We start from the raw sequence: 144179 nt of genomic DNA on the forward strand, positions 1-144179 counted from the left end.
GCAAGCCTTCTGGCGAACGTGTGTTTCCCAGGTTTTGCAGCGCTTTGATGGCCCGTTCTTTCAGCACGGCAAAGTCCACATTAGGGTGTTCTAGGGCCCACAGCCGGAGTTGCTTGCGGTCTTCTGGGGACCCCATCCCCTGCACAAACTGCTCAACTAACATCTTGTTGCTGTCCGCATCATTAATGGTGTCCACCTGCTTCAGTGTGCAGAGGGTGGTTTGCAGGCGCAAGGCATAGTCTCTAATACTATCTGCAGGCCGTTGTCGGCATTGATAAAACTGCATCCGCAGCTCGGCTTCGGTGCGGGTCTCGAAGGCAATCTGCAGCTTCTCAAAGATGGTGGCCACAGAGGCCCGGTCCCCCTCGGCCCAGGTCTCCGCCTCCTGCTCAGCCGCGCCAGATAGCTGCCCCAGCACTACCACTGCACGTTGCTTATCGGTCAGGGGATACAATTCCAGGACCGGATTAAGCTTCTTCCGGAAGACCTGTAAAGCATCAGGTTTCCCGTCGTACTGCGGCAATCAGGTAGCTCCGGGCACATAGGGCAAGGAGAACGGCATCACCTGAGCAATGGCGGAGGCCGCGGCCTCCCCTGCTCGTGCGGACGGAGCACGGTCTGGCCCATTCTCATTCGCGGGCGCCGCTGCGGCTGCGACCGCCACTCCTCCAGCGGCTCCGTTGGGCGCAGACATCTTGTTTTTGCCCCCCTTGGTCTTTTCTCAGCACCTCCTCTTCAGGGGCGGGGCTTCGGCTTTCGCGCTTCCACTGCTCGGGAAGACGCTTGAGCGGGAAAATCTTCGCGCCCAAGATGGCGGATTCTGAAATTTTTCGGCCGGACACCGCCGGCGGGGCACAAGGCGCACTTCTACCAGCCGGTAGAACGGTAAGATCCTGTTCGTGACGCCAAGTTGTCGCGTTCGGGGAGGGCGCTGTGCTCACCACGCTCGGGTCCGGCGCTGCTGCTGCTTGCTTGCTGCTCGGTGGCTTGAGCGGTGGGCCGGATCCGGGGACTCGAGCGGCACTCCTCGCCCGTGAGTGAAAGAGGTGGTTTTGGGTTTTGGGGAGTCGGTCCGTGACGCCACCCACGGTTTGTGGTGAGGTTGGGACACCACCGCTGCTCTGGACGGGGATCCCGGGAGCGATGACAGGGAGCTGGGGGGTTGGTGGTCCCGGGGCCCGGTGATGGGGATGTCGATGTGCAGGGACGGTGAGGTGCAGGGGTGCGGGGGCAGCGCAGTGCCAGACGGCACGATGGTACTCGCTCAGCCAATGACGTACACGGAGTCTCTGGTAAAACAAACGGCTGGATGGACGGGTCCCACAGACGGCTGCGGTGGTCACTCCCGGTAGGTTGGCGGTGACTGCCTTTCCCTGCACCTTTAAAGTTCCTTTGGTCCAGATGGCTTCCCACCGGTAACCAGCTCCCCAGCTTGGATAGATGCCGGAGGAGCCCCTTTTGCCCGCAGGCTCTGGCCCTGGGAATTCTAGCCTTGGCGGTAGCTGTATTTCCCTTTTCTGGTTGAGCGGTTGCCTTCACTTGGGTCTTTGCTGCTAGGAAACCCCGGAGGTTCCGGTCGCTAACGGATTTGACCAGTTTAACGGCGACTCCAAGCCTGGTCGGGGTCCGCAAGCCCTGCCGGATGGTGCTGGCTTCTATTCGCTCCCCAGTTCGGTACCGGCGGGCCACCGCCCGACCCCGGTCCTATGGTTCCGCGTCGATCGGCCTCTCCTGGAGACGGTCACCACCGTCTGCCAACCTTGCTCTTAGGTGCCCGGGCCACGTACCCGGACACGGTCAGTCTGCTCCACTACCACTTCACTCCTCTCACTTTCCCTCACTCAACTACTCTGACTTCCTTTCCCGCCTCCAGGACTGTGAACCCCTCAGTGGGTGGGGCCAACCGCCTGGCTCCACCCCACCTGGTGTGGACATCAGCCCCTGGAGGGAGGCAACAAGGATTTGTGTGTGACTGGTGTGCCTAACCGGGGTGTGGGGTGTGTTGTTGCAGTACCTGTGACAACCTGGCTTGTCCAGGGCGCCACACTTGCCAGATGGGGCGGACATGGTGCTTGCTCGGGATCCAGGAACCAGACGGGTGGCAGAGTCCTGGAGTCCCTGCCCTTTATCTTCTCGGTCACATGACTCGGGGTCTTCACCCGCCCCCATTGGTCTTTTCGCGGCACTCCCTTCTTCTGCTGGGCAGTTTCGCTTTTCGACCGCACGCTTTCCTGCACGGCCGAGTTCCCAGGGGGCGGGGCTTCAACTCTCGCGCTCTTTTTGCGGGGAAGAAGGCTTTGGCGGGAATATTCGCACCAAAATATGCCGTCAAGATGGCGGACTCTGAAATTTTTTAACGGGTCACCGCTGACTTCTACTTCAAGGCGCACTTCACCAGGTAGGTGATTTGGTAAGTATTCTGTTCGTGATGCCAGAAGAGTCGATGTGTACCGCCCCGCACTCGGCTGCAGCCGAGCCGCTCGGATCCGGGCTCATTTGTCGGTGGCTCGAGCGCCTCCGGACTGGGGGTCACTTCGTTCTGAAAGGGGCTGGCGCTTTCAGGGGGGTTAGGCTCACGGGCCGTGGTATGGTTTGAGTTCGTGACGCCACCCACGGGTTGTGGTGAGTGTGGAGACCACCGCTGCTGTTTACTAGGCACCCAGGGAAGATGGGATGCAGCTTTTTAAAATCAAATCAAAATCAAAAATCAAGCTTTGGTGTTAACCCCTCTGTGGGCAGGAGAGGTGGCCTTGGGACCCGGTTAGTGTGGTATGTCGGTGCTTGGCAATGCACGGCAATACGTGGCCTGAGGGCCCAGTTGTACTCACTATTACAGATGCACAAGAGTCACTGGTAAACCAAAAAGATGGTGGTCGGTGCCCGCAGCCGGCTGCGTCTGGTCCCCCACTTGGGCTGGTGGTCTTCGCCTTTCTCCTGCACCTTCTTTGTAGTTGGACACCCATGCTTCAGCTACGGGAGCCCCGCTCCCCAGCTTGTATGTGTCGGGAAAGCCCGTTTGCCCGCAGACGCTGGCCCGTGGAATCTCTAAGCCTGGGTGGTGGCGTTTATCCCTCTCAGTGGGCTGTTGTCTTCAGTCGGGACTTGGGTGGGAAAGGACCTAAAGTCCAGACCTCAATCAGTTAATTAACTTAGTCCAGTAGTTTCGGGACCAAGCTTCAGGGTCTGAGTACCCCAACTTGTGCTCCGGTTTCCGGTCGGTTCCCCGGTTCGGTACCGGCGGGCCACTACCCTGCCCCGGTCCCTTACGGTTCCACCTGGCTGTCTTCCCAGCTCCTGCAGGCTGAGGCCACCGTATGCCTCCTAGCCAGTAGTGACTGGGCTCCAACCCGGAGTTAGACTGTGGCAGACCTGGCACAGGTCTGCCTCTGCACTTGGCCTTTACTCCTCGCCTCCAAAACTGATCTAACTGTGTTTTTCCTGCCTGTGAACTCCTCGGTGGGCATGTCCAACTGCCTGGCCACGCCCCCTGGTGTGCTCATCAAACCCTGAGTTAGGTGACTAGGGTTTTAAAGGTTGGCTGTTGTTACCCTTTTTAGGGAACAGGTGTTGTGCAAGGGCCTACCTGTGACTACCTGGCTAGTCCAGGGCATCACACAATTACTGAACTGTAGTACACCATTTTCCCAAAGTCCAATCCGGAACGCCACCTCCAGCAGCCATCACTCCCGTGTTCAGACCGCGGGCCCCGGGGCTACACCTCCCCTACCCGTGGAGGGGATCCCATCTTGCTGCCCCGCTACATTAGCCCCGGGTGCCCCATCACTAGGCAGCGGCGGTGTCACCATCCCTCACCACAACCCATGGGTGGCGTCACAGACAATTCCCCCTGTATATAACCCACTTTTCCGATGGTTGTGAGGTCGGGCGGCCGTGCAAGCCTGGGTCCGGTCACAACTCGAGCCGCAGCAGCGAACCCGGATCCGAGCAGGCCCCCAGAGGAGTGGCAGCAGCCCCCGCCCGCAACAAGTCAGCTCACACTCGCAGCAGATGACGCTCGGCTCAGGCTCCCAGCAGATGACGCTCAGCTCACACTCCCAGCAAATGACGCTCGGTTCCCACTCCCAGCAAATGACCTTTGGATCACGCTCCCAGCAGATGACGCTCGGTTCACACTCCCAGCAGATAACCTTCTGCTCAAGCTTGCAGCAGATGACGCTCGGTTCACACTCCCAGCAGATAACCTTCTGCTCAAGCTTGCAGCAGATGACGCTCGGTTCACACTCCCAGCAGATAACCTTCTGCTCAAGCTTGCAGCAGATGATGCTCGGTTCACACTCCCAGCAGATAACCTTCGACTCACACTCAGCAGATGACGCTCGGTTCACACTCCCAGCAGATATCCTTCGGCTCATGCCAGCAGCAGATGACTCTCGCCCCAAACTCACAGCAGATGACGCTCGGTTAATACTCCCAGCAGATAACCTTCTGCTCAAGCTTGCAGCAGATGACGCTTGGTTCACACTCCCAGCAGATAACCTTCTGCTCAAGCTTGCAGCAGATGACGCTTGGTTCACACTCCCAGCAGATAACCTTCTGCTCAAGCTTGCAGCAGATGACGCTCGGTTCACACTCCCAGCAGATAACCTTCTGCTCAAGCTTGCAGCAGATGACGCTCGGTTAATACTCCCAGCAGATAACCTTCTGCTCAAGCTTGCAGCAGATGACGCTCGGTTCACACTCCCAGCAGATAACCTTCTGCTCAAGCTTGCAGCAGATGACGCTCGGTTCACACTCCCAGCAGATAACCTTCTGCTCAAGCTTGCAGCAGATGACATTCGGTTCACACTCCCAGCAGATAACCTTCTGCTCAAGCTTGCAGCAGATGACGCTCGGTTCACACTCCCAGCAGATAACCTTAGACTCATGCCAGCAGCAGCTGACTCTCGACCCAAACTCACAGCAGATGACGCTCAGTTAATACTCCCAGCAGATAACCTTCGGCTCTTGCTCGCAGAAGATAGCTCTCGGCTCCAGCTCACAGCAGCTGACCTTCGGCTCATGCTCGCAGCAGATGACTCTCGGCTCACACTCACAGCAGATGACGCCCGGATCATGTTTGCACTAGATGACGCTCGGCTCAAGCTCGCAGCAGATGACGTTCACGTTCATGGCAGATGACCCTTGGCTCACGTTCATGGCAGATGACCCTCGACCGACACTCGCAGCAGATGACGCATGGCTCATGCTCGCAGCAGATGATACTCTGCTCAAACTCTCAGCAGATGACGTTTGGCTGACATTCACGGCAGATGAACCTTGGCTCACACTCGCAGCAGATGACGGTCAGCTCACACTGGAAGCAGATGATGTTTGCCTCACGCTCGCAGCAGATGACACTCGGCTCACGCTCGCAGCAGATTACGCTTGGCTCACACTTGCAGCAGATGACGCTCAGCTCACACTCGCAGCAGATAATGCTTGGCTCACACTCGCAGCAGATGACGCTTGGCTCACACTCGCAGCAGATGACGCTGCGCTCACGCTCGCAGCAGATGATGCTTGGCTCACACTCGCAGCAGATGACGATCGGCTCACACTTGCAGCAGATGACGCTCAGCTCACACTTGCAGCAGATGACACTCGGCTCACGCTCGCAGCAGATGACGCTGCGCTCACGCTCGCAGCAGATGATGCTTGGCTCACACTCGCAGCAGATGACGCTTGGCTCACACTTGCAGCAGATGACGCTCAGCTCACACTCGCAGCAGATGATGCTCGGCTCACGCTGGCAGCAGATGATGCTCGACTCACGCTGGCAGCAGACGACCCTGCGGCCACGCTCACAGCAGGCAACCCTCCGGTCACGCTCGCAGCAGGCAACCCTCCGGTCACGCTCGCAACAGATGACGCTCGGCTCACGCTTGCAGGAGATGACCCTTGGCTCACACTTGCAGCAGACAACCCTCGCTCATGCTCGCAGCAGATGACGCTCGGCTTATGCTGGCAGCAGATGACTTCACATGACATCTGTATCCAAGTCCACGTCTATGGGGATGATGGTGGCAGATGAGCGCTCTCAGACATGTATGATCATCAGGTTTATTCATTCTGTGGTGGAGACCAGCACATATCTGCATTGTCTTTCTGCGGAGGGTCATAAATAAGATCTTATATAGGAAAAGCAGGAGTTCATGAAGCTGATTCTCCCCTGTAATTGTAGAATCTAGCAGGTTAACCCCTTATATGCAGCTACTGTGGCATCTAAGCAGTATCATAATACAAGATGTGGATGATTTCATACCTCAGCTGGGGGCTAATTAGGGCTCAATTCTCAAGGTTGAAATAACAGAAATGTTAGAAACAGTTTACAAAAATATAGAATAAGAAATAAAATGTTTCCATTAATTAAAAAAAACAGGAAAAAACTTAAAATTATTTAAAAAAATTAACACAGCTAAAAAAATGCAGCATTCTTGTTACATGGGAACTTCCTGCCTCCTGGGTTTTTTTGCAGCTCTAAAATAGTTTTTTTCCTATTTTTCAAAATATTATGTAGACCCTTATAAAAAAAATTGCATAAAAAAATAAAAAAAACATAAAATTTGCATATAAGGAAAAAATAAAAAAAATGTAAACACGGAAAATGCCAGTGTTATGGGTTATGGGGTTGGGCTTCTGGGACCCCCAGATGCTGAATATGGGTGTGTGGGTGAGCGGCATACGCTGTACTGCTGGGGTATACGGATATATATGAATGCAGGCGGCAAGCTTTGGCGGCATATTATACACTTTTCCCTTGCTCCGCAGTATCGGGCAGTTGACGCTGTCACCTGCTGATTATTTTGTCATCGTTTCGCCCATGTCCTCTGGCTTATGGCGGAGTTCTCTCCTGTAGTGGGTTTTTCTTTGTTTTTTCATCCATAGAAGGGAAATGTTTGATGTTCTCCTGTGATGATCCCGCCGGGGTTTGGATCAATATAGTTTTTCACATTTATACTCCATTTCCCACAAAGACAAGCTGAAATAATAGTATTTTTTCTTATGCGGAGTTTCAGTCCTCATCGATGTCAGTAACAGATTCTTCTCACAAATCCATTTATTCCAGGACCAGCAATCATTCGCCGTTATTTCTCCTTTACTGATTTTCCAGCATTTGTCTCTATTGTTCGAATATCTGGAAAAGAAAAGTGAAAATTGTCAGAACAGTGAAAACAAGCAACAAGAATCCAAAAAGTGACGAGAAGGAACATGTCAGTAAATTTACAGTCCCCGGAGCGGGGAGCACCGCGGATCCGAATAATTACGACAGGATCCACATGTCAGGTTCCACCACATCCGTCTGCTGGACATTCGCGGATGACCCTGGCTGTGGCGGATCCTCGCCTCCTCCACGTGGAGGACCGGGCTCTTTCTCCAATAGCCGGAACTTTTTCATGTTTCTGCCATCACAGCCGCATCAGGGCTTGTTTTACCATAGAATCAACTGAAAAATGTGAAAAACTTTCCAAGTGCCAAACAAATGCAGAAAAAAACCTGCAATTGCATGGTTGTTTTTGGATTTTGCTTTAACAATGTTCGTGGTATTGGAGCGCGATTCTCCGGTTCAGTGTGACTACGACAATACCAAACGTATGGATCTTTCTTTTTATTAAGTGATGGAAAAAAATTCAGAAGTTTGTAAAGAATCTACTCGTGGTTTGTGTCCCTATTTTGTGTTTAATCCTCTGGTGATGGTCACACAGAGGGGCTTGTGTTGTACCTGATGAGGGGATGGATCTATTGTAACCTTTTTGGAGTAAATACAATGCTTTGATTCTTTTTTTTGTGTTATTTTCATTTTTCTTTTTGGCATTTACCACAGTATATAGTGTATATGAGAGGCTCCGGTGGCCGGTCTTCACAGGAGTACTAAGGTGGCAGGGACTGGACTTTAGCAGGACTCCGGACGCCATGCTTGTTAATCAGGGGCTGACGGGAGCTGGTTTACCCATGTACTGTTAAACTGTAGATTTAAGAGATTGAGAGCAGAATCTAAGTGGTGAACAGCAGCGATCTGAGCTCTGTTCCAGTCACTGCATTTATGGGCAGATAGTTAACATAACTGTTGAGATAAATATGGACCACACATGCAAAAACCATATGATGATCTAACACCGCCAGGCAAATATTTATACATCTCAACATGAGGTTCTTAGTGTAACAATCTGATCAGACTGTGTGATGCCGCTGCCAAGCCATAGCCACGTCTGAGTGAGTCACTAACTTTTTAACTTTTAATGACCTTACAGGTGCAGCACCGTGTGCCAACCACCGCTACAGTGACCTTGTATATCAGGGCAGGTGACCTGGTGCCTCATAACACCCAGGCTGCAAGGCCGAGTCCCCATGATTGCAGGCCGCACCTCCCCACCGACACAAAACCACCACAACAATGGCCGCCACATAGCACAACTACCTGGTGAAAAAGAGCTAGAAAACTCACCCTCCACAATAATGCCTTCACTGGTTTTGTTTCACTTGGCCCAGCGCTCCTCCCATTTGGCACAAGTGTTTTTATTTAGCAGGAGGGGTTCTGCCTATTTTTGTTTATAAAGTTTTGTCCATCCGTTTGTACATGTGTGACATCCGCGTAACATCCATGTGCATGTGTGACATTCATTTAACATCCGTGTTTGCATCTGTGACATCTGTGTGACATCCGTTTGCATGTGAGACATCCGTGTGCATGTGTGACATCCGTGTGTGCATCTGTGACATCTGTGTGACATCCGTGTGTGCATGTGTGACATCTGTGTGTGTATGTGTGACATCCGTGTGTGCATGTGTGACATCCATGTGATGTGTGTGTGCATGTGTGACATCCGTGTGTGCATCTGTGACATCCGTGTGTGCATCTGTGACATCTGTGTGACATCCGTTTGCATGTGTGACATCCGTGTGTGCATGTGTGACATCCATGTGATGTGCGTGTGCATGTGTGACATCCATGTGATGTGCGTGTGCATGTGTGACATCCATGTGATGTGCGTGTGCATGTGTGACATCCATGTGATGTGCGTGTGCATGTGTGACATCCATGTGATGTGCGTGTGCATGTGTGACATCCGTGTGTGCATGTGTGACATCCATGTGATGTGCGTGTGCATGTGTGACATCCGTGTGTGCAAGTGTGACTTCCTTGTGACTTCCGTGTGACTTAGCCGCACCTTTTAAGGTTATTAAAAATTAGAGAACCAGCAGAGAGGTTGACCGTGACGTGTCAGCGGCTTCACACACACGACTTTACTATGTGACATAGTCAGACACTGGAGGTGACACACCTTCTGAGGCATTAAAGGGTTAATCTAGCATTGCGCTATCAAAACAAAGGGCAGGATAATGCAGGGATGGGTTTGTGGTGAGACCGCAGTGTATCTCAATAAGTCATTAGTCAGGGGAGACCGGACTCTGTTTTTCCTTTAACTCTTTGTCAATGGCCAACCCCAACCAGAAGTCCATGAAGTCCACCGCTGGGGTGCTGGTGCCATGTGTAAGCCAAGGCAGAACTATCCAGGAGGTGAGAGACTCCTGCAGAGGTCAGTCTATGACTTGTCCCTAGGGTCAGGCATCTATTAATCATGAATACTGATAAAGTCACAATATAATAATAATAAGTGACCTCATTATAAGGCGACATCAGTTACACAATGACCCTCCGATGAGAAAACTGCCGCCATGGCTGGTGATGACTGGAGGCTGGAGTCTACGAGGACAGGTGGAGCGCTGCACATCCTACGTAGGCCCTGATATCTATACAAGTGGTGTCACAAGCGCAGCACAAGACTCACATTTTATAGTTTTCTGGCCACTTCCAATATTGATTAGAGTAGGATCCTTTTAATTCTTTGCCGACCCAGAAATCTCCTTCTTCCTTCATGAGAAAACTCTGAAAGAGATGAATATGGAGATGAATGAACAGAGAAATGGAGAAACGGTGGAGGAGAGACTTGTGTAGAGGCTTCTAGAGCGGAGGACGGAGGGGTGTCACTACCAGGAAAGGTATCTGTCCGGTAATGCTCGAAGGTTCCTGTGGGGAGACCATATGGGGCATATATGAGATATGCCCGTTATAGTATTAGTCGCCCCCATTGACTAGACACCAGCCCAGTTCACATTGGCTCAGCATAGTTTACATTGCTGTTCCGCACAGAGGCCTCCAGTAATCCAGCACTAAAGTGTCAGCGGCACATTTTGTGTGGAAAAAAAACATCCGGCCTTATTAACCCCAGTGTATAACATCCGGCCCCTCACTCCCGGTATATAACATCTGGCCCCATTACCCCCAGTTTATAACATCCAGCCCCATTACCCTCAGTGGGTAACATCTGGCCCCGTTACCCCCAGTTTATAACATCTGGCCCCATTACCCCTGGTGGATAATATCTGGCCCCATTACCCTCAGTGGGTAACATCTGGCCCCAATACCCTCAGTGGGTAACATCCGGCCCCATTTCCCTCAGGGGGTAACATCCGGCCCCATTACCCGCAGTGGGTAACATCCGGACCCAATACCCTCAGTGGGTAACATCCTGCCCCATTACACTCAATGGGTAACATCCGGCCCCATTACCCTCAGTGGGTAACATCCGGCCCCAATACCCTCAGTGGGTAACATCTGGCCCCATTACACTCAGTGGGTAACATCCGGCCCCATTACACTCAGTGGGTAACATCTGGCCCCATTACACTCAGTGGGTAACATCCGGCCCCATTACACTCAGTGGGTAACATCCGGCCCCATTACAGTCAGTGGGTAACATCCGGCCCCATTACACTCAGTGGGTAACATCTGGCCCCATTACACTCAGTGGGTAACGTCCGGCCCCATTACACTCAGTGGGTAACATCTGGTCCCATTACACTCAGTGGGTAACATCTGGTCCCATTACACTCAGTGGGTAACATCCGGCCCCATTACACTCAGTGGGTAACATCTGGCCCCATTACACTCAGTGGGTAACATCCGGCCCCATTACACTCAGGGGGTAACATCCGGCCCCATTACCCTCAGTGGGTAACATCCGGCCCCATTACCCTCAGTGGGTAACATCCAGCCCCATTACACTCAGTGGGTAACATCTGGCCCCATTACACTCAGTGGGTAACATCCAGCCCCATTACACTCAGTGGGTAAAATCCGGCCCCATTACCCTCAGGGGGTAACATCCGGCCCCATTACCCTCAGTGGGTAACATCCGGCCCCAATACCCTCAGTGGGTAACATCCGGCCCCATTACACTCAGTGGGTAACATCCGGCCCCATTACCCTCAGGGGGTAACATCCGGCCCCATTACCCTCAGTGGGTAACATCTGGCCCCATTACCCTCAGTGGGTAACATCTGGCCCCATTACACTCAGTGGGTAACATCCAGCCCCATTACACTCATTGGGTAACATCCGTCCCCATTACCCTCAGGGGGTAACATCCGGCCCCATTACACTCAGTGGGTAACATCTGGCCCCATTACACTCATTGGGTAACATCCAGCCCCATTACCCTCAGGGGGTAACATCCGGCCCCATTACCCTCAGGGGGTGACATCCGGCCCCAATACCCTCAGTGGGTAACATCCGGCCCCATTACACTCAGTGGGTAACATCCGGCCCCATTACACTCATTGGGTAACATCCAGCCCCATTACCCTCAGGGGGTAACATCCGGCCCCATCACCCTCAGTGGGTAACATCCGGCCCCATTACCCTCAGTGGGAAACATCCGACCCCATTACCCTCAGTGGGAAACATCCGACCCCATTACCCTCAATGGGAAACATCCGACCCCATTAACCTCAGTGGGAAACATCCGACCCCATTACCCTCAGTGGGTAACATCCGGCCCCATTGCTCTCCGTGGGTATCATCCAGCTCCATTACCCCGGATGGATAACATCCGGCCCCAGTACCCCTGGTGTCTAACATCCAGTCCCATTACCCCTGATGGATAACATCCGGCTGCATTACCCCCGGTAGATAACATCCAGCCCCATTACCCCCTGTGGATAACATCCGGCCCCATTACCCCTGGTGGATAACATCCGGCCCCATTGCCACCCGTGGATAACATCCAGCCCCATTATCCCTGGTGGATAACATGCAGCCCCATTATCCCTGATGGATAACATCCGGCCCCATTGCCACCCGTGGATAACATCCAGCCCCATTATCCCTGGTGGATAACATGCAGCCCCATTATCCCCGGTGGATAACATACGGCCCCATTACCCCTGATGGATAACATCCGGCTGCATTACCCCCGGTGGATAACATCCGGCCCCATTGCCACCCGTGGATAACATCTGGCCCCATTACCCCTGGTGGATAACATCCGGCCCCATTACCCCCTGTGGATAACATCCGGCCCCATTACCCCTGGTGGATAACATCCGGCCCCATTACCCCTGGTGGATAACATCCGGCCCCATTGCCACCCGTGGATAACATCCGGCCCCATTACCCCCTGTGGATAACATCCGGCCCCATTACCCCTGGTGGATAACATCCGGCCCCATTACCCCTGGTGGATAACATCCGGCCCCATTGCCACCCGTGGATAACATCCAGCCCCATTACCCCTGGTGGATAACATCCGGCCCCATTGCCCCTGGTGGATAACATCCGGCCCCATTACCACCGGTGGATAACATCCGGCCCCATTACCCCTGGTGGATAACATCCGGCCCCATTGCCACCCGTGGATAACATCCAGCCCCATTACCCCTGGTGGATAACATCCGGCCCCATTGCCCCTGGTGGATAACATCCGGCCCCATTACCACCGGTGGATAACATCCAGCCCCATTACCTCCTGGTGTATGTAAAAAGTCTTCCTTTATTAAAAAAATCCACAGTAGACATAGATATGTATAATTTTGCTGATACAACAAAAGTGTATATTTGTGAAATTCTGGTTCGGGATTGCATTATGAGAGGGACAGGATTACCTAAGATGGACAAAACCAGGTGTCACTAAAACATATAAATACTTCATCACATGACACTCGGGGGGCTCATTCCACTCGAGGGTCATCACTGAAGCAACACAAGCTGGCAGGGCTCCAGCAGGTCACACATCATGACTGAAACCAAAAGGATCCACCAAGCCACCGAGGATCATCCATTGATGGGTCATTACAGGAAAAGAATAGCTATTCTAAGATTGCTACAGAGAGCTGGGATGTGTCAACGTTAACCCCTGCCATGCTGACCAAAGATGTAATAACACCTGTACCGGAACTGACAGGATAGAGGATTCTAAAATTGCACAGACTTGACATTGCGCAGATACCAAAAGCAAATAATAATATCTTTCAGTTATGGACTCTGCTTTCTTATCAACATATACGTTACAGACTTTGAATAAATATATGGACTTTGCAATACAGAATAAAGTTTATGGACTGAACAATAATGAATGCAATAATGGACTGTATCAACATGTTAGGCTACGGGTTGAACTAGATGGACTTAGAGTCTCCCTTCAACCTTAAAAACTATGATACTATGATACTAAACTGATGTATGGTCATCTATTCCAAAGAAGTTATTATCTAAAGACTATGTTTATGCCAGAAATAATCAACAGAAATTAGAGGAAGATGAGAAGACATATGTGATGACCAGATGACATCAGATGAAGATGAGAAAACACCACATGATGACCAGATGACACCAGATGAAGATGAGAAGACACCACATGATGACCAGATGACACCAGATGAAGATGAGAAGACACCACATGATGACCAGATGACACCAGATGAAGATGAGAAGACACCACATGATGACCAGATGACACCAGATGAAGATGAGAGGACACCACATGATGACCAGTTGACACCAGATGAAGATGAGAAGACTCCACGTGATGACTAGATGACATCAGATGAATATGAGAAGACACCACATGATGACCAGATGATATCAGATGATGATAATACGCCACGTGATGACCAGATGACATCAGATGAAGATAATAAGACACCACATGATGACCAGAAGACACCAGATGAAGATGAGAAGATACATTGTGATGACCAGATGACATCAGATGAAGATGAGAAGACACCACGTGATGACCAGATGACATAAGATGAAGATGAGGAGATGCCACATGATAACCAGATGACATCAGATGAAGATGAGAAGATGGGGGGCGAGGGTATTCACTTTATAGAAGGGGAATGTAGTGCAGATAGTGACCAGGGCACAAGTAATGAAATTGGGGGTGGTACGGGGGGAAGGGTTAGGACAGTCAATACAGTAAGCAGGAATACAGGTACAGAGTCATACGTAACGTGCATGTACACTAATGCCCGAAGCCTCACAAATAAGGTGGAGGAATTAGAATTAATATTGTTGGAAGAAAATTATGATATAGTGGGGATATCAGAGACATGGCTGGATGAGAGCTATGACTGGGCTGTTAATTTACAGGGTTATAGCCTATTCAGGAATGACCGTACAAATAAGCGAGGGGGAGGTGTGCGTCTATATGTAAAATCATCCTTAAAACCCATCCTGCGTGACAACATATGTGAGGGTACTGAGAATGTAGAGTCCCTATGGGTGGAGATAAGGGGGGGGAGAATGAATAATAAAATACTGATAGGGGTGTGTTATAAGACGCCGAATATTATGGAAGAGGTAGAGAATCTCCTCATAAAGCAAATTGATAAAGCAACGAGTCTCGGAGAGGTAATTATTATGGGGGACTTTAACTATCCTGATATAAATTGGAGAACAGAAACTTGCAGTTCCAGCAAAGGAAATAGATTTTTGATAACAATGAAAGATAATTACCTTTCACAAATGGTGCATGACCCCACAAGAGGGGGAGCACTACTAGACCTTGTACTAACCAATAGGCCAGACCGCATATCAAATATACAAGTTGGGGGTTACTTGGGGAATAGTGATCACAAAATAATAAGTTTTCATGTATTTTTTAGTAAGATGTATAGTAGAGGGGCTGCAAGGACACTAAACTTCAAGAAAGCAAATTTTAAACGGTTGATAGATGATCTTAGTGCAATAAACTGGGATGATGTACTAAGTAATAAAAGTACACAAAGCAAATGGGAGACTTTTATGAGCATCCTGAATAGGGCTTGTGTAGAAAATATACCCTATGGGAACAAACATGCTAGAAATAGGAGGAAACCCCTATGGCTAAATAGAGCTGTAAGGGAAGCAATAAAAGAAAAACAGAAAGCCTTAAAAGAATTAAAGAGGGTAGGTAGTGATGAGGCATTATATAATTATAGAAAATTAAATAAAATATGTAAAAAGCAAATTAAGTTAGCTAAGTTTGAGACAGAGAGACTCATTGCGAGAGAAAGTAAAAATAATCCTAAAATATTCTTTAACTACATAAACAGTAAAAAACTGAAAAGCGATAGTGTTGGCCCCCTTAAAAATAGTCTTGGTGAAATGGTGGAAGGGGATGAGGGTAAAGCCAACCTGCTGAATGACTTTTTTTCTACGGTTTTTATACAAGAAAATGTCATGGCAGATGACATGACCAGTGATACCATAAATTCACCCTTGAATATTACCTGCTTAACCCAGCAGGAAGTACGCCGCCGCCTCGAAATCACTAAGGTTGACAAATCTCCGGGTCCGGATGGCATACACCCCAGAGTACTACAGGAATTGAGTTCTGTGATAGATAGACCATTATTTTTAATCTTCTCAGATTCCTTAATAACAGGGTCGGTACCGCAGGACTGGCGCATAGCAAATGTGGTGCCAATATTCAAAAAGGGGACAAAAACTGAGCCGGGAAATTATAGGCCGGTAAGTTTAACCTCTACGGTTGGTAAAATCCTTGAGGGTTTCTTGAGAGATGCTATACTGGAGTATCTCAAGAAAAATAACCTTATGACAGAGTATCAACATGGGTTTATGAGGGATCGATCCTGTCAAACTAATTTGATCAGCTTCTATGAAGAGGTAAGTTCAAGCCTGGAGCAGGGAAATGCAGTGGATGTTGTGTATATGGACTTTTCAAAAGCTTTTGATACGGTGCCACACAAAAGGTTGGTACATAAAATGAGAATAATGGGGATAGGGGAAAATATGTGTAACTGGGTTAAAAACTGGCTCAGTGATAGGAAACAAAGGGTGGTTATTAATGGTACGTACTCGGACTGGGTCTCAGTTCATAGTGGGGTACCACAGGGGTCAGTATTGGGCCCGCTTCTTTTCAACATATTTATAAATGACCTTGTTGGGAGCATGCGGAGTAGAATTTCAATATTTGCAGATGATACTAAACTCTGCAGGGTAATCAATACAGAGGAGGATAATTTTATATTACAGGGAGATTTATGTAAATTGGAGGATTGGGCTGAGAAGTGGCAATTGAAGTTTAATGTAGATAAATGTAAGGTCATGCACTTGGGTAGAGGAAATAACATTTATGATTATGTACTTAATTGTAGAACACTGGGTAAAACAGACACAGAAAAAGACTTGGGTGTATGGGTGGATGGTAAACTTCACTTTAGTGGACAGTGTCAGGCAGCTGCTGCCAGGGCTAATAAAATAATGGGATGTATTAAAAGAGGTAGAAGTGTTCATGAAAAAAATATAGTTCTACCTCTGTACAAGTCACTAGTGCGACCGCACTTAGAATACTGTGTACAATTCTGGTCACCGATATATAAGAAGGACATAGCTGAACTGGAGGGTGCAGAGAAGAGCGACCAAGATTATTAGAGGAATGGGTGGGCTGCAATACCAAGACAGGTTATTAAACTTGGGGTTATTTAGTTTGGAAAAACGAAGGCTTAGGGGGGATCTAATCACAATGTATAAATATATGAGGGGACAGTACAGAGACCTTTCCAAAGATCTTTTTACACCTAGGCCTGCGACTGGAACACGGGGGCATCCGCTACGTCTTGAGGAAAAAAGGTTTAATCATAATCACAGACGAGGATTCTTTACTGTACGAGCAGTGAGACTATGGAACTCTCTGCCGCATGATGTTGTAATGAGTGATTCACTACTAACATTTAAGCAGAGCCTGGATGCCTTTCTTGAAAAATTTAATATTACCAGTTATGTATATTAGATTTTATGACAGGGTATTGATCCAGGTAACTAGTCTGATTGCCGGATGTGGAGTCAGGAAGGAAATTTTTTCCCCATTGGAACTTGTTTGCCACATTGGGGTTTTTTTGCCTTCCTCTGGATCAACATGTTAGGCTACGGGTTGAACTAGATGGACTTAGAGTCTCCCTTCAACCTTAAAAACTATGATACTATGATACTATGCCATGTGATGACCAGATGACATCAGATGATGATCAGAGCCATTTGATCATTTTAGATTTAGGGGAGTATAATTATGTATTTTATATGATTATCAGTCACGGCCTACCATAACATGAATCCACATTTATTAATATTAGATTACTGAACCATATAGCAATAATGCAATATTGATTATTATTATGGACATTTAAACTGCTATCGCCAAAGAAGAAAGAAGATCTGTTATCCTAATGATGAATTTATCCACTTTGAGGGTTCCATTCAATATATATGTCCCCCGCAAACAGGGGAATGTAAATAGTCCACATTTATTAAATATTTCACTGTATATATAGGTATGTATATTTTTGCTGATATAACAAAAGTGTATATTCCTTTGTGTAATTCTGGTAATGGATTGTATCATGAAAGGGACAGGATTTCCTAAGATGGATCGTTCCTGGAACCTGTGATCGATTGATCGATCCAGTGCAGCGGGAATATCATGGCCTGCCATTTCATCCTAAGTCATCCCAGAAATACCTTCCCAATAGGCGGCCACTAACGCCTGATTATTCTATCCCAGTTCTGAGGAGCGGGTGCAGAATTGAACACCATACTGACCCACCGTCTGAACTCCTTAATGCAGCCGAAGAAGAGATGATACAGCAGAAGTGACAATGCCCTGCTGATTACAATTTTTCCTGAAGAACTCCAGGAAATCCAGGACATCAGAGGTAACTGGGTCTCTTCTCTCCCACAGGGGATTCACTCAGGTGAAAGCCTCCTTACTGGGGTGCGAGATTAAAGGGAATGTGTCACCAGGTTTTTCCCAGCTAATCTGAGAGCAGCATAATGTAGTGGCAGAGATCCTGTTTCCAGCGATGTGTCACTTGCTGAGCTGCTTAGTGTAGTTTTGATAAAATCACTGTTTAATCAGCAGGAGACTATCATTAGAGGACTACTTGGTGTCTGTCCCTATATTATGCTGCTCTCAGATGAGGGGTCAAAAACCTGGTGACAGATTTTCTTTAAGAATGCCACTTTGGCCTGGTCCAAACAAAACTGGAGATCCAACATTTCAAAGTGCAGAGTGCAATAGTTGATGATGAACCCTCGGCATTGCTTTGGTTTATTGTCAAAACATGGTGGGCAGACAGACAAGGCCCAGAAGCAGTTGGTGCTGGACAAATGCAGATGAGATAACTGGACCCAAGTCTTTCAAACGGGTGTCCACCAACCATAGATCAGACAGAATCTGATCCTGCTGGTCTTGCATGTGAGACATCCCCTGGTACAACGTTGGAAGAGTTAAGGCTGCTTTACACGAGTCAATCCATCGTGCGATTTATTTGGCAAAGTCTTTTTTTTTTTTTTTGTTTGTATTGCTGATAGGTATTTGTCCATGCGTCACACGTTGAGTGTTGTCAAACGACCACAAAGCGCTCATCGATATATTGATTGGCCATGGCGGACGTCCAAAAGGCTTCACACATGTTTTCCTTTGGTCAATCTGTCTTTTGTATGGGCGTAATTAGGCAAACTATACAGCCCTCCGTGACGTTGTCTGGATTGTGTCACGCTCCCCGGGTCCTCGGCTCCCCTTCCCGGGTCCCCTGCCCCGCTCCCCGGCTCACCTGCCACGCTCCCCGCGTCCCAGTCCCTTGTGCCCGTCCTTCCTGGGCTTCCTGGCCGCCGATCCCGGCGCCCGACGGCCTCCCAGGCCCTGCTCGGCTCCCCTGCGTCCTCCTCTCAGCCTCCTTCCCTGGCTTCTGGCACCCGGGCCGCGCGCACGCGCATTAGGGCGCGCGCGCGGTCACTGACCCTTTCTTAAAGGGCCAGCGCCCATTAACAGGAAATGAGGTTAGACAGGTACGGGGTATAAAGGGGGTTCTTGTCCAAGGGGGCGGGGCCTGATCTTCGTGTTTTCTGAGCTAGGAGTCAGGTCTCCTTGTGTTTTCCTGCCATACTTACGTATCTCTCTTCTAGAGCTGATCCCGCCTCGCCATCCAGTCCTGCTGAATCCCGAGCCCCGCACGCTGTCCGTCTGCCATCTGACAGTCCGTACCATCTCGGATCCCTGCGGTGACCTGTCATCTCGCTCCCAAGGTTCCGGACCCCGCCTGACATCATCTCGGCCTCCGAACCTGAGCTACGTCACCCGGACTACCATCTGTGACTCCGTGGTCCCAGGGACTCCTTCGCTACCTTCACTTGCACGGACTGTTCTGCTGCCCATCAGTGCTTCAGCTACCGGACTCCCTACCACCATCTTAGAGTTCGGTCCAGTGGATCCACCTCCTGGGTCTGCCCGACCGCCCGGCCCTGACAGATTGTTGCACGCCCTGAATTCTTCTGACCTGCTCAATCCAGTTCTGCTAATGTGGTTGATTGGTTACATACCATATATATAGTTTCGCTTCTGCGCCTGTCTTTGTTGCCTCGTGTGTCCTTAGCATCAGTCTTGTTTGTGGTCTGGTTTATGACGAATTCAGAGTATCTATCCTCCAAAGGTGGGTTATATTATTTTTTGTATGTTTTATTTATTGTGTCATTTAGCCGTTCCCAATTATTTTTTTTTTTAATGTTTATTTTTTATTGTTATTTGTGTAGGTTTTATCGTGGAATATGTTTTTTGAAACATAATAATGTTTTTTTTTATTTTTTTCTCTTTTTTGTTATTTTAAAAATAAAAACATATTACATGTTTATTATAACAGTGTCAAATAAAATGTTCTCATATAATCTTTCACAGATGACGGCTCATCAAAACGAATTATTTTTGCGTGATTTCATTGCAAAATATCGCACATTAACCTGTCTTTGGAAAATAAAATCGCCTGAATATAGTAACAAACGCATTAAACAAGCAGCTTATGTGGATCTGATTACTATCTTTAAAAACCATTTTCCTAATGAGCCTGTGGATGTAAATGTGATCAAGAAAAAAATACAAGGAATACGCAATAAATAAATAAAAAGGAACTAAATAAAGTCGAGGAGTCACGACGTTCAGGGGCTGCGACTGCCGATCTTTATGTCCCACGGCTGTGGTATTTTGATCTACTTGACTTCACAAGAGATCAAGAGATTCCAAGGTCATCACCAAGTATGCTTTCCATTCAGGAGTCAGAAAATGGGGCAATTGCCACCTCGTCGCAAAATTCTGAGCTATATCAGACCATTCTGAAGTTGTCTTGGGGAAAGGCATGAAATCTGCTAACGCATGTATTATTGCCTGACAAGTCTCCGGAATTAAGGAACTTAATAGGGATCTCGAAATACCAGCAGAATATTGTAGATCAGTGAGGCTACGGCCTGTGGCAAGATAGCGCAAAGTCACCAGCAACCTTTCTTCCGCAGGAACAGCCTTACGCATTAAAGTATCTCTGCGCTTTATGTATGGGCTGATACGCGTCAGGACTAATGAGAAAGATTCTTCCGACATACGTAGATAGTTGCGGTAATCATGCGGATTGCGTTCCTGTAAATCATGCACTAGACGCACGTGGGATATCTCATCCCTTCGAAGCAGCCATTGGCGTGACCATAATCTTTTGGGGCGAGGATTCATACGTGTATTTTGGTCCATTTCCTCCTCCTCCTGCAATATCTCGGTCATAAGGAGACCCACAGATAAAATGTTTTGACATTGCTGAACATCCTGATACCTTAAATTATATAAAACACACACATTATAATGATGCCAAATGTCGATTTTGATCAAAAAAGGAAAGATTGGCATATAACAACTTACCACAAAAAAGGTATACAAGGAGTGAGGTCGGAAAATCCAGCGAACAAACTAACGTAAGAAAATTTAGGAGTAATGCACTATAAAACACTGAGCATGACGCCAAGGCTGATTGTTCACACATCATGACTACAGCTCCGTATTTTATAACAGTAATAACCAATCAAAACGCATCTGCTACAACCAATCCGATTAGATTAGGCGTGATTATTTAAAACCACAAATACGCCCTGAACGTTTACTGACGTCACAAACAACTACGAGGATGGCCGATTACACGGTGTCACACTTTGCGTTGTGTCGTTCATTAAGACTAAACTGACCGATTTTATGGAATTAAACGATGAGTACACGATGGCCGAATTTCAAACGATTAGGCATCGGTTGAACTCGCAAGTAGCTGTCACATGAGGAGATGTCGTTACGAATGACGGAAGTGCGTCACAAAATCCGTGACCCCAACGATGCATCGCACAATAGATCGACTCGTGTAAAGCAGCCTTAAGGGTTTTGTATTCAGTGGGATCCATGGTCTGCTGAGCCAACTGTACTGCCCGCCGGGGAGGAAAGCGGGTGTGGACCCACTGGACAGCAGGTAGCAGGAGAGCACATGGACGGCCACAGGGAGGCAAGGGAGCACGCGGTCTGGCTCACCACAGCATGTACTGGCCTCAGGAAACAGGAGAAATCGAGTATATCATGCAAAAATATGTCTTTTATTGAAAAACAAAGGTGACATTAAAAATACCAATGGTACAGGAAAGGAAAAAAGGAAAAACCGAAGACATAGGGAAAACTGTAATAACCGGCAATACAATGCACCTGAGCACCAATTCACATTAATGGGGTATTGCACCTTAGCCCGTCACAAGCACATTGTGGATTAACAAGGGGCAAGCATAAAAAGTATCCCATAAAAAAGTGCCAGGATGATGGAAAACATAGTGGTGGTCCCTGAAGGAATTTAAAAAGACACATGTGTCACAAGCCAATCAGTGGATAAAAAAGTTAGATAAATTCCATAGTACATACCAGTATAGAGTGGCACAGGAGAAAAACAGGGACCAACCAGACGGTGTTACAAGGATCACACCGCCAGACACCCCTACGTACGTTTCACACTGTTTGAAAACTGGATAGCTTCTTCAGGGGGAAGAAAAAGACCAAGGTACCAGGAACTGCTGCGAGCACCTTTTAAATACGGCACCGAGCACATCATGTGAATCACCTGAAAGCTGTGTGAATGACGCATGCGTCTGGTCGCCGCCCCCCTGCACCACTCACCCGGCAGAGTGAGTAAACTGCGCGGGCGACACAGCATTGCTATGACACCCGAACACGCACAGAGGCCCTAAGGATGCTAGGAGGACTGGCCAGGGAACACGCGAGCGCATGCACACAAACGACAAAAGGTGGTGATATGATGGTTCCCATCTAGAAGATGTAATGTAGATAGCGCAGTGTTGGTTGTCATGCTTGCTCCACAGCAACATATGGATAACCACGGAAGATAAAAATGGATCTGATAAAAATATCAATATAAAATATGTGATGTCAGCAAACAAAAAATACCATGGTAATATAAAATAGTGAATACCTAAAAACAAATGTATAAAGAGTCCTGAAACCCAAAACGTAAAGAAAGCAAAAAAGAAAAAAGAAAAAAAAAGAAGAAAGAAGGAAAAGAGAACCATTGAGAAGAATGCCGAGGCTATAGGGGCAGAAACAAACCAATCAGAGATGCATTATAAAAATGAGGAGAAACTGATGTTCTCATTAAGGCCACCGGGCACAATTGTCCCAAGGACAGCTATCCATTTTGCTTTGCATTGCGCGAGTAATTTCTTGAGGATACCACCTCTGTCACAGATGTCATCTATGCCTCGAAGTTTAAGCGAGTTAGGGTCACAGGCTTGGCTCAACACCTGCTCATCGAATGGTTAGACGCAGACCTGGAGAGGCGTACAAAGCACAGTGTCTGCACCCACTGTGAAATCTGGTGGAGGATCGGTGATGATCTGGGGAGGCTTCAGCAAGGCTGGAATTGGGAAGATTAAACTTTGCGAAGGACGTATAAATCAAGCCGCATACAAGGTTATCCTGTAATAACAGCTGCTTCCTTCTGCTCAGGCAATGTTCCCCAACTCTGAGGACTGTTTTTTTTTCCAGCAGGATAATGCATCATGCCACACAGCTAGGTCAATCAATGCGTGGATCAAGGACCACTACATCAAAACCCTGTCATGGCCAGCCCAATCTCCAGACCTGAACCCCATTGAAAACCTCTGGAATGTAATCAAGAGGAAGATGGATAGTCACAAGCCATCAAACAGAAGAACTGCTTACATTTCTGCACCAGGAGTGGCATAAGCTCACTCAAAAGCCGTGTGAAGACTGGAGGAAAGCGGCCAAGACACAGGAAAGCTGGGATTACACATCATGGTTATTCCACAAAATATTGATTTCTTAATCTTCCTGTGGTAAAACATTATATTGTTGTGTGTAAATTATGAGGAACTTGTTTTCTTTGCATTATTTGAGGTGAAAGTGCTGCACATTCTGTGCATTCTGTGCATTCTGTGCATTGTTCTGTTATTTTCACCATTTCGAAGACGTCAGTAGTTTATAGAATAAAGAACAATTTGTATTTTACTCAGAAATAGAAAGAGAAAAATCAGACAATCTAACAATCGTGCAGCGGGGCCTTCATTTTGCCGGAGCTGTGTGTTATTTGTACAGTTTCTCAGTGTCCCATCCATCAGAGATGAAGCAGATTACGCGGCAGGTCTGCGGCCCGCGGTCCTTACCTTCAGTTCAGCATCGTCCTCTTGTAAAACCGCCATATGAGACTGTCTCTCTTCACAGTCTTTCCAGCTCGAGTCCCACCCTTTTTTTTCTTTGGAAAAGTAAAAACATTTTTTGCCAAACAATGTCCAGTTTTCAGGGCAGAATTCTGAAATACAGAAAAGTGCAGCAGTCGTTACAGCCGCAGGGACGTTACTACCGGCTTCATACAGAAACAGATCCCAGCAGTCGTTACAGCCGCAGGGACGTTACTACCGGCTTCATACAGAAACAGATCCCAGCAGTCGTTACAGCCGCAGGGACGTTACTACCGGCTTCATACAGAAACAGATCCCAGCAGTCGTTACAGCCGCAGGGACGTTACTACCGGCTTCATACAGAAACAGATCCAAGCAATCAGATCAATCCCACAGATTAAATATACAACTGTGACATGTGAGCAGCACTTTACTATAGATGGGGGCTCAGTGGTTAGCAATGTGCTATATATAGGGCAATAATGGGCTCAGTGGTCAGCACTGTACTAGGTACTGGGCAGCTTGATGGCTCAGTGGATAGCAAATCCCACAAAAAATGACACTTTCAAGGAGTTTCTATGTTCTCCCTGGGTTTTCCCCAGATTCTTTACTTTCCTCCCACACTCTAAAGCAGGGGTGGGGAATCTCCGCATACGGCTGCCAAGACATTTTTGGCGGCTCCCAGGCAGATTCCCGGGGGTGGCAGTGCTCAAGCCGCCACTGCAGTCTTGCAGACCGCCGGCCCTTTAAATTCCCACATGCACAGCTTGTGCGTACTAATGGGTTCTCCTGCTGGCCAGTGCCAATGTGCTCAGGACTTACTTTGTGGGTGGGTTTAGCGCTCTGTGCTTCCGTCCCACAGCAGCTTCACAGCTACCAGCACTGTGCCTCTCCCCAGTGCTGTCTGTGCCTCTCCCCAGTGCTGTCTGTGCCTCTCCCCAGTGCTGTCTGTGCCTCTCCCCAGTGCTGTCTGTGCCTCTCCCCAGTGCTGTCTGTGCCTCTCCCCAGTGCTGTCTGTGCCTCTCCCCAGTGATGTCTGTGCCTCTCCCCAGTGCTGTCTGTGCCTCTCCCCAGTGATGTCTGTGCCTCTCCCCAGTGCTGTCTGTGCCTCTCCCCAGTGCTGTCTGTGCCTCTCCCCAGTGCTGTCTGTGCCTCTCCCCAGTGATGTCTGTGCCTCTCCCCAGTGATGTTTGTGACTCTCCCCAGTGCTGTCTGTGCCTCTCCCCAGTGATGTCTGTGACTCTCCCCAGTGATGTCTTTGACTCTCCCCAGTGATGTCTGTGCCTCTCCTCAGTGCTGTCTGTGCCTCTCCCCAGTGCTGTCTGTGCCTCTCCCCAGTGATGTCTGTGCCTCTCCCCAGTGCTGTCTGTGCCTCTCCCCAGTGCTGTCTGTGCCTCTCCCCAGTGATGTCTGTGCCTCTCCCCAGTGCTGTCTGTGACTCTCCCCAGTCCTGTCTGTGCCTCTCCCCAGTGCTGTCTGTGCCTCTCCCCAGTGATGTCTGTGACTCTCCCCAGTGATGTCTTTGACTCTCCCCAGTGATGTCTGTGCCTCTCCCCAGTGCTGTCTGTGTCTCTCCCCAGTGATGTCTGTGACCCTCCCCAGTGATGTCTTTGACTCTCCCCAGTGATGTCTGTGCCTCTCCCCAGTGCTGTCTGTGACTCTCCCCAGTGATGTCTGTGCCTCTCCCCAGTGCTGTCTGTGCCTCTCCCCAGGGCTGTCTGTGTCTCTCCCCAGTGATGTCTGTGTCTCTCCCCAGTGCTGTCTGTGCCTCTCCCCAGGGCTGTCTGTGTCTCTCCCCAGTGATATCTGTGCCTCTCCCCAGTGCTGTCTGTGCCTCTCCCCATTGCTGTCTGTGCCTCTCCCCAGTGCTGTCTGTGTCTCTCCCCAGTGATGTCTGTGACCCTCCCCAGTGATGTATTTGACTCTCCCCAGTGATGTCTGTGCCTCTCCCCAGTGCTGTCTGTGACTCTCCCCAGTGATGTCTGTGCCTCTCCCCAGTGCTGTCTGTGCCTCTCCCCATTGCTGTCTGTGTCTCTCCCCAGTGCTGTCTATGTTTCTCCCTAGTGATGTCTGTGACCCTCCCCAGTGATGTCTTTGACTCTCCCCAGTGATGTATGTGCCTCTCCCCAGTGCTGTCTGTGACTCTCCCCAGTGATGTCTGTGCCTCTCCCCAGTGCTGTCTGTGCCTCTCCCCAGTGCTGTCTGTGACTCTCCCCAGTGATGTCTGTGACTCTCCCCAGTGATGTCTGTGCCTCTCCCCAGTGATGTCTGTGACTCTCCCCAGTGATGTCTGTGCCTCTCCCCAGTGCTGTCTGTGCCTCTCCCCAGTGATGTCTGTGCCTCTACCCAGTGATGTCTGTGCCTCTACCCAGTGATGTTTGTGCCTCTTCCCAGTGATGTCTGTGCCTCTACCCAGTGATGTCTGTGCCTCTCCCCAGTGATGTCTGTGCCTCTCCCCAGTGATGTCTGTACCCCAGGCCCTCTTGTGATGTATGTGCCCCAGCCCCTCTTGTTATGTATGTGCCCCAACCCCTCTTGTTATGTATGTGCCCCAACTCCTCTTGTTATGTGCATGCCACCAGCGTCTTCTGTGTTGTGCATGATCCCAGCGTCTCCTTTGATGTTTATGCCCCCAGTGTGTCCTTTGATGTGTATGCCCCCAGCGTCTCCTGTCACTTATACATCACATTGGAGATGCTGGGGGTATATACATCACAGAAAGGGCTTGGGGCATATACATCATAGCAGGGGCTGGGAGCATTTACATCACAGGAGGGGCTGAGGGCATATACATGTCTCCTGTGATGTATATACAGCAGTCCCGGCGTCTCCTATGGGATGTATACAGTGTGTCCACCCATATCCTGTCCACCGCCATTAGCCTTATGCTAGCAATGAAACCCACCTATAGCGCCACCTGGTGGAAAACAACGGAGTTAGCATTTTTATCTTGAAAACGGAACGAGATAGAGAAAAAAAGCTTATTACAAAGTTTTGGGCATCATCAATTCAATACGAGTCCACACCTTGCATACAGAAATGCTATGATTAGAAGGTGTAACACTCAGAAGGCTGCAGACGTGGAGCGACACCTCATGGAGACCTTCCTACAAGTCATTGGGTATGGAGGCTGTGTGGAGTGGCCTCCACGCTCACCTGACCTGATCCCATTGGACTTCTTTCTGTGAGGTCACATCAAACAGCAGGTGTATGCGACCCCTCCACCAACATTGCAGGACCTACGACCACGTATCACAGATGCTTGTGCAAACGTGTCACCTACCATATTGCACAGCGTGCAGCAAGATACAGTATGCTGTGCAGAGTCCAGATGTGCATTGCAGCCAGATACAGTATATGCTGTGCAGAGGCCAGATGTGCATTGCAGCCAGATACATTATGCTGTGCAGAGGCCAGATGTGCATTGCAGCTGACGGGGGCCACTCATGAGCGCCATATGCGTGACCAGCATTCAATGTTTGGGGGGTCATGGGTTTCATATCATAGCATTTTGTGTGCAAGGCGTGGATTCGTATTGAATTGATGATGCCCTACAATTTTGTAATTCACTTTTTTTTCTCTATCTCGTTCCGTTTTCGAAATAAAAATGCTAACTCTGTTGTCTTCCACCAGGTGGCGCTCTAGGTGGTTTCATTGTGTAGCGCATGGCTACTTTACTATACCTAGGCAGCACTTCTATGCCTATAGCTGCCACCGTTCTCAAGTTAATGGCGGTGGACAGGATATGGGTGGACACTGTATATAGGTGCGGTGTATACAGGATATGGGTGGACACACTGTATATAGGTGCGGTTTATACAGGATATGGGTGGACACGCTGTATATAGGTGCGGTGTATACAGGATATGGGTGGACACACTGTATATAGGTGCGGTGTATACAGGATATGGGTGGACACGCTGTATATAGGTGCGGTGTATACAGGATATGGGTAGACACACTGTATATAGGTGCAGTGCATACAGGATATGGGTGGACACACTGTATATAGGTGCTGTGTATACAGGATATGGGTGGACACACTGTATAGAGGTGCGGTGTATACAGGATATGGGTGGACACGCTGTATAGAGGTGCGGTGTATACAGGATATGGGTGGACACACTGTATATAGGTGCGGTGTATACAGGATATGGTTGGACACACTGTATATAGGTGCGGTGTATACAGGATATGGGTGGGCACACTGTATATAGGTGCGGTGTATACAGGATACGGGTGGACACACTGTATATAGGTGCAGTGTATACAGGATATGGGTGGACACACTATATATAGGTGCGGTGTATACAGGTTATGGGTGGACACACTATATATAGGTGCGGTGTATACAGGATATGGGTGGACACACTATATATAGGTGCGGTGTATACAGGATATGGGTGGACACACTGTATATAGGTGCAGTGTATACAGGATATGGGTGGACACACTGTATATAGGTGCGGTGTATACAGGATATGGGTGTGCACACTGTATATAGGTGCAGTGTATACAGGATATGGGTGGGCACACTGTATATAGGTGCAGTGTATACAGGATATGGGTGGACACACTGTATATAGGTGCAGTGTATACAGGATATGGGCGGACACACTGTATATAGGTGCGGTGTATACAGGATATGGGTGGGCACACTGTATATAGGTGCGGTGTATACAGGATATGGGTGGACACACTATATATAGGTGCGGTGTATACAGGATATGGGTGGACACACTGTATATAGGTGCGGTGTATACAGGATATGGGTGGACACACTGTATATAGGTGCGGTGAATACAGGATATGGGTGGGCACACTGTATATAGGTGCAGTGTATACAGGCTATGGGTGGACACACTGTATAGAGGTGTGGTGTATACAGGATATGGGTGGACACGCTGTATATAGGTGCAGTGTATACAGGATATGGGCGGACACACTGTATATAGGTGCGGTGTATACAGGATATGGGTGAGCACACTGTATAGAGGTGCGGTGTATACAGGATATGGGTGGACACACTGTATATAGGTGCGGTGTATACAGGATATGGGTGGACACACTGTATATAGGTGCGGTGTATACAGGATATGGGTGGGCACACTGTATATAGGTGCAGTGTATACAGGCTATGGGTGGACACACTGTATAGAGGTGCGGTGTATACAGGATATGGGTGGACACGCTGTATATAGGTGCGGTGTATACAGGATATGGGTGGACACACTGTATAGCGGTGCGGTGTATACAGGATATGGGTGGACACTGTATATAGGTGCGGTGTATACAGGATATGGGTGGACACACTGTATATAGGTGCGGTTTATACAGGATATGGGTGGACACGCTGTATATAGGTGCGGTGTATACAGGATATGGGTGGACACACTGTATATAGGTGCGGTGTATACAGGATATGGGTGGACACGCTGTATATAGGTGCGGTGTATACAGGATATGGGTGGACACACTGTATATAGGTGCAGTGTATACAGGATATGGGTGGACACACTGTATATAGGTGCTGTGTATACAGGATATGGGTGGACACACTGTATAGAGGTGCGGTGTATACAGGATATGGGTGGACACACTGTTATAGGTGCGGTGTATACAGGATATGGGTGGACACACTGTATATAGGTGCGGTGTATACAGGATATGGTTGGACACACTGTATATAGGTGCGGTGTATACAGGATATGGGTGGGCACACTGTATATAGGTGCGGTGTATACAGGATACGGGTGGACACACTGTATATAGGTTCAGTGTATACAGGATATGGGTGGACACACTGTATATAGGTGCGGTGTATACAGGATATGGGTGGACACACTGTATATAGGTGCGGTGTATACAGGATATGGGTGGACACACTGTATATAGGTGCAGTGTATACAGGATATGGGTGGGCACACTGTATATAGGTGCGGTGTATACAGGATATGGGTGGACACACTATATATAGGTGCGGTGTATACAGGATATGGGTGGACACACTGTATTTAGGTGCAGTGTATACAGGATATGGGTGGACACACTGTATATAGGTGCAGTGTATACAGGATATGGGCGGACACACTGTATATAGGTGCGGTGTATACAGGATATGGGTGGGCACACTGTATATAGGTGCGGTGTATACAGGATATGGGTGGACACACTGTATATAGGTGCAGTGTATACAGGATATGGGCGGACACACTGTATATAGGTGCGGTGTATACAGGATATGGGTGGGCACACTGTATATAGGTGCGGTGTATACAGGATATGGGTGGACACACTATATATAGGTGCGGTGTATACAGGATATGGGTGGACACACTGTATTTAGGTGCAGTGTATACAGGATATGGGTGGACACACTGTATATAGGTGCAGTGTATACAGGATATGGGCGGACACACTGTATATAGGTGCGGTGTATACAGGATATGGGTGGACACACTGTATATAGGTGCAGTGTATACAGGATATGGGTGGGCACACTGTATATAGGTGCGGTGTATACAGGATATGGGTGGACACACTATATATAGGTGCGGTGTATACAGGATATGGGTGGACACACTGTATTTAGGTGCAGTGTATACAGGATATGGGTGGACACACTGTATATAGGTGCAGTGTATACAGGATATGGGCGGACACACTGTATATAGGTGCGGTGTATACAGGATATGGGTGGGCACACTGTATATAGGTGCGGTGTATTAAGGATATGGGTGGACACACTATATATAGGTGCGGTGTATACAGGATATGGGTGGACACACTATATATAGGTGCGGTGTATACAGGATATGGGTGGACACACTGTATATAGGTGCAGTGTATACAGGATATGGGTGGACACACTGTATATAGGTGCGGTGTATACAGGATATGGGTGTGCACACTGTATATAGGTGCAGTGTATACAGGATATGGGTGGGCACACTGTATATAGGTGCAGTGTATACAGGATATGGGTGGACACACTGTATATAGGTGCAGTGTATACAGGATATGGGCGGACACACTGTATATAGGTGCGGTGTATACAGGATATGGGTGGGCACACTGTATATAGGTGCGGTGTATACAGGATATGGGTGGACACACTATATATAGGTGCAGTGTATACAGGATATGGGTGGACACACTGTATATAGGTGCAGTGTATACAGGATATGGGTGGACACACTGTATATAGGTGCGGTGTATACAGGATATGGGTGGACACGCTGTATATAGGTGCGGTGTATACAGGATATGGGTGGACACGCTGTATATAGGTGCGGTGTATACAGGATATGGGTGGACACACTGTATATAGGTGCGGTGTATACAGGATATGGTTGGACACACTGTATATAGGTGCGGTGTATACAGGATATGGGTGGGCACACTGTATATAGGTGCGGTGTATACAGGATACGGGTGGACACACTGTATATAGGTTCAGTGTATACAGGATATGGGTGGACACACTGTATATAGGTGCGGTGTATACAGGATATGGGTGGACACACTGTATATAGGTGCGGTGTATACAGGATATGGGTGGGCACACTGTATATTGGTGCGGTGTATACAGGATATGGGTGGACACACTGTATATAGGTGCGGTGTATACAGGATATGGGTGGACACACTGTATATAGGTGCAGTGTATACAGGATATGGGTGGGCACACTGTATATAGGTGCGGTGTATACAGGATATGGGTGGACACACTATATATAGGTGCGGTGTATACAGGATATGGGTGGACACACTGTATTTAGGTGCAGTGTATACAGGATATGGGTGGACACACTGTATATAGGTGCAGTGTATACAGGATATGGGCGGACACACTGTATATAGGTGCGGTGTATACAGGATATGGGTGGGCACACTGTATATAGGTGCGGTGTATTAAGGATATGGGTGGACACACTATATATAGGTGCGGTGTATACAGGATATGGGTGGACACACTATATATAGGTGCGGTGTATACAGGATATGGGTGGACACACTGTATATAGGTGCAGTGTATACAGGATATGGGTGGACACACTGTATATAGGTGCGGTGTATACAGGATATGGGTGTGCACACTGTATATAGGTGCAGTGTATACAGGATATGGGTGGGCACACTGTATATAGGTGCAGTGTATACAGGATATGGGCGGACACACTGTATATAGGTGCGGTGTATACAGGATATGGGTGGGCACACTGTATATAGGTGCGGTGTATTAAGGATATGGGTGGACACACTATATATAGGTGCGGTGTATACAGGATATGGGTGGACACACTATATATAGGTGCGGTGTATACAGGATATGGGTGGACACACTGTATATAGGTGCAGTGTATACAGGATATGGGTGGACACACTGTATATAGGTGCGGTGTATACAGGATATGGGTGGACACACTATATATAGGTGCGGTGTATACAGGATATGGGTGTGCACACTGTATATAGGTGCAGTGTATACAGGATATGGGTGGGCACACTGTATATAGGTGCGGTGTATACAGGATATGGGTGGACACGCTGTATATAGGTGCGGTGTATACAGGATATGGGTGGACACACTGTATATAGGTGCGGTGTATACAGGATATGGTTGGACACACTGTATATAGGTGCGGTGTATACAGGATATGGGTGGGCACACTGTATATAGGTGCGGTGTATACAGGATACGGGTGGACACACTGTATATAGGTTCAGTGTATACAGGATATGGGTGGACACACTGTATATAGGTGCGGTGTATACAGGATATGGGTGGACACACTGTATATAGGTGCGGTGTATACAGGATATGGGTGGGCACACTGTATATAGGTGCGGTGTATACAGGATATGGGTGGACACACTGTATATAGGTGCGGTGTATACAGGATATGGGTGGACACACTGTATATAGGTGCAGTGTATACAGGATATGGGTGGGCACACTGTATATAGGTGCGGTGTATACAGGATATGGGTGGACACACTATATATAGGTGCGGTGTATACAGGATATGGGTGGACACACTGTATTTAGGTGCAGTGTATACAGGATATGGGTGGACACACTGTATATAGGTGCAGTGTATACAGGATATGGGCGGACACACTGTATATAGGTGCGGTGTATACAGGATATGGGTGGGCACACTGTATATAGGTGCGGTGTATTAAGGATATGGGTGGACACACTATATATAGGTGCGGTGTATACAGGATATGGGTGGACACACTATATATAGGTGCGGTGTATACAGGATATGGGTGGACACACTGTATATAGGTGCAGTGTATACAGGATATGGGTGGACACACTGTATATAGGTGCGGTGTATATAGGATATGGGTGTGCACACTGTATATAGGTGCAGTGTATACAGGATATGGGTGGGCACACTGTATATAGGTGCAGTGTATACAGGATATGGGTGGACACACTGTATATAGGTGCAGTGTATACAGGATATGGGCGGACACACTGTATATAGGTGCGGTGTATACAGGATATGGGTGGGCACACTGTATATAGGTGCGGTGTATACAGGATATGGGTGGACACACTATATATAGGTGCAGTGTATACAGGATATGGGTGGACACACTGTATATAGGTGCAGTGTATACAGGATATGGGTGGACACACTGTATATAGGTGCGGTGTATACAGGATATGGGTGGACACGCTGTATATAGGTGCGGTGTATACAGGATATGGGTGGACACGCTGTATATAGGTGCGGTGTATACAGGATATGGGTGGACACACTGTATATAGGTGCGGTGTATACAGGATATGGGTGGACACACTGTATATAGGTGCGGTGTATACAGGATATGGGTGGGCACACTGTATATAGGTGCAGTGTATACAGGCTATGGGTGGACACACTGTATAGAGGTGTGGTGTATACAGGATATGGGTGGACACGCTGTATATAGGTGCAGTGTATACAGGATATGGGCGGACACACTGTATATAGGTGCGGTGTATACAGGATATGCGTGAGCACACTGTATAGAGGTGCGGTGTATACAGGATATAGGTGGACACACTATATATAGGTGCGGTGTATACAGGATATGGGTGGACACACTGTATATAGGTGCGGTGTATACAGGATATGGGTGGACACGCTGTATATAGGTGCGGTGTATACAGGATATGGGTGGACACACTATATATAGGTGCGGTGTATACAGGATATGGGTGGACACACTATATATAGGTGCGGTGTATACAGGATATGGGTGGACACACTGTATAGAGGTGCGGTGTATACAGGATATGGGTGGACACGCTGTATATAGGTGCAGTGTATACAGGATATGGGTGGACACACTGTATATAGGTGCGGTGTATACAGGATATGGGTGGACACACTATATATAGGTGCAGTGTATACAGGATATGGGTGGACACACTGTATATAGGTGCAGTGTATACAGGATATGGGTGGACACACTGTATATAGGTGCGGTGTATACAGGATATGGGTGGACACGCTGTATATAGGTGCGGTGTATACAGGATATGGGTGGACACGCTGTATATAGGTGCGGTGTATACAGGATATGGGTGGACACACTGTATATAGGTGCGGTGTATACAGGATATGGGTGGACACACTGTATATAGGTGCGGTGTATACAGGATATGGGTGGGCACACTGTATATAGGTGCAGTGTATACAGGCTATGGGTGGACACACTGTATAGAGGTGTGGTGTATACAGGATATGGGTGGACACGCTGTATATAGGTGCAGTGTATACAGGATATGGGCGGACACACTGTATATAGGTGCGGTGTATACAGGATATGGGTGAGCACACTGTATAGAGGTGCGGTGTATACAGGATATGGGTGGACACACTATATATAGGTGCGGTGTATACAGGATATGGGTGGACACACTGTATATAGGTGCGGTGTATACAGGATATGGGTGGACACACTGTATAGAGGTGCGGTGTATACAGGATATGGGTGGACACGCTGTATATAGGTGCAGTGTATACAGGATATGGGTGGACACACTGTATATAGGTGCGGTGTATACAGGATATGGGGGGACACACTGTATATAGGTGCGGTGTATACAGGATATGGGGGGACACACTGTATATAGGTGCGGTGTATACAGGATATGGGTGGACACGCTGTATATAGGTGCGGTGTATACAGGATATGGGTGGACACGCTGTATAGAGGTGCGGTGTATACAGGATATGGGTGGACACACTGTATAAAGGTGCGGTGTATACAGGATATGGGTGGACACACTGTATATAGGTGCGGTGTATACAGGATATGGGTGGACACGCTGTATATAGGTGCGGTGTATACAGGATATGGGCGGACACACTGTATATAGGTGCGGTGTATACAGGATATGGGTGGACACACTATATATAGGTGCGGTGTATACAGGATATGGGTGGACACACTGTATATAGGTGCAGTGTATACAGGATATGGGTGGACACACTGTATAGAGGTGCGGTGTATACAGGATATGGGTGGACACACTGTATATAGGTGCGGTGTATACAGGATATGGGTGGACACACTGTATATAGGTGCAGTGTATACAGGATATGGGTGGACACACTGTATAGAGGTGCGGTGTATACAGGATATGGGTGGACACACTATATATAGGTGCGGTGTATACAGGATATGGGTGGACACACTGTATATAGGTGCGGTGTATCCAGGATATGGGTGGACACACTGTATAGAGGTGCGGTGTATACAGGATATGGGTGGACACGCTGTATATAGGTGCAGTGTATACAGGATATGGGTGGACACACTGTATATAGGTGCGGTGTATACAGGATATGGGGGGACACACTGTATATAGGTGCGGTGTATACAGGATATGGGGGGACACACTGTATATAGGTGCGGTGTATACAGGATATGGGGGGACACACTGTATATAGGTGCGGTGTATACAGGATATGGGTGGACACACTGTATATAGGTGCGGTGTATACAGGATATGGGTGGACACGCTGTATATAGGTGCGGTGTATACAGGATATGGGTGGACACACTGTATATAGGTGCGGTGTATACAGGATATGGGTGGACACACTGTATATAGGTGCAGTGTATACAGGATATGGGTGGACACGCTGTATATAGGTGCGGTGTATACAGGATATGGGTGGACACACTGTATATAGGTGCGGTGTATACAGGATATGGGTGGACACACTGTATATAGGTGCAGTGTATACAGGATATGGGTGGACACACTGTATAGAGGTGCGGTGTATACAGGATATGGGTGGACACACTATATATAGGTGCGGTGTATACAGGATATGGGTGGACACACTGTATATAGGTGCAGTGTATACAGGATATGGGTGGACACTGTATATAGGTGCAGTGTATACAGGATATGGGTGGACACATTGTATAATCCACTGCAGTGATCGAGCTACACAGAGGATTATAGAAATGCAGGAAAAGATGCAGAAACAAGCGACACTCTGCTTTTTTTTGTCAACAAAATCTGCAGGGTAAAAATCCTGCAACATGTGCACAGCAAGTCAGGATCCTCATATACTGTACATTGCTGGGATGCGGTTTCCTTGCAGCACTGATTAAAATCTGCAAGAAAAAAAGCAACGTGTGCACACAGCCTAAAAGTAACATTAATAAAGATGTACGGTAGACAAATCACACCACACCCAAAAAAACAAAGCAAAACAGAAGCAAATGTGTGGCGCCCCTGAGGCGTCAGGTGCCACAGGGTATTGCATCCAGTAACAGGTGTGGTGCTAACCCCGGATTCCTGGAAGACCAGTGCCGGTAAATACCATTCAAACACACACATTCATGTCCTATTTCCCCAGACTGGGTAACCGGCTAGAGACGGGTCTGATGGATGGCCACCTATTGGTCGGGATTTATCCAATCCGCTACTCAGACAACTGGGAGGAGGAGGGGCTAGTCAGTGTGATGCCCTGGCCTATCAGGTCGTCACAGGGTATTGTGCAATCTGCCCTTCTGCACAGTATCCATCCTCCTTGGTTACGGATCCTGGTCCTTTGGTGTTGCTGACAGCTTAGCCAATCAAAATCCTAGAAACACTTCCCACTTGAACCTACCAGACAAACCATTGGGGGGGCCTGAAGGGAATAGGAGCGCCCACATGGGGGGTTGGTGAGGAGAAAGTGAGGACAGTGACAGTTGAGAGTTGAGAGTGAAGGAGAGAGGAGGTGAAGTGGCTCTCGTGAGGAGAGGTCACGGAGAAGAGCTCCTTGGTTACTAGGTGGCAGACGTTGGTCTGGACCTGGTAGGAGCTGGAACCTGGTCGCAGGGGACAGTGTCAAGGGGCACGGACTGCCGAGGAGGGTAGCCGGCGGCCTTGAGCTATCACCAGGCAAAGGCCAGGGCACAATGGGGTACGTGGACCCCAGGCCGGAAAGTAGCTTCATGCGTTCCGGTAATTTAACCGACGGGGGTGAAGACTTCGAGTGTCATCCCCAACCTGCTCCAAAATCGGGGTACTAGCGCACCGATGGGATAGGACTTTCCCAAATACAGTCCAAAGAAATCCTACGCAAGAACCCTGAGAGCAAGCTCACTCCGTTAGCCATACGGGTGAGCGGGACCCAGAGAGTTTCATACCAACGGGTCCAACCAAGACTAAGGTGCCAGGGACAGGGCCATAAACCAATAGCAACACCAAGAGCATGGATCCAGGCGTTCTCCCCGCGGGCTGCAGTGGTGCTCAGAATTCTGGTTTACAAGCTGTCGGTGTGGTTATTCTGGGACTGAATGAGTACATTGGAAACCCCTGTTCCTATTCCCCAACGACAGCCAAACACCATCCATCATCAACGGGCCCCGGGACACAAACCCCCTATCCACGAAGGGGTTAAACATCAGACTGCCACACCATCGTCACCGAGCTCCCCAACGGCAGCGGTGGTCCCTCACCTTACCACGCACCGTGGGTGGCGTCACGAACTTTCAAAAAAGCCCCCTGTACATATCTTCCCCCCTTCTTTTAATCGAGTGGCCGCGGAACCCCCGGGTCTGGAGACCCCTCGAGCCACCGCGGATCCGGATCTGAGCAGCAGCAGCCCGGCTGCTTGCACGTGGGCGGTACAAGTGCACTGGACAAGAGACGGACATCTTGACAGTCAGTCAGAAGGACAGACAGTGAGCCAGTCCTAAATCAGTCAGAAGGGGTCATCCGTGATAGTTGTAGTCCCTGGGCAGCCCCGTTGGTCCTGGTAAAGAAGAAGGACGGCACCATGAGGATGTGTGTGGATTACCGGAAGATTAACCAGATAACACACAAGGATACATATTCTCTCCCCCGTATTGAAGAATCGTTGGCTGCACTGAAAACCGCTCATTATTTCTCTACCCTTGACCTTACTAGTGGCTACTGTCAGGTGTCGGTTGCGGAAGAAGACTGTGAGAAGACTGCTTTTGCCACCCCAATGGGTCTCTGCGAGTTCAACAGCATGGCTTTTGGGTTGTGTAATGCTCCAGGAACCTTACAGAGGCTGATGGAATGCTGCTTGGGACACCGCAATTTCGAGACAGTTCTGCTGTATCTGGACGACATTATTGTGTATTCCAAGACGTACGAAGCACATCTGGAGCACCTTGCCAAGGTGTTTGAGGCTCTCTCTAAATACGGGATGAAATTGAAGCCCTCCAAGTGCCATCTGCTGAAGACTAAAGTACAGTATCTCAGGCATGTGGTGAGTGCTGAAGGCGTAGCGCCGGATCCAGAGAAAGTTACGGCCATTCAGAACTTTCCAAGGTCTACCACGATCAAAGAAGTGAGGCAGTTCCTAGGTATGGTGGGCTATTACCGTCGCTTCATTAAGGGATATACCAAGATGGCCGCTCCCATGCAAGACCTCCTGGTGGGACAAACCAAGAATGGCCAGGTGCCTGGTCCCCGTTTACTTGGGGTGAAGAGCAGGAAAGGTCCTTCCAGCAGCTGAAGTTGGTCCTGACTGGAGAGGAGATATTAAGGGTGCTTTACATGCTGCGACATCGCTAGCGATCTCGTTAGCGATGTGACACGCCAGATCGCCATACGAGGTATGAACTTTGTTCCTGCACGGGACATTAATCTATTTTCAACATTACTGGATATTAACAGGTTTATGAGAATTCTCACTGTTAAAAAACATTTTTTTCATGATGCTGTTGGTGAAAATTTTTCTAATGTGAATAATCCTGTCAGTATTAACCCTTATCGTTCTTATGACTTTTCAGAACAACGTGCAGTGTTGTGCTTGGAGGATTTGAGTGTGAATACTGCTGATGATAATTCCATTGATCAAGCTATCCAGTTTTTTTCCAAAAAACCCTGCATTTTATCCAATAAATTCACGGGTTGAATGCATGGATAGATTTCAGGATTTAATAGAACAGGATTTAAAAAAGCTGCATGACAGTGTTCACACTCTACCTGCCAGGCACAATTTGTCTTTTAAATTAAGAAAAGCACTGCAGGATCTTGAAACAATGACTGATATTGTAATTAGCATGTCAGATAAGGGTGGGGTTGTTGAAGTAATGGATTCACTGGCTTATTGTACCCAGGTTGAATCCATGCTCAACGACCCCACTGTATACTAAAAATTGGATTTTGATCCCACTGAGAAATTTTCTGCATTGATTGTCCGATTGATTGATGAAGGTGTACATTTGAATTATATTACTGAGAAACAAAGGGATTATCTCATTGTACAACATCCTGTTACCCCGACTCCGCACGCTTTACCCAAGACACACAAGGGAATATCACCTCCCCCAATGAGGCCAAAAGTCTCAGGTATCGGCTCTTCCAATGAACACATGAGTGAATGGCTGGATTCAATACTGCAGCCTTTAACCCATAGAACTCCAGGGTACATCAAAGATAGTATAGACATTCTTGATCAGTTCTCCAATAAAATTTGGCAAACAGGCTTTAGTTGGCTTAGTTGCGATGTTATATCACTGTACACTACCATTCCTTTATCTGTAGCTATACAAGCTTTGATTTTTCATTTGAATAAATATAGCTCCTATTCTTCAGCGTTTCAAAATTATATCGTACAAGTTGCGCAATTTTTGATGGAGCATAATTTTTTCGTGTTCAATAAACAGTTTTATTTACAGTACCACGGAGTTTCTATGGGTGCTAAATTTTCGCCTTCAATTGCGAATTTGGTTATGGCTCATTGGGAGGAAAAATACTTATATGATATTAATAACCCTTACTGTAAATTCATCCACTGGTACGGTAGATTTATTGATGACCAGTTATTCATTTGGAATGGTCCCATCTTATTAATTCCAGAGTTCATGAATTATTTAAACAATAATCAATTCAATCTAAAATTCACCCATTTTTGTGACAATAATAAAATTAATTTTTTGGATTTGACTTTCACAGGCATGCCTAACCAGATTATATCCACTTGTATTTATCGTAAACCACCGGCTGGAAATACAATTTTACATGCTATGAGTAGTCATCCTAATCATACAATCAAAGCTGTACCAGTGGGTGAATTCACCAGGGTTTTGCGTAATTGCAGTGAGCATTCTGCATATAACAATGAAGTCAGATCAGCTGAATCCAGATTAAGTGCAAGGGGTTATCCATCCTGGACACTTCAGAGAGCACGCAAGATAGTAGAAAATAAAAAACGTGATCATTTGATAGATTTTTCAAATAAAAACTCTGAATGTAAAAACAATAAGAATAATATGAAATTGCATAACAAAATAGTGCTATCTTTACAATACAGCACGCAATTTAATCACATCAAAAACATCATTAAACGTTATTTACCCGTTTTAAATGAAGACCCTGTTCTTGCAACCATACTGCAATCTGGTTGCAATGTGGTTGCTAAAAAAGCACCTTCACTGGGCAACATTCTTTCACCTAGTTTTTTTGTAAAAAATAAACCTGTTTCCACCTGGCTTGAACACAAGGGATTTTTTAGGTGCGGCACCTCACACTGCCGCACATGTGAATTTCTTTACCTTGTAGCTCATCTTCAAATACTGGTGAGACTGCCACATATTCCATTTCGAGGTACATTAATTGTAATACCACCAATGTGGTTTATTGCATTAAGTGCACCAGCTGCAACCTACTTTATATTGGTTGCACAGTGAGAAAACTCAAGGTGCGTTTTAATGAACATATCCGGGATATTTATAATTCTAAGGGCACCGTTATTCCAGCCAGAAATCTCTCATCGGCATCCAGACACTTTATTTCACATCACAATTGCAATACTGACTCTCTGCGTGTTTTTGGCTTAGAAAAAGTTAAAATCTCTCCTCGTGGTGGTGATATCCAACATCAGGTTCTCACACGGGAGGCTTTTTGGATATTTCATTTGGGAACTAGAATACCCAATGGTCTTAATCTGAGACGAGATGTCATGTTTCATTATTAAATCTTGGTAGATAATGTTCGCATGTACATTTCGAATGATAGAGTTTTTTTATGTGGAATTTTAATATCAAAAATCTTTTCTGTATATATGAAAAAAAAAAAAAAAAATCTGTTCACTTATTGTTGAATTTTTGTATTGTTGCTTTGTATCTACCCCATGCTGGCACATGTGCTTTCTGATTAAACACACTCCTCCCATTGGTAGGAGTGAGTTTAAATGCTTGTGAGCAAGACATGTTCACTCAGGCTTGACAAAGAACGCAGGCAGCGTTCGAAACGCGTAGCCTTACGCCGCATATGGGCTCCCTATTTTTGTCATCACATTAATTTTTACGTCCTTTAATAAAATTTTGCATCAGTTTTACTACTACTCCGGAAGCTGGATTTTTCTTTCTTCTATTGGACCCTTGCACTGCCAGAGTGTTATCCTTGCATGCCGGACTTTGCCCCAGTTGAGCTGGATCACCTTTTTTCCTTCTCTACCAGCTATACCTGACACTAGGGAAGAGGAACCCGTAATTCACTCTCCCCTACCAGTCCCAAATGAAAATAGAGGGCTCAGAAGGTCCACACGCCCCAACTTAGGTCACCCACCACTCAGGTACAGAGAAACCCATGTTTAGCGAGTGGTGTCTGCTTGTTGTGTAAATAGTGTGTGAATACTAGAGTTGAGCGCAGTTCGTGGTTCTCCAGTTCGCGGTTCGAGTGATTTTGGGGGGTGTTCTAGATTGAACTAGAACTTGAGCTTTTTGCTAAAAGTTCGTTAGCTCAAGTTACGTTCGAGAACCGTTCTCGATCAGCAAAAAGCCAAGCTAATTACTAGCTGGATTTTCGCTGTAATAGTGTAAGTAACTCTGTGACTCACACTATTATGAAATTTCAGTGTATAGTGTGCGGGAACAGCGCATTCAGATCACTGCTGCTGGGATAATGGTGATCGCCATTTTTTTTTTCTTTTCTTCCTTTCCTAAGCGCGCGCGTGTAGTGGGGCGCGCCAGCATGTCAGCCAATCCCAGACACACACACAGCTAAGTGGACTTTTTGCCAGACAAGCAAGGGCATGTGTCATAGGCTGTCCATGTCACATGTCCTCGCATTATAAATACGGCCATTTTCCCGTCTGGATGCCATTATCTCTTCTGCGTCTGAGTGTCAGTCCTGTCCTGTCTCCGATCAGCGCTCTACAGATTAGGGACAGAAGTTTAATTCAGCCCTTTTCAGGGCTCATTTCATTCGGCTCAGAGCCATAGGTGACAGTCAGGTCCGTGGAAACAGTTTTTAACAGCTACAGATAACAGCGTCTGTGTACCTAAGCTCAGGGACTTCCTTGCTGCATTTCACCATTAGGAGGGATAGAAAGTGAGGCTTCCTTTCCTCTACACTGACCCACAGAACCCGGCCACTGTACCCACCTGCCCTTTTTAGCAAAGCCACTTTAATTGCAGAGTGCTGCCAGTTAGTGCCATCCAAAGAGTGGCTGCTGTCCTCCATTATTGTGCCACTTGTACCAAGCAAGTCCCACCACCTCTGCATTCTCCCCCTTTGCACATTTTTGCAAAGCCATTTTAATTGAAAAGAGTGCTGCCAGTTAGTGGCATCCAAAAAGTGTCTGTTGTACTCCATTAGTGTCCCACTGGTGCCAAGCTATTTCCAGCACTTCTGCATTCCACCCTCAAGCTCATTGTTACTAAGCCATTATAATAGCAAACACTAAGGAAACTTAGTGGCATCCAAAAAGTGGTTGTTGGACTTCATTAGTGTCCCACTGGTGCCAAGCAATTTGCAGCACCTCTGCATTGCACACTCAAGCTCATTTTTACTAAGCCATTATAATTGCAAACACAGAGGAAACTTAGTGGCATCCTAAAAGTGGCTGTTGGACTTCATTAGTGTCCCACTGGTGCCAAACTATTTCCAGCACCTCTGCATTGCACCCTCAAGCTTCTTTTTACTAAGCTATTATAATTGCAAACTGTGCTGCCAGTTTAAGGGACATAGTTGCATTGTCAGGGATAGTCTATGTTGTTTCTTCTGGTGTCAATAAAGCTAGACCACTGCTGCAATCTACACCACCTCTCAATTTTTACTACCACATTTTAAGTGGACAATCTTGTCGCAATCAAAATGAGTGGCAAAATGACAGATGCTGGTGGGAAGGGGAACAGGCGTGTTGGAAAAGGAAAAAAAGTTTGTGTCCGTGGGGAAGGTGGCAAAGCTCCATTAACATCTGCTGAAGATAGGCCATCTTCCAGCAAAAGTAAGATGTCTACTACTTTCCGTGGACAATCCGATGTGCTCCCTTTTTTACGGACACGAACAACTGGAACAAAGGTATATGATGCCCAAAAAAAGAACATGCTTGAATGGATCTCAAGTGGTCCAACAAGTGCCCTCTCCTCCACCTCAACTACCGCATCCAAAAAACACCAGTCCTCTGAGTTGTCATCCCAATCGCACTTGCTTTGTCCCAGCTCTCAAGTCTTCACCCGCCCTGGACAGTATGGTGGAACAGAGATGGCTGAGTCTGCAGAGCTGTTCAGTCACACTATAGCCTGGGAATCAGAGGTCTGCTCCCAAGCTACAGTGAGTACAGACCAGGAAATGGTCTGCAGTGATGCCCAGAACCTTTGTGACTCAGATTCAGGCCGTGATGACCAAGTTTCTGAGCATAATGTTGACCCTTATTCACAAACTGTAACACCTGTTGTAATAGACAATGAGGAACATACTGATGACGATGAGATGTAGATACCAGATTGGGATGACAACTTAAATATTCGGTCAGGGCAGGAAGAGGCTCGGTCTGAGGGTGAGGGGAGTGCAAACACAACGCTTGATGAGGAAGTTCTAGATCCCACCTACTGTCAACCCACAGTCAGGCACTCGAGGAGGTCAACAGAGGCAGTGGAGGAGGATGCAACTGACGACAAAGTTACCTTGCGCCTTCCTGGACAGAGGAGGAGTACTGGTAGCACGTCTACAACAGCATCCTCAGCCACCACTCTGCCTCTGAGCACTAGTCGGGGTGGCTCAGCAGGTCGCATGTCCTCTAAGCCTTGCCTAGCCTGGTCCTTTTTTGACCTTGCAAAGGATCGCCCAAATCATGTGATCTGTAAAATTTGTCGGGAATCTGTTAGTAGAGGCAAAAACCTCAGCAGTTTGACAACTTCTTCCATGAATCGTCACAAGAATAAATATCATATGTCCCAGTGGGAAGCTCACCGTGCTGCAATGCGGCCTAGCAGAGCCGACCATCCACCGCCTGCCCCTTCCAGTGCATCCGTGCGCTCTTCATCTTCTAGGACTGTGGGGACAGCTGTCACACCTGGTTTTCCACGCACAACTTCCACCACTGTAACCGCAACAGGCAGTTTGCTTGGTAGGTCATCAGTTGGTTTGGAAGGGGAAACAAGTGTGTGTGTACAGCTCTCTCAGACATCGATAGCACCAACGTTGGATGAAGGCAACATCATGTCTACGCCTGCACTTTCCTCACAAACCTGCATTTTTCCAGGGACACCCTACTCACCACCGTCTACACACAGCAGCCAGATCTCTGTCCCTCAGATGTGGACAAAAAAAAGGCCATTTCCTGTGACCCATGACAAAGATAAGAGGTTGACTTTTATCCCTCTGTAAGCTCTTGGCTTCCGAAATGCTAGCTTTCCGCCTGGTGGACACACAGGATTTTAGAGACCTTATGTCTGTCGCTGTGCCCCAGTACCAGATGCCCAGTCGCCACTACTTCTCTAAGAAAGGTGTGCCTGTGCTACACCAGCATGTCGCACACAACATCACCGCTTCCTTGAGAAACTCTGTGTGTGAACGGGTGCATTTCCCCACCGATACTTGGACCAGTAAGCATGGACAGGGACGTTACATGTTGCTGACTCGGCACTGGGTAACTATGGTGATAGATGGTGAAGGGTCTGCTGGACAAGTCTTGCCGTCCCCATGACTTGTGTGTCAATCCTCTGTCTGTCCAAGTTCCTCCACTGCTTCTGCCTCCTCAACCTCGTCTGGGTCCTCCAACTCCGCCCCAAGCCTGCCTGGTCAGGCCACCAGCGTTGTAACTGCGCAGAAGGAATCACACACCCCTCATTACTATGCTAGCATCAGAGCGCAATGGCATCAGGCGGTCTTTATCTTGAAATGTCTTGGAAATATGAGTCACATAGCGGCTGAGTTGTGGGCAGCTCTGGAGACTGAGTTTGGTAAATGGTTGTCTCCACTCAACCTGCAGCCTGGTAAGGCCGTGTGCGACAATGCTGCAAACCTGGGTGCGGCCCTTCGCCTGGGCAAGGTGACACACGTGCCTTGTATGGCTCACGTGTTGAACCTTGTTGTCCAGCAATTTTTAACACACTATCCCGACCTAGATGGCCTTCTGCACAGGGCACGAAAACTGTCTGCTCACTTCCGCCGTTCAACCACGGCAGCTGAGCGACTTGCATCGCTCCAGAAGTCTTTTGGCCTGCCGGTTCATCGCCTGAAATGCGATGTGCCGACACGCTGGAATTCGACTCTCCACATGTTACAGCGACTGTGGCAGCACCGCCGAGCCCTGGTGCAATACGTCATGACGTATAGCCTGGGCCAACGAGATGCAGAGGTGGGGAAGATCACCCTGATGGAGTGGTCTCAGATCAAGGACCTATGCACCCTTCTGCACAGTTTCAACATAGCGGCGAATATGTTTAGCGCTGACAATGCCATTATCAGCATGACAATTCCAGTCATTTACATGCTGGAGCACATGCTAAACACTATTCGGAGTCAGGGGGTGGGACAACAGGAAGGAGAGGAAGTACAGGAGGATTCATATGCGCAAGACACAACAACATCACCAAGGTCCAGACGTTCATCATCACCAACGCGGCACGCATGGGACCATGGGGGACAGGAATCAACAAGGGCGCATGGTAGCAGGCAAAATGTTGAGGAAGGTGCAGGAGAACATGAAGAAATGGAGGAAGAACTGTCCATGGACGTGGAAGACTCAGCGGATGAGGGAGACCTTGGTCAAATTTCAGTTGAAAGAGGTTGGGGGGAGATGTCAGAGGAAGAAAGAACAGTTAGCACCTCTATGCCACAAACGCAGCGTGGACTTGGTCCGCATGGCTGCGCAAGACACACGAGCACCTTCTTGCTGCACTACCTCCAACATGACCCTCGTATTGTCAAAATTAGAAGTGATGATGACTACTGGCTTGCCACACTATTAGATCCCCGGTACAAGTCCAAATTTTGTGACATAATTCCAGCCATAGAAAGGGACGCACGTATGCAGGAGTATCAGGAGAAGCTGTTACTCGATCTTAGCTCGGCTTTTCCACCAAACAACCGTGCAGGTGCAGGGAGTGAATCTCCCAGTTGTAACTTCACAAACATGGGACGGTCTCGTCATCTTCAACAGTCTACCCGTACCAGCAGCACCGTATCTGGTGCTGGTAACAGCAATTTTATTGAATCTTTTCATAATTTTTTTAGACCATCCTTTGCAAGGCCACCAGAGACAACAAGTCTGACACATAGTCAACGGCTGGAGAGGATGATACAGGAGTATCTCCAAATGAACATCGATGCCATGACTTTGCAAATGGAGCCTTGCTAATTTTGGGCTTCAAATCTTGAAAAATGGCCTGAGCTCTCCACTTATGCCTTGGAGATCTTGTCGTGTCCAGCTGCCAGCGTTGTCTCAGAACGTGTCTTCAGTGCTGCTGGGTGTGTGCTGACAGATAAGCGCACGCGTCTGTCCAGTGACAATGTGGACAGACTGACGTTCATCAAAATGAACAAGTCATGGATCCAGAAGGAATTTACTACCCCTGTGTCATCCTGGGGAGAGTAAATGCTTGTGGATTTGGAATGTGCTTGATGCAAATCAAAACATCCTGTTTGCAACTAGGGCACAAGTGCTGCCACTGAAGGGGTGGGTGTGTGTGTGGCCCAATTTTTGGAAAAAAGGGAGACTCTGCTTGGAGTAACTTTTGCTTCCTGTGTTTTTAAAAAGGAGCCAAGATGAACAAGTCATGGTTTAGCAAAGACTTTGCTACCTACCCCGGTGTCATCCTGGGGACGGTTAAGGATGGCGTATTTTTGAATGTGCTTGATGCAAATCTACCTGTGAAGTGTACAACTGGGACACAAGTGCTACCACTGAAGGGGTGTCTGTGTGGCCAAATTTTTGGAAACAGGGAGAGTCTGCTTGGAGTCCCCTTGCTGGGTTTTACATGATTTTAGAAGGGCATGCCATGCCAACATCTGTGTCTCCTCCTCTTTTTCCTCGTCACGCTGTTTTGTTTTCGCATGAAAATTTGTTCTTGTCACTTTCCCATGTGTTTGTGTTGTCTTGTGAGTTGTTTTTCACCTTTTGGACACCTTTGAGGCTGTTTTCTAGGTGTTTTTGATATGTTTGCGATTGCCTCCCATTGTTTTCTATGGGTTCGAGTGGTTCGCCGAACCGGTTCACCGAACCGAACTCGAACTAGACCGCCGTTTGACGAACGAAGCTCGAGCCAAACCGCGACCGGTTCGCTCATCTCTAGAGAATACATTCCAATTAACTGAATACTTCACCTGATTAACTAAAGTTTGTTAAGGTAGCGGTTCCCGGCTACCCCAGTTAAAGTTGAACCCGTTACCGTTTGCAGTTTCATGAACCATGGCTTTAGACTGGAAAGGCAACCCAAAAACATTTGGGCCTTATAAATAATTCCCGGCTACCTTTCCTGTTCACGGCAACCACTGGAGAGGCTGATTGGAGGAAGAGCCTGCGGTAGAGTCGGCCGAGGCCCAGTCACTACCAAAACCGGTGACTAACCTCCAGGCCGGGGTTCCCCGGACTTGGGAACCCGTGACAAGGACTGCCGGGTAAGGAACTTTTTACCCGGCCCGTGTGGGCGTCATCCGGACCCGTTCCTGGACTTGGGTGTGCACCAGTGTTTAGCGGTGGCACCAGGGAACATGTTGTTTGGGTGGGAGCAACATGAAGGTGGCCCGGTCCGTCCCGTTACGTTTATATGTGCAACATTTAAGATCTGTGCCTCCCGTAAGGGAAGAAATTGTTTACTGTTATTATACTTGCATTTATGCTTTCTTCTCTTTTCCAGTTCCGGTTAAAAATAAATGGTGGTGGTCGGACAGCCCGTGGACGGTCTGTATTCAACCAAGGGGGAATGTAACGCCCTGGAAAGCCAGGTAGATGTACACATAGGCCCCCGCATAACACCTTTCCCACAAAGGGTTAAATCAGCCGACCTGAAACCTTAGTGACCCCCCAGGGAAGGACAGACACACCAGTGGGCGGGACCAGGCAGTTTGGAAACGCCCACCTAGGGGTCTAGAGAACCCGGGGTAGAAAAACAGTCAGATAAGATTGAGATTAAGTTCAAGTGGGAGTGGAGGTGCCAAGCTGACAGGTGCCAGGGTCGGAGCCCTGACACCTTGGCTAGGTGGCAGATGGTGGCCAGAATCTGCAGGAGATGGGAAGACGGCTGCCGGGGAGGTGGGCTGGGACAGTGTTGGAGCTCGCCGGTACCGACACCGGAGAACCGACCCTGAAACCGTGTGCACAGAGGGGGTACTTGGACCCTGAAGCCAGGACCGGCACCGAAGGCCTAGCTAATTAACCAACTGAGGGCAGGATTTTAGGTCCTGTCGCAACCTAAGCCCCGAAAAGTAGACAACCACCCACAGAGAGGGATAGGGCCACCGCCAGAGCCCGTAAATCCCAATGGTCAGCGTTAGACGGGCACGGCTCCCAACCAAAGGACCGGGAGCGGACTCCCATGTTTCAAACCGGGAAGTCCTACCTACAACACACTGAGTGAAGAGGAGAGAGACTTTGACTACCAGCCCGGGTGTGGGATCAGATACACTCGTCTGTGGCAGCCGGCCACCATCACCTTGATTTACCATAAGACTTGTGTGCTTTATTCGACCGTGAGTAACATCCCCGGCCTGGCCGGGTGCTCCGGCCTCTGCAATCACTATCCTCAGCATAGAGACACTGGGCCCCCGGGACATCCATCCCTACCCACGGAGGGGTTAACATCCAGCTGCCAGCCCAATGTCCCCGGGAGCCCCGCAACGACAGCGGTGGTGCTGCATCTCACCACACACCGTGGGTGGCGTCACAGACATTTTACAACCAATCCCATATAAATACTTCCCCCCTTTATTCAGAGTGTCCGCGCGACCCCCGGGTCCGGAGAACCCCTCAATCCGTACCCTAGATCCGGATCTGAGCAGCACAGGCTGCTGGCACGAGGGCGGCACACTTGCAGGCAGCTGAAGAGATGGGTGGGTCTGGCCACCTACGTACCCCACCCATGGGTGTGTCTCAAGTAAGTAAAATGGAAACTGTTGTTAGGCACATGGCTGAGAGACAGACAGGAGTCTGCAGAGTCTAGAGCAGCTTGTTTGAGGTGCTTTAGACTTTCAGAGCCTGAGAGTGCGCTGCTCATGGTGTTAGGCTATGTGCGCACGTTGCGTAAATACATGCAGTTACGCTGCGCTTTGTAGCGCAGCATAACTGCATGCGTCCTGCGTCCCCTGCACAGTCTATGGAGATTGTGCAGGGGCCGTGCGCACGTGGCGTTTTAGAGCGCTGCGTAAAAAGAAGTGACATGTCACTTCTTTCCTGCGCTTTGCCGGCAGCTCCTGCTCTGTCTATGGGAGGAGCTGCAGGCAGAGCACATGGAATCGGCTTCACTACGGACATTTCTGCAGCGATTTAAAGCGCACATGTGCTCTTCAGATCGCTGCAGAAATTTCTGCAGTGAACTGTATGCAACGTGCGCACATAGCCTTAATGTGCTGGAGGTCTCAGTCTGGGAAAAGACTGGAAAGGCTTTTGGAAATGTCTTCCTGAGACTGGGGAGAGGCTGCAGCTCAGCCGGAGAGCACTGTGTCTGCAGGGACGAGCCTCTGCTGGCAGGAGCCTGTGTGGAGAAAGCGGCCATACTACCACTATGGACCTGTAAGTGGACTGCAGCCCGGCCGGAGAGCACTGTTTCTGCAGGGACGAGCCTCTGTTGGCAGGAGCCAGTGTGGATAAAGCGGCCGTACTACCACTATGGACCTGTAAATGGACTGCAGCCCGGACGGAGAGCACTGTTTCTGCAGGGACGAGCCTCTGTTGGCAGGAGCCAGTGTGGATAAAGCGGCCGTACTACCACTATGGACCTGTAAATGGACTGCAGCCCGGACGGAGAGCACTGTGTCTGCAGGGACGAGCCTCTGCTGGCAGGAGCCAGTGTGGAGAAAGCGCCCATACTACCACTATGGACCTGTAAATGGACTGGAGGCCACGGTACGTGGATTGTTTATGTATTAGAGCAGTTTATGCATGGAGGGTTTTATATAAACTGTCGGAATTTTTATAAAGAGACTGTGTACCTGTGTCGCCTAAGCTTCCTCGCACTGCTGCGAGCGAGTGACACCCCCAGAATGCGGGGTGCAATCTTACAATACTTATAAATGTACTGTACATTGTTAGGTGGGCCATACACTCCGGTCACATACACTGTATCCGCTGTGCTCCATGTGACTGGGGTGTAAGACCTTGTGTGACGTGTGCTGGGAATGTCAGGTACCTTTCTCCTGCTCTTCCTTCTGGGACATCACCTCCTTCAGACGTTGCTCAACTGTTTCTGTAGAATTCCTGGCCGTCTTCTGATACTCCAGGAAAGATTTGTTCAAGTCTTTGATGCCTGAAGCTAACGCTTCCTTCTCCAGCCGCCCTCTCTCCAGACTGTCCTCTGCGGCCTCCAGGTCCTTCTCCTTCCTCTGAAGCCTCTGAGTCAGACTTCTGCTCTGCTCCAGGTGACTTGCAGAAAGATTATCCAACTGATGGCGCAAATCAATGTCTGGAAATAAGAAGACAGAGAATGTGTCACCGATGGAGGAGGACCTGATGTGTGAGAATGAGGAGACTGGAGAGCAGTCAGGGAGTGTGTCACCGGAGGAGGATCTGATGTGTGATAATGAGGAGACTGGAGAGCAGACAGGGAGTGTGTCCCCGATGGAGGAGGATCTGATATGTAATAATGAGGAGACTGGAGAGCAGACAGGGAGTGTGTCACCGGAGGAGGACCTGATGTGTAATAATGAGGAGACTGGAGAGCAGACAGGGAGTGTGTCACCGATGGAGGAGGACCTGATGTGTAATAATGAGGAGACTGGAGAGCAGACAGGGAGTGTGTCACCGGAGGAGGATCTGATGTGTGATAATGAGGAGACTGGAGAGCAGACAGGGAGTGTGTCCCCGCTGGAGGAGGACCTGATGTGTAATAATGAGGAGACTGGAGAGCAGACAGGGAGTGTGTCACCGGAGGAGGATCTGATGTGTGATAATGAGGAGACTGGAGAGCAGACAGGGAGTGTTTCACCGGAGGAGGATCTGATGTGTGATAATGAGGAGACTGGAGAGCAGACAGGGAGTGTGTCACCGATGGAGGAGGACCTGATGTGTAATAATGAGGAGACTGGAGAGCAGACAGGGAGTGTGACACCAATGGAGGAGGACCTGATGTGTAATAATGAGGAGACTGGAGAGCAGACAGGGAGTATGACACCGATGGAGGAGGACCTGATGTGAGATAATGAGGAAACTGAAGAGTATTCAGTGAGTGTGTCACCGATGGAGAAGGACCTGATGTGTGATAATGAGGAGACTGGAGAGCATTCAGTGAGTGTGTCACCGATGGAGGGGGACCTGATGTGTGATAATGAGGAGACTGGAGAGCAGTCAGGGAGTGTGTCACCGGAGGAGGATCTGATGTGTGATAATGAGGAGACTGGAGAGCAGACAGGGAGTGTGTCACCGATGGAGGAGGACCTGATGTGTAATAATGAGGAGACTGGAGAGCAGACAGGGAGTGTGACACCAATGGAGGATGACCTGATGTGTAATAATGAGGAGACTGGAGAGCAGACAGGGAGTGTGTCACCGATAGAGGAGGACCTGATGTGTAATAGTGAGGAGACTGGAGAGCAGACAGGGAGTGTGTCACCGATGGAGGAGGATCTAATGTGTAATAATGAGGAGACTGGAGAGCAGTCAGGGAGTGTGTCACCGATGGAGGAGGATCTAATGTGTAATAATGAGGAGACTGGAGAGCAGTCAGGGAGTGTGTCACCGATGGAGGAGGATCTGATGTGTAATAATGAGGAGACTGGAGAGCAGACAGGGAGTGTGTCACCGTTGGAGGAGGACCTGATGTGTAATAGTGAGGAGACTGGAGAGCAGACAGGGAGTGTGTCACCGATGGAGGAGGATCTGATGTGTAATAATGAGGAGACTGGAGAGCAGACAGGGAGTGTGTCACCGATGGAGGAGGATCTAATGTGTAATAATGAGGAGACTGGAGAGCAGTCAGGGAGTGTGTCACCGATGGAGGAGGATCTAATGTGTAATAATGAGGAGACTGGAGAGCAGTCAGGGAGTGTGTCACCGATGGAGGAGGATCTGATATGTAATAATGAGGAGACTGGACAGCAGATAGGGAGTGTGTCACTGATGGAGGAGGATCTGATGCGTAATAATGAGGAGACTGGAGAGCAGTCAGGGAGTGTATCTGTAGCGCCCCTGAGACCATCAGGGTGCTACAATGTTCTGCATCCCACCAGGATGCAAGGCCTACCCCCTTATGGACCCAGAACCCCAGTGCTGATACCACCAAAAACCCAGGTAATCCCACTTTTCCCCAACAAATCCCCCATACAATGGTACTTAGCTAGGGTGGGACCCATGGATGGCCGCCTAGAGGTGGAGCCACTCCAATCCACTAGTTGACCAGATGGGAGGGGCAGACTGTGGAGAGTAGTCAGACAAGAGTTGACAGCAGGAGTGTGAAGAGGTGACTGATTAACATTCTGACTCGGGTTGACGGTGACCTAGTACCCAGGAGAGGTGGTTGCTGGTGGAGTACTCCCGGAACTACGCACCGAAGGGGTACAGGACCCTAGGATAGGAAAGAGCTTCAAGCCGACCTGTGAACACCTGCACAGCAATGGGGACCATCAAGGACCCTGCTGACCCTAAAGAATCCGAAGACTCAGTAGCAAAGGGAGAACCGGGGACAGGACCAGAGACTCCAACCCTACAGGGTTCACGCTACCATCAGGCGGACAGATGTGGACAAACCACAAACCGGGGACCCCCAGTGTTCCATACCACGGGAACCCACTTACCAGAGACAGGTGCAGGGGAGGAAGGTACCAGAGAACAAGACTGGCACTGGGACGAAGGGGACCCGGAGGCGAAACCAGCCAGCCTCGGGCAACCAGTTAACATCCAAGTGAGTAAACCAGTTGCACTGAATACCTGTCTGGACTCCTTCTTCTGACGCCCACCGCACCTTACACCCACTGGGGCAATACCCTACTTGCGGAGGGTCTACCATACTAGCTGTTAATGCCATCAGCCCCAGTGAAGATATTCTACAGCGGCAGCTCCCCACATTTAGCCGCAACACTGCAAGTCACGTCACAAATAAACTCTATTCAACAATCCCCTGTAAATATCCCCATTACAAAAAGGGCCCAGGACACGGAACCGGGTAATGGCCACCATCGTGACATTCCCAATAGAGATGTTGAGGAGAGCCATTAGATCAAATAATTAACCTCTGTATGCAGAGGATTGTGAGAAGTGTGTTCAATTAAATCGATTCTCTATACATAAGCCAAGTTTTCAGATATAACTAAGGGGCCCTTTGCACACTACGACATCGCAAGCCGATGCTGCGATGCCGAACGCGATAGTCCCCGCCCCCGTCGCAGCTGCGATATCATGGTGATAGCTGCCGTAGCGAATATTATCGCTACGGCAGCTTCACATGCACTTACCTGCCCTGCGACGTCGCTCTGGCCGGCGACCCGCCTCCTTCCTAAGGGGGCGGGTCGTGCGGCGTCATAGCGACGTCACACGTCAGGCGGCCAATAGAAGCGGAGGGGCGGAGATGAGCGGGACGTAAACATCCCGCCCACCTCCTTCCTTCCGCATTGCCAGCCGGGAGGCAGGTAGGAGATGTTCCTCGCTCCTGCGGCTTCACACACACAGCGATGTGTGCTGCCGCAGGAGTGAGGAACAACATCGTAACATCGGTCTTTCCCAATTCATGGAAATGACCGACGCTACAACAATGATACAATTACGACGCTTTTGTGCTCGTTAATCATATCAAAAATGCTTTACACACTACGATGTCGTAGTGTGCAAAGGGCCCCTAAGATGGCCACCAATGACATCACAGACCCTCCCATCAGCATGTCCATGGATCCATCCAATGACGTCATAGACCCGCCTATGATGATGCCTACCAATCAGCTCATGGACTAACACATTGTTCAACCCACTGACCAATGAACACATCTGGACATGCCCCTTTCCAAGGTTATATCAGGACATGCATCAGTTGAAATAAAGCAGAGCCCGGGCCGACTTTTGTCAAGGAAAGATGAATATCCGACTGTGTCTGATCTAATTTTTCAAGCATGCACTTGATCCACACCAATTAGGCCAGGCAGTAGGCAACTAGTGATCTCTGGTTAAGAGTTCACCTTAACAGAGACACTGCCCGGAACCGAGTATCCCATATCCCTGGGTGCTACAACCCTTTTTCCTGGCGTCACGAACAGGATTGAACTGGACTCGGTCAAACCGAGTGACGTGTGTGTCGCGGGCGGAGGAGGGGACGCTGCGTTCACCCACTGCTCGGGTCCGGCTGCTGCTGCTCGGTGGTGGCTCGAGCGGTGGGCCGTATCCCGGGGACTCGAGCGGCGCTCCTCGCCCGTGAGTGAAAGGGGGTGGTTTGGGTTTAGGGATATTGTCCGTGACGCCAACCATGGTTGTGGTGAGATTGGTGACACCACCGCTGCTCTGGACGGGGATCCCGGGAGCGATGACAGGGAGCAGCTTGGTTGTTGGTTCTTCCCTCCATGGGTAGGGGGTTGGTTGTCCCGGGGCCTGGTGAGGGAGGTAGGGATGGATGGCAGGTGGGTTACGGGGCCTGGTGCAGGGTCGCGGGGGCAGTGCTGTGCCGCACGGCATGGTGGTACTCACTCAGCCAATGACGAATGCAAAGTCTCCGGTAAAATAAACGGCTGGATGGACGGGTCCCACAGACGGCTGCGGTGTTTCTCCTCCCGGCAGGTTGATGGTGACTGCCTTTTCCTGCACCTGTGTTGTGTTACGGTTCCAATGGCTTCCCACCGGTAACCCGCTCCCCAGCTTGGATGGATGCTGAAGGAGCCCCTTTTGCCCGCAGGCTCTGGCCCTGAGAACTGTAGCCTTGGCGGTGACTGTGTTTCCCTCTACAGTGTGATCTGTTGCCTTCAATCGGGTCTTGACTGCTGGGAAACCCCGGAGGTTCCCTTCACTAACGGATTTGACCAGTTTAATGGCGACTCCTAGCCTGGTCGGGGTCCGTAAGCCCTGCCGGATGGTGCTGGCTTCTCTTTACTCTCCGATCCGGCACCGCTGGGCCACCGCCCGTCCACGGTCCATACGGTTTGCTCCAATTAGCCTCTCCTGCAGACGGTCACCACCGTCTGCCAACCTTGCTGTTCCATCCGGGCCACACAGCCGGACGCCTTCAGACTGCTCCTCTACCACTTCACTCCTCACTTCTCAAACTTCAAAACTGATCTGATCTTCTTCCTTTTCCCGCCTCCAGGACTGTGAACTCCTCGGTGGGCGGGACCAACCGCCTGGCCCACCCCCTGGTGTGGACATCAGCCCCTGGAGGAAGGCAACAAGGATTTTGTGTTTGGCTTTGGTGTGCCTAACCGGGGTGTGGGGTGTGTTGGTGTAGTTCTGTGAGGACCTGGCTTGTCCAGGGCGCCACATGTGCCTTAAAATTTGGATTATATGGACTGAACTTTATTGTTTGAAAAACCGCCACCATTTTGCTGTGAAAAATAACTGCGCCACAGCAGACCAAAAGGCGCGAAAAGAAATCCCGCCCACGACTCCTGTAAGCGCGGGCGGAAGCAGGCAGTAACCTGACCCGGAAGTTCCCGAGGTGCTCGAGTCTTGCGAGAGAGTGGTGAGAAACTGATATAGAAGTGGTAGTAAGACCCCTCATGGGTACTAGGCCCATGAGCCAGCAGCTCCTGTTTGGACGCCTACTGACCCTGTAGTGAAGGTTATACCATTTACAAAAGGGGGAAATTGATATAGAAGGGTTAATAGTTTCTCTATTTCTTCATTAACGATATTTTATTGTTATTAGTAAGTATATCTGATGGTAGTTCATAGTCATTATGGAGCCTTCGGAATAAGAGACAGGCTCAAGGATTATTTTGTCTCTAAATGTTCTTCTTATCTTCTTCTTATCTCATATGCATGACTCTACATTTTTGTTTTGCTAAAACTTAAAGGTCATATAAGCAACTTGTAAAGTCCAGCTTAGAAGCTTTTTTTGCAATATCACATTGATCTGTAAATAGTATAAATAAACTGTACTTTGGTTGAATAAACAGAAAATTGATCATGCCCACATGGATGCTGGTCTTTTCTCCGAGCGCTCGATCTTGATTAGGTCTGAAGAGGCCTAATTCAGAGGACCTCACTGGTGATCCCATAAGCTGACTTGTGACAAAACAGAACAGCTACAACAGAAACCAAGGGGGAACAGGAAAATGCAGGCGCCTGATAGCGGGAACGCAGCGGAGCCTGCTCCGGTAGATCAAGCGGCAGCACCCGGAGCCGGAGCGGTGGTACCGATCATGCCGATTACTCTGCCATATGTCCCCGAAGCGGCATGGCTGCCCCAATATCATGGGAAACCGGATGCCTTACCTGGGTTTAAAAAGAAAATATGCACTGTGTTGGACATGTATGTGTACCGCCCCGTGCTCGGCTACAGCCGAGCCACTCGGATCCGGGCTCGTGTGTCGGTGGCTCAAGCGCCTCCGGACTGGGGGTCACATCGCTCTGCAAGGGGGCTGGCGCTTTGAAGGGGGGTTTTAGATGTAAAGTTCGTGACGCCACTCACGGGTTGAGGCAAATGATGGGACACTTCCACTGATCCCAGCTATGATTCCCATGGGTGTCATTTTTCCATTTTGAGTGACTGTCACGCTTACTGGTGGTGACGCGTCCCCCTCTGAGCTTGTTGACAAACGAACTTGATGATGTTTGCCCCCTGTGGGAATCTATGTGGATCATATGCCCCTTTATATTAGATAAATGGGGAAAGAGAAACTTTGAAAAATCTTTATTGAGATGTGTCCCATCTTTGCCTTTCTTAGTTCGCCACCAGGGGGGGCGCGGCCTTTGTGTGGCGCCTATTGGACCATATGGTACCTACGGGTGCCTCCTGGTTTAGCCTGGCGCTTCGCATCGTCCGCGTCCTCCCTGTTGCCTGGGAGCGGTGACGCCGCGCTCTCTTCAGCGTGTCCCGCGCATGCGCATTCATGCGCTGTCCGGGAACGCGCTGTGCGGCTGCGCTGGCGTCCCTGACTCCCTTGGCATCCGGTCACGTGATTCACATCACGTGACCCGGTGGCGGATATTCAAAAGGATGGCGCGCTCCCCTCCTCACTGCACTTACTCCTCCCGGAAGAAGCGGTGTTTACCGCGAAACGGCCGTCGGAGGTCCCCTCTGTCTTGGCCTGGATCCCTCTAACCACCACTGCACTTAGGTAAGCACTCAGGCTCTGGTGACTTTACGAATACTGTATATATATTTCCTTATCTAGTAACAGTATATGCATCAGCATGGGTGCTTCTTTTTGAATCAGGCTCGTTGTATAGGATCTGTTATATTTACTGACCAATGGAATCTTTATGATTCAGCATTTTACACTCATTCAGATTGCCTACAGGCTGGCCTGCTTCAGTTCTGATACCTTGACCTTATATAAGACTTTCTCAGTGTGGTTCTTGGGATCCGGGTACTTAATCCCTCTATTTTGCTCGCTATATGTCCTCTATACAAATTGTTGGTATTTAATGATATTTATAATAAATTTCTACTTTTGCACTAAAACTCCTAGTGCTCTTGTTTTTTGGGTTGTGGTGAATGTAGGCACCACCGCTGCTGTTGACTAGGCACCCCGGGGGAGATGTTGGTGCAGCTTTTGGTGTTAACCCCTCCATGGGCAGGGGTGGTGGCCCCAGGACCCGTTTGATGTGATGCGATACCGGTGCTCGGCGGGGCGGGGCAGGGCGGTGCGTGGCCCGAAGGCACAGTGGTACTCACGCTGACAAACACACGGGAGTCTCTGGTAAACCAAATGGATGATGGTCGGTGCCCGCAGCCGGTTGCTTTGGTTCCCCAAACGGGTTGATGGTGTCCTTTCTCCTGCACCTTTTTGTAGAAATGGACAGCCGCGCTTCAGCGACGGGAGTCCCACTCCCCGGCGTGTATGTCGGGAGAGCCTGTTTGCCCGCAGGCGATGGCCCATTGGATCTCTTGGCCGTTATGTCGGGCGGCCATAATCTTAAAGGGGCAGGACTACCAGGCGGTAATGGAGCCCATCTATTCAGAAAATTGGGCCATGGTTCTAACAGCTAGGGGAGTGGTTGATGTCCGCCGGGGATGAGTCCCCGTGCGAGTATTAAATTGTGGGGAGGGGGAAACCAAGTTGCCCAAGTACACCACCATTGCCAAATTGTTCACGGTAACAGATGACTCCAGACAGACAGTGGAATCCCTGGTCCCACCAGAGCCAGCGGAGGTTGACAACACCCAACAACAGTTAGAGGATTGGTGTCAAGAGTTACATGTAGGAACTGATTCCACACCTACACACCAGAAACACAGGGTTTACAGGGTAGTGCAAGAATATGAGCAAGTCTTCACTAAACACCCATTAGACTTTGGGAGCATAAAAGGGGTACACCATCACATACCCACAGGGAATCACTCTCCTATTAAAGAAAGGTACAGACCTATACCACCTAAACATTACCAGTGTGCCAAAGAGATGCTGAGGAAAATGAAGGAGGCTGGGGTCATCAGAGACAGTTGTAGCCCATGGGCAGCTTCATTGGTTCTGGTAAAGAAGAAGGGTGGCACCATGAGAATGTGTGTTTACTATAGGCAGATCAACCAGATAACACACAAGGACGCCTATCCACTACCCCATAAAGAAGAATTCCTGGCTGCATTGAAGGCTGCTAACTACTTTTCCAACTTAGATCTCACCAGTGACTATTGGCAAGTCTTCGTTGCAGACGAGGACCAGGACAAGACTGCAGTTGCCACCCGATGGGATTATGTGAGTTTAACAGCGTGCCCTTTGGACTCTGCAATTGTGACGCCCTGGACTAGCCAGGTAGTCACAGACGTAACAACACACACACCCCCTCCCATGGACAGTTCACACCAGTCAAATAAAAACCCTTGTTGCCTCCCTCCAGGGTCTGATGTCCACATCAGGTGGGGCGGAGCCAGGCGGTTGGCCCCACCCACCGAGGAGTTCACAGGTCTGGAGGCAGGAAAAGTGACACATTAAGTTTGGAGGTGAAAGTGAGAGGTCAGAAACTGTCGGTGTCTGGGTAGAGGCCCAGACACAAACAGCAAGGTTGGCAGATGGTGGTGGCCGTCTGCAGGAGTTAGTGGATCTCTGTGGAACCATAGGACCGGGGTCGGGCGGTGGCCCGCCGGTACCAAGCCGTGGAGCGGAGTGAAGCTAAGCACAAAGGCAGGGCCATCGGATCCCGACTAGGCTTGGAGCCGCCGACAACGGTCAAATCGGAAAGTGACTGGAACCCCAGGGGTTTACTAACACCCAAGACCCGACAAAAGGCAACAGTCCACACCATGAGGATACACAGCCACCGCCATAGACTAGAGATCCAAGGGCCAGTGCCTGCGGGCAAAACGGGCTCCTTCGGTACCTATACGCCGGGGAGCGGACTACCGGTGGGCAACCACAGGAGTCAGAACATTCTAAGAAGGTGCAGGGAAAGACAGCCACCATCACCCTGTCCGGGGAAAGCACAAACCCCTGCAGCCGGCTGCGGGACCCGTCCATCCAGCCGTTTGGTTTACCAGAGACTCTGTGCATCTGTGTCTGAGTGAGTACAACAGTGCCATCCGGCACTGTGCCGCGCTGCCCCTGCAACCCTGCACCCCAGTCATCCTGCCTCCCCGTTACACCATCGGGCCCCGGGATCACCAACCCCTACCCACGGAGGGGACAACATCCTAGATGCTCCCTGCCATCGCTCCCGGGATCCCCGTCACCAGCAGCTGTGGTGCCCATAATCACCACGACCCGTGGGTGGCGTCACAGACTATCCCCCTCAAACAAACCACCCCTTTTCACTCGTGGGCGAGGAGCGCTGCTCGAGTCCCCGGGTCTGGCCCACCGCTCGAGCCACCGAGCAGCAGCAGAAGCCCCGGACCCGAGCGTAGCGAGCGCGACCCCTCCGCCTGCAACACAATGCACCTGGAACATTTCAAAGGTTGATGGAAGATTGTCTGGGACACCGCAATTTCGAGACAGTACTGTTCTACCTGGATGACGTGATCGTCTACTCGAAGACCTATGAGGATCATCTGGAACATCTGGCTGAGGTATTCAAGGCACTATCCAGGTATGGAATGAAGTTGAAACCATCAAAGTGTCACCTGTTGAAACCCAGGGTCCAATACCTTGGACACATTGTCAGTGCAGAAGGAGTGGCACCAGACCCAGAAAAGGTAACAGCCATCAAGAACTGGCCATGACCAACCACTGTCAAGTAAGTCCGTCAGTTCCTGGGCCTGGTAGGATGCTACAGGAGATTCATCAAAGCCTACACAAAGATGGCAGCGCCCTTACAGGAACTCCTGGTAGGTCATACTAAAAAGGGGAAGACTTCTGGTCCTCCATTTGAGTGGGGTGAGGAAGAAGAAAACTCCTTCATACAGATGAAGTTAGCCCTGACTGGAGATGAGATCCTGGCATACCCTGACTACAATCTGCCCTTTGTGCTATATACTGATGCTAGCACCGTGGGAGTAGGAGCTGTGTTGTCCCAGGTACAGAACGGTAAAGAGAGTGATTGCATACACAAGCAAGATGCTTCACCCTACGGAGAGGAACCTGGAGAATTACAGTTCCTTCAAGTTAGAGTTCCTGGCATTGGTCTGGGCTGTCGCAGAATGGTTCAAACATTACCTGGAAGCTGCGAAGTTTGCCGTGTTCACGGATAACAACCCTCTGACTAACCTGAATACAGCAAAATTGGGTGCATTGGAGCAGCAGTGGGTGGCTCGGCTAACAAATTATGATTTCACCATCAAATATCGTACTGGTCACAAAAATGCCAATGCAAAAGCATTATTCAGGATGCCTCATTTGTCAGAGGAGGGAGAAGATGTGGATGAGTTGGAAGAAATCGAGTTACCAGCTTTCCACCACCCTAGTGTCTCCCAGTACCAACACGTTTATAAAAAACATCAAGAGGCTGCATTAAACCCGTTGCCTCATTATGGTTGGAAACCAGGATGGTGACCCTGCTGTGAAGTTGATCAAGGAACTGATCACTCAACCAGATGCACACCTGGGACCTGATGCTCCACCAGAAGCTCAACAATTGTGGAAAGAGAGAAGCAGACTATGTATCCATAGAGGTAAACTATGCAGAAGTGTTACCAACCCTAAAACTCATGAAAGAGTGTGCCAAGCGGTCATACCCAGAAGCCACATCCAGATGGTGTTAGAAGCTTACCATGATCGAGCAGGACCCTTTGGCTGGAAGAAATTGGAAGCATTGCTGCGAGACAGATTCTATTGGATCGGAATGAGAAATTCCATAGACAATTGGTGCAGAAACTGTGGTTCCTGTGCATTGAGAAGGAAGAATCGCAACAGCCAGAAAGCGCCATTGCAGCCTATTGTTACCATACAGCCTTTGGAGCTCGTAGCCCTGGATCATGTGAAGGTGACACTCAGTAGAAGAGGCTACACCTATGCCTTGACAATAGTATATCATTACTCCAGGTTCTTAGTGGTCATCCCAGTTAAAGACTTAACAATAAAAACAGCCGCAAAAGCCTTTCAAGCGCATTTCAGCAGACCACATGGATACCCTGCACAGGTATTAACAGACCAAGGACCTGCATTTGAAACTGAGATATTACAGGAGTTCTGTAACCTGTACAGATGCAAGAAGATTCACACTACTCCGTACCATGCACAAACCAACGGCATGTGTGATCGCATGAATCAGATTGTTATCGAATTGCTGAAGACTCTCCCACGAGAGGAAAGAAACCTGTGGCCTGAGAAGCTACCAGACCTAGTGAATATCTACAATAACATTCCAGTAAGTTCATCAAACTGTACACCAGCTTATCTCATGAGAGCAAGACCTGGAAGACTACCAGTTGGTTTAGAAATGGAAGTCATAATGCCAGAACTGGAATCATCAGAGAATGACTGTAATACTACCCGTCAAGCGCAGTACAAGAATATGCAAAAATGCGTTGAGAACAGCTTGAACCAGAGTCAAGAAAAACAGGAAAAGGACTTTAACAAGAAAGCAAAAGCTGCTTCCTTCGTACCAGGAGAAATAGTACTGTAAAGAAAGAGAAGAGTTCACAAACTCGATGACCAATGGGAAGCAGAAACTTACACAGTTTTACCCTCAAGCAGAGAAAATCAGAAAACCTGTGTCATTACCAAGAATCAAGGAAAAACTACATCTATGGTATCCAGTGACCATTTAAAGAAAAGTCCAGAAAAACTAAAACCTCAAGAAGAGATTCCCAGTATCCCGGAAGTACAAGAACCAAAAGAAAAGGTGATACACCACAATACTTGGAGATTTTCCTGAGAACTGGCCTCAATATAATGGAGCAATCCTTGTACCAGTGTTAATGTTCCCACAACAAGTGGAAGAAAGCCATCAAGAAATCATTCAACAAGAAGTAATCCCAACTCCAGAAGAAGAACCAGCTGTAGCAATCCCAGAAGAGTCTACAGAAGGTACACTTCAAGATACTCAACCAAGGAGATTGAGAAGTGACAGAGAAACACTCAGTACACTCAGTAACAGTTAGGGGTACTTTACACGCTGCGACATCTCTAGCATCGGCTAGCTATGTCCAGCGCGATAGTACCTGCCCCCGTCGCACATGTGATTTCTTGTGAATGCTGCCGTAGCGAACATTATCGCTACGGCAGCTTCACACGCACTTACCTGGTCGGCGACGTCGCGGTGACTGCTGAACAATCCCTCCTTCAAGGGGGAGGTGCGTTCAGCGTCACCGCGACGTCACTAGACAGCTGGCCAATAGAAGCGGAGGGGCAGAGATGAGCGGGACGTAACATCCCGCCCACCTCCTTTCTTCTGCATTGGCGGCGGGATGCAGGTAAGGAGATGTTTGTCGGTCCTGCGGCTTCACACACAGCGATGTGTGACGCCGCAGGAACGACAAACAACATCGAATTAGCAACAGGAGCGACATTATGGAAATGAACGACATGACACAGATCAATGATTTTTGACTGTTTTGCGCTCGTTCATCATCGCTCCTAGGATTTACACATTGCGATGTCGCTACTGGCACCAGATGTGCGTCACAACAACCGTGATCTCGACGATATTTCAGTAGCGATGTCGCAACGTGTAAAGTACCCCTTAGAGTGACACAAACACTGCATACCAGAGCACCACAGAGGCAAATTGACACACCAGGTTTATGTAGGTCTACACGTACCAACCTAGGTCAGACCCCGCTCAGGTACAAAAATTGAAAACGCACAAAAGTAAATGTAAATATGTAAAAATGTAAAGTTGATTTAAATTGCCAACTGAAAATTGTGTTGTTGTTTGAACATTGGACTGTTCCAGATTGACAAGTTACCAGTTTTAAAATGTTTTGCTAAAAATGGACCTAGCCTGCAGGACTGGCAGCAGCCAACAGAAACTTATGGTGCAACTATTTACAGGAACACATGTGCCCCACCATTGTACACCCATCCAGCGGTCATTGCTGTGGGCACCACCACCAGGAGAGGCCGGGTGCAGGAAAGGTCTGCGGCAGAGGCGGCTAACACCTGGTCACAAAGAAAACCGGTAACCTGCCTAGTTAGAAGGGTTCTGGGACCAAGATCTTTGGGTGGTGGGTGCAGGGAGGGATACCCAGGTTTGCAACGTTAAAGTGATGAACCTCCCCTGCGTGGAATGGCCAGTTATGTTTTACATATAAATAAAAAAGTGTGTAACCAGTTTTACCTTGCAGCCCGAGGAAGTGCTGGAATTAACCAAGGGGGAATGTAACGCCCCTGAGACCATCAGGGTGCTACAAGGTTTTGCATCCCCACCAGGATGCAGGGCCTACCCACTTAGGGACCCAGAACCCCAGTGCCGGTACCACCAAAAACCCAGGTGATCCCAGTTTTCCCCAACAAATCCCCCATACAATGATACTTAGCTAAGTTTACCCCCCCAAAATAAAACAGACACACCCTAAATGAATCGCATTTACCAGACCACAATTAGAGTTGGCAGGTGAATGGGCTCTCACATACAGATTTGCGTCACCTTCAGGTCTCCTGCGTTCTACAGCGGCTGGCTCCCCCTGGAGGCTGGAAGCGGTATCACTCATGCAGGGTGATACTGGTACTCGATCTGTTTGTGAGAGCGGCAGTGCAACACAGATGGAAAGGCGAGGGACCTGACAGCGACGCAGATCTGAGTGAGAGCCCATCCACACTTGCGAAATGTAATTGTTTTGGGTCCGATGAGTATGTGTCCTTTTGTTTGGGGGGGCAGTGTCTGCTTTTTATTGAGCGTGTCTGCTTTTTTGGGGGGGTGTCTACTTTCTTTTGGACGTGTGCACTTTTCTTGATGACGAGTCCTGCTGTATTCTTTAACTTTTTTATCTGCTTGGACACTTCCTTATGGAACTGCAAGAAGAGCTTAGTTTTGGAGTAGGACTTATAATTTAAGCATACTCCAAAAATCCCTCAAAAACCTACCAAAGCTTATTTTTGGGGTAGGTCATATTTTTGGGGAAACAGGTTAGGTATAGGATTTTTGTCACAAAAAGTAACCAAATAGAGTATACGGAGCGGGTGTTTCAAGAATTATAAATTATATGAACCCATAAGGGGTTCCAGCAGTGCCTCATCTGCCTATCAGCATGCACCTGGTATTTGTAGGAGGCTGTGTATTTGGGTTCTTACAAAATATACATGAACTACCAGCCCCGTATACTCTATTCAGTGACTTTTTGTGGGAAACATTACGCTGATTATTAGTGATGAGAGATTGATTTTCAGCCACTAGACATGCTGGGATTGCCTGTCAATCACAGTACTGCTGTAGCCATCTTTATTACTGGCATTAGTGATTGGCTGGCTGGATCATGTCATTGGGTCTATATAAGACCCACTGACACCATCTTAGGCCTGTTTCACACGTCAGTGAAAAACATGAACAGACGTTTTTCCCTGACATGTTATAAACGCATATTCCATCCGTGTGCTGTGATACGTACACATAGCACATGGAGATAAACTCACCTGTCCCCGTTCCTGCTGTCCGTGGTGCTGAACTCTCATGCTCTCCTGTGTACGGCCGCTGTGTCTCTCACCTCTGCAGCTACTTCCGGGTCGGCTGTGTCTCTCCCCTCTACAGCTACTTCCGGGTCGGCTGTGTCATGCTTAATGAATATGCATGGCAGTAATGATCAGGCCAGAAAGCTGCAGAGAGAAGTGGCTGAACACAGCATAACTGAAGAAGGTGATTTGAAAATGCTTTTTATTTTCAATGAACATTTTTTTATGATATGTGTGTGGTGCCCCTGAGCCAGCAGGTGCCACAGGGTATTACATCCAGTAGCAGATGCAGTGCCAACTAGAAAACACACAACCTTGCCCCCATCCACAAGCTGGGTACCAGGCTAGACACAGGTACAGAGGGATAGCTGCACTTTGGTCGGGACCTGACCAATCCCACTATTCAGAAACCAGGGGAGGAGGAGAATCTAGGGAGTGTCAGTTGTTAGTCAGTTAGTCAGTTGGTGAGGAGTAAGGAGAGGAGAGGAAGGATGCAACGTGTGTTGAGACCTGCAGTAAGAACTGTGGGCTAGAGGAGTATGGTAGCCTGGTGGAGTACGGTACCAGTACTCACAGGACCAGACACAGTCGGGGTGAAGATCCCTAGTTCAGGAAGGCACTTCAGGCTGACTTGATAATTCTGCCCTGTGAGAGACCATCAAGGACCTCACCGACCGTAGTGTCCGTCGCACAGTAGCAAGGAGAGAACCCGGGAGCAGGGACCAGAGTCTTCCCAAGAGAGGTTCAAGCTACCTGCCATATGGACCAAGACAGAGAAACCAGGAGGGGACCCCCAGACACTTCAGGCCATGGGGACTACCATTTCAATAAAGGGTGCAAGGAAGAAGAGCTCACCAGGTCACATCACTGGCACTGGGACCAAAGGAACCACTTGGCAGAAACCAGCACCAGTCTGGTTACAGCTCAGTGACAGTGAGTAAAGACCAGTTAAATCGCAATCCTGTGTTGTCTGAGTTCTTCTCACACTGCCACCCGCATCAACTACTACCATCATCATTGTCCCCTGGGGCTCAGCCCTACTTGCGGAGGGCCAAACATACAAGCTGCTTCTAACCAACAGCCCCAGTATCAAGAGACTTTGCAGCGGTGGCTCTCTCCATATAACCGCATACCACAAATGGCGTCACAACAAAAACTTTACTATTTTCCCTGTAAATACCCCCTTTTTAAAGCAACCCCCAGGGTCATGGAACCGGACATCAGCCATGACATCCGTGACATCCGTGACATCTCCCCTGTGAAACCAGGCCCGAGACCGAGTACACCAACGCCCTGGGGCGCGTCACGTAATTCACAGATCACACCATAATGTGGTCCGTGGAACATCAATGATGCCATAAAAAACGGACTTGTTTCCGTGCGGCAATCACGGACACACATGTAAGCCGCACGAAGACACGGTAAGTGAAAAATCACTGATGTGCGCAGACTCACTGATTATAATGGGCCTGCATATGTCAGTGATTCTGGTACGTATAAAAACTAGCACATACGTACCAACCAGCATCACTGACGTGTGAAACAGGCCTTAGGTGCATTTGATCTGGAGCGAGCATTGGGAGAGCTGCTGCATAAGGGACAGTGTTAGTACGCAGCAGGACCAGCTGGAAGATTCAACAAATCTCAACACCGCTGTGAGCTGAGCATAGAGCAGGGAGAGATTTCAGAGCAGTGTACAGTGTGTTTAATAGGCATTTAGACAGGGTTGATTGCGTTAAATAACCTACTGCAAGAAAAATGATAATTCTGATACCTCTATCATTGTTCATCGTTGTGTTTTTCTGTTTTTAAATCATAATGAAAACCAAAAACATCCAAATGACCCTGATGAAAAGTTCACACACCCCAGTTTTTAATACCATGTATTGCCCCCTCTAACTTCAATGACAGCTTGAAGTCTTTTGTGGTAGGTGTGGATGAGGTTCTTTATTTTGTCAGATGGTGAAGCTGGCCTTTCTTCTTGGTCAGATGGTAAAGCTGCCCATTCTTCTTGGTCATATGGTAAAGCTGTGCACTGGCTCTACACTCCAGGAGTGCCACTCCTTACCAATAGTAACACAATGTTTTCTGAGGTCCTCCTTACTATCTCTTTCAATGTGTATCAGAGAGCCTCCTTTTTTCCTGTCCTTGCACATTATGGAAGAGCAGCATTGGCGAGCTCGGTCCTACGAGTAGAAATGAACGAACTTGTTCAAAAAAGGTTTGCCAATCTCAAATTGTCTCGGCGTCTGTGATTGGTTGCAGTCAGACCATACCCCCACCCTGTGTAAGAGCATCTATGATTGGCTGGAATCACACACGCTGTCTGCGTATCTATAGTGTAAAAATAGATAAATAAAACAATTGGAGTAGGGTCCCCCCATATTATGATACCGAGCACAGATAAAGCATACGGCTGCAGGCTACAGCCCCCAGCCATGCACTTATCTTGGCTGTGTATCAAAATAAGATGCAGCTTTTTTTTAAATTATTTAAGTCATTAAAACAAAACACATGCGGTCTACCCAAACTTTGACACCAAACCAAAATAAAGCCAGCACCTGGGGGTTGTTATTCTCAGGCTGGGGAGGCCCATGGTTATTACTCCCCAAGCCTAAAAATAGCAGCCTACATTCATCCAGAAATGTCACGTCCATTAGATGCGACAATCCTGGCTGATCCTGATTGATTTGGTGTGGTGGCAATCGGGGTAATATAAGAGGTTAATGATAGCTCACAGCTGCCATTAAGCCCTAGATTAGTTGTGAGAGGCATCTGAGACCTCCCTATTATTAATTTGTAAGTGAAAAGAAATAAACCCAGACACCAAAAAAAGTCTTTATTTGAAATAAAATATAAAAAACACACTTTCACCAATTTATTAACCCCAAAACACCCAGGTCCGACATAATCCACACAAGATCCCATGATGATCTTGGCTCTGCTGCATCCTGCAGTCACAGCACATAGGCAGAAAACATGACCTCCCGCTGTGGCTTCAGGCAGAGACTGATTAAGCCGCAGGTGTGAGTGGTGACATCACTGAGTTTATGTGTGGTCACAGCTGGAGGTTCCCATGGAATATATTTGCATCCAACAGACTCAAAGTCCTGCGCCAATATGTCATGCGGTGTGCTCGTCTATACGCGCCAGGTGTCATGCGGTGTGCTCCTCTATACGCGCCAGGTGTCATGCGGTGTGCTGCTCTATACGCGCCAGGTGTCATGCCAGCTTTGGACTCTGTTCACACTGCACACTCTGACACGCCAACTTGTGCTTCTATGATTTCTCAGTCAGAGTCGGGCATCAATGAGTTTTCTGCTCGCTGATGATCTGTCTGGCAGGAGTTTATTCCTGCTGGCCTGTGAGTTGCTGCTGGAGTCACAGGTTACTGAAATCCTATTGACAGTCGCCTCCGCCCTTTAAAGATGGTGGATCTTGTTCCTCCATGTCAAATATAGTAAAAGCGATACCGGTCTTGGTGCACGGTGATTCATCTGCTGGAGCACTGTTGTACGCTATCTTAGGCCCCCTTCACACGTCAGTGATTCTGGTACGTTTGTGCTAGTTTTTATTTGTAACGGAATCACGGACATACACAGACTCAATCAACTCTAGGGGTCTGCGCAAGCATCAGTCTCACTGGCCGTGTCTCCATGCAGGGGAGACAGCAGTGTGGGAGACTTCAGCACCATGGACAGCAGCGGCGGGGTCAGGTGAGTATAGAAGTCCCTGATCTCCGTGTATTATCACAGATAGCACACGGAGAACACACATGTGCCAAAAGCACAGTATATGGAGGGCAAAATGCATCTTTAACACGTCAGTGAGAACATGTGTTTGTCAGTGACGGTTGAAAGAGGCCTAAAGGCCCCGTCACACACACAGATAAATCTGTGGCAGATCTGTGGTTGCAGTGAAATCATGGACATATTGTTCCATTTGTACACAGCCACAAACCTGGCACTGATTGTCCACAATTTCACTGCAACCACAGATCTGCCGCAGATTTATCTCTGTGTGTGACAGGGCCTTCAGTGTGTTGAGAAAGCCATGGACCCCATAGGGGGGAGGGGCGACATGACCAGAGGGAAGGGAGGGAGTGAAGGGGTTAATAAAGTGAATTAAAGGGCATTATGGGCCCTTATAGGGGATTGGTGGAATAGGGTCACTGTAGGGTGGGGAGGGGGCTAGTATATAAGCTATAGGGGAGGGGTCTTACCTTCCTTGTGACTCCGGACAGCAAAGGATTCCGACCTGACCAACGGCATGGCGGACCTCCAGGAACGGGACAGGATGATCCGATCAGCGATGGCGGTGCGCGGGCCCAGGCAGTGCAGTCCCGCTTCAGGGCTGCCTGGGTTTCCCCGTCGGCACCTGCCCCTTGTCCCCCCCTCGACCGCGGGCGGCGTTCCAGGCCCACCCCCCCATCAGGTATTCCCTGGGCGCAGGGGGAGCAAGGAGGCCCGGTGAGAGCCCCCCTCGGGACTCTCCGCGGCGGGGCGGGCAGCGGCTGCTTCCAGCGTCTGCCCCGGCCGCAGGGAGGAATCTCTGGCGAGGCCGCGGCGGCCGCAAAGGGGGCGTGGCAGGCCGGGGCCTTCTTCTGATGTCGGGCCTCAGGCTGGAGTGAAGAGCCCAGCGGCGTCTCCCGGCCGGGAGCGAGCCCGGCGACGATCTGAGGCCAGCGGCGGCCTGGACGGAGGCGGGCCCGCCCTGGGGCCTACTTCCGGTCCCAGGCCTCGGGCTCAATTTAACAGGCCAGCGGCAGCCCGGGACCGGGGGCGTGCCCAGCGTAGATCGGAGACTTCGAGCGGGGGCGTGCCCAGCCTGGGGCCTGCTCCTGGTGATGGGCACCCTGCGGTGGGACACGGCCCCTGCGGCAGCTTCCAACTGGGAGCGGGTCCAGCAGTCGAATGAGGCCAGCAGTACCCCCCATGGGCGGCGGGGGGGCTGGGCGCAGGCAGCCAGCGGGGGGACCGGTGTGTGCAGGCGGCACCCGGATACCCGTGAGGCTGCGGGGAGCGGGGGGGGACGGCAGGAGCCCTGCGGTTCCCGCCAGGTCCCTCAGGTCATCAGTCCTGCGCCCGGCAGCAGCGGTCTCCCCCTCCCGGGGAGGACCCAGCGGGATGCCACGGTTGGGGCCCCTGGAGGGCTGGAGGCGACGGTGGGGGGCCCCCTGAGCTCAGGGAGAGGCTCCTCCAGGAAGAGGATTCGGTCAGCGGCGGCCCGGGGGACAGGACGGTCTCGCGGGCTGTCGCCGCATAGGAAGAGACGGATGCCCACCGCCAGTGCCCACGCGGCGGTCCAGGAGGGTGGCCGTGGTGGAGGGGATGCATCGGCTGCATCCTCTGGAGCTGGAACGGTGGAGGACGACTACAGCGAGGAAGAAGAGGGAGCCCTCAGGTCGGGGGACGAATCTGACGAGCAGATGGCGGAGGACGTTGCGGTACCTTTTTCCATTTCTGCGCCACGGTCGGGTGAGCTAGCCGTGGATTCGGCATTGCTTGCGGCGCGGGGTGCTAGTTTTGGGGAGGTGGCTGCGGGCACGGCAGCGCCAGGGGGGGTCAGCATTGCTTAGTCAGTTGCTGGGCTTCTTGCAGGGTTTAGCGCGCGCGCCGGCAACAGCAGCGGCCTGGACGGGTCGGCGGTGGATGGCGCAGCGTCGGTCAGCAGCGAGGCGGCGCCGGTAGGGACGGGTGCGGTTGGTGGAATAGTGGAGCCCGCGGGTAAAACAGCGGTAGAAAAGGAGAAGGAAAAGGAGGATGAGGTGGTGCGTTTGGATGATAGGGCCGAGTTTACGTGTGCTTTGAGGGACCGTTAGGGGCTCACCTCAAGAAAGAGGTGAGGGACAAGATTTGGAAGGGGGAGTATGTGGAGATATTTTCCCTGCTACCCCTGAAAAAAAAAAAAAAAAAAAAAATTTAATCTGGACAGGGTGAAGCCGAGCGACTCCAAGAAGGAAAGGGAAGAGGAAGAGGAACGCCGTTATAGGCTCATTCCTCGTTCCTTTTTCCAATTGGCTGCAGGCGTTCGCAATTTTGGCAAGTGTAATAGGGGAAAAGGAGCCGGAGCACTGCTCGGCTCTGTTTGGTTATCTGGATGCAATTGGGGAGGCGTATCGCACGTACAGGGGCTTGTCATGGCTGCGGTATGATGAGCAGTTTAGGCAGCGGAAGGCGTTGCGGCCCGGCATGCGGTGGGACCATAAGGACATTTCCTTATGGATGCGTTTAATGGCGGCCCCGAGCCAGCCCTTTCGTGGCGGCGCCAGGGGGAACGGGAGCCGGGCCCTCGGGTACCCAGAAAAAGGGATTGTGCTGGCAAGTTAACGACGGCCAGTGCAAATTTGGTGCAGCATGCAGGTTCGAGCATGAGTACTCCGGCTGCGGGGGGGGACATAGTTTTTTTTTCCAAATGTTTTTTTAAAAAAAAAAAAAGGGAAAGGCAAGGCTGGGGACGGGTTTGGTAAAAGGGAGGACGCCGGTGAAAATAGAGGCGATGGCGCCGTTTTTTCAATAGGTATCCGGACGGGGCAGCGGCGTCAATTTTTTTTGGCGGTTTGGTTTATACGGTTTTCAGATTCCGTCGGCGGTTGAGGCATTGCCTCCGGTTTGTCGTACTTTACGGTCGGCGAGGGACCACCCTATGGTTGTGGGTGGGAAGTTGGGTAAAGAGGTTGAGTTGGGCAGGATGGGGGGTCCATTTGAGACCCCGCCGTGCAGTAGTCTAGTGGTGTCCCCGTTGGGGGTGGTGCCAAAGAAGGAGCCGAATAAATTTCGGCTCATCCATCATCTGTCATTTCCAGAGGGGTCGTCAGTGAATGATGGCATCGCGCCAGAATTGTCGGCAGTGTACTACGTCTCGTTTGACAAAGCGCTGGACTTGGTACGGGCGGCGGGACGCGGTGCATTGATGGCAAAGGTGGATGTAGAATCGGCGTTTCGTTTGCTGCCGGTGCATCCGGAGAGCCAGCACCTTCTGGGTTGCTGGTGGGGTGATAAGTTTATGTTGATCGTTGTTTGCCTATGGGCTGTTCAATTTCTTGTTTGTATTTTGAGGCATTTAGTTCCTTTGTTGAGTGGGTGGTGCGGGACGTGTCTGGCTTGTCCTCCATTATCCACTATCTAGATGATTTTCTTGGTGTCGGTCCGGCGGGATCCATGGTTTGCGCTGGCTCGTTGTTCACCTTACAGAGAGTGGAGGATAGCTTTGGGATCCCTTTGGCACAGGATAAATCGGAGGGGTCGGCGCCGGTTATGCGGTTTTTTGGGGAGTGAGATTGACTCTTTGGCTATGGAATGCAGGCTGCCGGAGGGGAAGATGGTGGACTTGTGGTGCGCGGTAGCAGCAATGCTGGCAGCACGGAAAGTGCGGCTGAAGGTGGTGCAGTCTTTGCTCGGGAAGTTGAACTTTGCGTGCAGGATTATGCCAATGGGGCGGGTGTTCGCCAGGATTTTGGCTGCAGCTATGGCAGGCGTACGGTCCCCGGCGCACTTTGTGCGGGTCACGCGGGAGATCAAGGAGGATTTTCTGGTTTGGGATGTTTTCTTGCAACGTTTTAACGGCCGAGCCTTGTGGTTGAAGAAGGTGGTGCCCAATGGTGCGCTGGAACTGTGCAGGGACGCGGCCGGGTCGGCGGGTTTCATCGCCCCTTTTTTAGGGACATTGGTACGTCGGGAGGTGGCCTGAGGAATGGCGGCAGGTTGGTCTGGTAAGGAATCAGGCCTTGCTTTAGTTATTTCCGATCGTGGTGGCGGTGGAATTGTGGGGGTCGCAATTTTCGGGACGTAAAGTGTGCTATCACTGCGATAATCAGGCGGTTGTGCATGCGATAAACAGCTTGTCTGCAAAGTCCGGACCGGTAGTGGCTTATCTGCGGCATTTGGTGGTCAAGTGTTTACTGTGGAACATTCATGTGGTTGCGAAACATGTGGCGGGGGTTGATGACGGGGTGGCGGACGCTTTATCTCGTTTTCAGTTCCACAGGTTGCGGGAGTTAATGCCGGGGGCGGACGAGATCGGAGCGGTGTGTCCAGAGAACTTGTGGAGCCTGGTGAGGCATTGATTGCGGGTTTAATTAGGAATTCGGTGACCGAGGTGACTTTGTGCCGTTATGCTAAAGTGTGGGTTGAGTGGCAGGAGATGCTGGGAGTTATGTTTGGTGACGGGCGAGCAAATTACTTGTTGGCGCTACTGGCATTGGTGAGCGAGGATTTCAGGGCTGGGAAGTCAGCATCAGCAATGATACTTAGGGTGGCGGCTGTGGCCTTTCGGTTGAAGGTCAGGGGTGAGTGGGGCGTGTCGCGGGATTTCGGGTGCGGCAGGCCTTGAAGGTTTTTCGTAACGGGGCGAAGGAGCGGGACACTAGGCGGCCCATTTCTTTGGTTTTGTTACGGCGCTTGGTGGATGGTTTGCGGGAAATTTGTGTCTCAGTTTATGTGAGGGTGCTTTTGAAACGGCTTTTGTGTTAGCCTTTTTTGGGGCGTTGGTGAGCCCTTCCAGGTTCAGGGGGGGTGGTCCGATGTCCGAGGTTGTGGCAGTGGTGGGACGGAGAGTAGAGTGTCAGCTTAAGTGGTCCAAAACAGACCAGATGGGTCGAGGCAGGTTGGTTGTGATGTACGCGGTGCAAGGGGATGAGTTGTGCCCGGTGCAGATGGTGAGGAAGTTTTGCGGCCGGGGGGGGGTCTTCCGGGCCCGCTGTTATGGCACATGGATGGGTCTTGGTTGTCTCATTACCAGTTTGTGGCCGTACTGAGGAGTTATTTGCGCTGTGCGGGGGAATGCCCGGGAGATTACGGGTCTCATTCCTTCAGGATCGGGGCGGCTGCGGAGGCTTCGCGTTGGGGCCTGGGTGATGACATGGTGAGACGAATCGGTTGGTGGGAGTCTTATCGTTTTCGGGGTTATGTGCGACCACAGTTGTTGTCCCAGTGAGGGCTTTATAGAGTTGTTGGTTGTGGCTTTGTCGGGGTTCCTTGCTGCAAATTGGAGTTGGTGGGGTTTTTTGTTTATTAAAGTTGTTTCTTTGGTTGTAGGAATCTGCCTGATATGGATTCTGGGGCACTTCTTCGTGTTCTGGGGGGCCAGTCGGGCCGACGCTCGCCCGAATGGTCGGCAGTTGGGTGTGGACAGATCGCTTGCGTTGGTCAAGTGGTTCGGTGTGCGGGGCATGGAATGGAGCAGGGTCGTGCCGGAGTTTGAATACTATTGCAGGGTGGATAGACCTCCGAACGTGTTGGTTTGCACGTGGGGGGGAAAGGAATTGGGAGCGCGGGCATCGCGTGATTTGATCAGGGACATCAAGATGGATCTATTGCGTTTATGGACCAGGTATCCGGGTTTGATAGTGGTATAGTCGGATATGGTGGCCATATTGGCGTGGAGGAGGGCACGGTCAGTTGAGAAGCTTAATCGCGCCCGGGCTCAAGTGAACAGGGTGGTTGCGCGTTTCGTGCGGAGAAACGGCGGTATTGTGGTGCGACATGCGGATCTGGAGTCGCCGAAGTGGCAGTTTCGGAGGGGTGATGGGGTTCACCTTAATGAGATTGGTTCTGATCTATGGGCCTTGGGTTTGCGTGATGGTGGAACAAGCCTTGGGTGTGTGGCGGGTCCAGGCCACGAAAGGTGTCACGTGTCCTGTCCTGTGGCGGGGGTAGGTCTGGTCCAGAGGCGGTTGTAAGGGATTGGTGGCTGGACTGAGAGGCACTGTCTTGGTATGGTGTCTCCGGGTTCCGGTAAATTGCAGGCACGGGGTTCTGCAAAGTTTGGGGGGTATTAATCCACGGGGTGATTAATACCTCATCTCTGGGTCGGAGTGTTGCGGCCAGGGATATTGGTGGAGGAAGTGGTTTCTGGACCGGGCCTACATGGGGTTACATGTACAGTTATTATTTATGTGTTACCTATTATTTGTTTGGGGTTGCCCGTTGGACGGCGCCCCCTTGTGTTAGAATGTTAATAATAGGTAATAAAGGCTGCTGTGGCCAATTTGTTTAACCAAGTCGCATGCAGTCGGTGTGTTATTTATAGGGTTAAGTTGGGTATACTAACCATCACGACCGGAGAATCCTTCCTCAGTGGTCATGGAGATACTCTTGTCGTTTTGTATTTCTTTCTTTCTTTCCCCCTGTACACATATTGTCTTTACCTCTGTAGTGACTGCTCACATATCATCCATTATTACTGCTTGTTGTATATGGTTTTATATCAAAAGGATTTAGAAAAATACAGTAGAGAATTTCTCTAAACAAATAGGAGCAAAAATCTGATAAAAATTAATTTTATTTTACACAATTTTAAAAACATACAAGAAATATATCCCAGAGATATATACAGAATAAATTAGAGGATCTAGCGGCATAAAGTGCAAAATTACATATAGTGACAAAAACAGTTCTTAAATAGTGCAGCGAACTGGATGTACTGCAATACTTAGCAGGAATGTGCAAAGTCGATATAGATTACTCCCTCAGGATTTTCAAAAATGTATAAGCTATAAAAGTATAAAGTGACTCTGTGCAAACAAATAATTGCATACAAAATTACAGAAAAATACCTTACAAAAAAGGGAATAATAATTATATCAAAAATATATATAATTTATTTCTGTGAAAAAATATATATGTAATAATTATGAAGAGGGATAAAATGTATACTGAAAATCCATAATATGCAAAAGTCAGTGCAAGAATATCCAGCTGCCTAAACTATAGAATCACCAGCAATAGTGCAATTTAGGCTACTTTCACACTTGCGTTTTTGTCCTTCCGTTACAATCCGCCCTTTTGGAAAACAGCGGAATCCGTTAACGGATTCCGCTGTTTCCTATAGACTTGTATGGGTGACGGATTGTACCAAAAGGACCTGCGTTGCTTCCGCTGGGCGACGCTCTGTTGCTTCCGCCCAGCGGGAGGAACGCAGCTTGTAACGTTGTTTTCAGCAGCGGAATCCTCTGGATTTCACTGCACATGCTCTTTTTTTTTTTTTTTTAACCACAAACTTTATTTTGGCTTGCGGTGGCCGAACGTTCAGCTGATCACCCGGCGGCCGGCTCCGGGGAGTGATCAGCTGATCACCCAGCGGCCGGCTCCGGGGAGCGATCAGCTGATCACCCGGCGGCCGGCTGCGGGGAGCGATCAGCTGATCACCCGGCGGCCGGCTGCGGGGAGCGATCAGCTGATCACCCGGCGGCCGGCTCCGGGGAGCGATCAGCTGATCACCCGGCGGCCGACTCCGGGGAGCGATCAGCTGATCACCCGGCAGCCGGCTGCGGGGAGCGATCAGCTGATCACCCGGCGGCCGGCTCCGGGGAGCGATCAGCTGATCACCCGGCGGCCGGCTGCGGGGAGCGATCAGCTGATCACCCGGCGGCCCGCTGCGGGGAGCGATCAGCTGATCACCCGGCGGCCGACTCCGGGGAGCGATCAGCTGATCACCCGGCGGCCGGCTGCGGGGAGCGATCAGCTGATCACCCGGCGGCCGGCTGCGGGGAGCGATCAGCTGATCACCCGGCGGTTGGCTGCAGGGAGCGATCAGTTGATCGTTCACAATAGTCTGCCGCCGGTAAAACTGTAAAAAAAAAAAAAAATCAAAACAGATTCCGTTGTTTTGCAGCATCCATTGCATCCGTTGTGCCACTATATGCAACACATCCGTTGCATCCGTCACACAACGCAATGCAACGGATGCCGTTCAACGCAAGTGTGAAACTAGCCTAACCCACAAACGCTGTCTCAACTGTGTTTCACAAATAGACCACCAGGTGGCGCTTAATTCACAATAAGGCTATGTGCCCACAGGAGCTTGTATTTGCAGATTTGTCCAAGGAAAACCTGCGGATTTTTCTGGATTTTCCAGATAAATCCGCAGGTTTTAGCATGTACAGACACTCCACATGTTATCCTATGGGACATGGGGAGTGCTGTGTCCCCGCTGCGGAAAGTGCGGCTGCCGAACATGTGGCATCCGCAGGTATAACTGCATTTCAATTATTCATGCGGAATTACCGTACCTGCGGATGTCCCGGCCCTCCGCTATGGAGATAGAGGCCGGGACGTCCGCAGGTAATTCGTATGAATGTCCGGAAACCTGCGCTCGTACCTGCGGATACATTCACAGGTACAAGCGCCCGTGGGCACATAGCCTTATGCATGTATCAATTAGGTGTATTAAACATTCCTATATCTGCAACTATATGTGCTGCAACTATGAAAAGTTACCTGGGCCAAAGCTGTTATCCTCAATCAATCCGCAATCCTCACACCCCAGAAGTGCGACATATAACAGCATTGGATCAGGTAACTTGATGTACTATGTCCTGCTCTTTACTATGTCCTTTGGGTCCGGTGATGGCGGTGGCCTTTTCATAGTTGCAGCACAGCTTTGATATAGGAATGTTTTATACACCTAATTGATACATGCATAATTGTGAATTAAGCGCCACCTGATGGTCTATTTGTGAAACACAGTTGAGACAGTGTTTGTGGGTTCTCAATTGCACTATTGCTGGTGATTCTATAGTTTAGGCAGCTGGATATTCTTGCACTGACTTTTGCATATTATGGATTTTCAGTATACATTTTATCCCTCTTTATAATTATTACATATATATTTTTTCACAGAAATAAACTATATATATTTTTTATATAATTATTATTCCCTTTTTTGTAAGGTATTTTTCTGTAATTTTGTATGCAATTATTTATTTGCACAGTATCACTTTATACTTTTATAGCTTACTAGCTGTAGTACCCGGGCATTGCCCAGGATAGTAACTGTGTCTCTGTCCTAGTCTGTCTGTCTGTCTCTATGTGACTGTCTCTGTCTGTCTGTATCAGTCTCTCTGTCTGTCTCTCTCTATCTCTGTGTCTCTCTGTGTCTGTCTATCTCTCTATATCTGTATCTGTCTCTTTCTCTTTCCAGGTCTGTCTCTTTCCAGGTCTGTCTCTTTCCAGGGCTGTCTCTTTCCAGGTCTGTCTCTTTCCAGGTCTGTCTCTTTCCAGGTCTGTCTCTTTTTCCCGTCTGTCTCTGTTTCCCGTCTGTCTCTGTTTCCCGTCTCTCTGTTTCCCGTCTGTCTCTGTCTCTTTCCATGTGTCTTTACTTGTTTCTGTCTCTTGCCCTGTCTGTCTCTGTCTGTCTCTCTTTCTCTCTTCCTGTCTGTCTCTATCTGTCTCTCCACCAACATCTTATTACCTCACACATACGCTTCTTATACTAACAATTTATTTTGTTCTGATACCAACCACTCACAGCTGCTATTAATAACCTAATAGCTCACTGCTCCATTAACTTTAATGAAGGCAGGTTTTTTGGAGAGTAACTGTAAAGCGCAGGGTTAAATTTCCCCATCAAAACATAGTCTATGACGTTCCCTGAGTCACATGGGGCGTCTGTGCAAAATGGTGTGATTGTAAATGCGACGGTGCGGATTCCTTTAGCGGACATACACACACACACACACACACAAACACATATATATATATATATATATACACACACACACACACACACACACACACACACCTTTATATATTAGATACATTTTTGAAAATACTGAGGGAGTAATCTATATCGACTTTGCACATTCCAGCTAAGTATTGCAGTACATCCAGTTCGCTGTACTATTTAAGAACTGTTTTTGTCACTATATGTAATTTTGCACTTTATGCCACTAGATCCTCTAATTTATTCTGTATATATCTCTGTGATTTAATTTTTGTATGTTTTTAAAATTTTGTAAAACAAAATTAATTTTTATCAGATTTTTGCTCCTATTTGTTTAGAGAAATTCTCTACCGTATTTTCTAAATCCTTTTGACATAAAATTTGAACGGGAGTGTTCCTATATATATACATATACAATAAATTGCTAATTTGTTGTATATTGTATCTTATGTATGTCCTCTGCCTGGGGTTCATCCCTTTCCCTTTAGGACCCTGCGGAGTTCCACACCCTTTCAGCTGTTTTCCTTAGCACTTCTCTTTGTGTCCTTTAAATACCCTCATTTCCTTCTGGTCTGTGCTGGTGATAGCTCTTACTCCCTACAGATCCTGAGTGCAAGCAGGTGGCTTGCATTCATCTGGAGTAACTTTGTTGCATTTTGCAGTCCCTCTCCCTGAATCTTCTTTGAGATATTTTTTTTTGCTGTTTTCAATTGTTTGTTGTCCCTGTGTGTCCTTTAGCTCCTAGTGGGGTTGACTAAGAGCTCATCTTATCTGCTCCCTACCTAGGGCCTATTTCAGGGTCAGCCAGGGCGAGGTATCCTGCTTGGCGCATAGGTGCAGAGCCTATCTAGGGTGGTGAGGGAAGCCAGAGGCCAGCAGTAGGTTTGGTCAGGGGTCCCCATCTCCCCCTTCTCTAGACACAGGGTTTCCCTTCCGTTTCGCTGTTCGCTTGTGTGGCGCCCTGGACAAGCCAGGTCATCACAGGTACTGCAACAACACACCCCACACCCCGGTTAGGCACATCAGTCACACACAAATCCTGGTTGCCTCCCTCCAGGGGTGGAGCCAGGCGGTTGGCCCCACCCACTGAGGAGTTCACAGTCCTGGAGGCGAGAAAGGAAGTCAGAACTGTGGAGTGAGGGAAAGTGAAAGGAGAGGAGTGAAGTGGTAGTGGAGCAGTCTGACCATGTCCGGGTACGTGGCCCGGGCACATACAGCAAGGTTGGCAGACGGTGGTGACCGTCTGCAGGAGAGGCCAATCGACGCGGAACCGTAGGACCGGGGTTGGGCAGTGGCCCATCGGTACCGAAACGGGGAGCGAAGAGAAGCCAGCACCATTCGGCAGGGCCTACGGACCCCGAAGGAACTTTACAGGTGCAGGGAAAGGCAGTTGTGGCGCCCTGGACAAGCCAGGTCGTCACGGAACAACACCAACACACCCCACACTCCCGGTCAGGCACACCAAAGTCAGACAAAAACCCTTGTTGCCTTCCTCCAGGGGCTGATGTCCACACCAGGGGGTGGAGCCAGGTGGTTGGTCTCTGCCCACCGAGGAGTTCACAGTCCTGGAGGCGGGAAAACAGTCAGATGAGTTGTGGAGGAGAAAGTGGAAGGAAGGAAAGTAGCAGTTGAGCAGACTGAAGTTGGTCCGGGTGTGTGGCCCGGACGGAGCAGCAAGGTTGGCAGACGGTGGTGACCGTCTGCAGGAGTGGCTTATTGGAGCTAGCCGTAAGGACCGTGGACGGGCGGTGGCCCGGCGGTACCGGACCGGTACGCAAAGAGAAGCCAGCACCATCCGGCAGGGGTTTACGGACCCTGACAAGGCTAGGAGTCGCCGTGAATTTGTCAAATCCGTTAGCGAAGGGAACATCTTGGGTTTCTCAGCAATCAAGTCCTGATAGAAGGCGACAGCTCAAACCGTGAAGGGAAACACAGTCACCGCTAAGGCTAAAGTTCCCAGGGCCAGAGCCTGCAGGCAAAAGGGGCTCCTTCAGCACCCATCCAAGCTGGGGGAGCGGGTTACCGGTGGGAACCCATTGGAACCGAATACTACACAGGTGCAGGGAAAGGCAGTCACCATCAACCTGCCGGGAGCAGAAACACTGCAGCCGTCTGTGGGACCCATCCATCCAGCCGTGTGTTTTACCGAGAAATGTGTCTTCATCATTGGCTGAGTGAGTACCACCGTGCCGTGCGGCACAGCGCTGCCCCTGCGACCCTGCACCTCACCAGGCCCCGCAACCCGCCTGCCACCCATCATCCCTACCCCATCACCGGGCCCCGGGACAACCAACCCCCTACCCACGGAGGGGAGAACTAACATCCAGGCTGCTCCCTGTCATCGCTTCCGGGATCCCCGTCCAGAGCAGCGGTGGTGTCACAACCTCACCACAACCGTGGGTGGCGTCACGGACAATATCTAAAATCCCCACAATCAAACCCCCCTTTTCACTCACGGGCGAGGAACGCCGCTCGAGTCCCCGGGATCCGGCCCACCGCTCGAGCCACCACCGAGCAGCAGCCGCAGCAGCAGCAGCCGGACCCGAGCAGTGGGAGAGCGCAGCGTCACCTCCTCCGCCCGCGACACAGTCACCGCCAACCTACCGGGAGTGACCACCGCAGCCGGCTGCGGGACCCGTCAAACCAGCCGTTTGTTTTACCAGAGACTCCGTGTACTTTATTGGCTGAGTGAGTACCACTGTGCCGTCTGGCACTGCGCTGCCCCCGCGACCCTGCACCTCACCAAACCCAGTCATCTCCCCGTCACCTCACCGGGCCCCGGGACCACCAACCCCCCTACCCACGGAGGGGAGAGAAACATCTTGGCTGCTCCCTGTCATCGCTCCCGGGATCCCCGTCCAGAGCAGCGGTGGTGCCCCAACCTCACCACACACCGTGGGTGGCGTCACGGACCGACTTCCCAAACCCCAAAAACTATCCCCTTTCACTCACGGGCGAGGAGCGCCACTCGAGTCCCCGGATCCGGCCCACCGCTCGAGCCACCGAGCAACAAGCAGCAGCGCTGGACCCAAGCGTGATAGTGAGCGCAGCGGCCCCCTCCCCGCCCGCAACACTTGGCATTTCCTCGTACCCAGTGTGACACGAACCCTCTGGTTGTACATGTGCCATTAGAAGTGTCCAGGGATGTACTTAGTGACACTTCAGGCTCCTATCATGGAGAAAGCTCCGTCCACATCAAATGCTCAGCACGGTGTTAAGGATTAATTGTACAGATCCTAAATGAATCTGAGGATTCTGGGCTCCATTTTACTGACCCTGGCCTGAGCGCTGGGAGGGATAATATAAGGATCAAGCCTTTACTAAATACATACAGTATACAAGTTCAGGTTGTGGATTCTGTGTCTCCTAAACCTAAAACATCGTGCAACAATAAAGAACACAAGGAAAATGGAAGGCAGGAGGACGAGAAAAAGCAAAAAACATCCGCAGACGCCATCTTGTGCGCAGTGTGTCCGGAGACTGCAGTGCTAACCACTGTGCCGCCCTCCCAAATGTACGTGAGAGAGAGTGCTCAAAAATGTATGAGTGAGGGACTCCTGATGTCCCTCCAAAAATGATGGTTGAGGGCTAGATGATGAGTCTGTGGATATCATGGAGAGGGAGGATGGAAAATAAAGATCCACAGACGCCATCTTGTGCGCAGTGTGTTCCAAGTTACAAAAACAAAAACGCTGCATGTGAACAAAGGTTCAAGCGGAGGAGGCATTTTTTTCTCTTTCTATTTTGCCTTATATACAGTCATTAAACAGGAGAGAAAGTTTCTGGACATTTTTTCCTGTAAAACCCAATGTAGATTTGGTTCTGCAGCTTTTATTGTCACTGTGTAACCCTCTGACAACATTATTCCCAGAGACCGGCTGCGGTCAGTGTGTCCAGGCCTCTCCTCCAGGTGGTTCCCATTCAGTATCAGCACTTTTCCATCCATTGCAGCCTCCAGAAAATGATTCCAGTTTCCCATTGACTTGCATAAGATACAAATACAGGAAAAGTAGAAATGATTCGGCACAAATAATCCGGGCCTGAATACTTCACTATTCACCCATCACTTTTATTATAGCAGAGCTATGAGCACAGGAGTCACCTCTGTGCAGCTCGTTCCCTTATTGTCGCTCTTTTATTACTTTTCAGTAATGAAAGTTTTTCAGGTTTTTTGTTATTCTCACACATTTACACCTCCCTCCATTTATATCTTTTCACCCGGGAAACATTACTTACACTTTACTGTCAGTCCAATAGTGGAGGCCAATAACATGAGCGACAACAGAGCGAGGAGCATCGAGAGGAGGCGAAGCCGGGTCCATAGTCCTAATGGGGGCAGAGAACAGTCAGTGGTGGTCACCAGCGCCAGCTTTCCATAGGGACATCATATCTACATTCTGTGGGATAAGTGGCATTAATGGCAGCATTTGTGAGGACCAGGGGTGCGGCCACTTTCCATGAGCGCAGTGCGGGTATGGAGAGGTCCTACCTCCGTATTCCTTCCTGCCTGTGCGTTAGTTTTAGATGTGTGACTGGTCCTATCACAGCATCCCATAATAAATGACACATACATGTGACGGACGCCATCCCGCTCATCATTACACATGCAGCTCTGGTAAAATGTCACATTTTAGTCACATAAAAAATCCCACCAAAAATGATAATTTCAGAACTTTTTCCTCCTTTGATGTTGCCCATAATATGTGCCAATATATTGAGAAATAAAAAGATATAATTTTTGGAAGGAAAATAAAAATAAAGAAGTAAAATAATGAAGTTGCATAAGTGTGAGCACCCTTCTCTAATTCTTATTTTGTACTGCTCAGAATCACCGATCACATTTCTCCCCATGTTACACGGTATTGGAGCTCGGACGCCGTCATTTATATCTAATTAACCCCATAGAAATTGTTGCTGATCTAGGAGAATTTTAATGACATTTTCTGCTCCATAAACAGCTGACAACACAGCAAAGGGTCTCGTTGTGCAAAGTGATCAGTCAGGAGAAGGTATAAACATTCCCATAGCATTAGATCTTCCATGGACATTGATAGGAACTTGGCACCACTATGACATTACCGAGAACTGGACATCTCTCATGAATTGATGAAAAGGCAAGAGGAGACTAAGAGACCCACAGCAACATTAAAGGAGCTGCAGGAATTCCCCAACAGTTCTGGTTGTGTCCTGCTCGTGAAAACAATCTCAAGTAGGCTTCGATTTCACTTGTGGTTTACACAGATGAGTGCAATCCGATAAAACATCACATTGCACTCTCTCCAATGTAAAACTATCTGGCAGTGTCCATCTGCAATATGTTTATGCCATATCAGCATGAGAAAAGAATTGCAGCATGCTGCATTTGGCATTGAATCTCTGCTCACACGCACCCATACAAGTCTATGGAGGGTGTGAAACATCGCACTGCACTCGTATGTCATCTGACTGCAGTGTGATGTACGCAGAGACAGTCAACAAGGAGATGGAGAAAGTATTCACACCCTCTTCTCCACACCTGTGATCTGATCACAAAATCGCAGCAGAGCTTGAGCCGAAGGTCATTAGTAGATCGCATCCCATGCCATACACTAGCTGGAGCAAGGCCTGATTCTTCATATATTTAGTCTGTGAGGAAAGGGGGGGCAAGACAGGAGCCTTTTCTTACAAAGAAACAATCCAAGCCTGGCACGGTGTAACCAAGAAAGCGTGTGGGAAAGGTGTTATGTTTGATGAGACTATAATCCAACAGGGATGGTTTTTGCAAAGCCAACACTGTGCATCCCCAAAAGATCACTATACCTACAGTGAGACATGGTGGTGTCACTGCTGTTTCTCTGCCCTGTGAAACTAGTGACAGATTCAGGACTTGAGAGTCCTTTCCATTCTTGACTCTATAGGTGGCTTTACACGCTACGATATTGCTAGCAATTTCTAGCGATATCGAGCGTGTAAGTCTCCGCCCCCGTCGCCCATGTGATATCGTGTGATCGCTGCCACTGCGAACATTATCGCTACAGCAGCGTCATACGCACTTACCTGGTCAGCGGCGTCGCTGTGACTGCCGAACAATCCCTCCCTCAAGGGGGAGGGACATTCGGCGTCACCGCGACGTCACTAAGCGGCCAGCCAATCAAAGCGGAGGGGCGGAGATGAGCAGGACGTAACATCCCGCCCACCTACTTCCTTCCGCATTGCGGCCGGCGGCAGGTAAGGAGACATTCCTCGCTCCTGAGGTGTCACACACAGCGATGTGTGCTGCCGCATGAGCGATGAACCACCTGGATAAACAACCCTTACCGATTTTTGAGTTTGGGACGACCTCTCCATGGTGAACGTTTTACACCATTTTTGAGGTCGCTTAAGGTCGCTGGTCAGTGTCACACGCTGCAATATCGTTAATGACGCCGGATGTGCGTCACTAACAACGTGACCCTGACGATAAAACATTAACGATATCGTAGCGTGTAAAGCCCACTTAAATATTAAATGTGTTTTCCTGTCAGTTTGCTTTCCAGCATCTTCTGACCCCTGGTCAGGTGTTTTTGGTTTGGGACAACTTAAAGTCCAATTTTATACCTTCTCCTACCAGCAGAGGGTGCCGGTTTTTCTCTTTGCCATTTGGATGCTGGTCTTGGAAGAAGAAGGAGCTGTTGTAACCCTGTGTTGAGGTTGCTGTGGTGGCTGCAGTCTTGGTGCTAGCTACAGCAGTCTGTTGTGGTGTTTTCCCCCTGTCTGTCTTCCTTCCCTGGTGTGTTGTTGTAATTTTGCGGTGAGGCTAACGTCCTTCACCTGCCCACTCACTAGCCAGGACTATTGTAGGGTCCCTCAGGGCTTCAGGTTCCTGCATGGTGACAGGTGAGGAACCTGTATAGAGACTGATTAGGAGTGCAGGGTACAGCGGCATGTGAGTGGAGGAGGTGTCCATCTTCCCTCTCACTAGCGCTAGGGCCCACTGTTGTTAAAGTGTCCCCGGTGTACCCCTCGTTTGTCGTGGTGTAACCGCTGTTGTGTGTTTTTGCTCATGCCTGACCTTTCTCAAATCTGCATCATGACAGGTCGGGGGTGCATTGTACTATGGGGCTGTTTTCAGCAGCTGGAGCTGGGGCTTTAGTAATGGTGGAAGAAATTATGGACAGGGACAGAATAAATATTAGTTAATTTTGATACAAAAAAGCTCAATATGCAGATGAATTTCACTTTTCAGCACAACGACCCTGAGTGACCTCCAAATCAGCAATAAGCGGCTTCTCCAGAAGAAGATGAAGGTTCTGGAGTGGCCAAACCCGAGCCCAGCCCCGAGTCCAGGGGGAAATCTGCAGTGACCTGAAGAGGACGCTGTACACAGTAGACCCCCGCAGTCTGACAGATGGGGTGGAGGGGGCAAAGATGGCCAATTCTAGAAGTGATAGACCCCGACCCAAGAAGACTGAACGCATCAGAAAATCATGGGGAACATGTAAAAACATTAAAATTAATACATCTAGTTATCAAATATTTTATAGAAGGACATATAAGTTCACAGTTCTGTTTATGTTGGAGGGCATAGTTTATTAATTAAGTTTTTTATAAGGAATAAGTATTAAAATATCTATATTGAGTATACTTGAGTACTTACATGGAAGGATATATATAAATCCTTCCCGAAGCTTCCAGAAGGTTACGTAATATGGAACTATATTCAACTAAACACCCTATATGGACTGAACAGCTGGTATATAATACACGATGGAAGGGGCTACTCGCTCGCTCCTCCACATTGCCTGCTGTCAGAAGACTCCAGTGCTGCAAGATGAAGACACGCGGTCCGGCCTAAGAGATGACACCCCCTGCCTTGCCATTCAGGACCCAAAGAGAGATGGGTAAAGACTTCCCATTGATCAGTATGGACTAAATGAACTCTTTGCGTAAGCTATCAAAGTAGATTATTTTTCCTTTCTGTAACTGAACCCTGGCAACCATTTTTTTAATAGATAAAATACATTCATTTTTTACACTTTCGAAGTCCTTTCTTTCATGCGCTTTTACGTATTTGAAGAAAAATATATTTAAGAGTATATTTTTTAACATTTAGTGAGCCAGCTATTCGTGATTTTTTTTTTTACATTTTTTGTTGTTCCTTCTCTTTGCATAAGGGGGGTCGAAGTAATAAGTATCTTAAGTATCTCCTGCAAAGGATCAGGAATCGACAATTTATAAAAATCACGCAGAACCTAGGAAATACGTATAAGTCAAGTTGCATGAATGGTTTTTTTTTAAATGAACTTTAAAGACTTTGTAAAGCCACAGAAGTTAACTTTTGACGTATTTTTGACGTATTTTTGAGCAAGAAAGATAAAGTCAGTTCATAAGAAGTATTGGACATGTTGAATAAGGTGAATCAAGTCTTAGAGGATCATCCATCAGATCATCTGATCAGTTCAGGTAAGAAAATGGATTTTATCTCTTCATATGTTAAGCAAAGTAAACTTCAGTTCACTTATCCAGATATTTCTAATGTGGAAGAGATTTGGTTACGCTTTTATGAGGAGTGTGAACTTGAGAATTCACGTATAGAATGTGCAAGGTCTTTTAATAGAGAGAAAGAGAAAATCAGAAATGTCTGTCATTTAGTCTATGATTTTCACAAGTTAATCGTAGAAAAATGTAAAAATGGTGGAAATAGACAACCTGAATTGTCAGGTGAGTCAGTGGCAGAGAAATCCAAAGACTGCTTAGAACTTGGAATGTCAGTCAGTGATATTGTGAATTCTGACTGTAATGTTGGAAATGATAAATCAGATTTTGACTGTAATTCAAATCAGAATTTTGATAATGGCGGCAGACATGTGCTACATAGTCAAGGTGATTTTCAGCGTACTGGGAAAGAAGCAGGAAATGACGTAGAGAAGCCAGAAGGGGGAGGAGCCAGAGTGGGAGACGTGCAGAGAGAAAATGGCGACGATCAGTTTCTAAAAATAGAACAGGCTAAGTTAGGGATTAAACTTAGAAAAAATGTATTGGACATATGCAATTAATTCCCGCATATAATCCTAAAATACATGTTTGCAGAAATTCAGAGATATTTGAAAGTTCCATTGAGAAGTTAAATTTAACCAATAGTGAGACGAATCAGTTATTCCGTATGTGGATACCTCAGCAGTTCTTTAGACAATTGGCATTAAAAAAGTCTTCTGACAATGAGACATTTGATTGTTCAAATGATAACGATATCATAAGGCTGAAAAATCTCATCTTCTGTGCAAGGAATGAATCTGATCCAAATTATGAGATGTTGAAGGAATTACAAATTGAACAGAATGAGAGTACGTTCTCATTTATGTCCGTTTTTGAACGTTTGTATAGGGCGGTCATTCCAAATGTCAGATTGGATGGAATGATACGTTTATTCATCAAGAAATTTAATTTCCTTGACAATGCCGCCTGTGCGGTGGCATTAAATAAAAAGTCCCTATTCGAATGTACGACATTTATCGATTTTGTTAGAAGTCGCCAAAGTCAATCAAAACAGAAATTGATTAATTCTGAAAAACCAACAGTGTCTCCCAGATCCAGATATTTCTGTGACAGGGTGTATGAAATTCGAAGGAGATTGCATACGTGTTACAAACCATACAATCCATCCCAATTTTTATCATCTAAAAATCTTTTTTCACAGGAAAAACCCTTGTTTCCAGTGAAGGGATCGGTCACTGGGATTGATGATCCCAGACAAATGATGAGTAAAAGCTTTGAAAGACAGAAACAGGTGTCTTGGGGAGATCCTCTCCCTGGGTTAGAATTTGATAGCCACCAACAGCTGGGAGACGTTCTCTCTCATGTAAGAGAAAACCTTGAATTACATAAGTTCAGAGATTCCTATAAGTTCAAAGTGAATCTAATAAATCGAATCTTTGAAGAAAAAATTAGGTATGGTCTTCAGTTAAATAAAGTGGATTTCTGGGTAAATTAATTTTATTGTTTGATAAATATGTTTATTCATATACAGTGAATCTATGCATATATATATATATATATATATATATATATATTAAAGGTAGTGATAGTAAATCAAGGTCATATTTTCATTTAGTAAAATGATAGTTTAATGTTATAAATTAATAATTTGATCTCTGTATATGAATAATAATATTTAAAATAAAATAATAAGAGAAAGTAACGAATTTTAAGTGTTTCATTTTTATCATAAATATGATAATAATTTTATTCTTTTATTTCCCTCAGAATTTATCAGTAAAACAGATTGATGAAGTATTAACTTTTTATTTATACATATGTTCTTGTCCTCAATCAGGTAACATATATTTTATTGGGTAAGGTTAATCGCGAAAGCACGATTAATAATAATTATTATTTTCTCAGGTACCAATTGCCAGAGTATTATTGCTTTAACGTTTCTTTAATGAATATATATCTTCTTTAGAGTTATTAGAAATGTAATCTGAGCTTTGGAGTGTAGTAAAACTGCTTGCTGTTTTGGAATGGTGTTCTTTGCATGTAACCAGAGCATGTGACTTGGTACTAAAGCTAATAATAAATGTTTGTTCCATGGTCATATGTACAGTATGTAATACATTGGAATTTGTTTTTTTCGAGAAGTACTTCAAATTAGTAACATAATTTTTGAAATGCGCATAGAATATTGGAAAAAAGGGATATGTGTCTGTCAGTTTCTATGTGGATATATGTTAAAGAACCATGACAGTCTTGTGTGCATAGATGTGTCTATGAATGATTGATTGTTTGAGCAGCTGCTAACGTCAATGTTAAGTACTTTGGATCCAGACAGGAAAAAAAAAAGAAAAAAGGGGAATTTTTGTTTTAACTTCGAGGTTATAATATATGTATGTATACTATTAGAATAAATAAGTTATAGTACATAAGTATAAATAATGAAGGAATTTATACAGAATATATATCTTATTCTTAGACATATTTCTTTAATATAGAGATGTTAGGATCTTTTGTGCTAGTCACTTCTTTTACTGATACATAGATTGGTAATCATTTTTCTTTTCAAATATGGAAGTGATATTTATAATATGGTCTTGAAGATATACCACACAAATTTTAATTTAATTTAATCTAAACATATTAATTTTTATAATATCATATTTCATGATATTGAAAGGGGGAGGTTTGGTCTCAATCGCACATTTATATTTGATAAATATATGTGTTTACAGGATACTTTAATAATTAATATTTCAAGTACAAAGGAAGAATTGGGAATAAAAAATATATTTGAAGTATATCATAATGCATTTATATACTAAGAGAAGTGTATTATTTGCAAGGTTACATGACTTAATTATAGGTTGCTGATATGATAGGTATGGTAATCCTATAAGATACTGGTAACATTAAGGTTATGTATTATTAAAGACATAGGTGTTATATACATAGAAGGCCTTATTTTTATTTCAATTTTTATTTTTATTCCGATTTTCATTTTTCCTTTTATTCCTATTTTTTATATTAATTATTATTTAATATTCACATTTTTAATCAAAATCTTAATTCTACAATTTTTATTTTTCCTTCAGATTTTAAATATCTCAATTGAGAAAACACTTCAATATTTAGTTCAGTAATATCTAATATAAGAATATTACTTTATTAAATATGAATCATATTAAAAGGGAAAAGTTCCATTTTTTGGAAGAAAAGATACTTCCTTCATCAATATATACAATTGTTTACTTCCTGGTAATACATTATTTTTATATTAGTATGTTAACACAATAAGGATGAAATATTACTTATAGTTACACATTTCCTTATAGTAGGTTATTTAATAAATAATAGACAAATCAAATAAATTAAATTAGAGTAATAAAGATGGAAGATCGAGGTACATCTAGGTTTACCTTCCTATATTTACAAATAATATATATTATATTTTTAATCAATAATAATTTATAATGGGTATTATTGTGTTTTGATGGAATCATCCAGTCTTTTCTAAAAGGTTATTTGCTTTGGTTTATAATTTTACAAATGATCTAACTAAAAGCCACATTGTTGCCTTTCATATTTATAATATGATACATGTTATAGGTACACATTATATTATTTCATACTTTATATTATATTTTGGTTACATTCAACACATTGCCACCTATGGGTTTGGAAGGGTAATGCACCAATGACAAAAAAGGTCATTACATGAGAATACTATTGTCTATACCATTATGCAGTATTATTACATCATTCTAAGTATCAATTATATTAATACTTCTACGATAATAATAATGACATGGTATTATAGTATTAGAGTTATGATACGCTGTGACATTTATTAGTGATAGTTATTGCCATATTTGGTATTTAGATTAGGGAATGAAGTCTTCAATCAAGATTACAGAAGATAAAAAGACTTTATAATTTTCCTAAAGTTAAAAGGGATTCTGCAAAAGGTCCAAAAGGTAACATCTCAAATAAGACTGTGTAACATACAAAATACACTTACCGTGCTTGCACCTCAGAAACATAGTGCTCCTATGGTTCAAGGATGGACAATGACACATGGTCTGTGCATTAAGACCTCCCTAAAGTTACTAAGAAGAGCAATGACGTGTTAAAGTTAACCCCTGTCGTGCTGACCAAGAATGTCTTAACATCTGTTCCAGGATTTGACAACAGGCAGCATGGAGGATAAAAGGTGACTAATGTAAATTACACTGCACAGACATCAAAGACTTTTGATATTCTTCTACACTCATGAACTGTGGTTTATCAACATTGGCTATGGACTTTGTAATAAAAAATAAAGTTTATGGACTTTGATCAAACAATGATAAACACAATATGGGACTGTATAAATTGGTAACCATTCATTTTTATCAAAGGATTTATTTCTAAGAGACTGTGTTTATGCCAGATTACATGGGAGATAAGAAGACATCAACTCAGAGGACATCATATGGTGACCGGATTTGTTTTTTTGCATTTCTTTTTAGGTCTAGCGAAGTATAGTTATATATTTTTATATGATTGATCAGTGACGGCCTATCATAACAGGAATCAACATTATTATATTATTGAACTTACAACATGAATAATGCAAATAAATTATTATTCATCATTATTATTGATATTAATCCGTTATTGCCAAATAAGGAAAGAAGATTTGTTATTTTAATGATGTATTAATTAATTTTCGGGGTTACGCCACCCGCTTCAAGGGGGAATTGTAAAAACATTAAAATTAATACATCTAGTTATCAAATATTTTATAGAAGGACATATAAGTTCACAGTTCTGTTTATGTTGGAGGGCATAGTTTATTAATTAAGTTTTTATAAGGAATAAGTATTAAAATATCTATATTGAGTATACTTGAGTACTGACATGGAAGGATATATATAAATCCTTCCCGAAGCTTCCAGAAGGTTACGTAATATGGAACTATATTCAACTAAACACCCTATATGGACTGAACAGCTGGTATATAATACACGATGGAGGGGGCTACTCGCTCGCTCCTCCACATTGCCTGCTGTCAGAAGACTCCAGTGCTGCAAGATGAAGACACGCGGTCCGGCCTAAGAGATGACACCCCCTGCCTTGCCATTCAGGACCCAAAGAGAGATGGGTAAAGACTTCCCATTGATCAGTATGGACTAAATGAACTCTTTGCGTAAGCTATCAAAGTAGATTATTTTTCCTTTCTGTAACTGAACCCTGGCAACCATTTTTTTAATAGATAAAATACATTCATTTTTTACACTTTCGAAGTCCTTTCTTTCATGCGCTTTTACGTATTTGAAGAAAAATATATTTAAGAGTATATTTTTTAACAGAACATCATCAAGTATTAGTATAAGGGTGTGGAGTCTTATGCAACTGATGTATTTTAGGTCTTTATTTTTCCCTTTATTTTTCTTTTGAATTGTACAGATTACGGGCAACACTAAAAGTAAAAAAATATATAAAATGTTTCTTCTTGGTAGGATTTTATTACACAATAAAAAACTGTAATTTTACCAGGCGCGTGTAGACTTTTTATATCCACTGTAGGTGACCCACATTCTGAATTGCTTTTAAACTTTTTTTTGCACTCTAAATTAAGGAATACTTTTACAAATTATGTGCAGAGCTCACCACATAGCGAAGAATGTCACTTTTTATTGAAATTGAATTAAAAAGCAATGAATTTCAGAAATATAAATGAGCAGTAAAGCCACCAGAATAGAGATTACGCAAAGTATTAAACTGTGGTACTAATTTATATCTTTGCATTAAAAATTAATACAAGGAGTAATTTGCACAGGACAGATGTCCTTTACAGAGGTTAGCGTAATCGTTCATCCAGAAGAAAGAGCCACCAAATATGTGTTTCACCTTGAGCTTAGTCAGGGGATATCACCCCAACACTGTGCATGTCATGTGCACATTCCTCCCTCCACTCCGGTCTTTCTATGCATTGTTTATTCTTACTCTTTGATTCATATCCTTCCATTTTCTATGCAGCAATATAAAGTAGCACCAGTATTTAATGTTGTGTATATCTATTTTGTGGATTTATTACTTTTCTAGTTGTTCATGTGGTATTACTGTGATACCTGTCCTAGGCTGGTCCACTGATCCAGTCGGTGGCGCTGATGGTTCTGGTCTTATCTTTGTTGGATTGGCTCCAGTGATATTCTCATACATGACGTCCCCACACTCTGCATCATTCTCCTCTAAGTCATCTGAAAGCAAAAATGAATAATCCACAGATACAAATCTAATGGAAATGAGGTGTAAGTATTTGTGTCTGGAGCCAGAATCTCTGGATTTGGTCTGTACAGCAGAGGTTATAGAGACATTATGTGCAGTGTGAGTTGTTTTCTGAGATTAGCGGTTATCACTTTTCTTTTCTGTAAATGCTGGAAATCTTGACCTCATGACAAGCCATGTCCAACCAAACTCTGCCCAATGAAAGGTCATGATGACCAAACCCAGCCAAAATATGAGCTACACTCAATCAAATTCCATCCCATGACGAGATGACGATCCTGCCAAGGATCAGATCAGTTCAGGATCACCCAGCCCGTCTGAGATCACCAATCTGATTGTCGATCCTAGCCGATCTGATCGTCAATCCTAGCCAAACCCATTAAATTGTAAAAGTTGTAAAATGGTGTAGGGCCCTGTAAAAGAAAGAAAATAAGAAAGGGTTAAAGCAGTACATATGTTGTGAATACATTTGAATTATATTCCAGTTTGGGGCTCCCTCTTGTGGTCAGTGCTGGTAGTGCAGTTGACTTGCTAAATGGGAACCAGACAGCTGAGGAGAATTGGCAATCAGGCCATTTGGATTGGGCCTATATAACTGAGTAGTTTCCTCCTGTTCCTTGCTGCTGCTCAATGTATCTCCTGTGTGCTAAGGACATTCTGAAACCAGCCCTTTTCACTGTGTCTATCAGAACTCTCAGATAAGTTGGTCTTGTACCTCTGCTTATGGTTTCCACTTTCTTGTTATTTTACCTGTGTGGAGTTCTTGGTGGAGTTGGATTATTCCCTGCTGGGATTATCTGTGTACCTTGCTCCATGTTCTGCTATGTATTGTGTTTTATCATGCTTGGTACAAAATTCAGTCCCTCATCTATATCAGTGTTTTTCTTTGATCCCAGTATCACACAGAGTACTGATATAGCGGGGAAGAGCCTGTGTAGGCCCAGTATTTTTCAGGCGTGCTGGTATTTATTAGGGTTTTTACGGCTGCAGTCAGTGCTCTTTCCTATCCTTTCCTGTGCAGATAGTTTGGGCCTCATATTTGCTGAATCTGTTCTCTAGCTACGTATTGTGTTTTCCTATATCATCGTAATCTTTACATGTGGGGGGCTATCTATATCTTTGGGAACTACTCCGAGGAAGATATGCTTTTCTATATTTCTCTCTGTAAGAATATTTAGTTCTTCGGCTGTGTCGAGGCGACTAGGTCATCATAGGAACATCCCATGGCTACTTCTAGTTATGTGTCAGTATTAGTATTAGGTGTGCAGTCTGTTAAGGTTCCAGCCACTCTGGTTATTTTCTGAGTTTACGAGTTTTTGCCCTTTTTCTGATCCTCCTCGGTCACTGAATCATAATAACATACTTACAGAGTAAGTTAATTATCTCTCATACATATTCACTGCTTTCCCCTTCCACCAGCATCTCCGATTGGCTGACGTTTGACCACGCCCCTACCCTTTGAGACAGCATTGGTTGGAATCACAACTGCTGTCTGTGTCCTTACACTGGTGATAAATAAACAAAATTGGCGTAGCGTCCCCTATATATTGATTAGCCCTCATCCATATTCACTGCTTTCCCTGCCCACCAGCGTCTCTGATTGGATGTAGTCATCCAGAATGTGTCTGTGATTGGTTGGAATCACATTCTCTGTCTGTGCATCTATATTATTGTATAAAATAAATAAAATTGGTGTAGAACCTCGCCATCTATTGATACCAGCACAGTTAGAGCCCATGGCCACAGGTTGCAGCCCCAGCTGTGTGTTTAACTTGGCTGTGCATCACAATAAAAGGAACCGCATGCAGCGTTTTACAAAAAAAAATAAAAATGAAATAAATAATTTTAAAAACCGGCTTGTGGTTTCCCCCAATTTTATTCCCAAAGCCCTCTACCTGTGACGGCAGGTAACCTGACCTCAGGGTACCTTCTGAGGTGAGGAGACTGAGTTAATTGAGGCTCCCTGAGGTCAGGTTACCTGAGATCACAGGTGGAAGGCGATAGGAACCTCTAGCTGTGACTGCAACTATCCTGAGTGATGTCACTGCTCATCGCTGAGGCTGAAGCTCACAATGGCTGGTCATTGCTCTATGGCTGTGCATTATGCATTCAGACCTAGCAGAACTGGAATCATCGTGAAACAGCGTGAGATTTTTTTTTTTTTTTCAAATAAAGGATTTTTTCGCTGTTTGTGTATATTTCTTTTCACTTACAGATTAGTAATGTCTTATAGACTCCTCCCATTTCTAATCTAGGGCTTAGTGACAGTGGTCAGCTGCCATAAATCCCTTGTTACCCTGATTGCCACCACACCAGGGCTATCTGGAATAACCGGGTAAAGTACTGGGATTGTCACATCTAATGCATGCGGTAATCTTTAGTAGCTGCAAACTCCTATTTTTAGGCTGGGGGGGCCAATAGGCATGGTTCTCCTAAGTCTGAGAATACCAGCCCCCAGCTGTTGGGCTTTATCTTGGCTAAGTATCAACATCGGATGGACTGTATGCCGATTTTTAAATTATTTACTCAAATCATTGAAAAAAAAACAACACATGTGCTTCCTCTAATTTTGATAAACAGCCAAGATAAGTGCATGGATGGGGGCTGCAGACTCTAGCCGTGGCTTTATCTGTGCTGGTATCAATAGATGGTGGACCCTACGCCAGTTTTATTTATTTATTTTATACAACAATATCGACCCGCAGACAGTGTCTGTGATTCCAAACAAAACGCTGTATGGGGGCGGGGTCTGACTGCAGCTAATCAGATACACTGGTGGGCAGGGAAAGCAGTGAATATGGATGAGGGATAATCAGCGGCCTCGGAAGTACAGCCACAGGAGCAGTTACAGCCGGGGGGAGACTCGGTAAGTATGTCCTGCTTTATTTTTACCTCTACACCATTTTACAACACATTAGTTGAGCCTCCTATTGAATTCAATGGGCGCGGTATGTTCATCAAACAGCGGGAGGTTCGGTAAAGATCTGTGAACTGGACTTTCAATGGTTCGCTCATCTCCACTGATTATCCATCATTAAAAAATGGAAGGCGTATGGGACAACTGCAAACCTACAAGATCAAGACATGACGTCCACCAAAACCGACACCCCTAGAAGGTTAACACTAATGAGAGAAGCAGCCGGGAGGCCCTAAACCTCCGGCAGAGCTCCAATGGAGGGTTTAGATCAGAGCATATTCCTGTGACCGGCTGAGGGGTGATGGAGGAGACTCTGAAGGCTGCAGTAAGTGCTACACACCCCGGACGGGGCTCATAGACACATAGCTTGAATGGAGCAGGGGTGCGGAGGACCCTCACCCTGGAGGTCGCACCCCTCTTAAGGTGAACGGCCGAGTCACAGTCCAGACCCAACTCCACCAAGAATCAGTGACAAGACGTGAGAACTGAGGATCACAGACGTCTCCATCCAATCCACTGAGCTCGTGTGCAAAGAAGAAGGCGAAAATGTCCCCTCTAGATGAGCAACGCTGGAGAGACAGGGTCCAAAAGACAGAGGAAGGTGATCCTACATGGTACTCACACTGGGGGCTGAGTACTAATGCAAGACAGAGAAAGGTGGTCCTACACGGTACTCACACTGGGGGCTGAGTACTAATGCAAGACAGAGAAAGGTGGTCCTACACGGTACTCACACTGGGGGCTGAGTACTAATGCAAGACAGAGAAAGGTGGTCCTACACGGTACTCACACTGGGGGCTGAATACTAATGCAAGACAGAGAAAGGTGGTCCTACAGAGCGCTGACTCCGGGGGTTAAATACAAATGCAAGACAGAGAAAGGTGGTCCTACAGAGCGCTGACTCCGGGGGTTAAAAACAAATGCAAGACAGAGAAAGGTGGTCCTACAAAGTGCTGACTCTGGGGGCTGAATACAAATGCATGACAGAGGTAAGTGGTCCAACAAAGTTCTGACTCTGAGGGCTGAATACTAATGCATGACAGAGGAAAGTGGTCCTACAAAGTGCTGGCTCTGGGGGCTGAATACAAACACAAGACAGATAAAGGTGGTCCTACAAAGTGCTGACTCTGGGGGCTGAATACAAATGCATGACAGAGAAAGGAGGTCTTACAAAGTGCTGACTCTGGGGGCTGAATACAAATGCATGACAGAGGAAAGTGGTCCTACAAAGTGCTGACTCTGGGGGCTGAATACAAATGCATGACACAAAAAGGAGGTCCTACAAAGTGCTGACTCTGGGGGCTGAATACAAATGCATGACAGAGGAAAGTGGTCCTACAAAGTGCTGACTCTGGGGGCTGAATACAAATGCATGACACAAAAAGGAGGTCCTACAAAGTGCTGACTCTGGGGGCTGAATACGAACACAAAACAGAGAAAGGTGGTCCTACAAAGTACTTACTCCGGGGTCTGAATACAAATGCAAGACCGATAAAGGTGGTCCTACAAAGTGCTGGCTCTGGGGGCTGAATACAAATGCAAGACACAGAAAGGTGGACCTACAAAGTGCTGGCTCTGGGGGCTGAATACAAATGTGGTGCCCCTGACCTGGTCAGGCACCACTGAGCACCCATGCTGGGGGCAGTACAATACAGGTAATCCAGAAGGCTGACCGAGGTGTGATCACAGGCGCATAGTAATCAGGTCTCCCACATTTACCTTTGTTAGGGAGCCCTGGGGAATCCAGGAGGGGGCATGGCCTCTATGTCCACACAAGGGGTGTGTAAGAGAATATGGTTGCTAGGTGGCGTAGGCAGGCACAGAGGGGAGGGAGTAGTGAGCCAGTTAGTGAGTGCAACTCAGTGAGAGCAGACGTGAGGAGCAGATCCTGCAGGCTGTTACAAGCAGACAGCGTCCGCGCAGTGACTACCGACGGGGGAGATCGGTCACCTGGTAGTGCCACCTGAAAAGCTACCCAGAGCCGCAAGGGCTGAGAGGTGGTGAACTAAGGGTACTGTCTGGTAGACCCTGCCCGCACGGGTTACAGGTACCCAGAGCAGGGACCTAATTTATTAGGCCTGCTGAACCTGCCGGTGGAGGCACTGCATGCTCTCCACCAACCACACACAGAGTCCGCAGCCACGTAGCAAAGTGAGGGCCCACAGTTCACAGGAGGCAAGCAGCCGGAGTGACCTGGTCCAGGCTACAAGCAAACAGGCCAAAACGAGGGGAGAGAGGCAGCAGCAACTTCCCTGGGCGATCCCAGCAGGACTTCAAGTTGGGGTCACCCCAAAACACAAAGGGCTAGGAAGGCGAGTTGGTGGTCACCCTCAAACAGTCGGCCTGAAGGATACCTGGTTCCAGCCTGGTTCATCCTAGCTACGCCCGGGTTACTCACCTACCATCAACTGTGAGTAAAAACCCTGAAAGACTGCCTGGACTGTGTTTGAGTCATTCTGCGCCTTGTGGTTTCACATACTTACAAAGGGCCCTGGGGCCTGCCTCACTCTCGGGAGGCCACTACAACTGACTGCACCCACCATCAGCCCCAGGCACGCCCTTAATCTGCAGTGGCGGTCCCCTGACCGCAAATACCGAGAGTGGCGTCACGAAAAATCCTAAAGGAAGGTTCCCTACCTGTGACCAGACTGTTCCTCCACATGGAGTCCCTGAAGGTAATGCACCAGCACCGACACCACACCTGCAGGGCTTCACATCTGGCGTCACGAACAGCATAAGGACTTAGACCTGTTCGGACAGGTGACCATGTGCCTGGGCGGTCTGCTTAAAAAGTTTGAAGCGCCGCCATATTGCCACCATGAAAAGTGCACCCAGAAACTGCCGCAGCGCGCGAAAATAGAAGTTACCGCCCACAAATAGGTGTGGCTAGCTCCAGACAGTGAACCCCTGCAGCGTTCTGACCTTGCAAGAGAAGATGAGAGGCGGATCTGTCCCTGGACGGTGGGAAACTATCAGTCTGCAGAAAACGAAACTGAGCAGAGGTGGCGAGAGCTGCAGGAAGTGAAGCTGGAAGATCGTGCAGAGAAAATGGCGTTCACACGCAGTGACCCAGAGCTAGGCTCCGCTGCCTGGTGGGACTGGGAGCTGAACCAGTGGTGTGAGAAGCTGGAGGCGAAGGTGATGCAGCAGATCCGGGAAGGACGCGTAGAGCTCAGAGAGATGGCTGGAGTCGCCTGGGCCCACAAGAAGTGGACGGAGAGGCAAGCGACACGCGGAGCAGCGACTGCCCGGACACCGAAGATGCCGCGGAGGGGTGAGTCAGCAGATGCCCCTACCTGCGCGAGTGCCTCGATCCCCACTGCTACGCCCGCGGTCCCTGGAGAGACGCCCGGTGCGACGACGCCGACCCAGGCCGCAGCCACGCCAGGTGCTGCCCGCCAACACCACGCCGCAGCAGCGACACCCAGCCTGGCTCGCCAAGCCCAGGCCGCCACCATGCCAGGCCCGGCCCGCCAAGACCATGCCGCAGTAGCGACGCCCAGCCCGGCTCGCCAATGCCAGGCCGCCGCCATGCCAGGCCCGCCGAGATCCCGCCGCGGCAGCGACGCTCATCCACGCTGCAGGAGTGACGCTGACCCAGGCCACAGCCATGCTAGGCTCGGCCCACCAAGACCTCATCCATGCCACAGGAGTGACGCTGAACCAGGCCGCAGCCACGCCAGGCTCGGCCCGCCAAGACCAGGCCACGCCATGCCAGGCTCGGCCCGCCAAGACCAGGCCGCCGCCATGCTAGGCCCGGCCCGCCAAGACCAGGCCGCAGCCACGACAGGCTCGGTCCGCCAAGGCCAGGCCGCCGCCATGCTGGGCGCAGCCCGCCAAGACAAGGTCGCAAGGCTATCTACCCCGGCCTGTAAGGCCAGAGCAGACACCGCTCCCCAGCCTATGGAATCGGGTTCCCTGTCCTCGCTGGAGGGAGAAGACCCTGAATACCTAAAGTTCAAGGCGGATATGGAAGCACGGTTCCCAAAGGAAATGGTGGACCGTTATCTGCTCCCCAGGCGCTTATCCAGAGCGACCCTGGTAATGTCCACGGCAAAGAGCCCACCACCCTGGCCTGCTGATGACAATCCATCTCCAGCACTGCTGCAAGAGGAGTGCTCAGAAGAACTAAGGGGGAGGGGAGGCCTGGAGGCTGAGGAGCTGACCCCGGAGCAATCGGAGGAGGATGCAGCGCCATGTGTGAGCAAAGGAGGCCCAGAGCCTGAGATGCTGCCGTACTCCCGCTGGGAAGAGAGACCGCCAACCCCTGCTGAAGGTGAGGAGCTAACCATCTTTATGCCAAGGATGTATGTTACTTGGGAGCCTGCTAGCAGTGAGGTGCCAGCAAAGAGACGTCCCACAAGCAGAGCACAGCGTCGCGCCAGAGCAAAACAACCCGCAATGCAACAATCCCCAGAACGGTATGATGTTACCGCTAAAGATCTGGAAGATAAGTAGTACCAAAGAAAGATCCGTCACCAAGAAAGAGGACCCCTTTGTGGTATAGTGGAAGATTTCAACCTAAAATTGGGATATGGCTTCATTGTTGCACCTGGTGTCAGAGAAGGAATTTTTGTCGGCAGAAGAGATGTAAGAGCCCATTTGCCCAGAGGACAGCCTGGAAGAAACTTATATATGGGAGACCTGGTGGAGTTCACAAAACATCAAGGAGAACGCGGATGGTACGCATTAGATGTAACACCATGCCCCAGAAATCCTGAGTATAGCCCAGCTGTTTCCACCCAGCCTACCCCAAAGTCTACAGTAACAGAACAAGAAAAAGATAAAGCAACAGAACAAGAACAAGAAAAAGAAACAGAAACAGAAGAGGATAGAGAAAATGAAGACAAAGACAAAGAACCAATGGAAGATACTACAGATGACGACGAAAGAGACACAGGAAATGACAGGTGCCAAAGCCCCACTGGCCAAAGCCCTGGTACAGAGGAGTGAAGAAATAAAGTAAAGTACAGCAAGTTAAAGTAAAGTTCTGCAACGTTCAAGTTCAAGCATGTGCCCACATGAACTTATGTGAGAACCCCTACTAAGCACACTTTGCACCAGGTTTTGTGCACTTTATCTACGGACCATTAGGCTATGAACTGGCTATAGCCACAAACTCTCGCAGTGTACATAGTTACCCCAGAGGTACCACCACCAGAGCCTGCCTGTTTAGGAGCCTGGCTCGCCTGTGACCAGGGAGCATGCCTGTTTATGGGCTTGGCTCTCCACCGCAGAACAACAGCTTAACCGAGAACACCGCCTCTACAGCCGACCAGAAGTGGCCGAAAACGCGGTGCAACTGGGAGAAAGCCGCCTCTACATCCTGCCAGAAGTGGTCAAAGACGCGGCACAGCAGAGAGGAGGGGCTTACTCCAACCACCGACCTTAGGAGAAGAAGATTGGAGGAAAGGTCTGGGGAAACAGATGACCCCGACCTGGTTGCTAAAAGGACCGGTGACCTGCCTCCTGAGAGGGTTTTGGGGTGGGTTAACGGACTTGTGGGAGGAGGGTGGTGATGTATGGTACCTGGTGGTTTTTACAGTGTTTTATGATGCTTTTATGATGTTTTACTGTTTTTATGGATTTTAAATGTTGTCTTGCATCCCGAGGATGTGCTGGTGATAACTAAGGGGGAATGTGGCACCCCTGACCTGGTCAGGCACCACTGAGTACTGCACCCATGCTGGGAGCAGTACAATACAGGTAAACCAGAAGGCTGACCGAGGTGTGATCACAGGCGCATAGTAATCAGGTCTGCCACATTTACCTTTGTTAGGGAGCCCTGGGGAATCCAGGAGGGGGCATGGCCTCCATGTCCACACAAGGGGTGTGTAAGAGAGTATGGTTGCTAGGTGGTGTAGGCAGGCACAGAGGGGAGGGAGTAGTGAGCCAGTTAGTGAGTGCAGCTCAGGGAGAGCAGACGTGAGGAGCAGACCCTGCAGGCTGTTACAAGCTGACAGCGTCCGCGCAGTGACTACCAACGGGGGAGAAAGGGCTACCTGGCAGTGCCACCTGAAAATCTACCTAGGGCCAGAAGGGCTGAGAGGTGGTGAACCAAGGGTACTGTCTGGTAGACCCTGCCCGCACGGGTTACAGGTACCCAGAGCAGGGACCTAATTTATTAGGCCTGCTGAACATGCCGGTGGAGGCACTGCATGCTCTCCACCAACCACACACAGAGTCCGGAGTCACGTAGCAAAGTGAGGGCCCACAGTTCACAGGAGGCAAGCAGCCGGAGTGACCTGGTCCAGGCTACAAGCAAACAGGCCAAAACGAGGGGAGAGAGGCAGCAGCAACTTCTCTGGGCGATCCCAGCAGGACTTCAAGTCGGGGTCACCCCAAAACACAAAGGGCTAGGAAGGCGAGTTGGTGGTCACCCTCAAACAGTCGGCCTGAAGGATACCTGGTTCCAGCCTGGTTCATCCCAGTTACTCACCCTGCCATCAACTGTGAGTAAAAACCCTGAAAGACTGCCTGGACTGTGTTTGAGTCATTCTGTGTCTTGTGGTTTAACACACACTCCAACCGGGCCCTGGGGCCTGCCTCACTCTCGGGAGGCCACTACAACTGACTGCACCCACCATCAGCCCCAGGCACCCTTTAATCTGCAGTGGCAGTCCCCTGACCGCAAATACCGAGAGTGGCGTCACGAAAATCCTAAAGGAAGATTCCCTACCTGTGACCAGACTGTTCCTCCACGTGGAGTCCCTGAAGGTAATGCACCAGCACCGACACAAAACCTGCGGGGCTTCACACAAACACAAGACAGATAAAGGTGGTCCTACAAAGTACTGACCCCGGGGGCTGAATACAAATGCAAGACAGATAAAGGTGGTCCTACAAAGTACTGACCCCGGGGGCTGAATACAAATGCAAGACAGATAAAGGTGGTCCTACAAAGTACTGACTCCGGGGGCTGAATACAAATGCAAGACAGATAAAGGTGGTCCTACAAAGTACTGACTCCGAGGGCTGAATACAAATGCAAGACAGATAAAGGTGGTCCTACAAAGTACTGACCCCGGGGGCTGAATACAAATGCAAGACAGATAAAGGTGGTCCTACAAAGTACTGACTCCGGGGGCTGAATACAAATGCAAGACAGATAAAGGTGGTCCTACAAAGTACTGACTCCGGGGGCTGAATACAAATGCAAGACACAGAAAGGTGGTCCTAAAAGTGCTGACTCTGGGGGCTGAATGCTAATGCACCTCACAATGTTCAGATTTATATATCAATTATTTTTAAAGCCAGGAATCCCTCCTTTACACGTCACAGATACTTGTAGTTTATGTTTCTGTCACATAAAATCCCATTAAAATACATTTAAGTTTGTGGGTGTAACATGAAAAAATGTGAAAAGTTCATGGGGTATGAATACTTTTTCAAGCACTGTATGTATTTTTGTATGGTTTAAAGTGATTATTACTTGTTTATTTGCATGTAGATAACTGTTATTAATCGTCAGTCGATAGTGTTTTTATTTGATGGCGGATATAGCCCTGATGTAAACGTCTCCACTGACCCCTATAAAGGCATAAATGGACCTGATGAAGGATCACATCTGAAACGCGCAGTCTGAACTGAAGCCTCCGTTTTTCCTTGTCCTCGGTAATTGGTTGTTTGTTCCTTATTAAACCTTTTGCCATTGTCTAATCCATTTCAGTTCCTGGAGTCAGCATCTGGAGCTGCCGTCATTTACCAGTGACTCGGTCCCAGCATTCCTCAGGACCGCGCCTGTCCTAGGACCACCAAGACCGGCGTCTCCTGACCCTGATCCCCCCCTAATTGTTTCTTGTAATATGGAAACTGCACGTCTGTAACTGGTCCATGGGCCAATAAGGAGGCAAGTGCATTGCATAGTAATCACCTTGTTTTCGGGTAAATGGGGGATGGCCAGCTTGTCTACGATGGACCTCCTGCCCCAGCTCTGAAGCTCCGGATCCCCACCTCTGGTGTCAGACAGTCTCTATAGTCCCAGTGAAGCTCCGGATCCCCACCACTGGTGTCAGACAGTCTCTATAGTCCCAGTGAAGCTCCGGCTCCCCACCTCTGGTGTCAGACAGTCTCTATGGTCCCAGTGAAGCTCCGGCTCCCCACCTCTGGTGTCAGACAGTCTCTATAGTCCCAGTGAAGCTCCGGCTCCCACCTCTGGTGTCAGACAGTCGCTGTAGTCCAGTGAAGCTCCGGCTCCCCACCTCTGGAGTCAGACAGTCTCTATAGTCCCAGTGAAGCTCCGGCTCCCCACCTCTGGAGTCAGACAGTCTCTATAGTCCCAGTGAAGCTCCGGCTCCCCACCTCTGGAGTCAGACAGTCTCTATAGTCCCAGTGAAGCTCCGGCTCCCCATCTCTGGAGTCAGACAGTCTCTATAGTCCCAGTGAAGCTCCGGCTCCCACCCCTGGTGTCAGACAGTCTCTATAGTCCCAGTGAAGCTCCGGCTCCCCACCTCTGGAGTCAGACAGTCTCTATAGTCCCAGTGAAGCTCCGGCTCCCCACCTCTGGTGTCAGACAGTCTCTGTAGTCCAGTGAAGCTCCGGCTCCCACCCCTGGTGTCAGACAGTCTCTATAGTCTCAGTGAAGCTCCGGCTCCCCACCTCTGGTGTCAGACAGTCTCTGTAGTCCAGTGAAGCTCTGGCTCCCACCCCTGGTGTCAGACAGTCTCTATAGTCTCAGTGAAGCTCTGGCTCCCACCTCTGGTGTCAGACAGTCTCTGTAGTCCCAGTGAAGCTCCGGCTCCCACCTCTGGTGTCAGACAGTCTCTATAGTCCCAGTGAAGCTCCGGCTCCCACCCCTGGTGTCAGACAGTCTCTATAGTCTCAGTGAAGCTCTGGCTCCCACCTCTGGTGTCAGACAGTCTCTATAGTCCCAGTGAAGCTCCGGCTCCACACCCCTGGTGTCAGACAGTCTCTGTAGTCCCAGTGAAGCTCCGGCTCCCACCCCTGGTGTCAGACAGTCTCTATAGTCCCAGTGAAGCTCCGGCTCCCCACCTCTGGAGTCAGACAGTCTCTATAGTTCCAGTGAAGCTCCGGCTCCCCACCCCTGGTGTCAGACAGTCTCTATAGTCCCAGTGAAGCTCCGGCTCCCCAACTCTGGTGTCAGACAGTCTCTATAGTCCCAGTGAAGCTCCGGCTCCCACCTCTGGTGTCAGACAGTCTCTATAGTCCCAGTGAAGCTCCGGCTCCCCACCCCTGGTGTCAGACAGTCTCTGTAGTCCCAGTGAAGCTCCGGCTCCCACCCCTGGTGTCAGACAGTCTCTATAGTCCCAGTGAAGCTCCGGCTCCCCACCTCTGGAGTCAGACAGTCTCTATAGTTCCAGTGAAGCTCCGGCTCCCCACCCCTGGTGTCAGACAGTCTCTGTAGTCTCAGTGAAGCTCTGGCTCCCCACCTCTGGTGTCAGACAGTCTCTGTAGCCCAGTGAAGCTCCAGCTCCGCACTTCTGGTGTCAGACAGTCTCTATAGTCCCAGTGAAGCTCTGGCTTCCCACCTCTGGTGTCAGACAGTCTCTATAGTCCCAGTGAAGCTCCGGCTCCACACCTCTGGTGTCAGACAGTCTCTATAGTCCCAGTGAAGCTCCGGCTCCGCACCTCTGGTGTCAGACAGTCTCTATAGTCCCAGTGAAGCTCCGGCTCCCCACCCCTGGTGTCAGACAGTCTCTATAGTCCCAGTGAAGCTCCGGCTCCCCACCTCTGGTGTCAGACAGTCTCTATAGTCCCAGTGAAGCTCTGGCTCCCCACCTCTGGTGTCAGACAGTCTCTGTAGCCCAGTGAAGCTCCTCTTTGGTTCTCCGTTTCTCTCTTCCTCCTGACTTATAAGAGGACACAGGTTTTATGGTGCTTTGTGCTGGGTGGAGCTGGCCATACACATAACACAATATGTGCCCGCTGATATCGACAGGCTCCGATAACAGTCCACTGTGTTTCTGGGCTCCCGTTGACTCAAGGTCGATCAGATCTCACAATTGCATTGTTCTTTCGGAAATAAATTGCCAGCCAATATATTTGTTGTCGACTTACTAATGGAGAACACAGGAGCGTTGTCATGTGGGTCTATGGGGACAGCGGGAAACCGGGGCCCCTAAGCTGACCCTCAGACTAGGGGGCCCTGTGCTATCTCTATTCTCAGAGATACCACTAATGGTGGGGATGTCTGGGTCTCCTTCCTGGCCCTGCTCCTGACCAGCTCTGATCTGATACCCATGGGAGGGCTGGGACAGGAGTGTGATTTAACCCCCAGAAAGAGACAAACAGGGAAAACCAAAACTCTGTCACACAGTGTGCACACCCAGAGGTAAAAGATAAGAGGTAAGGAGGAAAACAAGAGCAGGGTGAAAACAACAGGATGAGGGGAGGACTCCACAACAACAACAAACACCGACTACTCTCTCTCCAACAAATCTATGACACAACAGCACACAGACCAACACAGCAGAAACTATAGTCAGCGCGGGTGGAAGATCTCCTCCAACCTAAGTATGAGAGGAGCAGAAGTGATTGGCTGCCTTACAACATGTGATAACAGAAGCCTAACAAGCAAGCTAGCAGAGATTAACTCTTGTTAGCCTGTCTATGACTGAGCACATAGATGGTTGACGTCCGAGTCTGACTTTCTTGATCCTACATAAGAGAGAAACCATCAGATGGAGTGTCACAAACTCACAATCTGCCATGTGAACTACGCCTGATGCCACCGTGACAGGCGGCGAGTATTGAGTTATACTCCGCGTGACAAGCGCTCAGCCAATAAAACCATCCTCTGGCTGCCAGCCATCTATTCGCCATACAAAGTGTGCGGCCGGCTTTCATCATGTGAATGGCGGAGTTCTGAATCTAATGATGTATCACTGATTGTAGGACGTCTCGTACACCGGCATCTCTCTATATAAGTTACCGAAGCGAACCGGCATCAAACATGATGTATCAGAGCATAAAACGCTGTCCATAGTAATATCTCATGCACTTATTATATAGGAGTCTACAGAAATCCTCAAGAAACCAGGACGTTACCTGAAGGGTCCATCTCCTGAAGCGGAAGCTCTGCGAATCTCAGGTCGGCGTAAGTCACAGCTGCAGCCATGTGCGATCCCACCGGTGACGAGAGACACAGCGTCTGCAGCAGAAAGTGTACAGAGAAAAGAGGAAGTAACTGACTGATATATAGTGCGTATATTATAATCTGCAGCCCCCAGACCTCAAGGGACGCGTGCATCCTCCTCCTCCACCATTAGACTGAGAGCATGGTGTACTATAATCTGCAGTCCCCAGACCTCACATGTATCTTCCTCCTCCACCATTAGACTGAGAGCATGGTGTGTTATAATCTGCAGCCCCAGACCTCAGGGGACGCGTGTATTCTCCACCTCCAGCATTAGACTGAGAGCATGGTGTACTATAATCGGCAGTCCCTAGACCTCACATGTATCCTCCTCCTCCACCATTAGACTGAGAGCATTGTATATTATAATCTGAGCCCCCAGACCTCATGGGACGCGTATATCCTCCTCCTCCACCATTAGACTGAGAGTATGGTGTGTTATACTCTGCAGCCTCTGTGTCGCCCTGGGCAAGCCAGGGGACACAGGTCACACACCACCACACGCCACATCCCAGGTAGGCACACCTAAGCTGAACCAGAAATCCTTGTTGCCTTCCTCCAGGAGTCTGATGATGCACACCAGGGGGTGGGCCAGGCGGTTGGCTCCGCCCACCAAGGAGCTCACAGGTCTGGAGGCAGGAAGTACCAGGCAGATTAGCTCAGGGCGAGCTTGTGTAAACAAGTTAGAGCCCAGGGAGGGCAAGTGTAAACAGCTAAGTGAAAGTAAAGCAAGGGAAGTGGTAAGGGAGAAAAGCAAGTGAGGTGACAAGAAGGAAGGAAAGCCTGAAGGGTCCAGCTTTGTGTAGGGCCAGAACAGCAAGGTCAGCGACGGCGGTGACTGTCCGGAGGGGGACCGATTGGAAGTTCCTGGAAGGACCCCGTTGGCTGTGTGCCCGGTGGTCTGGAGCAGTGTTCCGAAAGACAGTCAGCACCAGGGCAGGGGCCTCTCGGACCCCGGCAAGGCTAGGAGTCGCCAAATTTGCCGAATCCGTCAGTGAAGGGGACGTAGATTCCCCCAACAACCAAGTCCCGATTGAAGGCAACAGCCCAACCCGTACAACAGAGGCACCGCCACCGCCAGGGCACCAGTCTCTGAGGGCCAGCGCCTGCGGGCAAAGTGTAGTGCTCCTCCGGCCCAGCTTGAAGCCGGGGAGCGGGTTACCGGTGGGGACCCATCGCAACCAACCGTACATACAGGTGCAAGGAAGAGGGACATCACCGTCACCTGCCGGGAAAGCAAAGCAGCCGTCTGTGGGACCGTCCTACCAGCCGTTTGGTTTACCGTACAAACTGTGTCCACGTCTCAGGCTGAGTGAGTACCACAGTGCCGCAAGGCACAGCGCTGCCCCCGCGTCCCTGCGCCCACCAGGCCCTGCACCTCCCAAGCCATCACCGGGCCCCGGGATCACCAACCCCTACCCACGGAGGGGCAACACAACACCTGGCTGCTCCACATCACCATCCCCGGGATCCCCGTATTAAGCAGCGGTGGTGCTACCAATCACCACAACCGTGGGTGGCGTCACGGACATTATCCCAACACCCCAAACCCCCCTTTCACTCACGGGCGAGGAGTGTCGCTCGAGAAACCCCGGGATCCGGCCCACCGCTCGAGCCACCACTGAGCAGCTGCCGGACCCGAGCAGAAGGGGTGAGCGCGGTGTGCTGACACCCTCCTCCCCGCCCGCGACAACTTGGCGTCACGAACAGGATCTTACCGCTCTGCCATCCGGTAGAGGTGCGCCTTGTTACCGCCGGAGGTATCCGGCAGAAAAATTTCAGAAGCCGCCATCTTTGGCGTGAAAAGTTCCCGCTCGAGCGTCTTCTCGAGCAGTAGAGGCGCGAAGGCCAGAACCCCGCCCCGAGAGAGGAGGGGCCGGAAAGAGCTAAGGGGGACGGAAACAAGATGTCTGCGCCCGACGGAGCCGCTGGAGGAGCGGTGGTCGCAGCCGCGGCGGCACCCGCGGATGGGAATGGGCCTGCCCAAGCCCCGGTTGTACCGGCGGGAGGTGCCGCGGCCCCCGCGCTCGCTCAGGTCATGCCGTTTTCCTTGCCCTATGCGCCCGGAGCTGCCTGGCTACCGCAGTATGATGGGAAACCGGATGCCCTACAGGCCTTCCGGAAAAAGCTTAACCCGTTGCTAGAGCTGTACCCCCTGACTGATAAGCAACGTGCAGCGATAGTGCTAGGCCAGCTAACCGGTGCGGCGGAGCAGGAAGCGGAGACCTGGGCCGAGGGGGACCGGCTCTCTGTAGCCACCATCTTTGAGAAGCTACAGACTGCCTTCGAGACCCGGACTGAAGCTGAGCTGAGGATGCAGTTTTACCAGTGCCGGCAGCGAGCCGGGGATAGCATTCGGGACTATGCTCTACGTCTGCAGACCGCCCTCCGCACGCTGAAGCGGGTGAACTCTATTAATGAGGCGGATAGCAACAAGATGCTGGTGGAGCAATTTGCGCAGGGGATGAGGTCCCCTGAGGATCGTAAACAACTCCGGCTGTGGGCTCTGGAACACCCTGATGTGGACTTTGCTGTGTTAAAAGAGCGGGCTATCAAAGCACTCCAGCCCCCAGCTGCTGAAGTTCTGGAACCCGTCCCGTGGCCAGTCGAGACGGCTCCTGTTGTGGCGGCCTCAGCCAAACCAACCTCTGTAATGCCTGCAGCCCCAAGCAGCACAGTCGAAGAGTTGGCAGCCCAGGTCCGTCGCATGGACGGAGACCTTGCCAAAATCCTTGCTGCACTGCAACCTTTGACCAGATCTCAGCCTCCAGCGCAGATACAGCTTGCTGACAGTCCCGAGGATGTTCCCTGGATGCAGCGGAGAAGTGCTAACAACCCGCGGAGCAGACCTCCAATTTGCTACAAGTGCCGTAAGCCGGACCATTACTACCGACAGTGCCCGTTAAACGAGCAACCCCTGGGGCCCCGGGCCAATCCTCAGGAGTAGAACATCGTGGCCCCCCGGACTGGCGAGACCGATATATCGGGGCCCGCCCTATCATCCCCGTGGCTGTGGACGGCATACCAGTGATGCCTCTCTTGGACACTGGATCACAGGTAACTACCATACCGTACACGTTGTACCAGCGGTATTGGGCCGTAGACGAGCTGGCGCCCCCAGACAATAGCATAACGTTGATAGCCGCTAATGGACTTCCATTGACCCAGGTGGGGTATAAACAAGTGGCTATGACCGTGGGGCAAGCTGAACTGCAGCACCAGGGTATGATTGTGATCATGAATGAACCCAGTGATCATAACCCGAAGATAGTGCTGGGAACCAATGTGATGGAACACTGCATGGCTGATGTGTTGACCCTATTGCAACAGCTGGCCGCCACAGCGGCGGGGAGCCGGCAGAGGGCTGTGCAGCGTGAAATCCGTGCCCTGATGTACCGCCAGCATGTAAGCTCAACGGGAGGGGAGATTGGTGGAGTGAGAGTGATGGATGTTGCTCCGTTGACTGTGCCCCCTAGGAGTGAGATGATGATCTGGTGTAGGGCAGCAGTAGGGCCTCAGGGGCGTGACTACCCTGCGATGATGGAGCCCATGCCTTCTGAGCACTGGCCCACTGTGATGGCCGCCCGAGGGGTGGTGGATGTGAAGAAAGGGAGAGTGCCTGTGAGAGTGCTGAACTGTGGAGAGGAAGAAGTCAGGCTTCCCCGGTATGCCACCATTGCCAAGCTGCTCACCCTGGACCCTCACACTATCCATGAAGCCAGTCCATCCACGCTCCCACCTACCACCGGCACTTCCCCACCCCAAGGGGAGACAAAGGAGTGGCATCAACAGCTACATGTAGGCACTGATGATACCCCTACACATCACAGGGCAGGGGTACACAGGGTGGTACAGGAGTACGAACAGGTTTTCAGTAAGCACCCCCTAGACTTTGGGCAGATCAAGGGGGTCCAACACCACATTCCCACAGGTGAACATCCCCCTATCAAAGAGAGGTATAGACCTATTCCCCCTGCACATTACCAGTGTGCCAAAGATATGTTGAGGAATATGAAGGAGGCAGGGGTTATTCGGGACAGCTGTAGTCCCTGGGCCGCTCCGTTGGTACTGGTTAAGAAGAAGGATGGTACCATGCGGATGTGTGTGGACTACCGGAAGATCAACCAGATAACCCATAAAGATGCCTATCCATTACCTCGTATTGAAGAGTCTTTGGCTGCACTGAGAACTGCAAACTACTTCTCGACCCTTGACCTCACCAGCGGATACTGGCAAGTGGCCGTGGCCCCAGAGGACCGGGAGAAGACCGCCTTCACCACCCCGATGGGGCTTTGTGAATTCAATAGCATGCCGTTTGGGCTGTGCAATGCCCCCGGGACCTTTCAAAGGTTGATGGAGTGCTGTCTGGGACATTTAAACTTCGAGACCGTCCTGCTGTATTTGGATGATGTGATTGTTTATTCCCAGACGTATGAAGCCCATCTGGAGCACCTGGCCGAGGTGTTCGCGTCCTTTGCCAAGTACGGGATGAAGTTGAAGCCCTCAAAATGCCACCTGCTGAAACCCAGGGTGCAGTATCTAGGGCATGTGGTGAGTGCGGATGGTGTCGCCCCCGACCCTGAGAAGATCACTGCCATCCAGAGCTGGCCGAGACCAACTACAGTGAGGGAAGTAAGGCAGTTTCTGGGTCTGGTGGGGTACTATCGGCGCTTTATAAAGGGGTACACGAAGATGGCTGCCCCCATGCAAGATCTCCTCGTGGGACAGACCAAAGGTGGTAGACCCATCGGAGCCCCGCTGTCGTGGGAGGACAAGCATGAGGGGTCCTTTCGCCAGTTGAAGGCGGCCTTGACCGGAGAAGAGGTCCTGGCGTATCCTGACTATGGGCGCCCGTTCATCCTCCACACGGACGCCAGTAACGTGGGGCTAGGAGCGGTCCTATCCCAGGTCCAGGATGGAAAGGAGAAGGTGATTGCCTACGCCAGCCGAAAACTCCGGCCGACTGAACGGAATCCTGAGAACTATAGCTCCTTCAAGCTCGAGCTATTGGCGTTGGTGTGGGCTATCACGGAGCGGTTCCGCCACTACTTGGCGGCGGCAAAGTTCACCGCGTTTACGGACAACAATCCGCTGACTCACCTGAAGACGGCCAAGTTGGGCGCGCTGGAGCAGCGGTGGGTAGTCCGGCTAGCCAACTATGATTTCACTATAAAGTACCGAGCTGGTCGTGTCAACATAAATGCTGATGCACTCTCCCGGATGCCCCATTTGTCAGAAGAGGGGTGCGAGGATGACGACCTCGAGGAGATCGAGTTGCCTGCTTTTCACCAGCCGTCTACTGAGAGGGTACAAGTATGTCAGCAAAGGGTGGATCTGGACCCGCGGCCCAGTCAAGAGTGGCAGGACGCCCAGGACCAAGCACCGGCTGTCCGCCTTGTCAAGACTTTGGTGGAACAAGGTGCTATGGGAATAGACCCTGCCGCTCCAGCCGAAGCTCAACGCTTGTGGAAAGAACGGAAACGGCTTTACCTACACCAAGGGAGGCTGTACCGTGAGCTGATCAACCCGAAGACCCATGAGAAAATATGCCAGTTAATCGTTCCTCATGCTGATGTCGCCACTGTCCTACAGGCATACCATGATGGTGCTGGCCACTTCGGGTGGAAGAAGCTGGAGATGCTGTTGAGGGAGCGGTTCTATTGGAGTGGGATGCGTGAGTCGGTGGAAGCCTGGTGCCGAGAGTGCGGTCCTTGTACGCTGAGGAGAAGGGACGAAACTAGCCAGAGGGCACCGTTACATCCCATAGTCACCCATCAGCCGCTGGAGCTGGTCGCCCTAGACCATGTCAAGCTCACCCCTAGCCGAAGTGGGTACACCTACGCATTGACCATGGTAGACCACTACTCAAGATTTATGGTGGTAGTCCCCGTTAAGGACCTGACTGGTCGAACCGCTGCTCGAGCGTTCCAGGCTTATTTTTGCCGACCCCATGGGTACCCCGAGAAGGTGCTGACTGACCAAGGCCCGGCTTTTGAAGCAGAAGTGTTTCACGAATTCTGTCAGTTGTACGGCTGCAAGAAGATCCGGACCACTCCGTACCACGCCCAAACCAACGGCATGTGCGAGAAAATGAACCATTTGGTCCTGGGGCTCCTCAAGACGCTACCGCTGGAAGAGCGGAACATGTGGCCGGAAAAGTTGCCCGACTTGGTCGACATGTACAATAATATCCCGTCCAGCTCGACGAAGTGCACCCCAGCGTACCTGATGAGGGCTCGGCCTGGTCGCCTGCCGGTGGATCTGGAGATGGGGTTGGAGGCCCCGGAAGCACTCCCTTCAACGGCAGAGTGGGAAAGTCGGAGGAGGGCCCAGTACCGGCAAATCCAGGAGTATGTGGAGAAAAATCTCAGTCGAAGTCGAGAACAGCAAGAGCACCGGTTCAATCAGAAGGCGCCCGCAGGTCCTTTCCAGCCAGGAGATGTGGTGCTGAAACGGAAGAGGAGAGCCCACAAGCTGGATGATCAGTGGGAGCCGGTCCCTTACGTCATACAACCCACAGAATGGGGAGATGGGAAGACCTACCAGATCAGTCGTGACCAAGGGGGCACCCTGGCCACAGTTTCCCGGGACCATCTAAAAAAATGTCCCCCAGCGTTGAAGGCAGAGGCTGAAGTACCGGTTCTTCCACCCGTGGAGAAGGCAGCAGAGGTAATCCACACTGTAATGGGTGACTTCCCAGCAAACTGGCCTACACAGAACGGCGCGGTGATACTTCCAGTGATACTGTTCCCACAACCCGTGGATGAAGAAGTAGTGGAAGTGATTAACCGTGAGCCAGAACCAGTTCCAGTGCCCTACGCCTCCGCCTGCTCCACACTATAGCAGGGAGGATGAACCGATTGTTCCCTCTACCCCACTGTCTAGCAACACTGACACCGGGCCCCGAAGGTCCACCCGTTCCAACCTAGGTAGACCCCCACTTAGGTACAGGGAGACCGTTCTATGAGTAAAAGGGGTCCGCAAATGTGAAGGAGTGGTTGTTTGTTTGCAAAGTTTTGAAAGTTTACAGAAATGATAAGTGAAAATGATCCGAAGTTCACCTGATTTTGTGTGATTTGCAACCGGCTGGAGCCGGCACCGTTGTCCCCGTGGGGACCGTTTAAAAAGTTATTTGCATGGGAACTATCCATGGACAAGCCCGTGAACTTGCAGGGCAACCACAAACGTTAGTGGCTTGTAAATATGTTGGGTACCGTTACCGTTTCCGCAATGCCGCCTCCGGAGAGGCAGGTTGGAGGGAGGGCCCTGAGCAGAGCAGGCTAGGGCCCAGCCACCAAAGGAACCGGTGGCTACCCTCTGGAGGGGAAGGACAGATCCCGCTCGGGTACCGTGTGCTGGACTGTGGGTCAAGGGGTGCTGCCTGGGTTTTAGGGGCAGCATCAGGGCCAGGTTACTTGGGTGGGAGAGAGCGGAAACCGTGACCGTATACCGTTGAAACGTTAAAAGTAAAATGTGCCTCCCGTCTTGGGAAGAATTTATTAAAAATGTTATTATTGTTTGTTTAACCCTGTTACCCCTTTTTCAGAAAAATAAAACCGGTGTAGGACGGCAGCCCGCGGACGGTCTGCGTTTTGCTAAGGGGGAATGTGTCGCCCTGGGCAAGCCAGGGGACACAGGTCACACACCACCACACCCCACATCCCAGGTAGGCACACCTAAGCTGAACCAGAAATCCTTGTTGCCTTCCTCCAGGAGTCTGATGATGCACACCAGGGGGTGGGCCAGGCGGTTGGCTCCGCCCACCAAGGAGCTCACAGGTCTGGAGGCAGGAAGTACCAGGCAGATTAGCTCAGGGCGAGCTTGTGTAAACAAGTTAGAGCCCAGGGAGGGCAAGTGTAAACAGCTAAGTGAAAGTAAAGCAAGGGAAGTGGTAAGGGAGGAAAGCAAGTGAGGTGACAAGAAGGAAGGAAAGCCTGAAGGGTCCAGCTTTGTGTAGGGCCAGAACAGCAAGGTCAGCGACGGCGGTGACTGTCCGGAGGGGGACCGTTTGGAAGTTCCTGGAAGGACCCCGTTGGCTGTGTGCCCGGTGGTCTGGAGCAGTGTTCCGAAAGACAGTCAGCACCAGGGCAGGGGCCTCTCGGACCCCGGCAAGGCTAGGAGTCACCAAATTTGCCGAATCCGTCAGTGAAGGGGACGTAGATTCCCCCAACAACCAAGTCCCGATTGAAGGCAACAGCCCAACCCGTACAACAGAGGCACCGCCACCGCCAGGGCACCAGTCTCTGAGGGCCAGCGCCTGCGGGCAAAGTGTAGTGCTCCTCCGGCCCAGCTTGAAGCCGGGGAGCGGGTTACCGGTGGGGACCCATCGCAACCAACCGTACATACAGGTGCAAGGAAGAGGGACATCACCGTCACCTGCCGGGAAAGCAAAGCAGCCGTCTGTGGGACCGTCCTACCAGCCGTTTGGTTTACCGTACAAACTGTGTCCACGTCTCAGGCTGAGTGAGTACCACAGTGCCGCAAGGCACAGCGCTGCCCCCGCGTCCCTGCGCCCACCAGGCCCTGCACCTCCCAAGCCATCACCGGGCCCCGGGATCACCAACCCCTACCCACGGAGGGGCAGCACAACACCTGGCTGCTCCACATCACCATCCCCGGGATCCCCGTATTAAGCAGCGGTGGTGCTACCAATCACCACAACCGTGGGTGGCGTCACGGACATTATCCCAACACCCCAAACCCCCCTTTCACTCACGGGCGAGGAGTGTCGCTCGAGAAACCCCGGGATCCGGCCCACCGCTCGAGCCACCACTGAGCAGCTGCCGGACCCGAGCAGAAGGGGTGAGCGCGGTGTGCTGACACCCTCCTCCCCGCCCGCGACAACTTGGCGTCACGAACAGGATCTTACCGCTCTGCCGTCCGGTAGAGGTGCGCCTTGTTACCGCCGGAGGTATCCGGCAGAAAAATTTCAGAAGCCGCCATCTTTGGCGCGAAAAGTTCCCGCTCGAGCGTCTTCTCGAGCAGTAGAGGCGCGAAGGCCAGAACCCCGCCCCGAGAGAGGAGGGGCCGGAAAGAGCTAAGGGGGACGGAAACAAGATGTCTGCGCCCGACGGAGCCGCTGGAGGAGCGGTGGTCGCAGCCGCGGCGGCACCCGCGGATGGGAATGGGCCTGCCCAAGCCCCGGTTGTACCGGCGGGAGGTGCCGCGGCCCCCGCGCTCGCTCAGGTCATGCCGTTTTCCTTGCCCTATGCGCCCGGAGCTGCCTGGCTACCGCAGTATGATGGGAAACCGGATGCCCTACAGGCCTTCCGGAAAAAGCTTAACCCGTTGCTAGAGCTGTACCCCCTGACTGATAAGCAACGTGCAGCGATAGTGCTAGGCCAGCTAACCGGTGCGGCGGAGCAGGAAGCGGAGACCTGGGCCGAGGGGGACCGGCTCTCTGTAGCCACCATCTTTGAGAAGCTACAGACTGCCTTCGAGACCCGGACTGAAGCTGAGCTGAGGATGCAGTTTTACCAGTGCCGGCAGCGAGCCGGGGATAGCATTCGGGACTATGCTCTACGTCTGCAGACCGCCCTCCGCACGCTGAAGCGGGTGAACTCTATTAATGAGGCGGATAGCAACAAGATGCTGGTGGAGCAATTTGCGCAGGGGATGAGGTCCCCTGAGGATCGTAAACAACTCCGGCTGTGGGCTCTGGAACACCCTGATGTGGACTTTGCTGTGTTAAAAGAGCGGGCTATCAAAGCACTCCAGCCCCCAGCTGCTGAAGTTCTGGAACCCGTCCGGTGGCCAGTCGAGACGGCTCCTGTTGTGGCGGCCTCAGCCAAACCAACCTCTGTAATGCCTGCAGCCCCAAGCAGCACAGTCGAAGAGTTGGCAGCCCAGGTCCGTCGCATGGACGGAGACCTTGCCAAAATCCTTGCTGCACTGCAACCTTTGACCAGATCTCAGCCTCCAGCGCAGATACAGCTTGCTGACAGTCCCGAGGATGTTCCCTGGATGCAGCGGAGAAGTGCTAACAACCCGCGGAGCAGACCTCCAATTTGCTACAAGTGCCGTAAGCCGGGCCATTACTACCGACAGTGCCCGTTAAACGAGCAACCCCTGGGGCCCCGGGCCAATCCTCAGGAGTAGAACATCGTGGCCCCCCGGACTGGCGAGACCGATATATCGGGGCCCGCCCTATCATCCCCGTGGCTGTGGACGGCATACCAGTGATGGCTCTCTTGGACACTGGATCACAGGTAACTACCATACCGTACACGTTGTACCAGCGGTATTGGGCCGTAGACGATCTGGCGCCCCCAGACAATAGCATAACGTTGATAGCCGCTAATGGACTTCCATTGACCCAGGTGGGGTATAAACAAGTGGCTATGACCGTGGGGCAAGCTGAACTGCAGCACCAGGGTATGATTGTGATCATGAATGAACCCAGTGATCATAACCCGAAGATAGTGCTGGGAACCAATGTGATGGAACACTGCATGGCTGATGTGTTGACCCTATTGCAACAGCTGGCCGCCACAGCGGCGGGGAGCCGGCAGAGGGCTGTGCAGCGTGAAATCCGTGCCCTGATGTACCGCCAGCATGTAAGCTCAACGGGAGGGGAGATTGGTGGAGTGAGAGTGATGGATGTTGCTCCGTTGACTGTGCCCCCTAGGAGTGAGATGATGATCTGGTGTAGGGCAGCAGTAGGGCCTCAGGGGCGTGACTACCCTGCGATGATGGAGCCCATGCCTTCTGAGCACTGGCCCACTGTGATGGCCGCCCGAGGGGTGGTGGATGTGAAGAAAGGGAGAGTGCCTGTGAGAGTGCTGAACTGTGGAGAGGAAGAAGTCAGGCTTCCCCGGTGTGCCACCATTGCCAAGCTGCTCACCCTGGACCCTCACACTATCCATGAAGCCAGTCCATCCACGCTCCCACCTACCACCGGCACTTCCCCACCCCAAGGGGAGACAAAGGAGTGGCATCAACAGCTACATGTAGGCACTGATGATACCCCTACACATCACAGGGCAGGGGTACACAGGGTGGTACAAGAGTACGAACAGGTTTTCAGTAAGCACCCCCTAGACTTTGGGCAGATCAAGGGGGTCCAACACCACATTCCCACAGGTGAACATCCCCCTATCAAAGAGAGGTATAGACCTATTCCACCTGCACATTACCAGTGTGCCAAAGATATGTTGAGGAATATGAAGGAGGCAGGGGTTATTCGGGACAGCTGTAGTCCCTGGGCCGCTCCGTTGGTACTGGTTAAGAAGAAGGATGGTACCATGCGGATGTGTGTGGACTACCGGAAGATCAACCAGATAACCCATAAAGATGCCTATCCATTACCTCGTATTGAAGAGTCTTTGGCTGCACTGAGAACTGCAAACTACTTCTCGACCCTTGACCTCACCAGCGGATACTGGCAAGTGGCCGTGGCCCCAGAGGACCGGGAGAAGACCGCCTTCACCACCCCGATGGGGCTTTGTGAATTCAATAGCATGCCGTTTGGGCTGTGCAATGCCCCCGGGACCTTTCAAAGGTTGATGGAGTGCTGTCTGGGACATTTAAACTTCGAGACCGTCCTGCTGTATTTGGATGATGTGATTGTTTATTCCCAGACGTATGAAGCCCATCTGGAGCACCTGGCCGAGGTGTTCGCATCCCTTGCCAAGTACGGGATGAAGTTGAAGCCCTCAAAATGCCACCTGCTGAAACCCAGGGTGCAGTATCTAGGGCATGTGGTGAGTGCGGATGGTGTCGCCCCCGACCCTGAGAAGATCACTGCCATCCAGAGCTGGCCGAGACCAACTACAGTGAGGGAAGTAAGGCAGTTTCTGGGTCTGGTGGGGTACTATCGGCGCTTTATAAAGGGGTACACGAAGATGGCTGCCCCCATGCAAGATCTCCTCGTGGGACAGACCAAAGGTGGTAGACCCATCGGAGCCCCGCTGTCGTGGGAGGACAAGCATGAGGAGTCCTTTCGCCAGTTGAAGGCGGCCTTGACCGGAGAAGAGGTCCTGGCGTATCCTGACTATGGGCGCCCGTTCATCCTCCACACGGACGCCAGTAACGTGGGGCTAGGAGCGGTCCTATCCCAGGTCCAGGATGGAAAGGAGAAGGTGATTGCCTATGCCAGCCGAAAACTCCGGCCGACTGAACGGAATCCTGAGAACTATAGCTCCTTCAAGCTCGAGCTATTGGCGTTGGTGTGGGCTATCACGGAGCGGTTCCGCCACTACTTGGCGGCGGCAAAGTTCACCGCGTTTACGGACAACAATCCGCTGACTCACCTGAACACGGCCAAGTTGGGCGCGCTGGAGCAGCGGTGGGTAGCCCGGCTAGCCAACTACGATTTCACTATAAAGTACCGAGCTGGTCGTGTCAACATAAATGCTGATGCACCCTCCCGGATGCCCCATTTGTCAGAAGAGGGGTGCGAGGATGACGACCTCGAGGAGATCGAGTTGCCTGCTTTTCACCAGCCGTCTACTGAGAGGGTACAAGTATGTCAGCAAAGGGTGGATCTGGACCCGCGGCCCAGTCAAGAGTGGCAGGACGCCCAGGACCAAGCACCGGCTGTCCGCCTTGTCAAGACTTTGGTGGAACAAGGTGCTATGGGAATAGACCCTGCCGCTCCAGCCGAAGCTCAACGCTTGTGGAAAGAACGGAAACGGCTTTACCTACACCAAGGGAGGCTGTACCGTGAGCTGATCAACCCGAAGACCCATGAGAAAATATGCCAGTTAATCGTTCCTCATGCTGATGTCGCCACTGTCCTACAGGCATACCATGATGGTGCTGGCCACTTCGGGTGGAAGAAGCTGGAGATGCTGTTGAGGGAGCGGTTCTATTGGAGTGGGATGCGTGAGTCGGTGGAAGCCTGGTGCCGAGAGTGCGGTCCTTGTACGCTGAGGAGAAGGGACGAAACTAGCCAGAGGGCACCGTTACATCCCATAGTCACCCATCAGCCGCTGGAGCTGGTCGCCCTAGACCATGTCAAGCTCACCCCTAGCCGAAGTGGGTACACCTACGCATTGACCATGGTAGACCACTACTCAAGATTTATGGTGGTAGTCCCCGTTAAGGACCTGACTGGTCGAACCGCTGCTCGAGCGTTCCAGGCTTATTTTTGCCGACCCCATGGGTACCCCGAGAAGGTGCTGACTGACCAAGGCCCGGCTTTTGAAGCAGAAGTGTTTCACGAATTCTGTCAGTTGTACGGCTGCAAGAAGATCCGGACCACTCCGTACCACGCCCAAACCAACGGCATGTGCGAGAAAATGAACCATTTGGTCCTGGGGCTCCTCAAGACGCTACCGCTGGAAGAGCGGAACATGTGGCCGGAAAAGTTGCCCGACTTGGTCGACATGTACAATAATATCCCGTCCAGCTCGACGAAGTGCACCCCAGCGTACCTGATGAGGGCTCGGCCTGGTCGCCTGCCGGTGGATCTGGAGATGGGGTTGGAGGCCCCGGAAGCACTCCCTTCAACGGCAGAGTGGGAAAGTCGGAGGAGGGCCCAGTACCGGCAAATCCAGGAGTATGTGGAGAAAAATCTCAGTCGAAGTCGAGAACAGCAAGAGCACCGGTTCAATCAGAAGGCGCCCGCAGGTCCTTTCCAGCCAGGAGATGTGGTGCTGAAACGGAAGAGGAGAGGCCACAAGCTGGATGATCAGTGGGAGCCGGTCCCTTACGTCATACAACCCACAGAATGGGGAGATGGGAAGACCTACCAGATCAGTCGTGACCAAGGGGGCACCCTGGCCACAGTTTCCCGGGACCATCTAAAAAAATGTCCCCCAGCGTTGAAGGCAGAGGCTGAAGTACCGGTTCTTCCACCCGTGGAGAAGGCAGCAGAGGTAATCCACACTGTAATGGGTGACTTCCCAGCAAACTGGCCTACACAGAACGGCGCGGTGATACTTCCAGTGATACTGTTCCCACAACCCGTGGATGAAGAAGTAGTGGAAGTGATTAACCGTGAGCCAGAACCAGTTCCAGTGCCCAGGGATGAACCTGTACCCAGCTCCCCTACACCTCCGCCTGCTCCACACTATAGCAGGGAGGAGGAACCGATTGTTCCCTCTACCCCACTGTCTAGCAACACTGACACCGGGCCCCGAAGGTCCACCCGTTCCAACCTAGGTAGACCCCCACTTAGGTACAGGGAGACCGTTCTATGAGTAAAAGGGGTCCGCAAATGTGAAGGAGTGGTTGTTTGTTTGCAAAGTTTTGAAAGTTTACAGAAATGATAAGTGAAAATGATCCGAAGTTCACCTGATTTTGTGTGATTTGCAACCGGCTGGAGCCGGCACCGTTGTCCCCGTGGGGACCGTTTAAAAAGTTATTTGCATGGGAACTATCCATGGACAAGCCCGTGAACTTGCAGGGCAACCACAAACGTTAGTGGCTTGTAAATATGTTGGGTACCGTTACCGTTTCCGCAATGCCGCCTCCGGAGAGGCAGGTTGGAGGGAGGGCCCTGAGCAGAGCAGGCTAGGGCCCAGCCACCAAAGGAACCGGTGGCTACCCTCTGGAGGGGAAGGACAGATCCCGCTCGGGTACCGTGTGCTGGACTGTGGGTCAAGGGGTGCTGCCTGGGTTTTAGGGGCAGCATCAGGGCCAGGTTACTTGGGTGGGAGAGAGCGGAAACCGTGACCGTATACCGTTGAAACGTTAAAAGTAAAATGTGCCTCCCGTCTTGGGAAGAATTTATTAAAAATGTTATTATTGTTTGTTTAACCCTGTTACCCCTTTTTCAGAAAAATAAAACCGGTGTAGGACGGCAGCCCGCGGACGGTCTGCGTTTTGCTAAGGGGGAATGTGTCGCCCTGGGCAAGCCAGGGGACACAGGTCACACACCACCACACCCCACATCCCAGGTAGGCACACCTAAGCTGAACCAGAAATCCTTGTTGCCTTCCTCCAGGAGTCTGATGATGCACACCAGGGGGTGGGCCAGGCGGTTGGCTCCGCCCACCAAGGAGCTCACAGGTCTGGAGGCAGGAAGTACCAGGCAGATTAGCTCAGGGCGAGCTTGTGTAAACAAGTTAGAGCCCAGGGAGGGCAAGTGTAAACAGCTAAGTGAAAGTAAAGCAAGGGAAGTGGTAAGGGAGGAAAGCAAGTGAGGTGACAAGAAGGAAGGAAAGCCTGAAGGGTCCAGCTTTGTGTAGGGCCAGAACAGCAAGGTCAGCGACGGCGGTGACTGTCCGGAGGGGGACCGTTTGGAAGTTCCTGGAAGGACCCCGTTGGCTGTGTGCCCGGTGGTCTGGAGCAGTGTTCCGAAAGACAGTCAGCACCAGGGCAGGGGCCTCTCGGACCCCGGCAAGGCTAGGAGTCGCCAAATTTGCCGAATCCGTCAGTGAAGGGGACGTAGATTCCCCCAACAACCAAGTCCCTATTGAAGGCAACAGCCCAACCCGTACAACAGAGGCACCGCCACCGCCAGGGCACCAGTCTCTGAGGGCCAGCGCCTGCGGGCAAAGTGTAGTGCTCCTCCGGCCCAGCTTGAAGCCGGGGAGCGGGTTACCGGTGGGGACCCATCGCAACCAACCGTACATACAGGTGCAAGGAAGAGGGACATCACCGTCACCTGCCGGGAAAGCAAAGCAGCCGTCTGTGGGACCGTCCTACCAGCCGTTTGGTTTACCGTACAAACTGTGTCCACGTCTCAGGCTGAGTGAGTACCACAGTGCCGCAAGGCACAGCGCTGCCCCCGCGTCCCTGCGCCCACCAGGCCCTGCACCTCCCAAGCCATCACCGGGCCCCGGGATCACCAACCCCTACCCACGGAGGGGCAACACAACACCTGGCTGCTCCACATCACCATCCCCGGGATCCCCGTATTAAGCAGCGGTGGTGCTACCAATCACCACAACCGTGGGTGGCGTCACGGACATTATCCCAACACCCCAAACCCCCCTTTCACTCACGGGCGAGGAGTGTCGCTCGAGAAACCCCGGGATCCGGCCCACCGCTCGAGCCACCACTGAGCAGCTGCCGGACCCGAGCAGAAGGGGTGAGCGCGGTGTGCTGACACCCTCCTCCTCGCCCGCGACACCTCCAGACCTCAGGGGACGCGTGTATCCTCCTCCTCCACCATTAGACTGAGGGCATGGTGTGTTATAATCTGCAGCCCCCAGACCTCAGGGAACGCGTGTATCCTCCTCCTCTAACAATAGACTGAGAGCATTGTATATTATAATCTGCAGCCCCCAGACCTCAGGGGACGCATGCATCCTCCTCCTCCACCTTTAGACTGAGAGCATGGTGTGGTATAATCTGCAGCCCCCAGACCTCAGGGAACGCGTGTATCCTCCTCCTCTAACAATAGACTGAGAGCATTGTATATTATAATCTGCAGTCCCCAGACCTCAGGGAACGCGTGTATCCTCCTCCTCTAACAATAGAGTGAGAGCATGGTGTGTTATAATCTGCAGCCCCCAGACCTCAGGAAACGCATGTATCCTCCTCCTCTAACAATAAACTGAGAGCATGATGTGTTATAATCTGCAGCCCCCAGACCTCAGGGGACGCGTGTATCTTCCTCCTCCACCATTAGACTGAGAGCATTGTATATTATAATCTGCAGCCCCCAGACCTCAGGGGACGCGTGCATCCTCCTCCTCCACCATTAGACTGAGAGCATGGTGTGTTATAATCTGCAGCCCCCAGACCTCAGGGGACTCATGTATCCTCCTCCTCCACAATTAGACTGAGAGCATGGTGTGTTATAATCTGCAGCCCCCAGACCTCACATGTATCCTCCTCCTCCACCATTAGACTGAGGGCATGGTGTGTTATAATCTGCAGCCCCCAGACCTCAGGGGACGCGTGTATCCTCCTCCTCCACCATTCGACTGCGAGCATTGTGTGTTATATTCTGCAGCCCCCAGACCTCAGGGGACGCATGTATCCTCCTTCTCCACCATTAGACTGCGAGCATGGTGTGTTATACTCTGCAGCCCCCAGACCTCAGGGGACTCGTGTATCCTCCTCCTCCACCATTAGACTGAGAGCATGGTGTATTATAATCTGCAGCCCCCAGACCTCAGGGGATGCGTGTATCCTCCTCCTCCACCATTAGACTGAGAGCATGGTGTGTTATAATCTGCACCCCCCAGACCTCAGGGGACGCGTGTATCCTCCACCTCCATCATTACACTGAGAGAATTGTATATTATAATCTGCAGCCCCCAGACCTCAAGGGACCCATGTATCCTCCTCCTCCACCATTAGACTGAGGGCATGGTGTGTTATAATCTGCAGCCCCCAGACCTCAGGGGACGCGTGTATCCTCCTCCTCCAGCTTTAGACTGAGAGCATGGTGTGTTATAATCTGAGCCCCCAGACCTCACATGTATCCTCCTCTTCCACCATTAGACTGAGGGCATGGTGTGTTATAATCTGCAGCCCCCAGACCTCAGGGGACGCGTGTATCCTCCTCCTCCACCATTAGACTGAGAGCATGGTGTGTTATAATCTGCAGCCCCCAGACCTCACGTGTATCCTCCTCCTCCACCATTAGACTGAGATCCTCTGACGGGGAACTTGACACCCCAGAGAAACTGTGAGAAACCCCGATTTCCCTGCAGAATGACTGCTGGAGGAATATGACTGATCCCCGGGGCATTTATGCCATTGCTGGACTATTGTACCCTCTATGATAGTGGAATAATTGCTTATTGGATTGCTCATCCATCTCTCGCTCTGTTGGTTTTGTGATATGGAAGAAGGACCCCGTGACAACTGGTGGCAGCGGTGGGATCAACAGAGCGCAGTCTAATGGAGATCCACCCACAGAGTGAGTACAGAGACTGGATCGCATCCAGGAGAGAGCCAGAGATCTGGGCCTCAGCTGCCAGGGACTGAGGAAAGAGGCGTTAATTGATCTACTGGTGGGTGCGAGCCAGTCCACCTCCTCCCAGATGTCTGACGGACAAGCACTGGGGGTGGGGATCCCTGCCCCAAAAAGCCAGTGGTTAGTGACAGGAAGTCTACCAGTGGCCATCTTTTCTGTCTCTCAGGCGGACCAATTAGTTGGACTAGTAAAAAGCAATCTATAGTAACGCTGTCGTCAACAGAAGCGGAATATGTTGCAGCAGCACATGCGAGTCAAGAAGTTCTATGGTTAAGACAATTGCTGACAGACGTAGGACAACCACAGCTGGAACCAACAAAAATAAATGAGGACAGTCAAGGATGTTTTGTTCTTGCTCAGATGGAAAGAGTTAACCCAAGAACCAAGCAGATTGATGTGAAGCATAATTTCTTGAGGGATCACCAGAAACAAGGAATCCTGAAATTAGAATATTGTCCAACTAAAGATATGACAGCAGATATTTTCACAAAGGCATTGAATGCTGAAAGACATCAGAGACTAATGAAGAAATGAGGCTTAGGCCGGTTTCACACATCCGGCTTTTTGCCGTTTTGCCGGATGCGGCGCTCTCCCGTACAGTTAATACAGTACAGTGACAGCGCAACAAGCGCCGGTCACATGCTGTCATGTGACCGGCGCATGTGACCCGGAAGTTACAGCGCTGTCACTGTACTGTATTAACTGTACGGGAGAGCGCCGCATCCGGCAAAACGGCAAAAAGCCGGATGTGTGAAACCGGCCTTAACTGCATAAGTCCTTACTGTTGAGAAAGGGTGTTGGTATCTACAACAGATGAAGACTTCTTTGTTTGTATGAAGGAGGACTTTGTGCTGATCTAACAGTGGATGGCGATGTTGTTTCCTTACTCACTGTATTGTAAATAGTCTTTTGTTTTTCTTTCTAGTTTCACTTTCTCTCCCTGATGCAATGCTGTGTAATTGTGCATATTTTTACCTTATGCTCTAGAAGTAAAGAACTTGCAATTCCATGTAATCTGCTCTGTGAACTATCTTCTGCAACTGGGAATCTAGAAGCTGTGCTGTGCAACACCTCTCTCTGAGCTGCTCTCCCCTCCCCCTCGGGTTCCTGATCTAGTAAGCAGAGGGTCCACTACAGTAGTGATGGCCACCCCCTATGTCTCTACCCTAGCTCAGCTCCAGTGAGAGGGTGTAAAAACATTAAAATTAATACATCTAGTTATCAAACACTTTATAATAGGACATGCTATATATGTTCACAGTTCTGTTTATGTTGGAGGGCATAGCTTATTGATAACAGTTCTTATAAGGAATAAATATTAAGGTATCTGTATTGAATATATACCATACTGGATCTTTCCAGTATCTTTCCAGTACAGAGGATTACACCATGTAACATGCATCCAGCAGCATTTCCCTATATGGATTGGGACAGCTGCATATATAATGACAAATGGTGGGGGGTGATGGGGGGCTCTCACTCTTGCTCCCGGAGTTGATCTACACATGTCGAAGCTGATCCATCCTTCCAGCCCATTCACCCAAGACGAAGCAAGACATGCCTGCCAGGTTTCTAGCAGGACTCCATTCATGAACCAAGGAAAGATGGATAAAGATTTCTATTGATTAGAATGGACTATTATTGAACTCTTTACGTAAGCTAACTAAGGATACTGTCTTTTTCCTTCCTGCAACTGAATTTGACAACCATTTTATTAGATATAAAATACATTTATTTTTTACACATTTCGAAGTCCATCTTTCATGCGTCTTATCACGTATTTGAAGAAAAATATATCTAAGAGTATATTTTTGACAGAGGGCAACTAACTGTGTGTTTTGGTGGATTGTAGTGGTTTTACCGGTGATGACCTCCTCTGTATCCGAGATGAATACTGCACCTTGGGTGAGGTCCAGTACCCTGTGGTGCCTGAAGTCTCAGGGGCGCCACATATTTCTTTACTGATGGTGAATCTGGTGATGTAATCCTGTAATGATGGTGGTTCTGGTGATGTATTCCTGTAATGATGGTGATTCTGGTGGTGTATTCCTGTAATGATGGTGGTTCTGGTGATGTATTTGTGGCGCCCCTGAGGCTTCCGTCGCCACAGGTCATTGCACCCCATCAGCGGTGTGATGCCCCATTCTGGGAGAGGAAGAGAGTGAACTCCGGTCCCCTGGTAAATCCACACTACACCCATTGCTAGGGACACACAGGACCAGGGAAAGTGGCAGGCAACCCTCCCATGCTGCATGCTGAGAGGGGCTGTAAGACCCATCCCTGCTCCCATAGGGTGGTAGCTTAGCAACTGGGGAGGTGGGAGGAGCCACCAGAGAGCAGATAGAGAAAGGAAGGTCAAGTTAGTTTCAGTTGACCTCAGGGAGTGAGGGAAGCAGCATGTAGTTGGAGGAGAAGAACGAGAGAAAGGAGGGAGGAGGAGGCCTGCTGGAGGCAGGCAAGGAGGAGAAAGAAAAGAAAGAAAGAAAGAAAGAAGGAAAGAAAGCTCCAAGTCAGACAGGAGCAGAGGAACTGAAAGAGACGCTTCCTGGTGAAGACCCTGGGACCCATAGGTCCAGGTGACACCACGTAGGAACAGAAGGAGTCGCAGGGCCGCGGGTAGTCCTGTAAGTACCACGAGCAGTCCTTGTTGGGTACCGAAGCCGAGGGCCTAGAGGCGCTACGAGTAGTTGCAGGCTGCGGTGGCCTGGTCCACATTGACATCGGTGGAGTGATTAAGCTGCGACAGGGGACGGTCCCTAGAGACTGGAGGAGTGCAAAGACAATCTCCAAACAGTAAAAACCGAGGCCCAGGGACGTTGTAAGCTCCCAGGGCCAGAACCCATAGCAGCCGTCCAGAAAAGGGGTAATCAGCCGACAGGTGACCCCCCAGCCTGGAGGCTGTAGTGGAGGCCGAGCCAGGTCCATCTTAACTAAGGCAAGGCTAGTGAAGACAGCAGAGAAGGAGACACTAAGAGAAGGGTACCGGATTTCACACTCTGAATCACCCAGAAGACGGAGGTCCCTGACAGAGGTTCCAGCAGTCCAAGGGTCCTGCAACCCTGACAAGAACTGTGAGTAAAGAACTGGAACTGCACCCTTGAAGTTGCCTCAGTTATTTCATCTGCATAGCCATTCACAAGCACCAACTGTGCCCCGGGCATTGCTCCACCTGTGGGGAGCAGTACTACCATTGCTGCCATAATATCATCCCGGAGGCCTTACACAGCAGCGGCGGCTTATTAGCCGCATACCACAGGTGGCGTCACGAACACAACCATTAACAAGCAAACCACATATTCTACTGACACCCACCAGGGCCACGGAGCCGGGCCCCGCCACCACTGACTACCACCGGACTAGTCCGGCCCGGCACCGGGTGTCCCATAGCCCTGGGGTGGGCGAGTCAACTTTTGGCGTCACGAACAGGATTTCGTGCCCGGTCTAACCGGGTACTGTGCGCCTGGAGAACCGTGTGACAGACTGTGTACTTTACTGAGAAACCGCCGCCATTAGCGCTGCTGAGAGCGGGAAGAAGGGGGGCGTGCAAGAAGAAAGGGCGCGAAGAGAAGCCCCGCCCCCTTGTCCAAGAAAAGAGCGCGAAGCGGTGCCCGCCATGGAAGGCGGAAGAAGAAGAAATGGCGCCTAGAAAAGCTGGCCGGCTGGCAGAACAAGTCAAAATGCCAGACCAGCAGAGAGAGAAAATGCCTCCTGTAAGCGGAGGCCAGGAAGAGCTTACCTGGATCAGGCCTGTGACCGCCGCTGAGCTGAAGGCTGAGGTCGGGAGGATGGCTGACAGGATGAAGGAGCGGGAAGTTACCAGCCTGCTGCTGAGCAACATCAAAAGTCTGCTACTAGAAGAAGCGACGAGCCTGCTGCTGGGAGATCGTGCAGAAGGAGACGCAGAGAGAATGGCGTCCACACGCAGCGATCCAGAGCTGGACTCCGCTGACTGGTGGGGCTGGGAGATGGACCAGTGGTGTGAAAGGCTGCAGGCAGAGGTGATGCAGCAGATCCGGCAAGCGACGCGCGGAGCAGCGACCGCCAGAACACCGGAGATGCTACTGAGGGGTGAGTCATTTAATGCCCCTGCCGGCGCGAGTGCCCCAACCCCCGCTACCATGCCCGCGGTCCCTGGAGAGATGCCCGGCATGGCGACGCCGATCCGGGCCGCAGCCACGCCAGGTGCGGCCCGCCAAGATTTCGCCGCCGGAGCGACGCCCATCCACACCGCAGCAGCGACGCCAAGCCCGGCCAGCTCAGGCCCCAGCAGCGATACCCCGCTCGGACAAGCAAGATCCCGCCGCAGCGGCGACGTTAATCCACGCCGCAGACGCGGCCCGCCAAGCCCAGGCCGCAGCCACGCCAGGTGCGGCCCGTCAAGAATCAGTCACAGCAGCGACTCCAATACAGGCCGCCGCCATGCCAGGTGCGGCCCGCCAAGACCAGCAGACGCAGACTGTGCTGACCGCTGTCTACCTGCTGCCAGGTGGGGAGCCGGAGAAGAATCCCTACATGTAATGAAGTAAAGAAATAAGGAGTTGCTGAACAGTACATAGCCCCTCATTCTTTTTGAAGAAGTCCCTCGTGTTTTGCCCCTTATTCTTTTCGAAGATGACACCCTTTCCTGCTGTACTGCCCCTGATGCTTTTTGAAGACGTCACCCCCCCATGTTATGGGCTACCGGGCCACTGAACTGGAATGTGGGCCCCGGTGGAAGTGTATGTGTCAAGTCTTACCAGGCCACTGGACTTAGTGGCTGGTATGTTGTTGATATGTTTTATGTAACCAGGCCATTGGACTTAATGGCTGGTTGAAGATGTCACTTTTGTTTGATTGAAAGAAACGAACTGCCAGGCTACTGGACTTGTAGTAGCCAAAAATGTAATTAGTTGCACCTGTTGTGCCCCCTACCAGAATTATGGGGGAAGTGCCCAAACTGTGCAATGAACTGAAAGTGCACACTTAGAGTTTTTCTTTATAAGAAGTTTGCAACGTTTACTTTCATGTGCCTCCCATAAAGGGAAGAAATGTTTTATTGTTTTATGTTTTGCATAACAAAAATTTTGCAGTTTCTCCACATGTTTTTGTTGTTTTTCAGCCCGAGGACGTGCTGGGATTTGCTGTGGGGGAGTGTGGCGCCCCTGAGGCTTCCGTCGCCACAGGTCATTGCACCCCATCAGCGGTGTGATGCCCCATTCTGGGAGAGGAAGAGAGTGAACTCCGGTCCCCTGGTAAATCCACACTACACCCATTGCTAGGGACACACAGGACCAGGGAAAGTGGCAGGCAACCCTCCCATGCTGCATGCTGAGAGGGGCTGTAAGAGCCATCCCTGCTCCCATAGGGTGGTAGCTTAGCAACTGGGGAGGTGGGAGGAGCCACCAGAGAGCAGATAGAGAAAGGAAGGTCAAGTTAGTTTCAGTTGACCTCAGGGAGTGAGAGAAGCAGCATGTAGTTGGAGGAGAAGAACGAGAGAAAGGAGGGAGGAGGAGGCCTGCTGGAGGCAGGCAAGGAGGAGAAAGAAAAGAAAGAAAGAAAGAAAGAAGGAAAGAAAGCTCCAAGTCAGACAGGAGCAGAGGAACTGAAAGAGACGCTTCCTGGTGAAGACCCTGGGACCCATAGGTCCAGGTGACACCACGTAGGAACAGAAGGAGTCGCAGGGCCGCGGGTAGTCCTGTAAGTACCACGAGCAGTCCTTGTTGGGTACCGAAGCCGAGGGCCTAGAGGCGCTACGAGTAGTTGCAGGCTGCGGTGGCCTGGTCCACATTGACATCGGTGGAGTGATTAAGCTGCGACAGGGGACGGTCCCTAGAGACTGGAGGAGTGCAAAGACAATCTCCAAACAGTAAAAACCGAGGCCCAGGGACGTTGTAAGCTCCCAGGGCCAGAACCCATAGCAGCCGTCCAGAAAAGGGGTAATCAGCCGACAGGTGACCCCCCAGCCTGGAGGCTGTAGTGGAGGCCGAGCCAGGTCCATCTTAACTAAGGCAAGGCTAGTGAAGACAGCAGAGAAGGAGACACTAAGAGAAGGGTACCGGATTTCACACTCTGAATCACCCAGAAGACGGAGGTCCCTGACAGAGGTTCCAGCAGTCCAAGGGTCCTGCAACCCTGACAAGAACTGTGAGTAAAGAACTGGAACTGCACCCTTGAAGTTGCCTCAGTTATTTCATCTGCATAGCCATTCACAAGCACCAACTGTGCCCCGGGCATTGCTCCACCTGTGGGGAGCAGTACTACCATTGCTGCCATAATATCATCCCGGAGGCCTTACACAGCAGCGGCGGCTTATTAGCCGCATACCACAGGTGGCGTCACGAACACAACCATTAACAAGCAAGCCACATATTCTACTGACACCCACCAGGGCCACGGAGCCGGGCCCCGCCACCACTGACTACCACTGGACTAGTCCGGCCCGGCACCGGGTGTCCCATAGCCCTGGGGTGGGCGAGTCATATTCCTGTAATGATGGTGATTCTGGTGATGTATTCCTGTAATGATGGTGGTTCTGGTGATGTATTCCTTTACTGATGGTGGTACTGGTGATGTATTCCTGTAGTGATTGTGGTTCTGGTGATGTATTCCTGTAATGATGGTGATTCTGGTGATGTATTCCTGTAATAATGGTGGTTCTGGTGATGTATTCCTGTAATGATGGTGGTTCTGGTGATGTATTCCTGTAATGATGGTGGTTCTGGTGATGTATTCCTGTAATGATGGTGGTTCTGGTGATGTATTCCTGTAATGATGGTGGATCTGGTGATGTATTCCTGTAATGATGGTGGTTCTGGTGATGTATTCCTGTAATCATGGTGGTTCTGGTGATGTATTCCTGTAATCATGGTGGTTCTGGTGATGTATTCCTGTAATCATGGTGGTTCTGGTGATGTAATCCTGTAATGATGGTGGATCTGGTGATGTATTCCTGTAGTGATAGTGTTTCTGGTGATGTATTCCTGTAATGATGGTGGTTCTGGTGATGTATTCCTTTACTGATAGTGGTTCTGGTGATGTATTCCTGTAATGATGGTGATTCTGGTGATGTATTCCTTTACTGATAGTGGTACTGGTGATGTATTCCTGTAATCATGGTGGATCTGGTGATGTGTTAATGATTGTTCTTGGTTCTGATTATATATTCCTGTAATAGTATTGGTCCTGATCCTGCACACATGTAGCAATCCATAACTTCTAGATAAAGTGATACATAGCTATGTCGTAAAGTATTGTGCCACTTGATAAGTTAAGGATTGATATTCCAGTATTTATGTAAATTGATTACAAAATTAAGCACAATGAATGCAAAACACTAATAGTGTGTAATATACCCACTGTCAGGATTCGTCTCTGCTTACCAGTTACCACGGTCATCACATGAACACTTGTGTGAATTTCATACTTACGGTTATGTGCTTTTAGCCATAGTATGTCCGGTTCACAGCCATGCGGAAGATTGGAGTGGTATAAAAAATATCCGCACTCTAATACTGATGAAGTTTTAGCTTCTTCATAATCCTTATGTGAAGCACAAGGCCCCAAATCTTAATTTCTGCAGCATCTGTGGGGCCCAATTAATGATGGGTTATTTTGGGTAAAATAATTGTTGGGCATATGTTAGTCTCGGCCACCATGTAGTTTGCAAAATCCTCAGAGAAAAATACTTTGTAATAGTGAATTGTGTGCGGCCTCCAGTATCAAACTAGATTCCTAATGACGCCACAAAATATAGAATTTGAGGCTTTGGTTTTCAGGGGGTGGTCTCCACAGGAGGTCTCTAATAGAGATGGGCGAACAGTGAAAGATTCAGGTTCTGAGTATTCATGACAAATAACTTCTATTATTTGTGTATTTATCAAACATAAATAATTATTAATGAACCCAATACAAGTCAGTGGAAAACGCAAAGCATTTTCAGGGGAACCTTGGAAGTCTGCGGGAGGCTGTAAAAATGCTGCAATGGATGGAAAAGTGCTGAGACTGAATGGGAACACCATGGGGAAGACGCTGGATGCATTTCTGACCACAGCCAGTCTCTGGGAATAATGCTGTCAGAGGATTATGTGGATTAAATGCATGAAAATAACACATAAGGCAATCCCAGCATGTCTAGTGGCTGAGATTCAGGAGCCAAACACGCTGGGAGGGGACACAAAACTCACAAGATGAGAAGCAGAATACTTGTCAAGTAATGGATACCTCTAATACCGTAATATTTGTGTGAGTAACGAATAGTGACGAGTATATTCGCTCATCCTTAGTCACTGACTGTCGGCGCTGCCTGTGTGTGTGTGATCTGATGTGTGATTGTGTGCGCAATCTGATGTGTGTGTATGTATATGAGTGTTGTGTGTGTGATCTGATGTGTGATTGTGTGCACGATCTGATGTGTGTGAGTGTGTGTCAGCCAGAAGCAGGGGAGGATGGTGGGCAGCATAAATGTATGTATATGTATGTTACCCGCTCGCATCGGGGCTTGGGGCACTCATTACCGTGCCGGCTCTTTTCTGCTCGGAGGATGAACCGAATACTGAGGATGAAGGTGATGAGAGGTCAGCGAATACTGAGGATGGAGGCGAAGGGCGGTCACTAAATACTGAGGATGAAGGTGATGGGAGGTCAGAAAATATTGAGGATGGAGGCGAAGGGCGGTCACCAAATACTGAGGATGAAGGTGATGGGAGGTCAGCAAATACTGAGAATGGAGGCAAAGGGTGGTAATCAAATACTGAGGATGGAGGAGAGGGGCGGTCACTGAATACTGAGGACAAAGGAGACAGGCATTCATCAAATACTGAGGAAGGAGATGGGCAGTCCCGGAATACTGAGAAGAGAGGCAATGCGTGGTCACTGAGTACTGAGGCAGAGACAAAGGGCATTCACCGGATACTAAGGACGGAGGAGATGGATACAGTCGATCACCAAATACTGAGAATAGAGGCTACAGGCAGTCACTGAATATTGGGGACGGAGGCGTAGGGCATTCATCGGATACCAAGGATGGAGGAGATAGTCGGTTACCGAGTACTGAGTATGGAGGAGACGAGCACTTAATGAATTCTGAGGTTGGAGAAGACGGGCGATGACTGAATACTGAGGATGGAGGAGACGGGCGGTGACTGAATACTGAGGACGGAGGAGACGGGCGGTCACTGAAAACTGAAGATGGAGGAGATGGGCGATCACTGAATACTGAGGACGGAGGAGATGGGTGATCACTGAATACTGAGGATGGAGGAGACGGCGGTCACTGAATACTGAGGATGGAGGAGACGGGCAGTCACTGAATACTGAGGATGGAAGAGACGGGCGGTCACTGAATACTGAAGATGGAGGAGAAAGGCGGTCACTGAATACTTAGGATGGAGGAGACAGGCAATCACTGAATACTGAGGATGGAGGAGACGGGCGGTAACTGAATACTGCGGACGGAGGAGACGAGCGGTAACTGAATACTGAGAATTGAGGAGACAGGCGGTCACTGAATACTAAGGACGGAGGAGACAGGCGGTCACTGAATACTGAGGATGGAGGAGACGGGCGGTCACTGTGTGACGCCCTGGACTAGCCAGGTAGTCACAGACAGGCCCTTGCACAAACACCCGTCCCCTAAAAAGGTAACAGCAGCCAACCTAAAAAACCCTGAGTCACCGCTTTCAAGTCTTGACATTCACACCAGGGGGCGAAGCCAGGCGGGTTGGCCACGCTCGCTGAGGAGTTTGGAGAGCCTAAGGCATGAAAACAGGAGGAGTTCTGTGGAGAGACCCGTTAGGAGGGAGAGGAAAGTGGAGTAGTCGAGTAGTGAGAGGAGTAAAGAGCAGAAAACGTCTGTCAGGGATCTGGGTCGTAGCCCGGATACCCTGTGGCCAGGAGGCAGACGGTGGTTGCCGCCTGCAGGAGCCGGAAAGATGGCTGGTGGAACCGCAAGGGACCGGGACAGGGTAGTGGCCCGCCGGTAACGAACCGGGGAACCAGCTGGAAACTGGAGCACCAGGAGGGGTACTCAGACCCAGAACGAGGTCCAAAAGCCACAGGACCACGTCAAATTCACTGATTGAGGTCTGGACCTTAGGTTCTTTTCTGTCCCAAGATCTGAAAGATGGCAACAGCCCACCGAGAGGGATAGAAAGCCACCGCACAGGGAGAGAGATCCCACAGGCCAGCGCCTGCTGGCAAACGGGTTCCCCGACATACACAAAGCCGGGGAGTGGGCTACCGTCGCTGAAGCGTAGGCAGTCAACATCTACAACAAGAGGAGCAGGAGAAAGGCAGGAACCACCAACCGGGTGGGGGACCAGATGCAGCCGGCTGCGGGCACCGACCACCATCCTTTTTGGTTTACCAGAGACTCCGGTGTATCTGTCATAGTGAGTACAACAGTGCCCTCGGGCCGCGCACCGCGCCAACACGCCCGCAACTCCCAACCAATGGTCCCTGGGACCATCACCACCTGCCCACGGAGGGGTCAACACCAGGCTGCATAACACCATCCCCGGGAGTCTAGTTAAAGGCAGCGGTGGTATCCACACTCACCACAACCCGTGGGTGGCGTCACAAACTTAAATCCCTAAAACACCACGGCCCCGGCCGTGAACCTCCCACCGAAGACCACCCCCCTTCACGCAGCGCCAGCTTCCCGTCAGAGCGACATGACCCCCGGGTCCGGAGGCACTCGAGCCACCCACCAAAACGAGCCCGGATCCGAGCAGCTCGGCAGGCAGCCGAGTGCGGGGCGGTACACATCGACTCTTCTGGCGTCACAAACAGGATTGAACCCATCCACTTACTGGTGGAAGTGCGCCTTGAAGTACAAGTCAGCGGTGACCCGTTGAAAAATTTCGGAATCCGCCATCTTGTCACTATCCCTTGACGCGAAGTTTCCCGCCAGACCTGTCTTCCCCGCAAAAAGAGCGCGAGTGGAAGCCCCGCCCCCTGGGAACAGAGCGGTGCCAAAAAGAGAGCGGCTGAAAAGCGAAGCTGAGCAGAAGGAGCGCCGAGTGCCACGAAAAGAACAAGTGGGGCGGGTGAAGACCCTGCTCCATGTGACCGAGTGGATAAAGGGCAGGGACTCCAGGATTCTGCCACCCGTTTGGTTCCTGGACCCCAAGGCAACAACATGCCCGTCCCGTCCGGCAAGCCTGAGATCCCGGAGCCTGCGCCTGGAACAGCGGCGTGGGTGGAAGCCTAGACCTCGCTGATATGCTGCCGGCTGCAGGCCCAGGTGCGCTTCTGTGACGCCATGGACTAGTCAGGTCGTCCCAGGTAGTCACACACAACACCACACCCCCTCCCGATTATGTGACATCAGTCAAACTTAAAAACCTTGTCACCACCCTCCAGGTTTGATGTCCACACCAGGGGGGGCGGAGCCAGGCAGTTGGCTCCACCCACCGAGGAGTTCACAGGCCTGGAGGTGGGAAAAACACAAGTTCAGAGCAGATTAGTCTTGACAGTGAAGGAGAGAGGTAGAGTTCAAGGGCAGACCTGAACCCAGGCCTGCCACAGACTGCTCAGGTGTCTGGTCGGAGCCCAGTCACCTTTGGCAAGGAGGCAGACGGTGGTGGCCGCCTGCAGGAGCTGGGATTACAGCCGGTGGAACCCTAGTGACCGGGGTCGGGCGGTGGCCCGCCGGTACCGAACCGGGGAACCGATTGGAAACCGGAGCACCAGGAGGGGTACTCAGACCCAGACGAAGCCCCGAACCGACAGGGCCGAGTCAAATCAACCGATTGCGGACTGGACTTAAGGACCTATCCCACACAAGTCCCGTTAGAAGACAACAGCCCAACCATACAGGGTAGAAGCCACCGCCAAGGCATAGAGACCCAAAGGGCCGGCGTCTGCGGGCAAACGGGCTCCTACGGCATATACAAGTTGGGGAGCGGACTACCGGTGCAGGAGAAAGGCGGAAACCACCAACCTATTCTCAGAGAAGCTGCAGCCGGCTGCGGGCCCCGTTAATCACTGTTTGGTTTACCAGAGACTCCAGTGTATTGTGTCAGAGTGAGTACACCAGTGCCTTCGGGCCGCGCCGCACCGCACCAGCGCCCAACACCCATCACCCGCTCCCCCGCCTCAGCACCTCCCTTGGGCCCCCGGGACCATCGCTCACCTACCCACGGAGGGGACAACACCAAAGCTGCGCAACAGCATCCCCCGGGAGGCCTAGTTAACCGCAGCGGTGGTGTCCATCTATTCACCACAACCCGTGGGTGGCGTCACGAACTTACACCCCAAACCAAACCACCGCGGCCCCCGGCCGTGGAACTCCCCGTCAAATCCCTGCGTGTAGCGCCAACTCCCTTGCAGAGCGACGTGACCCCCGGGTCCGTGAGAGGCTTGAGCCACCACCCGCAGTATGAGCACGGATCCGAGCAGCTCGGCGGTCGCAGCCGAGCCCGCGGGGCGGTACACTTCCTCATGGAGCGGTGGGCGGCTGAGATGGAGTAGATTGCTGCGGCCGTGCGGGTACATGAAGTTGAGGCAGTTTTTGAAGCACGGGAGAGCAACCCACGCCCCTATGTCTCTCAGGGATCGGCCTCTGCGGCTGAGGGACCCGGTCTGCCCCTGTCTTCCATATTGCCTTCCTCACTGCCCGCATCGGCTGCCGCTGCTTCTCCGCTCGGCCCGCTGTCCCCGACACCGGCAGCGGAGCCCGTTCAAGATGCCTGCGAGGACCCACCTGAAGGAGCAGCCCGCGGACGGCCAGTCACCAGGCCAAGGCCCATCCCGTTGCCCTGGAAGGTGCCCGTTCCCGGAGTGGACCCGCCAGTCCCGGAGGTGACCGCGCCCAAGGAGATCCAGGCCCCAGCAGTGCGTCCGGCCAAGATGAAGGCGGCGGTGGCCCGGAAGCCAGGTAAAGCTGGCCGCTCCCAAAAAATAGGCCTCGGCGGAGGCAGCGCAGGGTTGTTGCTGCAAGGCAGCACAGCAGGCCGTGACACAGCGGAGTTCCCCAGTGTTGAAGGTGCTGGTTGTGGCCAGCACAGGGGATCACCGGCTGGGCCCAACCCCCGCGCAGAGGGAGCAAGCCCCGTACTGGGAGCGGCAGTCAAACCAGCTGGGCAGGGAGATAGCAACCCGGGAGAAACAAATGGCCGAGGTGCTGGCCCGTACCATCCAGGAAAAGGAAAACTTGAGTAGCACCACTTATCGGTGCGGGGCCCGACCCACGAAGGTCAAGTCCGCCGGTTTTACCCCCTACATGGATGGGGGTTCATCTTTGAACCGGGCCTGGAGGCTGAAATATTTGTTTCCCGTCGGGACGTCAACTCCCACCTCCCGATGGGCCATCCGGATCGTGATCTGGTGCCCGGCGACGTGGTCACCTACACCCGGCATTGCGGGGAGAGGGGCTGGTTCACCCTCAGTGTAAAGAGGAGGGTGAGTTGCAGTGTCCGGAGGGACACCCAGACCCCTCCCCCGCCATACAGTCCTGATACCATGCTGGAGGAGGAGTACGAGGAGGAGCAGCAGGAGTAAAATGGTAGCGGATCCTGGCTACCCCATTTGTTATTGGCTCCGTTGGGACCCTGTTGAACCCTGTTTGTCCTGTTAACCCATGCACAAGGCCAAGAACTTGCAGGCCACCCAATAACTTTTGGGTTTGTAAATAAGTCCCGGACCAACCTTTCGGTCCCACGGCCTCCGGAGAGGCAGACTGGAGGAAGGGCCTGCGGGAATGTGATGGCCGAGGCAGGCCCTGTCACCACTGCAACCGGTGACGACCCTCCGGGTCAGGGATCCCCTGGACATGGGGCCTCTGAGAGACTGCCGGGTAAGGAACTTTTTACCCGGCCCCTATGGGCAATACCTGGACCCGTTCCTGTTCCTGGACTGGGGAAAAGGGGTGCGCACCATTGCTTAGCGGTGGCACCAAGGTCTAGGTTTGTTTGGGTGGGCAACTGGAAGGACCCGGTCCCGTTTCCCGTTATTAAAAATGTTTTTTTATATATGTGCAACGTTTAAGGATGTGCCTCCCGTAAGGGATGATTTCAAAAATTTGCTTAAAATGTAAAAAGTTTAGTATACTTGTACCTGCTTTTCCCGTTTATCTTTTACAGCAAACAAAAATAAACCGGTGGTGGTCGGGCAGCTCGCGGACGGTCTGCATTAAACTAAGGGGGAATGTGACGCCCTGGACTAGCCAGGTAGTCACAGACAGGCCTTTGCACAAACACCCGTCCCCTAAAAAGGTAACAGCAGCCAACCTAAAAAACCCTGAGTCACCCCTCTCAGGTCTTGACGTTCACACCAGGGGGCGGAGCCATGCGGTTGACCACGCCCGCTGAGGAGTTCGGAGAGCCTGAGGCGGGAAAACAGGAGGAGTTCTGTGGAGAGACCTGTTAGGAGGGAGAGGAGAGTGGAGTAGTCGAGTAGTGAGAGGAGTAAAGAGCAGAAAACGTCTGTCAGGGATCTGGGTCGTAGTCCGGATACCATGTGGCCAGGAGGCAGATGGTGGTTGCCGCCTGCAGGAGCCGGGAAGACGACTGGTGGAACCGTAAGGGACCGGGACCGGTTTGTGGCTCGCCGGTACCGAACCGGGGAACCAACTGGAAACCGAGCACCAGGAGGGGTTCTCAGACCCAGAACGAGGTCCAGAAGCCACTGGACCACGTCGAATTCCCTGATTGAGATCTGGACCTTAGGTCCTTTCTCGTCCCAAGACCTGAAAGATGGCAACAGCCCACTGAGGGGGATAGAAAGCCACCGCACAGGCAGAGAGATCCCACGGGCCAGCGCCTGCGGGCAAACGGGTTCCCCGACACACACAAAGCCGGGGAGCGGACTACCGTCGCTGAAGCGTAGGCAGTCAACATCTACAACAAGAGGTGCAGTAGAAAGGCGGGAGCCACCAACCGGGTGGGGGACCAGACGCAGCCGGCTGCGGGCATAGACCACCATCCTTTTTGGTTTACCAGAAACTCCGGTGTATCTGTCATAGTGAGTACAACAGTGCCCTCGGGCCACGCACCACGCCAACACGCCCGCACCTCCCAATCAACGGGCCCCGGGACCATCACTCCCTGCCCACGGAGGGGTCAACACCAGGCTGCTTAACACCGTCCCCGGGACCTTAGTTAACGGCAGCGGTGGTGTCCACACTCACCACAACCCATGGGTGGCGTCACGAACTTAAATCCCTAAAACACCACGGCCCCGGCCGTGAACCCCCACCGAAGACCAACCCACTACACGTAGCTGAAGGAAAGAAAAATTCTTCAGCTCACCTGTTGCCCGGACTGCTGGACCTTGCGGGTGCTAGGATCCGTCAGTGAGTTTGTCTTGTTCTATCTGCATACATGGTGATGTCCACCTGTTTTCTCATGCAATTACAACCTCCCACCCCTCCCCTCCGCCCATTTCGGGGGCTAGTCTATTTTAGTAACGTTCTGTTATACATGGAATACTTATGATTAAGGACTCTAGTTGTTTTTATGGTGTAGTCCGAAACGCGTAAAGTTTCCATGTAGAGATTCATACTCGGCCTGCACGATGTTTTTAATATTTCCAATAAAGACTTTGGAGATTTTATCCTAAAAGGAAAATCAGTGCCGGATCATTTTTCCTATTTCCTTCATCCCCTACACGTAGCGCCAGCTTCCCTTCAGAGCGACGTGACCCCCGGGTCCGGTGGCGCTCAAGCCACCCACCAAACCGAACCCGGATCCGAGCAGCTCGGCAGGCAGCCGAGCGCGGGGCGGTACAACTGAATACTGAGGACGGAGGAGACAGGCGGTCACTTAATACTGAGAACGGAGGAGACGGGCGGTCACTGAATACTGAGGACAGAGGAGACGGCGGTCACTGAATACTGAGGACGGAGGAGACGGGCGATCACTGAATACTGAGGACGGAGGAGACGGGCGATCACTGAATACTGAGGACGGAGGAGACGGGCGGTCACTGAATACTGAGGACGAAGGAGACGGGCGGTCACTGAATACTTAGGATGGAGGAGACGGGCGGTCACTGAATACTGAGGATGGAGGAGACCAGCGGTCACTGAATACTGAGTATGGAGGAGACGGGCGGTCACTGAATACTGAGGACAAAGGAGACAGCGTTCACTGAATACTGAGGACGGAGGAGACGGGCGATCACTGAATACTGAGGACGGAGGAGACGGGCGATCACTGAATACTGAGGATGGAGGAGACGGGCAGTCACTGAATACTGAGGACGGAGGAGACGGGCGGTCACTGAATACTTAGGATGGAGGAGACGGGCGGTCACTGAATACTGAGGACGGAGGAGACGAGCGGTAACTGAATACTGAAGATGGAGGAAACGGTGGTCACTGAATACTGAGGACGGAGGAGACGGGCGGTCACTGAATACTGAGGACGGAGGAGACAGGCGGTCACTGAATACTGAGGACGGAGGAGACGGGCGATCACTGAATACTGAGGACGGAGGAGATGGGCGATCACTGAATACTGAGGACAGAGGAGACAGGCGGTCACTGAATACTGAGGACGGAGGAGACGGGCGAATACTGAGCACGGAGGAGACGGGCGATCACTGAATACTGAGGACGGAGGAGACGGGCGATCACTGAATACTGAGGACAGAGGAGACAGGCGGTCACTGAATATTGAGGACGGAGGAGACAGGCGGTCATTGAATACTGAGGATGGAGGAGACGGGTGATCACTGAATACTGAGGACGGAGGAGACGGGCGGTCACTGAATACTGAGGACGGAGGAGACGGGCGGTCACTGAATACTGAGGATGGAGGAGACGGGCGGTCAATGAATACTGAGGACAGAGGAGACGGGCGGTCACTGAATACTGAGGACGGAGGAGACGGGCGGACACTGAATACTGAGGATGGAGGAGACGGGCGATCACTGAATACTGAGGATGGAGGTGACGGGCGGTCACTGAATACTGAGAACGGAGGAGACGGCGGTCACTGAATACTGAGGACGGAGGAAACGGGTGGTCACTAAATACTAAGGACAGAGGAGACGGGCGGTCACTGAATACTGAGGATGTAGGTAAAATTTGGTGACATAAACATTGCTGGAATTTCCATTTCTCTGTATTCGCTTTGTGCATTATCACTTCTGTTTTTTAATCGTTGATACATTGTTGTCTGTGACTTTTGCATAATGCGGCTGAATAATGTAAAGATGGAACAGGAACTGCTTTCACCTGGGTTTTTGCTCTGATAATTACCAGAATTGTAGCATAAATAGTTTTTCACGTTTATTTGCATTTCAAATAACAGTAAAAGTTATTGAAACAAGAGAAACTTTTCTCATGTGAGCGTCTGTCGGGGAGGGGGGGGGGGGACAATTTCCTCCCAGTCAGCTGTGATAAGTTACAGCTTTTACGTGTATTTCCCGCGTTGGTTTTCAGTATTTCGTGAGTGTTGCGTGGATGAGGAAAAATTCAAATTCACCGTATGAGCGATTTATTCTCCCCCGGAAATTCGATTCTCTGCGGAATTATCCTTAATGATGGTTTATAGACACCAGACCATAGTAAACATGGTATAAGTAAAAAATGTGAAAAATAAAAAAGATGTTACACGCACCTCCCGCTGACCTCCCCGCTCACCTTCCGCTCACCTCCCCGCTGACCTTCCCGCTGACCTCTCCACTCACCTCCCCGCTAACCTCCCTGCTGACCTCCACACTCACCTCCCCGCTCACCTTCTCGCTGACCTCTCCGCTCACCTTTCCTCTGACCTCCCCACTGACCTCCCTGCTGACCTCCCCGCTGACCTCTCTGCTCACCTCCCCGTTGACCTCCCCACTGACCCCTCCACTCACCTTCCCGATCTCCTCCCAACTAACCTCCCCGCTTACCTCCCCACTCACCTCCCCGCTGACCTCCCTGCTGACCTCTCCGCTCACCTCCCCGCTCACCTCCCCACTGACCTCCCTGCTGACCTCCCCGCTGACCTCCCTGCTCACCTCCCCATTGACCTCCCTGCTCACCTCCCCGCTGACCTCCCCGCTCATCTTCCCGCTGACCTCCCCGCTCATCTTCCCGCTGACCTCTCTGCTCACCTTCCCGATCTCTTCCCTGCTGACCTCCCCGCTCACCTCCCCACTGACCTCCCTGCTGACCTTCCCGCTGACCTCCCTGCTCACCTCCCCATTGACCTCCCTGCTCACCTCCCCGCTGACCTCCCCGCTCATCTTCCCGCTGACCTCTCTGCTCACCTTCCCGATCTCTTCCCTGCTGACCTCCCCGCTCACCTCCCCGCTGACTTCCCAGCTGACCTCCCCGCTCACCTCCCCGCTGACTTCCCAGCTGACTTCCCAGCTGACCTCCCCGCTCACCTCCCCACTCACCTCCCCGCTGACTTCCTCTCTGACCTCCCCGCTCACCTCCCCACTCAC

General features: G+C 50.1%; 1 protein-coding gene across 1 annotated transcript; it reads right to left on the reverse strand.

Moving 5' to 3' along the window:
- Positions 1–6063: 6063 nt before the first annotated feature.
- Positions 6064–108009, reverse strand: LOC142302946 (uncharacterized). Its single transcript, XM_075344052.1, has 7 exons — positions 107914–108009; positions 93833–93961; positions 83505–83594; positions 50906–51178; positions 23822–23967; positions 9789–9886; positions 6064–7135 (listed from the first exon to the last, which is right to left on the reverse strand). Exons 1-7 carry the CDS (start codon positions 107981–107983, stop codon positions 6934–6936), a joined length of 1008 nt encoding a protein of 335 aa, XP_075200167.1. The 5' UTR covers positions 107984–108009; the 3' UTR covers positions 6064–6933.
- Between the last annotated feature and the right edge of the window lie 36170 nt (positions 108010–144179).

This window comes from Anomaloglossus baeobatrachus, chromosome 1 (genome assembly GCF_048569485.1).
Source record: "Anomaloglossus baeobatrachus isolate aAnoBae1 chromosome 1, aAnoBae1.hap1, whole genome shotgun sequence".
Lineage (NCBI taxonomy): Eukaryota > Metazoa > Chordata > Amphibia > Anura > Aromobatidae > Anomaloglossus > Anomaloglossus baeobatrachus.

Coding starts and splice junctions, on each gene's coding strand:
- LOC142302946 (XM_075344052.1), bottom strand. CDS start 107,983: ATGGCTGCAGCTGTGACTTACGCCGACCTGAGATTCGCAGAGCTTCCG. Junction 83,595..93,832: donor AGTGGACCAGCCTAGGACAG/GTATCACAGTAA, acceptor TGCCCCCATTAG/GACTATGGACCCGGCTTCGC. Junction 7,136..9,788: donor TGGCCAGAAAACTATAAAAT/GTGAGTCTTGTG, acceptor TTTCTTTTCCAG/ATATTCGAACAATAGAGACA.